Source organism: Camelus ferus, chromosome 15 (assembly GCF_009834535.1).
Source record: "Camelus ferus isolate YT-003-E chromosome 15, BCGSAC_Cfer_1.0, whole genome shotgun sequence".
Taxonomy (NCBI): domain Eukaryota; kingdom Metazoa; phylum Chordata; class Mammalia; order Artiodactyla; family Camelidae; genus Camelus; species Camelus ferus.
The window spans coordinates 54,529,418-54,640,355 of NC_045710.1; the positions used below are offsets into that span (position 1 = coordinate 54,529,418).

General features: G+C 49.5%; 2 protein-coding genes and 2 long non-coding RNA genes across 5 annotated transcripts; 2 read left to right on the forward strand and 2 right to left on the reverse strand.

Annotated features, from left to right (window-relative positions):
* Window positions 1-2,175: 2,175 nt before the first annotated feature.
* Window positions 2,176-95,712, reverse strand: TET3 (tet methylcytosine dioxygenase 3). The gene is given in 14 exon segments (XM_032497882.1): window positions 2,176-2,658; window positions 2,660-4,101; window positions 4,607-4,943; window positions 8,840-8,905; window positions 8,907-8,978; window positions 9,408-9,497; window positions 12,017-12,167; window positions 13,559-13,767; window positions 19,204-19,297; window positions 29,135-29,225; window positions 45,501-47,646; window positions 80,219-80,275; window positions 94,003-94,732; window positions 95,570-95,712. Coding segments are annotated over 13 exon segments (5,406 nt in total). The 5' UTR covers window positions 94,306-94,732; window positions 95,570-95,712; the 3' UTR covers window positions 2,176-2,310.
* Window positions 58,937-62,877, forward strand: LOC116669051. Of its 2 annotated transcripts, none has more exons than XR_004326425.1 (4): window positions 58,937-59,080; window positions 60,329-61,042; window positions 61,542-61,631; window positions 61,804-62,877. It is a non-coding gene; the product is annotated as an uncharacterized LOC116669051 (long non-coding RNA). The 2 variants fall into 2 exon arrangements; XR_004326424.1 differs by having other exon boundaries at window positions 60,646-61,042.
* On the forward strand, window positions 94,304-96,755 carry LOC116668830 (formin-like protein 5). The gene is made up of 3 exons (XM_032496913.1): window positions 94,304-94,318; window positions 94,487-94,632; window positions 95,513-96,755. The coding sequence occupies exons 1-3, from the start codon at window positions 94,304-94,306 to the stop codon at window positions 96,273-96,275; spliced, it is 924 nt and encodes a 307-aa protein (XP_032352804.1). The 3' UTR covers window positions 96,276-96,755.
* A 2,889-nt stretch (window positions 96,756-99,644) lies between these two features.
* LOC116669052 lies at window positions 99,645-109,662 on the reverse strand. Its single transcript, XR_004326426.1, has 3 exons — window positions 109,576-109,662; window positions 100,830-100,924; window positions 99,645-99,709 (listed from the first exon to the last, which is right to left on the reverse strand). It is a non-coding gene; the product is annotated as an uncharacterized LOC116669052 (long non-coding RNA).
* Between the last annotated feature and the right edge of the window lie 1,276 nt (window positions 109,663-110,938).

The following is a 110,938-nucleotide window of genomic DNA, read 5'->3' on the forward strand; positions in this document are numbered from 1 at the left end:
TAAAAGTACTGATGTGATAAACAAAATAGCATTTAAAGGACCCAACTTTTCCTCAAAACTAGAAAATCAGCATGCTTATTAAAGACTCTGCTTCCTTTAGCTTGTCAAACTGAAGGTCAGAGGTTTTCCTATAAATCTGAGTTCTGAATAATTCGAAATCCTGATAAGCTCTTGGGTATTTATTTTAAAAGCAATAATATTTCATTTTTGTCCTGTAAAATAAATGCAACTTTACAGAATATGGTAAAAGTGAAGGATAGACAAAGCACATTAAATATTCAGCTACTATTTACAATTTCTCCCACAATTACATGTTAAAACATACTTTTTTTTTTTCAAGTTGCTGTTTAAATCTAGGCAAAAGTGCTTTAAAAAAAATTTTTTTTTCACTATTTACAGTTAAAACCAGACCACATAAATGCTCAGGACGTCTCACAGCGACTCTCCGCAGTGCTTCTGGAACAGGGACAGTGAACACCCAGCGGGGCGGTTCTCAGCTCTTACACAAGGCACCTGGAAGCTCAGGAACTTGCCTTTAGCATCGTCATCTGATTGTTAAGCTCATTTTATGAAGACCCACATCTGAACAAAACTGCTCAATAAGTATCTGCTGTTTCTCTCAGGGCTTGGCTGTCACTCGCTGTGTGGCCACATTCCCCTCTGTGTCCTTACGAAGCCTCCCGTTCACCACACGCATCCGCATGGGTATAATTTCTCGGTATAATTTCTGCTAATAATACCACAGGAAAAACAACACTCCATGAAGTTTTGATGCGCTGTCGACGAATGTTGCCTCCACCCGTCAGGCCCAACCTCTCTTGACAATGTCGAAAAAATTAAGCACCACATTCTCATTTCAAAGAACTGAACGAATGCACCAGAATTTTAGAGTGGGCGTGATAAGGTGGGTGGAGAGGGGAGGAAGGGAAGGAGGAAACGACCAAATAGAGAAATGGCACCAATCAGGGAGGAAAATCATAGCTACCTGCTGAAAAATGTTTGACTCTTGCACTTTAAAATTGTTAAGTGTAGGCCCACGCCCCAGATGACAGCATGGAGGGCGTGGGCTCGGGGGTGAGGCATGCACCATCGTCCAATGTGAAATCCAGGGGTCAGGAGATGCATTAGCTGCTGTCACAATGGCGCGCGGGGCTCCCGGCGGGCGGCCTGCCCACAACAGGGGTCCCCGCACAGCACTGCAGCACCAGGCTCCGCGCAGCGCTGCACACAGCACCGCCGGCTTTTCACAGCTTGGGTTCGACTTCTTGTTTTTAGATACAGTAGCCCTTTTCGGGATCAGCATAGACTCTGGGGCTTTTTTTTTTTTTAAACCTGCCACTAAGACAAATTCCTCCAGCCAGCATTCATTGGCTGGTCAGCTCGGTGGGAAAGGCTCCGGAGAACCTCTCGATTCCAGCTCCGTCCCAAGGTGCTGCCAAGGGGACTGTGATAACACGTGACTGGATAGACAAGGGACAGAGAGGATTCAGTGTGGAGACTAGCAAGCTTGAAGCTGTCTACTTCCAACCTGGTTTCTGGGGAAATCTATGCCGGCATCTCAGGTGCCTGGCCTGGGGTGCACCTGCCCCCTCCATCCCCGACTCCGAGCCGGTGACTGGAAAAGGGACCCCAGATGTTTTTCTACAGATTCTCCCATCCTACTGGAGAGGACAGAAGCTGTCCTGAGGGTGCCCTCCCCTGAAGGGAAGGCATGTCTGTCAGGAGGGATGCAGTGGGTGGCTACAACCTGCACTTGGCTCATGAGGGGCAGATGGCTGAGACGAACCTCGTCAGCTCCCAAGAGGGCCAGGCACACCGGCCCAGCACACCTGGGCAGGGTGAGTGCTTCTGGCCTTTCCTGCCGATCCTTTACCATTACAATTGTCACTTTAAAAAAATCCAATAAATACACATTTTAAATGGAATTTAAAACTACTCCTTTGTGAAAGGACACTATAAACTTTCTTTCCATTATTGTGATATACAAGGATAGAGTTTTAAAAACAAGAGAAAATAAAGGCCCCCCCAAACAAGGGGGAAAAAAACCAACGTGGAGATATAAATATTAAGATCACGAAAAAATCACCCGACAGCCGTAGTTTCTTCTTCAAAGTGCTGGGGAAGGGGGGGGCGGGTCAGTTCTGAGGTTTGGACCATAAATACATATATATGCGTATCTATATATGTATATATAGATAAAAAGACTTCTGCACCCCCAACCCGCCCCCAGGTGTGAGGGCAAAAGCACCACAGAGGCAGCTCGGGCCGGGCCCGACGCTGAGGTACACTGGCTCCCCGGCACCCTGGCGCCTAGATCCAGCGGCTGTAGGGGCCGGTGACCTTCGTGTAGGCATAGGAGGACACGGTGACGGCTGAGTCCGTGGGCACAGCCAGCGCCTGCCGCGTGGGGACGGTCCCCCTCTTCTCCTTCTGCTGGGGCTCGCCGACCAGCACGCCCCCCCACTTGCGCTTCTTTCCATAGAGCTTGGCCTCCTGCTGGCCCAGGCCCAGCCGGGCGGCCTCTTCCTGCCGCGCCCGCGCCCTCTCGGCCAGCTGCTTCATCTTGGCCTCCCAGAGGGCCAGCCCGTGGTTGGGCTGGTTGAGGTTCTTGTGCTGGTAGAAGACCAGCGAGATGCGGGTGGGGTGGCAGCGGTTCGGGCTTCTTGAGGGGCGTGGTGGCGTGCAGCTCCCGCCGGGCACACTCGATGAGGATGGAGCCGTGGGCGGGGGCCACGGCCACGCCGCCGATGTTCTCGTCCAGGAAGTTGTGCTCGCTGTCCGACCACAGCTCCTCCTCCTCCTGCTCGGCACCCCCGCCGCCCTTCTCCTCCTTCACCGCCCCCTTGTTGGGGGGCCCCTCGGCCTCCCCTTCCTCCAGGCTGAAGGGATCCCACAGCTTCTCCTCGGACTTCAGGGCCCCAAACAGCTTCTCGCTGGAGCCCAGGGGCATGCCGAAGGACTGCCAGGCTTTGTCCAGCTGGCTCGCCCCCGGGGTTGGAATCCTCCCCTCCTCCCCTTTCAGGGGGCTCCACAATTTGTCTTGGAAGCCAGGACCACCTTTCAGGGCAGAGTTGAACTCCCCTGCCCCTAGCCCCCACGGCTTCTCAGTCAGGCCAGGCCCAGCCAAGGCCGAGGTGTTGTTCCCAAACTTGCAGGGGCTCCACGGTTTGCCTCGCAGCCGTCCTCCAGGCTGGGGGGCTGGCTGCTGTCCCTCGCCAGGGAGCAACGCCCACTGATGCTGGCCATCCGGGAAGTGGGAAGGGGGCAGGCAGCCAGCCCCGAAAGAACCGAGCTTATCTGGGACAATGGCAGGGCTCTCCGCAGAAGGGAACATGCCCCAGCTGCCACCCATACTGTTAGTCCTCTTGGGGGATATGCTTGGGCCTCCTGAGTACTGTCCCCATAGGTGGCTGGGTCCCCCATTCTGAGACGCCTCGGGCAAAGGCGTTTTGCCCATCTTACCAGGCTCCCTGGGTACAGATTCGGTCTGGACCAGTGGATCTATCGGCTCTTGCTTGATGGATCTGTTGTAGCAACTGGAGCTCTGTGCAAAGGGAGAGGGGTCCCTGGACACTGGGTGGATCTGGGGAGCCTTGGGAAGCAGGTACTCCTTGGGGCCTGGGTAAGCAGGCTGCTGGTGGTGAGGAGTGGGGTGGTGCGCGTCTGTGGGAACAGCCTGGCCGGGCAGCTCGGCAAACTCAGCACCACCGTAGGCCGGGCTCAGGCTGCTGTGCAGAGCGTGGAGGTCTGGCTTCTTCTCAAAACTGCCACTGCTGCCACTGTGTCCCCAGGCGCCAGAACCCAGGAACTGAGAGGGGAAGACGGGGTTGCTGGAGGGAAAGCCGTAGTAGCTGAAGGAGGGAAGAGCGTACTTGGAGTGGAAGCCGTTGACGGAGGCCAGGCCGGGCTGTGCATAGTAGGAGTGGTAGGAGTACACGCTGCTCACGCTGTAGGGGTCGGAGGGCCGGCAGTTGCCCAGCACCGAGTAGCTCTCCACCACCGCATTGCTGCCGTACTTGAAGGAGCTGAAGTGGTTCTGCGGCTCTATCTTGAGGGAGGGCTTCAGGCTTGGCTGGGACAATCCGCCCTTTAGAGACAGGCCTGAGGAAGACAGGAGGCAAGACAGAGAAGGAGAACGGAGAACCACAGCCAAGGCCCTGGAGGAGGGGCGGGGAGGGAAGCCCTCTCCTCCCCCGAGGGGCTTCCACTGCGGGGCAGGCCGGACAGGCCGGGCTGGACCCACTCCCGCGCCACTCGGCACGGGCCCCAGCCCACCCAAGCCCTGCGAGTGTCGCTCCTCCTCTGACCCTGGCCAGCTCCACGCGGCCTCACCGCAGCCCCCCGGGCTGCCCACTGCAGACTCCCCGCAACCCTCAGGGGACATCCAGCTCCCTGTCAGGTCTGGTGTCCCGGCCCTTCTGTGGATGTCATGCTGACTGACAAAATTAAGGTAATGGGATGGTCCAGGTGGCTGGGAGAGACCCCAGTACTTTCCTGTCTGGAATTCCGTCTCAAGGCAGGAAGAAGGGCAGTGAGGGAACCATCGAGGGTGTCCCCTCTCCACAGCGTGGGCACCACCCCTGCCGGGCAGCCTCTCCCCACACACCTGGGTCAGTGGAGATGCCGGCCAGCTCCAGGGCCTCCTGCTTGATCTTCTCAGGGGTGCTCAGCTTCTCCTTCTGAATCTTCTTCTTCTCAGCCGCTGCCCTCCTGGCTTCCAGCTGCCGCTGGCGGCACGACTTGGCGGGCTCAGGCAGACGACGGACCTCGCGGGGGAAGGCGGTGAGCACCTGGATGGCCCCGCTGCCCACCTTGGCATTCTGGTTCTCCTCACTGCCAAACTCGTCCGTGTTGGCCATCTTGTACAGCGGGAGCACGTGCAGCTGCTCGTCCTCGGGAATCCTGCCCACGCAGCGATTGTCTTCCTTGGTCAGGGTGCAGACCTGCCCCAAGCAGAGAGGGAGGGAGGGTGCGCGGGGTTGGGGGAGCCCGGCGCTGGGAGGGAGTGGCTGAGCATCCTGCATCGGAGACCGCCCCCTTCCCCACACGGTCGCAACCCCAGCGAGCCACCATCACTTTCCAGAGTGTCTGAAAAGCACGTGTGTCTGGGAGCAGGCAGTGACAGTATCACCCACATTCAGAGTCTGCTCTACTGCTTTCACAGCACTTTGTTTCATGTGAACCTAATAAGGCGGAGAGGGGATGAGATGGCTGGCCCAGGGTCAAGTGGCTGGAAAGGGGCCAGGTCAGGACTGGGAGATGTGCTCTGCCCCCACGGCCATCACTGCCACTACACGTCATCTCCTAGTCCCCGACCTCACACCATTATCCTCCTTGCCCTCTACATTCGACCTCCTTTCGCTCTTAAAATTGAAAACTATATGTGCTGGTTGCAGAAAATGTAGGCCAGCACAAAGGGCATAAAAATTACCTCCATTATCGCACCAACCTGAAATAACCACTGTAAGCACGTGGTCATACACGTGTATCCACACAGACACGCTCACCTCTTGGTAACTAAATAGGATCATATATATTATGCATACAGTTTTAGAATAACTTTGATTTTTCTTAACACAGTTTTCACAGTTTTTCTTAACATGTTTTCATACACATTAAATATTCTTCCCCAATATGGTTTAAGAACTACACAGTAATATTCTATTATGTCAACGTGTTGACTTATTTAACGAATTCCTCATTACCATTTAAACCTGTTTCCAGTTTTCCCCTATCATAAATAATACTTTCATCCTTTTAGCTGAATTTTCTAAGGTACTTAATTCCTCAGAATAAACTGCTGTGAGGCAGAATTGTCACTTGTCGCCAAACTGCCCTCCAAAATGATTATCATCAGCGTCTCACTCACATGGGCAGTATGAGCTTAATTTTCTTATACTTTTGCTGATACTCTTGCCATTAATTTCTTTAAAACTTTTTGCTCATTATCAAAACGTATCTCGTTGTTGGTATGTGTTTCTCTGATTACTAATAAGGTTTGATTTTTTTTTCTCAAGTTAACTTTTTACTCTTGTATTGACTTTGTTTTATTTTCTGTATTCTTTTTTTTTTATAATCACTAAAGTTTACTGAATGCTAACTATGAGCCAGACATGGTAATGACTCTTTTATTCCTAACGGCAATCCAGTAGGGCACCATTATGACCACCCCCACATTCCCTACAAGGGCCGCCCTCTCCAAGCAACGGCCACTATAAAGCTGCCCAATGGCCACTCCTGAGAATTACCCTGTGTCCTGAGATTATGTCCTTCCTAAATACTGGGTGTCAAACCGAGCTCTCGTTTTGTTTTTTTGTTTTGTTTTGTTTTCTATTTTTATTGAAGTGTAGTCAGTTTACAATGTTGTGTCAATTTCTGGTGTACAGCACAGTGCCTCAGTCATACGGGAACATACATATATTCATTTTCATATTCTTTTTCACTGTAAGTTACTACAAGGCATTGAATACAGCCCCCTGGGCTGCACAGTATGAACCTGCTGCTTAGTCTCTGTACTCTTGATGTTCTGGCATTTGATCCTGGAGGAACTGTCCCTCCTCTAAGGCCAAGCTAATTCCTAAAGATGGCAAGGGACCCCCTGCCACTGCACCTCTGACACGCAAGCCAACCAACCCAGGGCTCCCGCCCCTAAGCGTCTCCTTTATCAAACCCTCACATCCCAGGCAAATGTTCTCCCTGCCCTAAATCACCCCGGGGCCAGGTAGAGACAACCAGGGACCACTCCCACAGCCCAGAGCCTGCAGGAACTCCTCAGACTCTCCAGACCTAAACCGCTCAGCTTCATCTCCCTGCCTTGCCCACTCCTTTCCCAGAAACCCCAGTAAAGCTCTGGGCCACCCTCTCCCCTCTCTGCCTCCTGACCAAACCTACTGCTGCCCAGTGAGCTGCCAAATGGGCACTGCAAGCCTGGAAGGGTCCTCACCCTGGGGCCGCTGCACACAGCTGTGCCGAGGGTGCCCTCCCTGTGGTTTACAGAGGGGAGTCAGAAAGCACTGATTGTCCATCCACGGGGGGCTGGTCAGTAAATGGTGGCAGAGCTGTACTCACAGCCTTAGAGCATGCGGAAGCAAACCTACACCCACTGACACGGAAAGCTGTCCACCACGTATTCCTGAGTTACGGAGAGCAAGAAGCAGCACATACACACGACGTGAACCCTCTGTGTATACAGCTGTGTCCACACTCGTACATTCAGGGGTCTGGATGGATGGTCAGCACAATGCTAACACACGTTATCTATGAGATTTCACACAATTTTTTGCTTTATTTATACTTCTTCATATTAAAAATTTTTTTACAATATGAATAATTGTTTAACTAGAAAAAATATTCATTTTGGAAAAAAAAAGATTTTTTTCACTCTAAACTCTAGAAGCTCTGGGATCCGAATAACTCACTGTGTTCCTATCTCCCACTGCCCCCTTCCTCCTTCCTGCCCTCTCCCAATTCTGGAGGGCCCCCCCTTTCTCTACATCTCAGCCAGAAGCCCTCACCACACAGTGGGGACAGAAGCTGGCCCCACTTTGCTTCTCACTCTTGGACATGGGAAAGGAAGACAAGGTGGAGAAATGACGTTCTAGGGTTGGGTCATCCACCCCATGGGGACACGAGCTGCACCCAGACTCCGGGAGCCCCTCTCAGATGGACATGCCAGTGCCCTGACCTCGTCCACAGCCCCTGGGAGCCCTGTCTCCTAGAACCTAGTTAAAATGCAGAGAAGAGAGCCACATCGCCCCCCGAGGGTGCCCCACCCAAGCGCAAACCTCCCCTCTTCTCCATCTGCACCCTCCACTCCACTCCGTCTGCAAGCACTCCTCTGAGGCATTTCAAAACAGAATTTTTGATTTTTCACCCCAAAACTGGTCTTCTCCTGTGGTTCTACATCTCAGTAAATAACACCAACACCTGCCCAGTTGCTCATGCAACTCACACATCCTATGTCCAGCCCATCAGTAAATACTCTCAGCTTTACCTTCAAAAACATCCAAAATCTGTCCAATTACTCCCCACCCCACCCTGACTCCTGTCAAAGCCCTGCCACCTCTCGTGAGGATTACTGTCCCAGCCTCCTAGCTGGCCTTCCTTCCTCTGATCCTCCCTCACCTACCCCTACCCCCCAACATAGTCTATTCTCCACCTGCAGGAGCAAGAGAGGGCTTCTGACTTTATAAATGAGATCTCAGCATTCCCAGCTGAAAAGCCCGCCAGGGCTTCCCACCCCACTCAGGGCCTCCCCTGCTCCCTGCGACCTCACCCCCGGCTGCCCCTCTACTCTCATTCTCTGAGCCTTTGCCTGGCTGGTCCTTCTGCCTGCAGCTCTCCAGCCCACACATTCAGCCCCTTAGTTTCACATCTCTGCTCAGGTGCCCCTCCTCAGAGAGGCCTCTTTCCACCTGACCAAAAACAGCAACTGCTGCCATCCCACCCCTTACCCCGCTCCCTCTCTCCCCACGGCCTTCCGGCTGCTGGACATCACTTCACACACTTGGGCAGCGCTCTGTCCATTTTATTCCCCAGCATCTAGGGCAGTACCTGGGGCACAGTGAACGTCTGCTCAATGAATGAATCAAGTGCTCACAGAGACCTGGAACCACACCTTCAATAACTGGGGGACACTGGGTGCCTAGGAGGCTGCAGTTCGCAGCATCTACCTAAGCACGGAAACAATGCCAGCCTTGTCCCCACATTTCCCAGGGACGTGAGCAGGAGCGGGCAGGCTGGCAGGGCACCTCCCAGAGTGCCCTACCCTGAGCCCACCTGTCTGCCCTCCCAGGATCGTCCCGCAGGTGGGGCTGTGACAGGTCACGTGCTTCCTTACCACTGTGCACCCATTGTAGAGGTTATGCTGGTCCTTGTGGGCGTGGGCACAGAAGTCCATGCAGGCCTGTGACCCCCGAGAAGGGCCGCCCTTCCTTCAGCCCCAGGCGGCAGTCGATCGCTATGTCCTCATTGGTCACCTGTGTGGATGGCCAAGGAGAGCTGCTCAAGTGACCTGCGGTGAGTGGCCCCGATTCTGCATGGGGAAGGCGAGGTCTTGGAGGGAGGGAGGGACGAGGGAGGTTACGGACCACGGCCATCTTGTACTTGGGCTGCAGGAGGGAGGTTTTCTGGCTGAAGCCCCTGTAGGGATGACCTCCTTCTGAGTTACCTCAAGTCCCCTCACCTCTTCTGGGGGGGGGGGTGACCTGTGAGAGAAACCTGAGCCTCCCCAGTAGAAACCAGACCAGAAGAGGTGGAGGAGTGCTCAGGCGGAGAGAGGCAAAGACCGGGGAGGGGGAGACAGGTCCGGGACGCGTCCACTTGGCGTGAACAAGGGGGATCTCCTGTGGGCTGGGCCTTCCTCTCCCGCTTCCCCGGCGGCCAGAGGACAGCCCCAGCCCCCGTACCTGGTTCTGATAGGCCTGGGGGGCCAGCCGCTTGTACAGGGGAGCCACTTCGGTGGCCAGGTCCTGGAAGCTCTTCCGGAGCACTTCCTCCTATGGAGAGAAGAGGAGGCACGCGTCTCCAGAGCAGCCCCACCCGGCGAACTCTGCACACCGGAAACTAACCTCCCTCCTAGAACCTCTCCGGGCAAGAGGCAGTTAGGTGCCAGCGAGGATGTTCACAGTGCTCCCCCGGGGGGTGTGGCATGTCCACTCTACGGCTGGAGAAGCTGACGCTCGCCAGGGACACACCGCCTCAAGGGCCAGGCATCCTGACTGCTAAGCGACTGCTCTTCCAGGCTCCAGCCCAGTGCCGTCCAGGACACCCAGGACAGCTGCTTGCTTTTGGGAGCTCAGCACCGAGGTCAGAGGTGTGGGATGGCAGGCGTGTAAAAACATGAGCAGCAAGTGTGGCCCTGTCTTCTGGTGCCGCAGGCAGGTAAGTAAAGGCAGAGAGCGGCGGCTCAGGCCTGTGCTAGAAATTTCACAGCCAGCCAGGCCCAGAGCCTGCCACGAGCCAGGTGCATGGACAGACTGCAAAGTTCTATCCTTTGGACCGGCACCATCTCAAGTACTGGTCACAAGCCATGTGTGGCTATTGAAATATAAATTAATTTTAATTAAAGTTAAATAAAACAAAAATTCAGTCCCTCTACTGCTCGAGCCACATTTCCAATGCTCAGTGGCTCCCGCGGCTCCCGCGGCTCTGTGTTTTCTACGGAGAACATTCCATCATCACAGGAAGTCCCACAGGATCGAGCCGCCCGAGCTGAAGCACAGCCCGCGGCAGAAAGCTCGGGCTCCCACAGCCCCTCCAGCCCTCAAAGGGCAACAGGCGGGGCTGGGGGGGCACCCGGCCAGCCTGGAGCACAGGCATGAAGAGCTTATGGAGAAGAAACAAGAGGAAGAAAAAGGAAAAAAAGTACCAAGCCCCCAGAATTAGAAATGGAAGAGCGAGACCAAGGGCTCAGGTGTGCGTCCAGTGGTGCAGGCCAGAGCTGCCAGCCACCCCCACTGTGCCTCCCTGGCTGCCTTCCAGGTGCCGCCACCAGCACAGTGGGCCTGAAGCCAGCACAACGTGGGGCTGAGGCTTGTGAGCTCTGGGGAAACACAGGCCTGGGTTTAAACCCTGACTTCGTCATCACTGCCATGTGGCCCTGGGCAAGCCATCTGCCTCATCTGTAAGGTGAGCAGTAACAGTGCCTAGATCCTGAAGATTAACAGAGACACCCGTGGGGTGCTGGGCACAGTGCCCAGCGCTGAGTAAGTGCACAGGAGACGGTGGCTGATGGAACGGGGTAAGTGTCTGGGAGAAATTCAAGCAGTGTCTTTCCACTCATGGTGATTCCTAGCTGCCGGTGCTGGGACGCCTCTTTTCATTGAAGCAACTGCCTTTGTTGCTTCCAGGGGAGGTCAGGTGCTGCCATAAGTAAAATCCTAGAGTCAAATTGGACTATTAGACTAGGTCTTGCAATAGTCACTGAAAAGCCAGGCTTCGAGGGAAAAAAGGGTTCTAAATTTGAACATGCCTCCTTTTACTTCTGAAAAGCAAAGCTTGAAAGTCTGAGCACAGATGGTCATTTGTGGTGTAGAAAAAATGTGCCCCAGGAAATCCCTGCCCGGTGGAAAAGGGGGGAGCCCTTCTGGTCCAAGGGGCTTGGAGAGATTCAGAAGGCAGAAGCTGGGATCAAGATTTGCCTGGAGCCAGTCCCCTCTTGTAGGAGCTCAGGTGAAGGGAGGATTCAGTCCCCTCTCACAGGGGCTCAGGTTGGGGCAGGGGAATCGAGTCCAGCCTGCACCTGCTTTGCCTTTGGACTCCAAGTGGAGACCTCCTCATGATGGTCTTCAGAACCAGGGCAACAGAGGAAAAGTCGCAGAGGGGGACGCAGCCTGACCTGATGCTCCTGGTTCCCACAGCCCAGGCTTGGCCTGCAGAGGGGGCCCTCGCCCAGTTGTCGCTGGGCTGGCAAGGAAGGATGACGGGCGGGAGGAGGCCTGGCCTCCAATGCGGAGACTGCAGAGAGGAGGCCTCAGGCCTAGAGGCCATACCACGTGGGTGCTAGTTCAGTGCCAGAGGACCACGCCAGGCCCCCTGCAAGGAGACGCCGAGGGCCTGGACAACTGCACCGAGATGACTGCCCGGCAGCCAGGCCGGACGAGGGGCACCCTGGGGGTCCAGCACTGGCCAGAAGGTGGCCCGGGGCCCAGAGGCCCCTCTTGCTGCTACGTCACACCCAGAGAAGATGTCTTAAGAAGAATAGAGGGAAGAAATAACCCTTTAAGAGGGTCAAATTCTGATGAGGAATCTGAACATTTACGTTAAAGAACCTTTTTAAAATGGAAGGGTCTGAGGTACCTGTAAGTGTTAAGCTTAATTTTTCACTCATCACGCCACTCCACACCACACCCTGCATACCTTATTTCACTGCAGGATCAGGCCAATTTAAAAAAAAAAAAAAAAAGCAAGTTCCATGAGTCACGGCGTGCTAACCTCCCTCCCATCCAAACAGTTAAGGACAGCAGGTGCGACAGGGCGGCGGGAGGGTCCCCGCTCCCTGCAGAGCTCTGCTCACCTCTTTGGGGTTGTCCCCTGCGAGGCGGAACTTGCGAGGGGTCTTGCTCCGAGCGTATTTGCAGCCATTGAAGTACATGCTCCAGGAACAACCGAAGGAGAAGGAGGCACCGCAGGTGTTGGGGTCCTTGCCTTGGCACGCGCAGGTCCGGCTGCAACACGCGTCACGGGTTAGGCATATGAGGTGCATTGTCAGTTCTGGAAGTTTCACCTCCCATCCCTCAGGGGGAGGCCCTACTGAGAACTGGCAGCCACCAGCCTCCCAGTGCCTGGGACAACATCCTTCCTTCCTGGCCCTCAACCCCTTTTCCAAATCTCTACCCTCGGTGGGTAGAGAACCAGCCCTGAGCAGCCTGCTGGGCTCCCACTTCTGAGCCTGAAGGTCTGAGAATCTGCTGTTGGGAGAAGCACATGGGTTGTTTGAGGCATTGGGGAAGAATCTAATCAAAAACGCTGTAAGGTTTACACTTTGTCTGAACTTTAGTATCCTGACCAGCTCAGCACAGACCACACAAACGGGAGAAATAGGAACCACAGGGCTTGAATGTGCCTGCTCCGTGCAGGCTCAGATGCTGACAGGCCTTTAAGCAAATAAACACTGACTTTACAGTTCAACACTTAATAAAATCCAGAGAAAACCCAAATGCCCCTCAAACAGGGTATGAATAAACAAACGCGGACACAGCCACACTATGAAGTACTACTCAGCAATAAAAAAAAAAAGGAATGAGCTCAAAGCCATAGAGGAAGCTCAGAAACACTGTGCTCAGGGAAAGAAGCCAGACTCAGAGGGCTACATACTGTATGGTTCCATTTATATGACCCTCTTGTAAAGGCAGCCCTATAGGGACAGGTGACAAGATCTGTGGTTGCCAGGGGTGGGGGCAGGACCTGCCCACAAAGGGCTCAGTGGGACTGTGGGGATGATGGGACTGTTCTGCAGCTTGCTTGTGGTGGTGGCTGCATGACTATACACATTTGTCAAAACTTCAAAATGTATAACTCAAAGGATGAATTCTCCTGTTAAGTAAAAATACCTTAATTTTTTAAATGGGGGAACCAGCGCTCTAAGGGTAGGCCTGTGACTGCTGCTGATGCCTTATGCCAGCGGGGCACTCATCCTTTTTCACACTTGTTACCATCATTAGAGGCTCAGAGTCAATCTGGGCATAAAGCAAAGCTAAGCCAAGTCAGGAGACCCTCCTCAGGTCAGATCTGGGGTGAGCCTGCCTGCCTCCACACCCTAACTCCACAGGACACACAGGGCCCTGGCCCTGCTGCCTGCCCCCGCCTACCAGGAGGGACACACAGGGCCCTGACTCTGCTGCCCATCCCTGTCTGCCGGGAGGGACACACAGGGCCCTGACTCTGCTGCCCATCCGTGTCTGCTGGGAGGGACACACAGGGCCCTGACTCTGCTGCCTGCCCCCGCCGGGAGGGACACACAGGGCCCTGGCCCTGCTGCCCATCCCTGTCTGCCGGGAGGGACACACAGGGCCCTGGCCCTGCTGCCCGCCCCCGCCTGCCGGGACCGCCCACGTACTCATCATTGAGGCCACATCTCCGGCTGGTGGGGTTCCCGTACTTCCGGAGGGTGTCGGTGAGCTCCTGGTAGAGGGTGTCTCCGAGGCTGCGGGGGATGCCCTCCCAGGCCAGGATGAGGATGACGATCACGGCGTTCTGGCAGTGGTGGCCCGCCCGGTGCCGCACCAGGCAGAGCAGCTTCTCCTCCAGCGTGTGCCTGCGGATCACCTGCAGGGAGGCAGGGCGGGCACTGTTACCCACAGGATCTGGGTACCACGCACCTCCACACGAATGTGACACCCCCTCACCTCTGCCCAACAGACCTGGGGATGCAGATCCTTCGGGCCATGTCCCAGGGGTGCCACACCCTGGTGACAGGCTAAAAGACCGTCATAATTAGGGAAAGAAAAACATTAAAGAGCAAAATTTGAAATAATTACTACAAAATCTACATTACTGGTGATTTATATAGACGTGAGAGTAAAAATACATAGATAAAAAGTGTAAGCCAAAATATACTGAGATTTTTATGTTGTTTTAAAACATGTGCAGAGAAAATGGTGTATATCTGTATGTTTTTAGTTAAAATGCACCTCGATGTTGTGGAAAATAGCTTTTGACAGCTCTGCAAAAAGCTAAACATACAACCAGGTAATTGCACGGAGGGATACACAAGGGGAAGTGAGGGCAGGGCCTGCGAGACACTGGTGCCCCCATGCTCAGAGGAGCGTCACCCAGCAACGGCCAAGAGGGGGAAACGACCCAAGTGCCCAACTGATGAATAAAATGTGGCACATCCACAGAGTGGAATATTATTCAGCCTTAAAAAGGGAAGTCTGAATGATGCTACAACATGAGTGAACCTTGAGAACACTGCACTAAGTGGAATCAGCCAGACACAAAAGGACAAATACTGTATGATTCCACTTACATGAGGTACCTGTAACTGTTAAAATTCATAGAGACCGTAAGCAGAACGGTGGTTACCAGGGGCAAGGGGAGGGGAGAGGGGGTTCTGGGGAGCTGTTTAACAGGGATAAAGTTTCAGTTTAGGGTGATGAAAAAATTTTTGGAAATAGATTGTGGTGACGGTTGTATAAAAATGTGGATATAGTTTGAGGCCATTAAATTGTAACTTAAAAATGGCTAAAATGACAAACTTTACGTTATGTATGTTTTAACAGTTTTTTAAAATCAGTAATGTAATACACCAAGAACCACTGAATTGTGTGCTTTCAATGAGTGAACTACACGGTATATGCATTCTGTCTCAATAAAACTGTTAAAACAAAAACAGAAACAAAAACAAGGGCCTTGGGCAGGGCTCTGCTCCTCAGGGTCCAGCTGCTCGCTCAGCCGGGTCCTCACCTCACTCTCCACCTACTCCCTACACGCTGTCCTGGCTCACAGAAAGGTACAGCAGGGCAAAGGGTCCAGGAGTGGTGGGGGGGCTGAATCTCCCTCAAAATCCCAAGTGGTTCTGTGACCAGATAAGACGTGGGCACCTGTGGCGGGGGAGACGGGAGGGCTTTGCATGGCAGGCTGAGGGACCAGGACTCAAGGCGGGGCTTCCACAAAGGACTGCACGCAGGGGGCTCATCTACACCAAGGGCTTCATGCTTCAGAAGGGGGAGCAGACGTCTGCGCCGAGACAGACTTGGTCACGCGTGCGGCAGTGCAGGGAGACGCGGAAACACAAATGAGGAAAGCGGGCCGACAGCTAAGGAGCTGCGGGTGGGGCGGGAAGCCACCCCTCTGTTCCTCAACCACTGCCTGGTGGGAACTCCAGCCTAGTGCACCTACCCTTCCAATTGTGCAAGAAGAAAACAGAGATCCAGGTCTTCACATGAAGCCTCCTTTTAAAGATATGTGTGCCAAATTCAATTTTTTAAAATTGTGGCAAAATACACATAGCATAAAATTTACCATTTTAAGTGTACAGTTCGGTAGCATTAAGTACATTCACACTGTTGTGTAACCATCACAACTTCCTCCATCTCCAGAATTTTCTATTTTCCCAAACAGAAACACTATACCCCTTTAACAGTAATTCTCCACTCTCCGCCAACCCCGGTCCCCGGTAACCACCACCCAAACTTCTGACTCTGTTAATCTGACTACTGTGGGTACCTCAAGTAAGTGGCACAGAATTTGTCCTTTAGTGACTGGCTTTATTTCACTTAGCATAATGTCCTCAAGGTTCATCCACACTGCAGCATGTGTCAGAATTCTCTTCAAAAATTTAAAAGACACCTTGATTGGTAAACAAAACATAATGTCTGGGCCATGAGTTCCTGCTTTGAGTGACAGCAATAGTGGTGCCCACCACCCCGTCCCCCATGGAAGTATCGATTCCATCATTACTCATAAAGTTGTTTTGGGGATCAGCAAATAAACGAACACACCCATTAGTCATATCCCCGAGTGACCGTCTGGCCCCCTGCAGACCGAGCCGGGCACTGCCCGGACTTCTGCACACACGGGAGGGACTTGGAGAGCGGCCCCTTGTGACCTCTGCTCATGGCCCAGGCAGCGCACGGCCGATCACGCGCGGGTGTAACACGTGTTCAGAGCACACAGACAGCCGACTGTCAAAGCTGAGACTGAGGCCACGTCCTTCAGGTTTCCGGAGTGGCAAACACATAAGTGTGACTTGGTGTGAGCAGACGGCCCAGCGGCCTCAACCTCACGGGCCTCTGGTACACTCAAATAGCTATAAGAAAACAGAGTGGGCTCCCCAGCCACAATCTACGAGGAGCCCAGAAGGAGGGAACGCACAAAGCTCAAAGGTCCAAGGCCATCAGAAGGCGTGAACGCCCTGACACTCGAGTGCGGCAGCATAGACGGTTCACACGCCGCCACAGGATCGCGCACAATCACCCAGACTCCGGGCAGGGAGTCCCTGGGCACTGAACCTGGAACAGCACAGCACCCTGCAGGAACCTCCCCCGCGACTCCCGCCCGGGGTACTTCGCTCAGGCCGCTGGGCTTCCTCAGGAAGTCTGCTGTACCAAGCCCCTGGTGGGCCTTCAGATACCTGCCTTCTGACCTGCTACTGTTACTGACCGGTCCAAGCAGCATCTCTGTGGTTCTTCTACTAATAGCCTGTTTTTGCTGTCTGTAGTATTTGCTTCTGGCATGCCTCCGTTTATTCTGAGCCTGTGGAATGCTACCTGGGTGGCTCCCTCACTCCCATGCCTGGTGACTTCCATACTTTGCACAGGCCACCTAAAAATGAGCGGTTACCAGCTGGTACTCTGGGTAGCCCCACTTTCTTAGAGCATCCTCTCAACACACACTTCCTGGGCATCCATGAGGCACCTCAGCTTTGTGCCCCAGGATCCTAGCCAGTCAGTCAGTCAAGAACTTGGCCGGGCACACTGCTTGTAGCCGAAGGTATTGGTCGGGGGTTCAGGTTGCAAACACAGGCATGAACCCTGGCTGGGAAAGAAAACCTAGGCTCTAGACACGGGATGGGAGGAGGCAGGAAGAACCACAGAAGGCGTCGCCCACCACAGGCAGCTGGATGCTGCCACTCCCCCGCGGTCAGGGACCACTGCTGCCTGGGCTCTCCACGCCATGCTGCCACCAAGAATAATCTGTCCTTCTTAGCAATGGTGGGTCACTTTCCAGGGGGGCGGCAGGGAATGGGAACACCTGCCCCCACTCTAATGCCAAGGAGGTGGGAACTCTTTACATGGGCCCTACAGCCAAAACACATAGGGCATCTGGTGGCTGTGTAGGACTACATCGTGGGAGATGGCTAGAAAAGAAAAGAGCAAAACACAACTCGACACTGCCATTTTCTTGCCACTGTAACAGTTCTATGATCTACCACCATTTGCTCTTCTCATAAAAACTTTTCTTTTCTCTCTCCTTTTATCTTCACTCATTGGATACAGGAATTTCCTCACCTCTCTGTCATCATGTATTCCCTTCTATCTGAGATTTTCTTTCAAAGCTGGCATCTGCCACCAGGCTCAGTGATACCCACATGCTGTTCCCAACCTCTGGACAAAGCCTCAGATTCACTGTGCTGCACTGCTCTGCCCTGGGCATTTGTCCACAGACCCCGGAGGACCAAGGTTCCTCCCCCTCCGTCATTCTGGCCCCAGGATGGCACCTGGCATCACCCTCCACTTCGCAGCCCCAGGAGCTGGTCTCATGCTTCACCTGGGTGCCATCTCCCTCAGCCCTCAGCAGAGGGCTAGTCAAGAGTTAAAGCTTCATCGCGGGGACCAGGGGATGGAAATGCGTATCCTTGTCCTCAATGCCATCCACACAGCCAGCTGCCTTCTTTCTTTAACGTGCCAACTGTTTCTAAGGCTGAAAAGTCCCTAGCTCTACCTGTGCCCCAAGGATCTTCCATTCCTTGCCCAAGACTTTGGAATTCCTCAACCACTGCATGGATTAGCAGGAGAAAGGGGCAGATACCATTTCCCTGAGGGGTTTTCTGCAGGGAATGACACTCCACCCTGATCAGCCACAGACACAGACAACCTCCCACCGTCATGACCATCTTTCATGAGGGTGGGAACAACATGCATCTTCAAACTGGTGAATACTCTTAAGTCGTTCCAGATTTTGTTGTATACAATTCTGCAGCACTGTCTGAAAATTGCTACAAATAGTTATGCAATAGTTCAGGTTCAGATACCTCTTATTTACATTAAACAGAAAGGTACAAAGGCATGAGGTAGACCAGATGAAAACAGGCCTGCGCAGAGCTGGACGGAGGCTGACAAAGGTCATCTTACCGCCATCCCTCAGTCAAAGTGAGCCAGGGGATGCTCACCCAGCCATCTTCTCTCTGCCCACGTGACTCTCCTCACCAGAAATGCTTCTCACCCATTTCTCACCCATTTAATACGGCCCCACACAAATCCACCCGCTCTGAGAAACCCAGCCTGAAAATTCCTCCTGCCACCCACATCCCTAGCCCCTGAACTCTACAGCACCAAGTCTGTCTCTTGATGTTAAACATCGATTATTCAAGTCTGCGATTTTATTCCATGTGCCTTACGTCATAAGCAGCTTGAACACAGGGACGGAGCCTTCCACATTCCATGCGCAGCCTCCCTACCAAGCACGCAGCACAGCGCTGAGCAAACAGCTCCCTGGTAGCCTTGCTGCTGCTCTGGGCGCTGGTCTGCATTGGTTCTACGGCACTCTGTGAGGACTGGGAGGGCAAGGTCAGAAAGCTTCAGGTGAAACTGGAATCTGAGTCACTGAGGTTCCCTCCACTAAGACACACAGGCTGCCTTAGAAGAAGCAGTGGCTCAAAAGTAAGGCAGATGCGACGCTGTCCCTGACCCTGCCTGGAGACCTAGTTCTTGTGGACTGGAGACAGGAACACCGGCAGCTCCAGGGCACACAGAGTAGAGCCGAGGCGTCAAAGGGCCGCGGTTGGGCCCAGCCTCCCCTTCTCCTCCCCCTGCAGCCGTGAACAAGGGGCAGCATGAGCTGATCGAGGTGACCAGAGCAGTTCTGAGGACAGCCTCGGGCGTCAGGGGCTGGCATCTAAACACAGCGAGAACAAACAGCTGAGGCTGGGGGAAGGTGACCCTAGCCAAGCACCGGATGCTGGCTCACGGCTCCCTGGACAGACAGCGCACGCGTCTGCCCCGTGCTCCCCAGCCCCGGCCGAGGAACCCCGACACGTACCCACTTCGCGATGGGGCAGCCGCGTGAGCTCTTCCCCTCCTTCCCCGTGTAGATGACCTTCTCGATCCGGATGGCCTTCCCCTTCTCTCCGTACCTGGAGACGGAGACAGAAGCCACCGTTAACACAGCAGAACCGCGAAGCAGAGCCACTCTGGGTAAGAAGGCCAGCCTCAGTGTGCTTCAGCTTGGGTTTCCAGTTACTGTCGGGGCACAGCGGAGGGGGCAAGGTTTAAATGTTTGTTCTGTGCAACAGCCTCTGGGGACACAGCTCCACTTACAGGCTCCCCTCAGGGCCTCTGGCCCACCTGACCTCACTCTGTCCCAGGGCAGAGGGAGCAGTCTGGCAGCAGGTCTCTGACTGTTACCCCTGAGCCTCCGGGAAGGGCACTCAAACCGAAGGCTCAACACAGGCATCTGTATCCAGCCCTGTTAGCTGAGCTGCCCTGAGAATGAGTTATTTATAAACTCAATAATCAAAAGAAAATAAATGGGGAAACCTTGTTATTCTCTTTCAACAATCCCCAACTGACATTTGAACAGATGAGGACAGACAGCTGAGACCGGGGGTGGGGGGTTGGGGGGGGGAGTGACCCTAACCCAGCACACACTGGCTGAGACTCCCCTGGACTGCTGTGAACCGTGTCTGGTGCCCGCACACCCCTGCCCAGGCCCACGCACGCCGCACACACTCAAGGATCTGAGACCAGGTAATCAACCACACCACTTTCAGAGGTGATGAAACTATGGCCCCCAGAGCTGAACTGACCTGCCCAAGGCCACACAGCTACCTGGGGGCAACGGTGGTTAAAGCGCAGCCTTGGCGGTCAGACAGCTGGGGCTTGATGGCCAGCCCCGTCTCTTTTCTGTTACAGGACTGTGGCCAAATGAAGCCTCAGATTCCTCATCTGTGAAATGGAGATAAAAATGATTCCTGCCTCCTAGGCTCGGGAAAAGATCAAGTGAAACAATCCACAGAGAATGCATTTAAGTACTCTGACGTTCCTGGCATGAGGAGGAGCCCAATAAACACTCATTATTCTTAATAATGTAAACAGCCACCTTACTGAATTGCCTTCTCTTTAATAGTTTTTTACTTTCAGGTACAGCATCACCTGCAAACAGTGGTCATTTGCCACCGCCGCCTTCCCACTCCCCGTGCCTCTAGGTCAGTCTCTGGCCTGTCTGCGCTGGTCAGGGCTTCCCAAGTGCGGGCAGGTATCTGTGTTTATTCTTACTGGAAATGTTTCCGACTGTTTGTCACTGAGCATGAAGCTCGCTGACTTCGGGACAGAGACACAGACTCTACTAAGCGTTTCCTGCTCTAAGGATTTTTCAATCAAAAATTAATTACTTTAAAATATATATATAATAAAAAAGAATTGATAACTTTTTATCAAATGTATTTTTAACATCTACAGACTCAGATGATTGAATGGTCTTTCTCCTTTGGCCAATTAACATGGTATGCTATTTTAACGGACTATCTCAAACTACCCTCGTATTTCTGTAATAAATCCAATTTGACCATGGCATGCTATTTTCATACACTATTTAAAAGAGGGTAATGTTATCAGAGCTATTACTGCAATACATTTTCTTTACATAAATACATATACAGTTACACATAATTCTTTATTTTATCCACTTCACTTCCAGGAATCTCTACCTCAGAAATAAATGAACAAGTACACCAAGATTTAGGAACAAGATATTCACTGTTGTATCAAGAGAAAATTTAGGAACAACTTAAATATCCAGTATAGGACTGGCTAAATAAATATAATACATTCCCATGCAATGGAAAACCATTTAACTATCAAAAAGAATTCAACAGAATTATACATACTGACCAGAAAGACATTCGGTGGGGCGGGGGAAGCAGCTACAAGCGTGGGTATAGTAAGCTTGATTCCATTTTGTTCAAACTTTGTCTATATACATATGTGTGTCTTTGTAAATGCTTAGAAAAAAATAGAAAGATAAGCATCAAACTTTTAAAAAACAGTTTATTCTCGGAAGGATGATTACTAAAGAGATTTATTCACTCTAGATTTTTTTTAAGGCCTTTTATAGACATGTTTTATTTTTGTAATTGGAAAAGAAAAACATTTTTTTAAAATGTTGATCTAAGTTTCCCGAGTTCAGTGTTCTCTCTTTCACTCAAGACCTCGGGAATGAGGTGAAAGGAGTTCCTGATAACTGCCACGTTAAAATTCTGAGGCTATGTTAGTCCCTTATAGAATGTGTTTGGAGATAGGACTCCGGGGAGTTTATATAGCTGGTCTGGCTCAAGAGGAAGAGTGTCGCTTTTGTTTGGCTCCTGGAAAACTTTCAGCTCAACAAGCATTTATCAGGAAGCAGCCCTCAAGTGCAGAGCCTGGGCACTCAGCGTGTCCTGGGGTCACTCTGGGAAGAATGGCCCGAGGTGACCACACTGCTCTCACTGAAACGGACAGGATATCGTGTTCCCCGCAGGAGGGTGAGCTGAGGACACAGACTCGGGCTTTCTGACCAGGACTTTCTCCACCATCCCATCCTTGTGAGAAACTTCCTGTCGTGAACTTCATAGCTGAGAGCAAATAAAAGGGCCAAGCACTGTCTGATCAGCTAGATTTTTTTTTTTAAACCAAAACTATCTGTGTTTAATTTTTTATTAAAACAATTTTTTTTTATTGCAGCATAGTTGATTTACAATGTTGTGTTAGTTGCTGGTGCACAGCAAAGCGATTCAATTAGACATATACTCTCTTTCTCAAGATTCTTCTCCATTAAAGGTTATTACAGATATTTAATATAGTTCCCTGTGCCATACAGTAGGTCCTTGTTGTTTGTACCTTCTATATATAGTAGTGTGTATTTATTAACCCCAAACTCCTAATTTATCCCTCCCTCACTCCTTTCCCTTTGGTAATCAGTTTTTTTTCTATGTTTGTGAGTTTATTTCTGTTTGTAAATAAGTTCATTTGTATCATTTCTTTTAGATTCCACGGATATCTATTTGTCTTTCTGTCTTACATCACTTAATACGATCATTTCTAGGTCCATCCATGGCTGCAAACGGCATTATTTCATTCTTTTTTATGGCCAAGTAATATTTTTTATGTGTGCAACCCCCCCCAACATCTTTTTCCACTCATCTGTCAATGGACATTTAGGTGGCTTCCATGTTCCTGACTATTGTAAATAGTGATGCTATGAACATTGGGGCGCATGTATCTTTTTGAATTAGAGTTCCCTCCAGATATATGTTCAGGAGTGGGATTGCTGGATCATATGGTAAGTCTATTTTTAGTTTTTTAAGGAACCTCCATACTGTCCTCCATAGTGGCTGCACCAATTTACATTCCCACCAACAGTGTAGGAGGGTTCCTTATTCTCCACATTATCTCCAGTATTTATTATCTGTAGAACTTTTAATGATGGGCATTCTCACTGGTGTGAGGTGATACCTTGTAGTTTTGATTTGCATTTTTCTAACAGTTAGCAATGTTGAGCATCTTTTCATGTGCCTCTTGGCCATCTGTACGTCTTCTTTGGAGAAATGTCTGTTTAGGTCTTCTGCCCATTTTTTAATTGGATTGTTTGTTTTGTTCTGTTTTGTTTTTGATATTGAACTGTATGAGCTGTTTGTATATTTTGGAAATGAATCCCTTGTCAGTCTCAACATTTGCAAATATTTTCTCCCATTATGTAGGTTGTCTTTTTGTTTTGTTTATAGTTTCCTTTGCTGTGCAAAACCTTTTAAGTTTAATTAGGTCCCATTTGCTTATTTTTGCTTTTTCCATTACTCTAGGAGATGGATTGAAAAAAAACAGTCATGATTTATGTCAGAGTGTTTTGCCTATGTTTTCTGCTAAGAGTTTAGGAGTATCCAGTCTTAACATCTAGGTCTTCAAACCATTTTGAGTTTATTTTTGTATAAGTATATGGTGTTAGCAAATGCTCTAATTTCCTTCTTTTACAGGTAGCTGTACAGTCTTCACAGCACCACTGATTGAAGAGACTATCTATTTTCTATTGTATATTCTTGCCTCCTTTGTCATAGATTAATGGACCATAAGCGTGTGAGTTTATTTCTGGACTTTCTACCCTGTTCCATTGATCTATGTGTCTGTTTTTGTGCCAGTACCATACTGTTTTGATTACTATACCTTTGTAGTATAGTCTGAGTCAGGGAGTGTAATTCTTCCTGCTCCATTTTTTTCTCAAGATTGTTTTGGCTATTCAGGGTTTTCTGTGTTTCTATACAGGTTAAAATTTTTTTGTTCTGTTCTGTGAAAAAATGCCATTGGTAATTTGATAAGGATTGCATTGAATCTGTATAATGCCTTGGGTAGTATGGCCATTTTAACAATAGTGATTCTTCCAATCCAAGAACATGGTATATCTTTCCATCTGCTTGTGTCATCTTCAAATTCTTTCATCAGTGTCTTATAGTTTTCAGAGTACAGGTCTTTTGCCTCTTAGGTAGGCTTAGTGCTAGGTATTTTATTCTTTTTGATGCAATGGTAGATGGGATTGTTTCCTTAATTTCTCTTTCTGGTATTTCGTTGTTAGTGTAGAAATGCAACAGATTTCTGTATAATAATTTTGTATCTTGCAACTTTACCAAATTCATTGATGAGCTCTAGTAGTTTTCTGGTGGCATCTTTAGGATTTTCTATGCACAGATTCATGTCATCTGCAAACAGTGACAGTTTTACTTCTTTTCCAATTTGTACCCTTTTCATTTCTTTTTCTTCTCCAATTGCTGTGGCTAGGACTTACAAAACTATGTTGAACAAAAGTGCTAAGAGTGGGCATCCTTGTCTTGTTCTGATATTAGAGGAAATGCTTTGAGTTTTTCACATTGAGTATGATGTTTGCTATGGGTTTGTCATATATGGCCTCTATTATGTTGAGTTGTGTTCCCCATAAGACCACTTTCTGGAGAGTTTTTGTCATAAATAGATGTCAAACTTTATCAAAAGCTTTTTCTGCACCTATTGAGATGATCATATGGCTTTTACTCTTCAATTTGTTAATGTGCTGTATCACCCTGACTGATTTGTGGATATTGAAAAATCCTTGCATCCCTGGGATGAATCCAACTTGATTATGGTGTACGATCCTCTTAACACATTGATCGCCATGTCACCCAAATCCAGGTGAAGTTTTGTTTCCTCAGGGGCCCTGTCACCCAGGTATGGATGATACTTTCCTTCATCCAATTATTCAGGTTTTTACAAGTAATTTGCAACAGCTTTTGTCTGTAATACAAGTATCTAATAGTAACAACATATAAGTATATATACAGATAGAAAATATTTTTTTCTCTTCATTCAATTATGCAGGTTTTTACAAGTAATTTGTTTACAAGTAGCACCACAGTGTCCCAAACTATTTTGTTACCTGAATTTATTCCGTGCAGAATAATGACATTCAAAGAAGAAATAAAACTCTAAATAGGTTGAAAATTGAAAATGAGAAATTATTTTTTAAAAACAATTTCAATTACACTGGAAAAACAGAGATTAACGATAAGCACATATACTGCCAGTGCATTATACTGGGGTGACGTGTGAATTCGGGCCCCGCAGGAAACACACTCCATCCACAGTGGGTGACCAACTGTTAATGACCAGTGTTAATGTATTGTTGGAGTTGGTTTGCTAGTATTTTGTTGAAGAGTTCTGCGTCTACGTTAAGCAGTGATATTGGCCTGTAATTTTCTTTTCTGTGACATCTTTGGTTTTGGAATCAGAGTGTGAAGGTGGCCTCATAGAATGAGTTTGGAAGTGTTCCTTTCTCTGCAACTGTGGGGAATAGTTTCAGAAGGATAGGTGTTAACTCTTCTCTAAATGTTTGCTAGAATTCACCTGTGAAGCCATCTGGTCCTGGACTTTTGTTTGTTGGGAGTTTTTAAATTACTGATCCAGGGGAAGAACTGGTAATTGGTCTGTTCGTATTTTTTATTTCTTTCTGGTTTAGTCTTGGGAGACTGTGCCTTTCTAAGAATTTGTCCATTTCTTCTAGGTTGGCATAAAATTGTTCACAGTAGCCTCTTAACGATCCTTTGTGTTTCTGTGGGGTCGTTGGTAACTTCTCCTTTTTCATTTGATTTTACTGATTTGGCCCTCTCCCTTTTTTTCTTGATGAGTCTGGCCCAAAGTTTATCACTTTTGTTTATCTTTTCAAAGAACCAGCTTTTAGTTTCATTGCTCTTTTCTATTTTTTAAAAAATCTCTAGTTTGTTTATTTCTGCTCTGATCTTTTATGATTTCATTTTTTCTACTAACTTTGGGTTTTGTTCTTTCTGTAGTTGCTTTAGGTTGTAAGGTTAGGTTGCTGACTTGAGATTTTTCTTGTTTCCTGAGGTTAAGCTTGTATTGCTATAACTTCCCTCTAAGAACTGCTTTTGCTGCCTCCCATAGGTTCTGGATGGTTGTGTTTTCATTTTCATTTGTCTGTAGGTATTTCTGGATTTCTTTGATTTCTTCAGTGATCCATTGGTTATTTAGTAGCATTTTGCTTAACCTCCATGGGTTCATGGTTTTTTGCAGTTTGTTTTTCCTTGTGTCTCTGCATTTAAAGGCAACCAACCAACTCTGCATTTAGTTCTTTTTTCTTAAATGTCTTACTTTCTGGCCTATTGTTAAGAGACCCTTCTAGGATACAGATGAACTCCTAGACCCTATACTAGGTCTGCAAGGATAGGCTGAAACCTTGTTCTAAAGGGTAACTTGACTGTCTCGGCCAGTGATTCTCAAAGGTGGTGCTAGGACTAGCATCCCCTAGAAATGAGAGGAATATAGGCCCTCGGGTCCCATCCCAGACCTGCTGGGTTGGAAAGTCTGGGGTGGGGCCCAGTGATCCATTTATTCACAAGCCTTCCAGGACACCTGATTCACGTTCAAGCTTGAGAACCACTGACCTAGAGTGGTGATTCTTGGGGGTAACCTCTGTCACACAGTAATGAGTCCAGTTCTCCCCAAACTCAGAGGATTCACTAGCACTGTGTGTGTTCTTCGTTTCTAGAGTAAACATTCAGTGAACTCCTAGAGGGCCCCCTTCCCAGTTAGAGGACACGTGGCTCTGTGCAGCACACCATTTTCAGAGATGGGTTTGAACATCTGACTCCAATTATCTATGATAAAGAGGACCTGGGTACTCAGAACATATGAAACCCATTAATAAATTTGATAATATGTAAGACTGGTGTTTGATCTCTCCCTCTGTCCTCTAAATCTTTACCAGATAAGCTAAAGGCACCAATGTCTCCTTGATTTCAGTTTGCTTCCCCTCCTTGCCTTGGCCAACTCCTGGCAGTAGAGTGGTCCTGCAGGGGAAGTCTAGAGATAGAGGCAGCCTAGATCATTCTCAAACTAGACCCACAGCCAGGTGATTTTCAGCAGTCATTCATTCCCCTCCTTGTTCCAGAAGGAGCTTAAAAAGATGTCTGTGTGATGATAAAGAAAAGAAAAGAAAAGAAAAGAAAAGAAAAGAAAAGAAAAGAAAAGAAAGAAAGGAAAGAGAGGAGAAAAGAAAAGAAAAGAAAAGAAAAGAAAAGAAAAGAAAAGAAATGAAAAGGGATGAAGTCAGAGTAAAGGGGGAAGCAGACGGACATGATGCTGGTATGCAAAATGCCAACCGTGGGATCCTGTGCATATGTTCGAGAGATAAGCCTGCAGCATTTCATCACATGAGAAATCAAGGAAGCTAATGAAGACTCTTTAGGGTCATATCAAAGGACTCAGGAGCGAATCTAAACAGGTTCCCATGGGCCAAAGTTGAGAAATTATGTTCCTCCGAATGACGTACACAAAGCTGGCTCTAAGCTTACTAGCAGCCAACATAAAGATGGAAACACAATCTGTTACATGATTTACAAGGTCCTTAAGATAAAAATAATCCAGTTGCCGAGGAAAGACACAAGTATTCCTGGTCTTGAGAGGAATTCCTTCCTTGGATCAGTTTGTGAAGAATCTACACTTGGCTGTTATTTTTAAAGCAATGAGAAAAAAAAGAAAAGGACAAATCTCAACTTTATCATTATCTCTTAATCCTTGTTTAAAAACATATCTTCTATAATTAAAAGTTATTTAGAGAGCTGTCTAGAAATCTTGTGAAACTGTTACCAAGAAACAAACACTCAAAAACTGTCCCAGGTCAAACTTGTACATCTGACTCCCCTGCAGCCTTTGACCCATAAAACAATAGTGCCAAGATTGCTCACAAAAACCCCCGGCCAAAATAACGCTCGCTCCAACCTTGAGACAGCAACACATATGCATGGGGGCACATGCGGGCGGGCATGGACAACACAAACACTGTTTAAAATGCTTCACTCTCACCAACAGTGTACTAGGGTTCCCCTTTCTCCACATCCTGGCCAACATTTGTTATTTGTAGATTGTGGTGATTCTCATGGACTCAGAGGTGCCCTTTCAATAGGGCTTGAATTTACAGATGGGGTCTTTGATCAAATGCTTTTCTGATGGGGTACTTTGAATATAAACGTTTCCAGATGGTACTGGGTGATTAAGAGTATTTACAGCAGATCACTGTCCTCTATTCACCTTACCTTTTATTCATTTGAGGGTGCCAACAGTCATTAAGTTCAAAATTATGTTCCCTGCTATATTAATGACAGTATTAGTTTGACTACCCGGGTCAAATGAAATCTGGTCCCCAGATCTGTGGAAATTCTAAGCTACTCAGCCTTCCACACATCTGTATGTATATGTGTGAACAAACACATTTATAGCTACACGATCTGTGCCTTTACTATTAAAATACTAATGCTTGTTATGAAAATGTAGTCAGTACATGTGGATATGATGTACATGCCCTGCATGTAGTTCTTACTAGTAAACACTACGTGCTTTCCGGACATCAATTCAGTCTATTCTCACAACTTTCCTCCAGTCTAGGTACCTGTATCATCTCCGTTTTACAGACAAGAAAACTGAGTCACAGAGAAGTGAAGCAACTTGCCAAAGGACTCAGGGGTGATTGGAAGGGCCGGCGTTAGACCTTAGCCTAGTTCTGGCGTCCATATGTTCTCAACCACCAAGCTATTTTATCTCTCTATTCTCTGGAACCCATAGTATTTAATGACTGCTGTGAACATGTACATAGATTTTAAAGTATCTATGTATACAAACAGCTTCAGAAAACCGAAAGAGCTGTTAAGTCAAAGCTCTACAGTCCGGAGTTTGAGCTGGAAGTGCCAGCATCAACTCATGATGTATTTGATGTATTTAATCACTAAACAATAACAAAAATAAAAAACCTACACATACGTCTTGGCTGTTTCTACTGAAATGGCCTAGAACAACGAAGACCCCAGTAGCAGTGAGCGCCCCTAGCACCCAGAGCCTGTTTTTTCCCCCAGTAAAAGGAACCAGGACTTCTTGGATAAATGTACAATGTGAGCCCAGAACACCTTGTCATATGAGGAATTAAGAACTCCTAGGATCATGTCGAAAGACTCAGGAGACCATCTGAATCGGTGCCGACTGGCCAAAGATGAGACATTACATTCCTCCTAGTAGAGGTGTTTTGAAAGAAAGAAGAAACAATCTGATTCTGATCAAGCCTTTAGATTGAACACCAGTTTGCAGGACACAGGGCAGAAGAAAAGGTGAAACGACACCACAGTAAAGGCAGCAGCCAAACTCAGACCGTGGGAAGTTGTATAGGACACATAACTGTTTAACTCCGTTCCTTCCGTAAAAAAATTTTTCAAGAGAGAGCGAAAAGGAGCTATATAGAGGGCAGACCTATATACAGAAAGAAACCCAGAGCACTGGGGGTGAAAATCCTGCATTCAACTCCTCACAGTTTGTACATCAGGGGTTCCCTTCTGTAAATTGTCAATGAAAACGAGAGATGCTCAAAATCCATGGTCTATTAGCACCTTGCCCACTTCTCCCTGGACATCACTCACCGCTCCTCCATGAGTTCCCGGATAGAGGCGACTGTGGGGCCAGATCCCAGATGAGTATAATATGGACCTTCATCTTTCTCCACTATTTGTTCTGCAGAAACACAGAGTAAACATTATCTGGAGACACCAATTTATCAGCATTCATTTAGAAAGGCAAACCACCAACTGGAAAAGTAATGGCACGTTACAAAACAGGAAATTCAAATGGCTTATAATAAACATGCGAAAATGTGTTCAACCCATTAGAAATCAGGAAATACAAATTAAAATCACAATGAAACACCATCACACACGGACCAAACTGGCAAAAAATTTAAAATCTGATAAAACTATGCGTTGTCAAGACTGTAGTCTAACCACTTTGGAAGTCAGTTTATCATGATACATATTCTAGACCAGGGTCAGCAAACCGCTCCACTCCTAGGTACATAGCCGAATGGACAGAAAACAAAGACTCAAACGGCACCTGGATGCAATGTTCACTGCAGCATAATTCACAGAGCCAAAAGGCGAAAACAACACAGCTGTCCACCAACAGATGAACAAAATGTGGTATATCCATACAATGAAACATTACTTGATCAGAAAAAAAGAATAAAGTTCCGATACATACTGCAACACGGATGAACCTGGAAAACTGCAGGCTGAGTGAAACAAGCCACACATACAAGGACAAATATTATACTTTTCTACTTTTATGAAATACCTAGAATAGGCAAATTCAATGAGATAAATATTAGATTAGAGGTTACCAGGAGCTGGGAGGAGTGAGGAATAGGGAGTTATTGCTTAATGGGTACACAGTTTCTGTTCAGGGTGTTGAAAAAGTTTTAGAAATAGTGGTGATGGTTGCACCATACTGTGAATGCCACTAAACTGTACACTCTATAATGGTTAAGATGGCAAATTTTACCACAACCTGAAAAAAAAAAAAAGGAATGGAGTCCTGATACATGCTACAGTGTGAGTGAACCTTCAGAAACACTGTGAAGAAAAAAAAAAAAAAGCCAGGTACAAAGTATCACGTATCACAGGATTCCATCCATATAAAATATCCAGAATAGGTAAATCCAGAGAGACAGAAAACAGATTATGGTTGCCAGAGGCTAGGAGGAGGGAAGAATGGAAAGTCATTACTTAATGGGGACAGGGTTCTATTTTGGAGTGAGGAATGTGTTTTAAATCTAGATAGAGATGATTATTTCACAACATTGTGAATGTACTAAATGTCATTGAACTGTTCATTTTAAAATTAATAGTTTTATTTTATTGAAGTTCACCACAATTTAAAAAAAAAGGAACAAGCTACTGATTCACAGAGCAACATGGATGAATTTTAAATGAATTTTTCTAAGTGAAAGAAACGAGACTGTTAAGTGTGTAACAGTAACTCTGGAAAACAGTACTTTGGATACTGTAAGGCTATAAACAAAAAGAACTTCACACAAATACTGTTCCACGGCGGGTAAGTTCATTTCCCATCTGGAGAGATATACAACTAAGTGCAATGTGGTGTCATGCAATAGGTCCTAGAACGGAAGGACGTTAGTGGAAAAACTGATGAAATCCAAAGAGTCTATAGTTAATAGTATTGTACTAATGTTAACGTCTTAGTTTGAAATGTACTGTAATCATTTAAGACATTGATACTAGGGGATGTGGGGTAACAAGTATACATGAAATCTGTACCAATTCTGCAACTCTTCTATGAACATAAAATTATTTCAAAATAAAAAGTTTAAAAAAACTAACAAACAGAACCAAAAAACTATGTAAAGGACCCTAAATTGCTGATCCTGTCCTAGAAGAAATCTTCGTCACATACATCAAGACATGTACAAGGATTTTTACAGCAACATTATTAGCAGTAGTCAAAAATGGAAACAACTTATAAATCCAGCAACAGTGGAAAGGATAATAAAACGTAACAGAGCCATGTAACAGCGTATGTTCACAGCAGTGAGACCTGTCAAGGCGCTGCACGGCCGGATACCACACCGCCACCGTGAGTGAAACAGACACCGCACACAGCAAATACACTAAGATTACACTCAAATAATACTTAAAACCAGGCTCAATTAAACTATAGTGTCTAGAGATCCATACACAGGTGGTGAAATTACTAGGCTGAAATATAAAATTCCAGATATTCAATGATTTTTTTACACAAAAAATGGCCATTTCATATGGTTCAACCTTAACTGAAAGAAAAACAAGGAAATCATTGCCACAAGTCAAGAGCATGGTTGCCTCTGGGGGGATGGGAGACGGCTGTGACTGGGACAGGTACACATGGGACTTCTGGGGAACTGGAAACGGCCTCCTTCTTAATCTAGGTGGGTGGTTACGCATGTGTTCATTTTATAATTTTCATTAAACTGTACTTGCCTATATATGGAACTCACAATTTTTAAAACATAAAAAAAAAAATTAATGTCATGCCTATTCTATGCAGAACACTACGCTCAGCTTTGCGGGGAGAGCAGGACAGGATAACAGCTGCTCGGGCCTTTAAAGCGTTTATGGCCTAGCTGGGGAGGTAAGACCCCCACACAAGAAGACATGTTGACGGGGAAAGGGTAATTTTTCAAACCATGGTGTTGGAATAACTGGGGGAAAATTTCATCCATACTTCATACCTTACCCCCAAATACATTCCAAATGGCTGAAAGATTTAAATCCAAAAAATTCAAACTATACAAGTTCTAGAAGAAAAACAATGAATGCGTTTTAAAAAAAATAATCATGGAAGTGGGAAGGCCTTCTCTAAGTATAACATGAAATTCTGGAGCTAACATGCACACACCAAAATGCCAACAAGTTTAACCAAAGAAAAATGGATAGTAATAACTTCCGAAAGTCAAGCGCCACACTGGGGAGCAATATCTGGAACTCGGGCAAAAGGCTGCTTTTCTTTAAAATACCAAGAGCTCCTACAGTTAAAGACGGTCAACAACACAAAAGAAAAATGTAAAAAATATATAAAAATTGGTTCTTTGAAAGGGAAATGAAAATGGCTCAAACATACGTAAAGGACCAGTTTTACCTTTCAGATGAGTCACCATCAAAGGCTGATAACGCCTCGCGTTGGTGGGCGTGCAGGAAGGTGATTTAGCAATACGTTAAAATGACAAGTGGCCAATCCGTCTGACTCAGCAATTTCAAAGAATGCCAAGTTCTTCTAAGAATTTATTTCCAGGAATTTGGATATACTTGCATACATACAAAATGATATGTATATACAAGCATATTCACTGTATCATTTATAATGGAAAAATGTTAGAGGCCTAAATGTCCACAACACGTTAGGTGTTATAAACACATGATACCCAGGGGTGGGATTGCTGGATCATAGGGTAAGTCTATTCCTAGTCTTTTGAGGAATCTCCATACTGTTTTCCACAGTGGCTGCACCAACCTGCATTCCCACCAGCAGTGTAGGAGGGTCTGATCACGCCACTTCTCACCGATGACTCCACGCTAGACACATTTCAGAGCACAGTCCACAAGGCCCCCGTGAGCCAACTTATGCACACCTCCAAGCCTCGCATCCTGCAACAGCCACCACAGCTTCTTCTACATAACCATTCAAGGAATTAGGCAGCTCCAGATTTACTGATTAAAAAATGACCTCCCAGGTATTCTAAGTGGGAAGACAAGCAAATTTCAGTATAGCGTGTATACTATGCTAGCATCCACACACAATCACACGTACATCACTACAGACACACACACGTGCAAGTATAAAGATGTGTATGTCATTACCCACGCTAAGAGTCAATGTAAGAGCAAGTTTGTGAAAATGAGTTCAGTTGTGTTTCTGGTTTCAAATGAACAAACAAAAGGTTGGCAACGGCGTGTGCAGTCCAGCAGATGAGCTGATGGAAGTTGGCTACCACCTACGGCTTCCACTCACGGGGACTCTTCATGCCCCTGAATTACTGCCATGGTCTCCTAACTGGCCTCAGCCCTCCTAGGTCATCCGACCCAACACCAGCAGTTATGCTCCCCAAATAGAAATCTGATCACGCCACTGCTCACCGACGACTCCACGCTAGACAGGACACACACTTCAGAGCACAGCCCACAAGGGCCCCCTGAGCCATCTTTGCACATCTCCCAGCCTCGCATCCTGCAACAGCCACCACAGCTCCTTCTACATAACCATGCAATACCCCTGTGTCTTGAAACACGTTATCTCATTGACAACAGTGCCTTCCTCTATCTCTTTCTTTGGAAAAAGACAGGTATGAAGACCTAATTTAAATGCCATCTTTTCTGTGAAACCCTAATGGACTTCTCCTTTTCGCCCTGGACTCCCAGAGTACCTTGCAGCAGCAACAACATCAAGGCGTGTATCAATTGTGTATTGTTAACATGTCACAGCAGAATGAACACGGTTTTGCGGACAGAGACCTGGGCAACTGTGACTCGTTATTTTCCCAGCCTCTCTGTAATCCTCACACCTTCTTGTGTAAAATACGTGAAGGGCTCAGTGCAGCATTTGGTGCATAAGGTGAACTCTGTATGTAGTTGCTGTCCAGGCTCTGCCAACCAAATTGTCTGACTGTGACCAAGCGGCACAAGCCTTATGAGCCTCAGAGCAGCTAAAGGAATGTTTCTACATTACAGAACCGTTGAGAATGAGATGAGATGGAAGGTACCTAGCACAGGTTTCAGCCCACCCATGCTTAAATGTTTCATGAGTGAACAAGTATTTTCAACTAAAGGATTAAAAATCACTTGCTCCAAATATACACTATTTTGAGCCACAAAACAGAGGTTACAGAAGGATGGTTGTGAAGTGGGGGGGCGGGGAGGAGGAGACCAAGGTATGAAGAGGGAAAGAGAACATGAGAACATGGGTGCTGGAGGTAGTGGTCTGAAGGCTCTTTACAGGCACTAGGATACTACAGAAAACAGAATATAAGAATATGCCAGGATGTTCTGGGCTCTATTCCAGTTTCTACTGCCTGGAGAAAAGTCAAAGTAATAGACTGACTGCAGAGTCTTACCCTGGAACTAGAATATAACGTACTTTTTGGTGATAATCTTCTGCCCCGAATCAGAAAAAACTCAAAACTTACACAGTTAAGGGCAGAGAAAGGGGACTTTCAAGAAGAAAATCATGGCAACTCCATTCCAGAAGCTAGGAAAAAAAGATATGAAGATCCTAAACCAAGCTAACCTGGAAATTAGATGGTCAGGTTCTGCCAGGAAGGCCACCAACAAACACAAAGGGCAGATGCAGCTCCAAGTGCCAAACAAAGCCAAGGCCACTACCCCTCTTCTCACAGTTTATCAGGCAGCCAAGGAGTCATTTAGAAGTCCTGTTTCTTTTAATTACATCCCTTTCCTTGAATATATATCTTCATGTATACATTCCTTTCCCCGATTAGATGTCTGTATGGGGGAGAGGATATTCTGTGGGAAGAAATTGGGCTTACAACCAAGTATGCCTAGTTATGAAACCAGTATACATTCCCTAATTTAATTCTCCTAATTAACATATGTATTTCCATACACATGAGGAGAAACATACACATCACCACAGTATGCACCCTCATCTGATTTACATACACACGTACCTTCTGTGTGGCAATGGACTTGTACTTAGTTGCAGTGCCAGACAGGCGGCAATACTTTGCAAGGTTGGGGTAAGGGTCTACGGAATACAGCACATGCTCTGATTCAGTGACAAAGACGTGCTTCTGTTTTCCCATCATGAAATAAGGTTTATTAACATTCTCGGTGCTGTTTAGTGCTATGAATCAAATTTAACGGATGAGTTTACCCTATTTATATTGATTACTGTAACACAAGCATGGTCTTCTGCCATTTTATGTTTTCTATGTTAGTGTTTCCTTGTTTTCTTTTAAAAACTATTTTATTACAGGTTTTGTATAGTGTGAATGAGTTATGGTCACAGTCACTTAGACTTTACATTTGAATAATTTAGTGTTCACTGCCAGCCCCTCCACACCACAGCTTCTCCAATCTGTTTCTTATTTGATTCATCTCCAGAAAATTTGAGTTCGAGCGTATTTGGCAATGTTTTTTTATGAAGCCTTTACACATGAATGGCAACTTTACTGGGCACAGAATTCTTAGGTCAAACTTTTTATCTCAGTATTCTGAGAACTGCAATATATATATGTATCCGACCAAGAACTCATATTCAGAATAAAGAGCACTTACTGATCAATAGGAAGAAAACAGAAACACGACAGAGAAACGGGCAAATGGCTTGAGCAGGCACTCTACGAAAGAGACACACGAAAAGGTACTTGATCTCATTAGTCACCAGGGAAATGCAAAGCCAAGCCCCAATGAGATACAATTATACACCCACCACAGTGGCAGAAAGCCTGCTGACGTTCTACGCTGGTTTCGAGGTGGAGTGCTGCTGGTGGGGGTTTAAACTGCTACAACCACTTTGGAAAAGGGATAGTACTAGTAAGCACACACAATTTCATCCCTAGGTATATCTCCAACAAAAACATGTAAGTGCGTACATCCATGTGCCAAGAGATGCATATAAGAACATCTTACATCAGCTATAACCCTAACTGGGAAACAGTGTAAAAGACTGTCGACAATCTAATGGACAAATGGTAGTATGTTCATAAAATGGAATACTGTGTGTACAGCAGTGAGGATGGATGGACTCCAGGCACTGCTATACACACATGCATGAACCTCACCAACACAACATCGAGCAAAAGGAGCCAGAATTCAAAACAACACTTACAGACAAAGTTCAGGAAGAGGCAAAACTGATCCATGTGGCTAGAAGTTAGAACAGTAGCTACCCTAGGACAGGAGCCAGCAGACTTTACGTAAAGGGCCAGATGGCAAGCATTTAAGGCTGTGCGAGGCATGCAGTCTCTGTGTTACTACACTCGTCTTCTGACGTGGTGCACCAGCAGCCACAGACTGCACACACACAAACGCGCACGACTGTGTTTCAGTAACACTTCGTGGACGTTGAAATCTGAACGTCATATAATTTTTATGAGTCATAAAATACCATTCTTTTGATTTTGTTAAAAACACACAAAAAAACTGTTTGGGGCTCACATATGTTGGTCAGATTTGGTCTGCCGGCCATAGTTTGCGTTAGGGGGTCAGGTGTAAGTGACCAGGTTGGGGCACAAGTAGGCTTCTGACATGCTGGTAAAGTTCCATCTCTTCATCTAGATGTGGTTACAGAAGTACGTGCCTTTTGTTAAACTGTACAGGCATACCTCATTTTATTGTACTTTGCAGAGACTGCGTTTTCCTTTTTTTTTTTTTTTTACAAATTGAAGGTTTGTGGCAACCCTGTCATTTTTCCAATAGCATTTGATTCATTTCCATCTCTGTGTCACATCTCAGTAATTCTCACAATATTTCAAACTTTTTCATTATTACTATATTTCTTATGGTGATCAGTGATCTTTGATATTACTACTGCAAAAAGATTACAACTCACTGAAGGCTCAGATGATGGTTAACATTTTTTTAGCAATAACGTATTTTTAATTAAGGCATGTACATTGTTCTTTTAGACATAATTCTATCGCACACTAAATAGACTACAGTATGGTGTACACATACCTTTTACACACAGTGGGAAACCAAAAAATCCATGCAACTCGCTTTAATGTGATATTTACTTTACCGCAGTGGTCTGGAACCGGAACCGCAATGTCTCTGAGGTATGCCTGTATTGAGCAGTACACTTAAGACCTACAAACCTTCCTATGTGTGTGTTCCAATTAAAAGAATTTTTTTACATCAATATTAAAGTCTAATTTATTCTATGAAGAATAAATGACCAAAATTACATCCAAACCATAGAAAAGAATTTTTAAGTATATTTTTAAAAGTAAAAAAAAAAAAAAAAAGTTTATGTGTGACCAACTTAATTTTCAGTTAATTTATTTGTAGGCAATTCTTCATCCTTAAAATTCAGTAAGTTCGTCTGGAACATTACTTGTTGATTTTTATTCATTTTTTTCATTTCAAAACGTTTTCTATTTTATCGTTGACTCTTGCCTTTGTTCAATTTATTCCACCACCAGCGAATGTCCCAGCATTCCCGCCAGAACGCATCGGCGTGGAGAACCCCTCCTGTCTCTCTTCTGTGCCCCTTATCCCCACTCTGCTTATGTTCATTTCTATATTCTTCCCCTGTTCTGGAGGGATCTTTCAAGCCGGTCCCTCTCCCTCACTGGAACTCTTCTCTGTAACTCTGATTCTGCCCTCCACAGCTTCTCGAGCGCTGTGAGTGCTTTGTGAAGGGCACGCTTCCCCTGCAGTTTAATCCATAACTCTCGTGACCTCTTCGTAACCTTAGTCTAGCTCCTCATCTTTCATTTCTGGTTTCACAGTGAGCATTTCAGTCCACGTCCTTGAAGGGATAAATCAGTTGTTCAAATTCTTCTTGTATTTCCTAATGTAAGTCTTCATTTTGAATGTTACATTTAATGCCTCCACTTTCCCCCACAGAATTTGAATGGGCTGCATGTTGGATTTTTTGTTTGCTGGTTAATTAATCTTTCAGAGGAAGAAGTTTATCTCCAGGCTTTCTCCCCCTGGGCACTACTGACAACTTGGGCTAGACAATTCTCCACTGGGGAGCAGGGTGCTGTTCTGTGCAGTGCGGCATGTTCAGCAGTGTCCCTGGCCTCTGTCCACTAGGTGCCAGTAGAACCACACTGGTGGTGATGACCAAAAATGTCCTCAGACTCCGCCAAATGTCCCCTGGGGGGAAGAGCGGTGAAGGCCCCCAGCTGAAAGCCACTCGTCTAGACTAGTTTGTCCAAAAGTAGAATGGGTAGGATCTCCTCGTTATTCTGCTTACCTGGGCATGGCTCAAATCCTTCCCATAGGAATTAAGCTTAAGAGAATTAGATGTTGTCAAGTTTCAATTATTAGTTCAGAAGCCCAGAAGCCTGAATGGGTATGGGAGGAACTGGGCCTGGCTGGGGACAGTGGCAACTGGAAATTTCATCTCCATGCCTTCTGTTTGTTAGGGCCAGTGCCTCTCAATCTGTGTGCGTGCGTGCATGTGTACACGTGTGTGTGAGTGCATATGCGTGTGTGTGGAGGGTTGGGTTTTACTTCGTCCTGATGCTAAGATTTTGGTTTATTTCCTCATATGGGAGTGGGCTGGTCACTCTGATAAGACATCAAGTTAAAATAAAGCCCCATGGTTTGGTTGGTTCAGCAAATATTTTTCTTTGCACAATAGCCTTTGTTTGGTGCTGTTGGCCCTCAGCTACAAAGCTGGCTCCTAAGATATGGTTTCCCATCTCTCCAGCCCTCTCTCCTCACCCCAGACCTTATCCCCATCAGAAGCTGGAGCAGAGGAGGAAAAGGAGCCTGTTTGCATTCCCAGCTTCCCAGAGTGCACTGCCTTCCAGATGGGTGGTCTCCAGCCCACGTCTCCAAGCTGTGGGGTCTTTCTGAGCCTCCACTATTGTTTCTCCCCCACTGGAGTTGTATGCCCCACGTTATCCTTTATTCCAATTCAAACTGACCTTAAACTGGCAGGTAGCCCTTGGAATTCATAGTTTAAGATTAGGGCAATTTCCAAATTTCAGTTGATGAAATTTTCTCTTCCCTTTTTGTTTCTCTTGGTTCCTTTCACCAGGTTTTAGGAAAGGAGGATTTTGCTAACTTGCTATTAAGTCACCACTTTTCCTTTTAGTCCCCAGTGTAATATTTTTTCCTTCTCCACAGAGGCCAAGGGACAGGGCAAAGAAACGGCTCAATTCTTCTTAAAGTAAAATCTGTTCTATGTTTTGCTTTGAGCAGTGGGAGAAGTGACTTTTTTCCTGAAATACAGAGTAGAAAGCTCTGGGGTAGAGCTCAGGAGAGTAAAATCCAATTTTTGAGAAAATGCTGGCTTATGTGGCTCTAAGTGACTTTTTTTTTTGCCCTGTGCACTTAATTTTACACTCATTAAAACAGAAAACTATGCTCTGTTCCACCTCTGCACTAGGCTGGAGAGAGAATGAAATGTATCTTTTGCGATATCAGCAAGAGATACTAAACACAAGAAACGACTCACTAATGCCTAGCAGAAAGAGGGGTCCTGAATTTCTAAATGAATCTTCCACCTTCCCCACCTCCGCCTGTCTGCGCGGAGACCAGGGCACCCACGCTTTCCTCATAGCCAGTACAGACGCAGGTGGAGGCATTTTTTCTTTATGACATTGACACAGAAAGATGGTTGATAACTGGCATATAATTAATGCATAGGCGTCAAGATCACACAAAGATTTTACTGCACCCATCTTTTTCTAAACAAGCGTATGTAACGTCTCAGTTTCCTGATGTAATTTTAGTGAACTTAAAGCCAAACAGCTTAGGCTTATAGAACGGACTCCACTCCCACAACAGCCAATGACTGACTGCTGGCACACTGCCTCTGGGCAGTCATGAATCCACATGGTGGGCAGGTGACGGCTGGGTCCTACCCCAGCTCAGGTGTGCCAGATGGAACTTTGTTTAAACTAACATCTTAGGTCCTCTGCCTGTGAGTTCACGGGCAGCACGCTGAGCCTGCTGGCAGGAGACAGAAATACTTCCGTAACAACGGGCACACTCACTGACGGCAAAGATCAAAGGAGAGCATGCCGAAGCCTATCTGCAGGCTTGGTAGAATTTAAATACGGAGGTAGAGTACGGCTTCCAGTTAACCGAAAAAGATACGTAGCACACCACCATGTGCTCAGCACCAGTCTACATGTTTTAGAAACACAACATTTAGTCTCTGTTCTTAAGGTACCGGGATTCAACTGAAAGAAATACGCATATAATAAAAGGAGAATCCAGCATTACGTCTTGGCCCTTCTTCAGTGCTGCTGCTGTCAGACCTCCCAAACTACCTGTTGGTTCTAACCTACCCTCTCCTCAGTTTCTTTCCACATCCCTTCCAGACCTTCTCCAAGGCCTCCTGTTTGAGATTCTTCCCCCTGAAAGTTAGCATCCCCCATTCTCAGGCCCCTGCTTGACCTCTGTAGTCAGCCTAGGGAAGAGGGAAGTGTCCATAATTGAGACTTCAACTACCATCGGTCTGCGGAAGAAACTCCGATTCACAGATCTACCTGCAGGCCCCGCAGAAGCTCAGGGGCAGATGGCCAAACTTGCTTCCCTCCCAGTATTTCAAATCGTGGGAAATGGCACCAGTGTCTACCATTACCCAACCTGGAACCTCAGGTGTCACCTGTGACTCCTTCTTCCTCACTCCTACATTCAACAGGCCACTGAACCAGTTAATTCTTTCTCTTCTTTCTTTTATCCACCCCTCCTCTCCTCCCTCCTACTCAATGTCTTTCTTACTTCAGGCACCCATTATTTCTTGCCTGAGCTTGCAAACTGGTTTCTCTGCCTTTGGTATCACCCTCTCTTCCCCTGAAACTCTCCTCTCCAGCCACTCCCAATCTTTCATCTACCACACGAGTCACACCAGAACTTCGTGTACTTCATGCTCTCTCATCTGCACATCTCCATGTGGATTTCATGTATTTTTCATCTCCCTGATCTTCATATCCCTTTGTCTAGAACACTCTGCCTTCTCCCTGTGATTAAACTTCTACTTATCCTTTAAAACTCAGATCAGACACCATCTCCTACCCAGAGTCAGATTCACCACCTTTATATTGGTGTTCAAATATTTTATTGCCAAAAAAATGTTTTAAAGACATGAAGTTCAATCTTCATATCAAACTAAATGCAAGGGAGGAAAACACATTCTCATGAAAACTAAAGGAAACAGATCTCACACTACTGTCAAGAGAGATGAGAGGAAGTCTCTGTGTCCCCCGTTCAGAACTGCGGTCCACACGGAAGTCACGCAGGGCACACTGCTACCAGCCACACCTGCTGGGCAGCATCCCTCCTTCCCCCACACTTTCACTATGTTTCAGGCAAAGGAGATGCTTTTCTTGTGTTGATCTTTGGCTACTTCTTTAGGGCTGGATGATCAATTGGATAAAAACACAGCATTCCCATGAAGACAACCCCTAAAACCTGTGTCTCAGTTCCCTGCTTTTGCTGTGGTTAGTGTCTCCGGCAACCTGTGGCCTGTTCCTCAGAGTCATCCGAACACGACTTAAAAGTTAACACAGACCTGTTTCCTTATCTATAAAATGATGAACAGAAGATCTCCAAGGAAGGGTTTCCCACTAAAGCATCACCTGGACTCACTCCCTGTCCTGAGCTGGCTCTCCTCGTGAACTTCCCCCTTTCTGAGAATAGATAAAACACACAGAGGGCCTGGCCGACGGCCACTGCAGCTCACTGCCCTGTCTCTGCCGCAGTGTCACAGGACAGTTAAGGGGTGGCTGGGGGGCTCCCCAATGTGTCCCTCAAAATATTAGAAATACATCAATACTTTCTTCTCCCAATAGTCCAACGCAGAACTTCGATTTGTGCCAAGGTTTCTCAAGCTTGTACGTAATACACTACCTTTTGGAATAAGGCATTTCCTTTCATGACTTTTAGATTTGTTTCTTTGAAACTCTGAGGGATACCTTTAATTCTAGTATTTCAAGCTTCAGAGAACAAGTACATATGAATCCCATCCACACATTCAGAAACCTGTAATCTCCCCACCACCGTAAAACAGTGCTCTTGGTGTTGGAGGTTCTGGTTACCTGGTGGCGCCCATACTGGCCAAAACTGCTTGTTCAGCAAAAATCACCATGAAGCTTGAATATTAGGGGTTTTCTTGCTATGCTATAAGACCTTTTTGTGCTTTTATAAAGTTGCTCCAGTACTTAACCGTTTGTTACGAGCACTTAATGGCATCTCCAAATTTCACTGTCACTTCTATGGCAAATTCTTCCTTCTAGTGGCCTGCAGCTGCACCTCTCTACCTACCGCCCCCTGCTGAGGGGATGAGTTTCTGGAATATGGCGGTTTGTATCTGGCATTAAGCCTAGAGTGAACAAGCTTCATTCCTAACCCCTACCCTGAGTCTGAGTTCACAAAGACAGATTCTGCCAAACCCGCTGATGGAAGCACCTGTCCAGACGTGGTGGCTCTCCCTAACGTGAGCCTCGCATCTCCAGAAACCGCTACCAAGTGAATCGTCTCTCCCTTGGCCCTCTTCATTCCTCATATCACTCATTTCTCAACTAAACAATTTTAATCATCGTATGGCATGGTGGTTAAGAGTCCAGCTGCCTAGGTTTAACTCTCACTTCCATCGTTTGCTAGCTCCATGATCTGGATAAACTCCTGAATCTAGTTTTGCTTTCTTTATCATTAAGATGCAACTACTGACAGCCCTACCCCGTAGAGATGTCACAGAGCATTAAATGAGGCAGTGGAAGTACTCGGGACAGTGCCTAGAACAGAGCCAGGACTTGACACACCACTGTCACTGCCCTGGTTGCCATTGCTATTACTCTCCGTGGCTCCCTAACGGCTCTCCTGCCACATGGTCATCACTCTTCACCAGTCCATCTTCTGGACCACTTCTAAGAGGATGCACTTTCAAAAATATTTCTTGATTATAAAATGCATATTTCATTAGAGAAAATTCAGAAAACATTTGAGGGAAAAGTCACCCACAGTCTGACCACAGATACCACCACTGTGGGTGTATCTCTTCCTGGTCTTTTCTCTCTCTCTCTTTTTTTTTAACCTAGGTGAGCCGATCATTTATATATCATTTTTGTGTCTGCTGTTTTGACCTTAGCATTTCCCCATAATTTAACAACACAAAGCAGATCTGATTCTAATTCTTCGCTTAGCATTAGATACAAATATTTCATCCGTATTCCACATAAAGAAAGTACAAACGGGAGCAGCAAATGATGGGTGGCGGCGGCCCCCTTTATTGCTTCCCACTGCCCCCGCCAGTTCCCTGTCTGCCAAGCCAACAGGCTGCCAGCATGGCCACAGCTGGGTTTCTCTGATGCTGACAGCCTAATGCCTGCGCTTTGCTCACCAGCTTCACGCTGAGACTTGTCCCCTCGGCACCTCTGGTCTCGGGAACGCAGGAGAACCCCGAGGGCCCCAGTTCACCCTGTGCCACGGGCCCCGCGTCCTGCACGCCTGCTCCCCGCAGTCTGGAGCGGCTGCCTTCTCACCTCTCCCCGTCGGCGTTCACTGCAGTTTTCCAAACCCGGCTCTGAACAACAGCCTCCTAAGTAAAACGTCACCCTCCCGCGGACAAGCAAGCCTGGTGTTTCAGAGCACTCTTACAGCTCCGGCCACGTCCCCGGGACAGCATGGGCACGGGGCAGACATCTGCTGCATGGGTATTTTACTGTTCATGCTGTCTCTTCAAGCAAACCACAAAGGCCTTCAGAGATGAACCATTTCTCTAAGTTTTTATCCTGCCTGTCATGAGTGCAGAGCTAGGTAATCAATAAACGACCGATGAATAAAGTGACAGCCAACACTTTTCTTCCCCCATAATATGTATATTTGTACATCTTTTTCTGGCTTTATTGCGCGAGGCTCCATAACAGCTAAGCACTCTCACAGGGCTTCCAGTGCGCCAGAAGCAGTCCTGAGCGCTCTACACATTCTAACTAGCCCAGTCCTCAGAGCGGCCCTGGAGAGGGGCGACTACTTACCACCACTTCCATTTTAGGCGTGAGGATGTGATGGAATTAGAATTAAAATAACTAGTTTGACCAAACATAATATCTATATAGTTGAATTCCACAAGTGAAATATTTATTATGGATCAGCTCTGTCCTCGGCCCTGTATAAAGGTAATTCCCCCCTGGACGGGGAGAAACAGCAAACGAGGCCGTAAACACAAGGAAGACGGACCAGACACACACAAACACAAAGGAAGCAAGGGGAGGCCGATCCCTATGATCAAACGCCGGGCAGTAAGGGACACTCAAGTCACATCATTATTAAACCCAGCAGTGCAGAGGGTCAGCCCTCAGCAGAAACCACAATCTCAGAGCACACGGAGAGCATCTGGCAGGATGCTGTGCCTCTGCTCGCCCCCAGACGGGAGCACTGGGGCCAACTCTTTCTGTTCCCCAAGTGATTCTCTGTCACTGGCCCCACTGCCTTGTGCCCCAGGAGCTGGGGGTAGCTGCAGTGGGCAGGACAGCCCGGCTTCTCCTTACCGACTAGGATACAGTATCCCAACAAATCACACAATTGACCTGATGCTAAATTTGAACGAGCAGAGAAGACAGCCTTCTCATAAGACTTGCTTGTGTTTCATAAAATCACAAAAATTCGACATGCTCATCACCAGCATGAACATGTGAAACACACATGCCTTCTACGGGACACCCTGCAAGCGGCAGAGAGCGGCAGCCTGGAGTGGCCCGGAGCTGACAGAGGCATCAGGGACCTGCCCCGAGTCAGCTGGAGTCCCCGCGAGCAGTCCTCCGCTGCCTGGGGCCCTGCTTTTATTCCAGAAGGCAGGGCTCAGAAATGGGCCCAGCTCCTCCGTGCCCTTCCCCACACCACAGCTCCAACCACTGCCCGGACGTGAGCTCCGTCCAAACTCGTAACTCAGAGCCTGACCCCCAGTCTCTCAGCCCCTTCAGACTCAGCTTGTCCACACAGAATTCATCCCTTCTCCACATCCATGTGCTCAGTGACCCCTACCACCAAGGCAACCCGAGCTGTCTGCATCCCACACTGTCCCCCTCCTCAGAGGCCCTCAAACCCGCTCATTCTGCGCCCCCCGCCACCCACTGTTTCAGTCCAGGCCCTTGTTATTTCTTGCCAGGTTCATGGCAACACCTCTCTTACACGTTCTCCCACCAACGTTTCCTTCCCACGAGCCAAAAAAGTCTTTCAGAAGCACAAGATGACAACAGGTCTGTAATTGCTGTCAAACCCTCAGGAGCTCACTACGTATCACCAATGAGATCAAGTCAAACTCCCAGCCTTGGCTCCCTGGGCCCTACAAGGTCTGGCCCCTGCCTGGCCCTCACGCCACCTTGGTTCATCCCTACACACACTCCTCCCCTTTTGCTCCCTCCGGACAGGGACCCGTCCAAGTAAGCCCTCCCCACTCACAGCCACCAAGCTGCTGCCCAAGCTGCCCTCTCCCCGGCCTGTCTCCTGTTGACCTGACAGCCCTCCAGGCCTCAGGACAAGCACCACCTCTCGCAGGATGGCTTCCAGGATGCCTCCAGCTCAACCGTACAACAAAGCACCTGCGCCCACTCCACTGGCACACGATACACCACACGGCGGCACCAACAGTTTCCTTCAATGTCTTCTCCACGGGTCTGTGGGCTCATTTCTGTGTCCCCAGGCCCCAGCGTGCTGGCTGGCACACAGTAATTGTTTTCCAGATAAAAGACAGAGCCGAGAACTCCAAGCCCAGCAGGCCACATCCCTCTGCCCTTCCCTGACACCCGGGCGGACTTACCCACGCAGTCACAGGTGGGGAACTCGGCCTGGGCTCTCTTGGCAGGTGTGTCCAGCAGACTCTTGGTGGGCGTGTCCAGGTACTTAAGAGGTGACTCCAGGAAGCCGCTGAGGGTGGGTGTGAGTGGGTTCTCAGCCTTGGTGGGTGTGGCCTCCTGGCCTCCCTCCTCTGAATGGAAGCAGGTGGTCGAGAGCACAGTCACAGCCCCTGAAGACTCAATCTTGATTTGCTTGGGAGAACGGGTGGCAAAAGGGCTCTCAGGGGCTGGGAGACAGGGGGGCTGGTTCTCGGGGTCCTGAATGGGCACAGATGGGGGGCCAGGGAGCCCAAAGCTATCCCCAAATTCAGCCTCAAACTGCCGGATGAGCTCTTCCAGCTTGTCATCGGCAGGGGGAAGTGGGCCAGTGGAGCCCGGCTGCAGGGTGGCCATGGGGCTGGGAGACCTCATTTCCTGAGTAGGGGGCAGCAGGCTGTCCCCGGAGGGACTAGGTGCAAATAGCGCAAGAGAAGGTTCTGGGGGCAGGGGGGCAGCAGGGCCCTGCGAGGCGGGGACAGGGGCGGGGGCAGGGGCAGGCGCAGCTGGGTGTGCCTGCGCATCCTCGGAGGCTGTGGACCTCAGCCCCTCCAGGACGATCTGCCGCAGAGGCAGGAAGAGAGGCTGCACCTCCCGCAGCCTGGACTTCTTGATCTGAACGGGCTTCCGGATACTGGGCTTGATCCCAGGGCCGGCTTTCTCGGTTCCCATAGGACCCCCAGCTGGTGCCAGGGGCTTTTTCTTCTTCTCCTTGGGTGGTCTGTCCGAAGGCCGTGGGGCAGGTGAACTGGGTGGTGCCCACCAGCCGGGAGCAGAGGGCTCCGAGGGAGGGGGGAAGGGGGCATCGTGGGCCTGATCCAGGAAGAGGCTGCGCTTGTGCTGGAGGTGCTGCTGCAGGGCTGCCTGGGCCTTCTGGTGGGTGTCGGGCTCTGAGGATGGTGGGGGGGCCTCTCTCTGGAGGGAGGGGGAGGGGGCCGGGGAGGAAGAGGGCACCTCAGCCTTGACCTTGGGCTTGCTGGGCAGGGCCTCAGGCCGCTTGAATACTGACTGGATGTAATCACTGGCACTGCCCAGCAACTGCTCCAGTTCAGCCATGGGGTCAGGGCTTGGGCGAGGCATGGGCCAAGGGCTCCGGGGAGTTGCTGGTGGGGTGTCGGTGCCCCAGGTTTCAGCAAACTCTGTTCTAGGAGTTGCTGGAGGGAAGGCAGGGCTCTCGGGAGCAAAGGATGGGTGCTCTTCGGGGGGGACCGCAGGCCATGAGGGAGCCCGGAGGTAGGACTGGGGAGATCTGAAAGGGGCAGGAGGGGACAAGGCCTCAGGAAGGGGGCAAGGAGCCTGGGAGGTGGCATGAGAGGGCTGGGGGAGGGCGGAGGAGAGCTGTGTGAGGGCCTCAATGGCGATGGCGGTCTGCAGGCTGATGTTTTTCTCCTTGGCGATACTCAGGGCGCTCTGGGACAGGGGCAGGCCTTCCAGAGGAGGTATCTGGGGGATCTCGGAGTTGAGGAGTGGCCTGGTGATGGGTGCCGGGAGGCCAGCCTCCCCAGAAGGCAGAGTCCCTGGGAGCCGGGGCCGCTCCTCCCCGCTCTCCACGACCACAGACTTGATCTTCCCCTCCAGCCACTCGAGGTAGTCAGGGCACTCTGGGCCATCGCAGTTGCAGTTGGGTGGTTTCATGCCATGCCGAGCGAGGGCCAGGGCCGTCTGCAGCGTGTCAAGGTCTTCGCTGCCAGCAGAGCAGTCCTCGGGCCCTGACTGGGGTCCCCTGCTGTTGTTCCCAGCCTCGCGACTCATCTCACGGTTGAAGGTTTCATAGAGCCGGGTGCTAAGGGCCCCATAAGAGGACACAGCTTCGGCCACAGCCGAAAAGGCCACCAGATCGTGGGCATCTTCCAGGTGAGCAGTGTGAGCTGGTCCTGGGGCAGCGTCCCAGTCGGGCTTCTGGTCTACTCGCCAAGGACCCCCAGCCCCCAGCAGACTGGGTCCAGCAGGTTCTCTAGCACCATTGACCGGCGCCCCTGAGGCGCTTAGCTGCCGTGAGTCCCCATGGTACACTGGCCCTGAGTCCATCGGACCTGGAACAGGTCCATCAACTGGGCTGAGCTCTGAGCCTGCCTGAAGAGAGAGAGGAGAGGGAAAAGGGGGGAAGATGAGCCATAGTATTTGAGAAGCACTGTCCTGCGTCACACCACTCAGATGCACACCTGAACCCTGCTTTTCTTGCAAAACCCTCCCTGTCTTTGATACAGCTGGGACCTCAGCTCATCTTCCCACATCTCCATTCCCAGCTAGCTGCACCAGCAGAAGCAAAAGGCAGACCTTTAAGAGACCCTAACGCAGAATTCTGAATGTTGCTCGGCCCTTTTTGGACCTCGTACTAATCACGCTGACCAAACTCCCCTGAAACCAAGCATTTGTTGAGAACACACAAAAAAGATCTTTAACTCACAATGACCAATGTGACACCAGAACCTTTGTTTTTTGTCAGAAGCAAAAGAAAGCTAACCAGCACACCATGCAACAGTATGCCACAGGCGGGAAGTGCACGTGCGTGTGGGGCAGGGACAGGGAACGAGCAGCTGATTAACAGTTCAGCCCGAGCAAGAGGTCAGCCACGGCTTCTCAGGGGGAAGGAACCCACAGTTCTTTTCTCTGCCCATTACTGCCCTCACTTAAGCCCAGGCTGAGCTCAGAGAGCTGGTGACAAGATGACAGTCCCACCCCCCGGCCCGTGGCCCGAGGAAACACTAACCATCTCATAGAGCGTGCTCAGCCCCACACCGAGCCAGTCCCACCGATGCCACGTGAGCTGCTGCTGGGAAGAAGATGCAAGCTTCTCCCCATCCCAGGAACCACCATTATGTCCACCCAAAGCACACAGAAGGGGGAGGGCACAAGAGGAAGCAGGCCAGGTGTCTGGTGCAGTAAGTTGAAAGCTAACACAAGGATACGGAACTGAGTTGGCAGGAGTCTTTCCACCGGAAAGGAAGGCTCCTTCTTCCAGTCGAATGCCACCAAAAATATAGAAGGAACGGTGGATTCAGAATGTCATCAGTGGATGCTGTGACTAGCAGGTGAAGGCTTGATGCAGAGTATGTACATGGCCTCAAAACATCTCTTTAAAAATTATTCAATAGTAACTTTAAAATAGAGAAATCTGGCAGACACCACTTTTACCGAATGATCAAAGTTGTCATCACTACTAACCTCAGGACGGACCAACACCACGTGCCTCTTTACAGGATACACTGCGGACAGCATCACAGCAGTCACGCAGACCTCCAGCCAAAACAGAGAACTTGAATCTAATTGCGAGGAAACATCAGATAAACTGAAGCTGAAGGGCACGCTAGAGAGCACCTGGGTTGTTCTCTTCAAAAATTTCAAAGACAAGAAAGAAAAACATCTTTCCCAGCTGACACGGGACTAAAGAGAGAGGACAGCAGAATGCAGCTCCTGGGCTAGGTCTTGGAATGGGGGAAGAGAGCCAGAAAGCACATGATGGGGACAGCTGACGAAACCTGAATATGGTCGGACACGGCCATCGTGGGCCCCCCACGCGGTGGTGGGAAGCTGGGATGCGGGACAGGCCTTTGGGAGGTGAGCGGGGGCCCCGGTCTATGGTTGCCACCTCACTCTCGTCACTGCCCCAGTTCTGGCCATCAGAGGACCCTCGTGCTGTGCCAACATGCTTCTCTGAGCCTTGTGCACGCAGTTCTCATTGCCTGGAATGCCCTTCCTGGCCTCGGAGGCCATTCTGGCTTACCCATCAGGCATCAGCTGTCACCTCCTCTCAGCAGACTGACCTGCGGCCCCCTCCCCCGCGTTCCCACAGCACCCTGCACCTGCCTGCTAGCGCTTATCGCATGCCACTACTGCTGTTCAAGCAGCTGCCTCCCACACCAGACAGTATTTCCTTCAAGACAAGGTCCAAATCTTAACCACTTCTGCACTGCCTGCCCAGAGCTGCTGCTTGGACCACCTTCACAGGCCTTGCCCTGACCCTGGTGGAAAGACCATCTTTCAGAACCAGGAACAAACAACTTCTCCTTTAGGAATGTGGCTGTAAAGCCAGTACTCCCTTCCTTCCTTCTTAGAATCCAAGGTGGCTGCAAAGACAAAACCTGAAGTGGTCAAATTTTACACACTTGTGGCAATGGGGAGGGTGTAGCTCAAGCAGTACAGCGTGTGCTTAGCAAGCACGAGGTCCTGGGTTCAATCCCCAGTACCTCCTCCAAAATAAAAAAAAATAAGCAAAATTTTAAAAACCTAATTACCTCTCCTTGCCAAAGAAGATAAAACAATTTTAAAAAGTTTAACATGCTTGCATATAAAAGACAGAAGGAGCCTGCATAACCAAGAAGGAACAGAAGAGAGTAACATGGATTTACAGGAAGTGTTAGGAAGACAAATGCTATGTGTTCTGAGGCTTCCCCAAAATGTCAAGACAGCTAAAACAATTTCAAAAAGTTTTTTTTGTTGTATGAATAAGAAGAACAAGGAGGAGCTAGGCCCACTCTTATGCCTCTGAATTCCCTAGGAAGAAGGATGCCCTTTGGACCAAAAAAAAAGAAAGGAAGGACAGAGTAGACGCGGATATGAGGGAAGTGAAGCCAAGACGGGTGGAAAATTTTAAGAAGCTCTATAAATCCCAGTTTTCCCAGCCAGGGCATCCCACTGACACATTCCCCATGCCTGCCAGTGATCCTGGAAGAAAGCTGCCATCAGGAGGAAGCGCCAAGAGGCGAGAAATGAGCAAGTGTTGCCCCCAACTTCCAGGCCACTGGGTGAGAAAGGTCTGGGTAAGGGCCCCGCGTGGGTAACTAAAGGGACCTCAAGGAGTCAGGTTCACGAAAGCCATCAACCCATCAATGCTCAGCTAACCTTGGTGCTTTGTGGTGTGTGGTCCCTGGACCAGGAGATGAGGAGACATCCTGGCTGACAGGCCACACACTCAAGGGCTGCAGGCCAAGTCTGCCACAGATCTGCTTTATTTGGTTTTGTTTCACCAATGTTAAAAAAAAAAAATCAATTTCACATGAAACCCAGATTTTCTTGAAGGTCCACACTTCTGTCTAGCAACTTTGCCTACAACCGAGCGCTGACTACCGCCCCTGCTCACCCCCAGCTTCGCCATCTGTGCTGCCTTCTTGAAACCAAGGCCAGGAGTCAGGGATCATTTATGAATTGCCTGAGTTACGTACCATTTCATTCATCTGTGTAGGCATTTGGGTTTGTGACTCGAGCTGTAGATGTTCAAGTTTCACAAGGTGGATTGTGATTCCCTTTGAGGGCCAGCTGCGGAGAGTTAGTGGCTGGAGGGGCTGCTCACCAATGGCTCAAAGCACGAGTGGTGTATCAACTGGGGGGCAGTCTCTAGGGCTGTGCTGCAGGGCTCTGTCCTCAGAGCTGTCCTATTCAACGTATTTATCAGTAATGACAGTGAAGGTGTACTTATTAAACAGGCAGATGCTGAAGACAGGCAGGGTAAGAGACTAACTGAAGCTAATCTCAGTATGATGCAATTTGGCAGCTTCAAAGGATCTTATTACTTAATGTTTTTTCAAACTATTTTTTACTATAATCCACAGTAAAAGAAAAAAAATATATATATATATAAAATACTGTGATCTATTATGTACTTACACATATGACAGGTTTGCAAAATGGTATTTCTCCTTACTAGGTACAGGAATCCCTCCCTTCCTCTTTCTTGCAGGTTGTAACAATCTAAGGTGATTTCACAGTCCACTAATGGGTCCCAACCCATACACAGCTGGACACACACGTCACCAGACCTGTAGCACGGGCAGCAACAGCCCAGCTCTGCCCAGACAGTCCCCACCTGAGCACAGGCCTCCTCTGAGGGCTGCACCCTGTGAGGGGGCACAGAGGAGAAGCCAGCAGGGCGGCTCAAAACTGTAAGGGGGTGGGGGGCGGTATAGCCAAAGTGGCAGAGCACATGCTTAGCATGCACGAGGTCCTGGGTTAAATCCCCAGTACCTCCACCAAAAATAAATAAACCCAATTACCTCCTCCCGCCAAAATAAAATAATTAAATAACACAATAGTTTAAAAGAATAAGATGCTTTAAAAAAATCCAAAAAACAAAAAAAGAGGAGCAGGTCCCGTCTGGTTCCGAAGAAGACAAAACTCAAGGTCTTTAAACATGTGAGGGCCTATCATCTGGGAAAAGATGAGACTGGTTTCAAGTAGCCCTCAGGGCTGGAATCAGAAAACAGGTAAAGCTTTAGAGAGAAGACTTGGACTCAATTTAGGAAAGAGTTTTAATACTGAGAGATACTTGAAAAAAAAATACACTGCCCCCTGTCCGCCTAACAGCCAGAGGGTATTCAAAAGGAAATCAAGCAGTTACTGGACAGTTATTGGCAGGAGGGCTGGACAACGCTAAAGAAGGACAGAGGCTAGTCTAGGCCCTTTCAAAGCCCCAACTAGACGTGCCCCAACCCCAAAACCCTCCACACTTTCTCCCTTAATTCTCACCGCCCCTGGGCTGCAGCAAGCACCTCTCTGAGGCTGCTCCTTAAAGTCTGGCTTCCAGCAGCCTCCAAGTCCTGGAACCTGCTACAGGCCCACTGGGAGAAGTGCACCTAAAATGGACCAAACTCCCCACTCCACCTCCAATGGCTCCGTCCCCAGCTGTCTTATTCCTGCGAGTGTTCCCAACCCAAGAATCATCCCCGTTCTGCCAAGGTGCCCAGTCACCAGGTCCAAACAAGTCTAGACATGAATGCCTCTCCCTTCTATCTCCTCCCTTTCCCTTCCTGCCCTCCTAATTTTGGCCTTGGTGTGTGTACACACTTTCTAAATGTCCAGCCTGGCAGTAGCCCCTCTGGGCAGTTCTGTGTACCCCAGCCCACTCCCACAGTCTTTTCTCCCCCTACAGTCCGTTGTTGATCCCACCCTCCCGAGACTCCCAGGCACCAGCCTCACGTCTCTGCCTCACATTCCACCCTTGCTCAGCCTGCAGAATTTACGAGCGCTGTCTGCACGCCTGCAGCACTCAGCGTGCATGACAGGGTCACTAAACCCCTCCATCCCACGTACACTTCTCCCAGCAAGGGGGGGGGCCTGTGTCCCTCCCCTCAAATCGTGGCGGGCTGGTGACAGTGGCGGAAGTGCCACTACATGGTTTTCAAGGCTGGATCATGAAAGACAACACAGCTTCTGCCTCGTTCTCATGACACCCAGCCACCATCCTGTGAGGAAATGCAGGCTGTCCGGAAAGTCCACATGAAGGTGTCCCGGGCATTCCCAGATGAGGTCCCAGCCAACAGCCGGCGTCAACCTGCCAAGCGAGTGACTGAAAGCCCTTCAAGGATTCCAGCTTAGCTGTCAAGTTACTGCTAGCTCTGAGACTCCCCAGCTGAGGCCACAAGCATCAGGGAACAGAGACAAGCCACCCAAGCTGTGTCCTTTCTGACTTCCAAGTCCAAGGCTTCCATGAGCATAGTAAAATGAACGCTGTTTCACACCACTGAATTTCGGGGTGGTTTCCTACCTTACGATAGACCAGGCTGTGTATTTCAGGAACATCAAGAAGTTTACAAGGCAAAAGGCAAGAAACAGTCCTGCACACACAGAAGCCCTCAGGCATACCGGTGTCATGAGAGCAGTCTTCAGGGCCTGGGGCATGGGGCCACTTCTCTCTGAGAAGGTGGACATGTGTGTCAAGAAAGGTTCCACCCTGAAGTCACTTTAGAGATCAGACTCAGAGGATGGGCAGGTATTTTGGAGGAGGGGAAGAAGGAGGAACTCCAGATGGAGGGACTTGCATGTGCAAAGGCACAGAATCATGAAAACGCCTGGCAGGCAGGGGAGGGTGAGCTGTCAGGGACAGTCTGAGCACAGAGTGTGAGGAGGGCAGGGGTGGAGATCACCACAGGAACACACAGGAGCAGATCTGCAGTTCAGGGGGGCCCTCAGGTGTTCGCACAGAGCACCACCGGCAGGGTTCAAGGCTGGTGGCAGGCAGCCCGGCTAGGAGAATCATGCCGCTGTCCAGATCAGTGGTCAGAAGGGCCTGAACCAAGGCAACAGCAAAGAGGTGGGGGTGAAGCGTGACTATGGGCAAATGATAATGTCCTCCTGCACCAGTCCTGCCTAGCACAGGTCTGAACCCGACCCAACGCAGTCCCCACACACAGCCACCTTCTGCTGGGGATCTTTTCCTAAAAGAGGAGACCAAGCGCACTGTAAGAGCTCCTAGGGGACAAGTTCCATCACACCTTCAGAATCCAGCAGAGTGCTCAGCATGTGCTCAAAAAGGGTCAGCGGCTTCTTCCTCCCGGGACCCGGCTGGTACCAGCCTGTTCACCCCCTGACGTTGAGAGGCGGCCTGCAGAAGCTCTGGGCAGTTAGTGGTCCTGCTCTGCTACAGCACCTGTCACAGCGCACACACGGGAGAGGGCTGCAGAGCTGCCCGGGCCCTCAGGAATGCCTGTGCCATAGAAGACTCGGGAGCCTGGTGTGGGCTTTCGGAACAGCCTGCCCCCATCTGTCTCCACAGCGAGGCCCACGGAAGGTGTCGGTGCGGCCCCTTCTCAGAGCCATGTTCCCGGCACAAAACCCCTCCCTGCCCTCACTGGGCCCACACATCCGGGCTTACCTAGGTCTCTTCCCTGCCACAGTATCACTGGGAAGTCTCCAGCCCATCCCAGGCTTGGCCTGGACAGGCTGGGGGCGCACCCCCTCACTGGGGGGTGGGCAGCAGGGGTTTGTTACTGGAAGAGTAAATGCCCTTCTCAGTGCAAAGAGACCTGCTCCTCACCTCCGTGATGAAGGGCTGGCGTGTATGCACAGCATCACCACCCCCGGTCACTACTCTCACCTGCAGAAGATGCCAGGTCTCCCTCCAGGGGCTCGCGTGTCCCTGTACCCTGCTTGGTCAGGGCTCCCAAGGTCCACGTGCCTCCTCCTCTACCGCCGACTCCTTTCTGTGCTCCCGTCCCACACCTGGTCCCTCAGACGTACGCAGGTATTCAACAACAGCCTGCCCTCCCCTCCCCAGGGGCTCCAGAGCCCCTGACAGGAGGGTGGAACCCCACCTCCGAACACCTCATTTTATTCATAACACAGTGAAAGGTGCGGAGATGACACCAGGTCTTCTGAGCCTTTCCTGACTCTCAGAGCATCAACACATCAAAACTAGGTCAGTGGTCAGTCAGCCTCTACTAAAGGGGAACAGGAGGAAGGGTGGAAGACGAAGACTGTCACCGTGAAAGATCAGAGTCCTCACTGCCCAGCCTTCTAAGGTCCTCTAGGAAACGGGGTGTTAGCACAGGCAGAGTCCCAGGGCCGCTGCCGCTCCGCAGTCACAGGCCGCTCCGCAGTCACAGGCCGTTAGAAGAGACACGCCCAGGAAGGTCTATCCCCGGGGTGAGCAAGCCTGCAGGCAGCCTCCACAAGGGCCAGTGGCCAGGAGGCAGGGCCAGTCTGGGGCATATCCTCTAGGGTGGAATCTCCAAGAGTGAATTCTCCTGGGACCGCAGGATAGGGGTGGCTGCTCCCCACCCAGTTGACCAGCAAATCCCAGCCCCGCACTTCCCCAGCTGCCCGCTGGGAAACCAACTCAAGGGCTGCTTTCCAGCTCCATCCTTCTCCCTAGTCGGTAGAGTTCACAGCCACCTCCGCACACAAAGTCAACTCCTTCCTTCTCTCCCCCGAGGGGATGGCCCCGCTCCCTCTAATAGCAGCACATGGGCTGTATTTGCAGCATGTTCCATCCAGTGTGATCAATTATTCATCTCTTAAGAGACTTCTCCACTCCTGGGGTTTACTGATGATATAAATCTTTAAGTGGGGAAAGAGACTCTGAGGAGGTACACAACTGCCTGTTTTTGCAGAAGTGTGAGAGTGTGTGTGTGTGTGTGTGTGTGTACATGACTAATCCAGTCCCGTGTCTGCACTCTCCACATCTGAGCTCTCTCTGCAGACAGCAAATCTCAGAGGGTTATATCTAACCCTCTAGAGACTGTCAGGTGTAAGAGTGGGTGTCCCTGTGTGAGGCGGGGGAAAGTAATGTTTCTTGTGGTTACCGTGTACATATCAGTAAAACATTTTAAAATCTAACTTTTCTCCTACTAAAAAATAGATACAGCATATTTCTCAATGGCTGGGTTGATACTCAGGAAAAAGCTGAAACAAGGCCTAATTCCCTGAGGCCATCGTATCTGGCAGAAACATGGGGACTGTGATTGCTCAGGCCCTTGATCTGATCATAATTAATGTGGTTTTGGGGGGAAAAGAAAGGGAGAAACTAGGAAAAGTCTCTGCCTAGCTCTGATGGAACATTCTTAAGATAGACTGACTATCATGCTAATCACTGCACACTCATTAATCTCCTCCAGTCATCATAAATTCCTATAATGTAGAGACTCACCTCCATAGATGAGGACACTGAACAGAGAGGTTAAGTAACTCTTCCAATATCACACAGCAATCCAGAAGAACACAGCCATTTTTAACCACTAAGTATTCAATCTCACTTAAGGAAATGCAAATAAAATAAATAAGACAATAGAAGAAAAATTTAATTTACATATGCCAAGGATTTTCCTTGGAACATTAATAGTAAAGAATTACAGGGAGTGCGGGTCAGCGGTAGAGCACATGTTTGACATGCACGAGGTCCTTGGTACAATCCCCAGTGCCTCCATTAAGGAGAAAAAAAAAAGGACTACAAACAACCTAAGTGCCCCAACAATAGGGGAATGGTTTTAAAATGTTTCTTTTCATGAAAAGAGAATGGAGAACAAACATAGGTAAAAAAAAATACTCGACTTTATTAGTAAACAGAGAAACATAGGAAAAGACTGCTGTGAGATTCCATTTTATATCCATTACATAGAATTTAAGAACAAAGATGCTTAGTTCAAATCTTGCTCCCACCACTAACTAGCTGTGTGATCCAGAACAAGTTAATCTCTCCGTTCCCCATTTTTAAATCTATAAATCTGGGGTTTAAAAGTTGACCTCTCTGAATGCAAATCAAAACTACAATGAACTATCACCTCATACCAGTCAGAATGGCCATCATTAAAAGGTCTACAAATGATAAATGCTGGAGAGGGTGTGGAGAAAAAGGAACCCTCCTACACTGCTGGTGGGAATGTAAATTGGTGCAGCCACTATGGAGGACAGTATGGAGGTTTCTTAAAAAACTAAAGATAAAGTTACCATATGACCCAGCAATCTCACTCCTGGGCATATATCCAGAGAAAAATATAATTCAAAAAGACACATGCACCCCAGTGTTCACAGCAGCACTATTTACAACAGCCATGATATGGAAACAACCCAAATATTCCATTGATAGATGACTGGATAAAGAAGATGTGGTATATATATGCAATGGAATACTACTCAGCAGTAAAAAAAAAAAAAAGAATAAAACAATGCCATTTGCAGGAACATGGATGGACCTAGAGATCATCATTCAAAGCGAAGTGAGCCAGAAAGAAAAAGAAAAATGCCATATGATATCACTTACATGTGGAATCTTAAAAAATAGGACACAAATGAGCTTATCTACAAAACAGATACAGACTCACAGACATAGAGAACAAACTTACAGTTACCAGGAGTTAAAGGGGGTGGGAAGGGATAAATTGAGAATTTGAAATTTGCACCTCCTGGGGAGTGACGGAAATGCTAGCTATCTTGATTCTGGTAGTGGTGTCATAGGTGTATTCATCTATCAAAATTTACCAAATTGTTCATCTGAAATATGTGCAGTTTACTGTACAGAAACAATACCATATAAAGGTGTTTAAAAAAAAAAGTTGACCCCTCTGTGCCTGTTTCCTCATCTGTAAATCAAGGGTTAATAACAATACCTAAATGCACAGGGTTGTGAAGAGGATTAAACAACTTAACATGTGAAAAACACAACTATGTACCAGGTCCATAGAAAGCCCCAGGAAAGGGTATTTTAGTTAGGTACCAAGTGCTGGTGGAATTTAGCAGGAACTTCTTTCTCATACATCACTGGCAGAGGACAAAACAGGACAACTATTTTGGAAAGGTCTGTGGTGCCATCTTTCAATGTTAAACGTGCACATACCCTATGACCCTGTAATTCCGCTCCTCAAGAAACTCAGCTCATGCCCATCCGGAGGTGTGTACACAAGTGTTCACAGCAGCATTACTTACAAAAACCAAACTGTGGAAATAGTCTAAGTGCCCACCATCCACAGAATGGACGATGGAATATTACACAGCAGTGCAAATGAATGAACCACAGGAACATGAATGAGTCTCAGAAACAACATCAAGTTAAAAAAAAGCAAACCTGGAAAGACTGCATATAGTCTACCAGCTCTACAGCTCAAACAAAAAAAGCGTATGTGAATGTATAAGAATGTAAACATATGAAATTAAAACTTTTAAAAAGCAAGGGAATGAAAAACACAAAAGTCAAGGAATCACTTGCCTCGGGAGGTGAAGAAAGGGGATGAGCTTAGGGGGCACCCAGGGAGTTTCAGCAACGTCAGCGATAGTCTAGTGCTTAATGTAGGGAGGGAGCTCACGTTTGCTTATGATTATGCTTTCTCTGTTTATGTTAAGCACATGTTTCAAACAATACGTAAGAAAAATTGTAAAATGTAATATTCTATCAGTAGATATATTACTGCTGAAAACGATAAAGAATAGAACATAGAAAAACACAGGGAAATGTCTTCAGTGAAAAAATGAAACTCAAGAATGTACTTATACTAAGAGATACTTTCTGAGGATATTCATGACAGGGTAGCGTTTACACTATTTGAAGTAGAAAAAAATAGCATTCAAAATTTTGCCCACTTTAAGAATACAGTTCCATTAACAATGAACATCCGTGCATACACACAAAACACCAAGGGGAAACATGCAGAAATGTTAACAGTGCTCATCTCTGGGTGGCAAAGAATGCGTATATTTTCTTGCTGGGTCTCCAGAATTTATTGTGCGTATTTCATTTTTATTTAGGGGGGTAAGTTTAAGAACAGAGGACCTACAATACACCTGAAACTTTGCACAAACTACACATGTCTCTGGGCAAAGACCGGAGGGGGGCCTCAGGGAGAGGAACTCATGGGTGAATTTTCTTGCTATTTCTGTTGCTAGAGAGTTGTTTTACATCACACACACATCACACATACACAAAGTAAGAAAAATCCTAAAAGATGGGCAGTACTCTACAGAGGGGTGGGGAGCGGGGGAGACGGGGTCAGATTGAGGTGGGGTGCTGAGTCTTAAGTTCCCTGTAACTCGCTGTGCTGTGCTCGGGACCATAAGCCCCGAGCACAGCACCGCGACTTGGCCCGGCAGCACCCTCCCCCAGCCGCTACTTCCTACCCCCTCCCCTCCCGGGAGCGGCAGGGGTGAGGCGGGGCCAGGGGCGGAGCCAGCCCCAGGGCGAGCGCGGGCCTCCAGCCGCCGCGGCGGCCCGGCCAGAGGCCAGCGGGAGGAAATGGAGCCGACCACATCTGAGGCCTGCCGAAAGGAGCAGCAGCTGCCTCGGAGGCCGCCAGCACGCGAGAACCAGGTCAGGACGCAGAGGCGGCTCCTCAGCCAGACAGCAAGAGAGCCCTTCCCCCCCAACACACACACACACACAGAGCACACCCCACACTCAGCCCCACAGCCACTGGGGCCATGGCCCAAGCCACGCAGTGCACGTCCCACGGCCCCACGGCCAGAAGGGCCCCCATCAATCCCCAGCCAGGCCGGGCCAGCCCATAGCTCCACCCACCCAGCTGCTCACACCCAGTTCTCACCACCCACCTCCTACCCCCAAAGTTTAAAAAGTGAAGGAAATAAGAAACTTGGCCAACACCACAGACCATTGACAGAGAGCCAATCCTTGACTAAGAGCCCCATGCACTTTCCCCAAAGGTGCCCCAAACTCCACAAAACCTACTGGCAGTGCAGTGGGTCAAAAGCACCAGCACTAGGGTACATGGTGATGAGACAGCAGCTAACAGTTTTGGGTGTTGAGTGCTAACCTCTGGATTAAAAAAGTGCTTTCATCTTTAAACAACCTCTTCCAGCCTTCCAACAACCCAATATCCATTTTAGTGGATGAACAAATGAGGCACAGAGAGGTTAACTAACATACTCCAAAGGTTCAGAACTGGTGAGTGGCAAAGGCCAAGTCTAACATCGGAGCAGGCAGTGGATGCCCATGGCCTCCTAGTTGCCAGGGTTCTAGTCTTTCAGACAATGAGATCCCACATGTGCAGGAGAGTCCCAATAACTATGGATTTCAGCCTCTTACTTGAAGCCCTGTTAAGTGAGTTTGCCCCCATCCATTCCTTTTTCAAAGACTCGAGAGGACTTAAGTTTTTTTCATTCAAAGAAATGTAATCATTAAGCCACTACCCAAAAAGCTGGAGGAAAAGTAGTTTTTGGCAGAGGGCCTCCACCCATCAGTCATAAGACCGACTTCACACAGTGGGCTAGGAAATGGAAAAAGGGGGAAGCTGACATTTAGGGAAGTCTGGTGGTGTCCACAAGGCGGGAAACTGGGGAGTGAAAACAGCCTAACTCCCTGGGAAAATCACACCGTGCATCTCAGCGCGAAGTCTCAGTATCTGCAGTCGCTGCAGATCTGTTAGCCCCGATTAACTGAAAGATGCCAGTAATTTGGGCTCTTGTACACGTTCATCTGAAAGTCCTGCCCTCAGTGTTGGAAAAAAAGGGAACAGGAGCCTTGATCCCTCCTCAGCCATTTCTCCTCCCTGGGGTCAGGGGTGAGGACAAAGGCAGTGAGAATCCTCCTCCCTCCCTGCAGGAGACCCCTACTCTGCCGCCCATCCCCACACCTCCCTCCCTCGATTTTGGTGATGCTGCTGGATCCTGGTCCTCCTCCGTCCCCTCCACAGAGCTGCTCTCCACCCTTCCAACCTCACCCTCTCAGCTCTCCTGGAAACCTCACCTACCCCAAGGCTCCACTGCTCAGCTGGCACGAATAACCCAAAAGCGTCCTTTCTCCTGGACTGTACCACAAGCTCCCAGCCTGCTCTCCAACTAGCACAAATGTTTCTACTTGGATGCGACTTCAATCCAACACACTTAAAACCTAACTCGGCACCTGTCCTCCTTTTCCAGCAACTCCTCCTCTGGACGTTCCTTTTTTCAAAAGCCACATGAAGAGCCATTCTCCTGAGTATCCTGGCTCACACCTTCCGTCAGCTTTGACGCCCTCCTCTTCATGTTTCCATGTGCAAGCAGATCCTGGTCCTGTCAACCGCTCCTCTGCACAGTATTGCAGATCTGCCTTCTCTCCGTTTCCTGTCACTTACCTCTCACAGGGACAGCTGGAGGAGGCGCCCTGACCGGCCAGCCCAGCTTTCACCCCAGCACACCAAGCTGGAGATCAGTCAACACACTGAGCCCTGCGGGAACCCCAGCTCCCAGCTCCCAGGCCAGGGCGCCTTCTAATTCGCTACTTCAGTCTTCTCTTCTGGTTTAAGTGATAACAGTAAACACGCAGGTAAACAAATAGGTAAGTGTGTCAAGGGCAAAAAAGACCCTTTCATCTGACAGTGCCACTCCTAGGAATTTAGGTTTATAAACCTGCACTTCAGAAAATCTTTTCTACACAATAGCGAAAACTGAGAACTCAGGGTGAGGGGAGCAGCTTAGTAAATTACGATACAATTCAGTGGGATATTAGAGTCATCAAGACCCTTAGATTATGAACACCAAGGAAAAAAACTGGGTAAAGTGGGAAGTAAAAGTTGGGGAATACCATACTGCATGAATTTATGATTACAACTACGTACCATATGCATGCAAATCATAAAAGAGGGAAGGTAGTTCTTTAAATAAGTGAAAATAGCTGTAGCAGCCCCAAAGAATTATGGAGCTTCACCTATGGATGCTATCAGCACATTTTAACAACCATACCTTTTATATTTGCATATATATAATTATGTATTCATTTATTTCCCCCCCCCCCAACAAATACGTATTGAGCATTTACTATGTGAGTGTCATTTCAGGCACTGGGGACACAGCAGTGAGGAAGCAGTCCCTGCCTCATGGACAGAGACTTTTTAGAAGTTTGGATTTGTCTTGCGTCCCATTCAAAGGTACGTTCTTTTAGGGCAGTGTACCACTATCTCTAAAACGTGTGTGACAGCATAAATCTGTACTTCGGCTTTGAGTATGCAATGAAAACTGATATTAACTGTAAGCTTATCTCTAAGTGAAGATGCCCTTTGTGTAATTACTGATAGAATATCAAAGACATACTCATTATAGAGCCGGGGGAACCCTGGTGGATGACCCAAGAGAATACAGGAAGGTCATTAAGAAGAGAATGACAAGGAAGGTAAAGAACAGTTTCAGCAGAAGATGCAGCAATGAGGAAGATGCAGAGATGGAGGAACAGGAAGGTCTGTCATGCAAAGCAGAGGATGACGAGGTGAAAACAAGAAACTCCCACTTCCCCGAGATGACCGCAGTTTACACCCGGGAAGGATGACAGTTCCTTTCCCCTACGCAACATGCACTTAATTTACAAAATTGGGGTCGCTGAGTATATTCGTTTTTTTTAAATAATAATTTCTCCTCTTGCTGTATCACAAGTATTTTCCTATAGTGTTAACCCTACTTCAAAATTTCATTTCTTCCAAAGCTTTCCACGGTCCCTGGTATGCATCTGCGCATATGTACGGCCCCCGAGGTTGAAGGTCTAGCACTCTCACGTTTTGCTAGGTTCTCAAGACACGCAGTAACTGTAGGGTAGTTTTTTCCCTCTTCGTGTCACCTCTGTCCAGGCTTGTGATTCCTCCAAGGGTGGGGATGGAAAACTTGGCACTAAGCCAGGACTCTGGTCGGCTGAAGGGATGGACTCTCCCAGCCCCACAGGCTGCAGGTAACCACCTTGATAACCAACAGGCAGGATTTCACTCACATGAGCACGAGGGTTCCATCTCATCTGGGTGACAACTTAGGAGGAACGTCTCTAGTCTGCCTTTACAGAGAAATATTATGCAGCCATTAAAAGGAACGAAATACTGACACATGCTACAACACGGATAAACCCTGAAAACATTATGTTCAGTGAGAGAAGCCAGACACGAAAGGCCACATATTATATGACTCTATTTATGTGAAATGTCCAGAGCAGGCAAATCCATAGAGACAAAAACATTAGTGGTTGCCTAAGACTGAGGGGAGTGGAGGAAGTAAAAAGGGAGTGAAAGCTAGTGGGTAGAGTTTCTTTTCAGGGTGATGGAAATATTCTTAAATAGACAGTGGTGATGACTGGACAACTCTGTGAATATACTAAAACCACTGAATTGTACACTTTAAGTGGAGAAATTGGAGAAATTGTATGTTATGTAAATTATATCTCAATAAAACTGTAATTGAAAAAAAAAACCTTTAGAGAAAACTTTCGTTTCTATCTCTATAAAAAGCTTTAAAACAACAGCAGAAAATGAACATTTGCTCCAGGAGGGAAGGGCTGAGCTGGTGACCCTCTCCCCGAAGGAGAGAAAGGGACAGAGGAACGACAGGAACATGAAAACACTCTTCTTTGTACATCCCTCACACAAGCACTGATGACTCCTTTTACTTCCTCACTGGGTTACAAGTGAAAGTGAAAACAAGGGAGGCCTCATCTCAGAGAAGGTGGTGGTGGCCAAGAGGGGGAGACCATCCCCCCCCCCGATCCACTGCCAAGTTTTGAAGGGAAGGACCCCTTAGGAGAGCAGGGTTGTCACTGCCGAGAGGAGAGGCAAGCGGGTGTGGCCATGAGCTCTGACAGTGCATGCTGGGGTCCCCAAAACTGAGAACCACTGACATAAACCCATGAAATGTAGGCTGGTTCAGACGATCCTTATTATTTAAAAGAAAAAAGTTGGAGAGGGGAGTTCGCAAGAGTCAGTGAAATAAAAACAAATAAGATCAAGAATGTGTATTAAGCAATTAGCATGCCCTTAAAAAGTTAAATTTTGTCGAAAAAAACAAGAATCAAGTGTTTAATACCCACAGTGTAAGAGGGGCTGCGAGAGAACCTCACAGTCAGTTACCTGTGACGTGTCCCCCTTGTAATGCAAATGACCACTGCACAGCCTCCACCCAAGGACGGGGGCAGGTGGGCAGGGGACCCACCAGCTCTGGCCCGGCCTCGGCCTTGGGACATAGCCAAGGCTCCCACTTTGGCAGGCCACTAACCCCGAAGTGGCCAAGAGGAGTGAATTCCCACACCCCCAACCCGAGGTGTCATTCTGCAGAAAGCACCAGCCACGCCCTACCCAAGGCCGGTCTCAAGAGGGAGTGGCAGTGGCTAGACCAGCTCTTTTGTTTGGTTAGAAACAGGAGCATATTTTTATTTGGCTTCAGTTATCAGAGTGTTTTAGTGTGAGTTATTCAGATATTTGCCCCTATTTTTTTCCTACTTGACTCAGAGGCTGGAGAAATGCTAATATATATAATGCTTTCTACGTTTCAGGCATGTTCTAAGAGCTTTAATTTCTCCAGGCCTCATAACCCTTTACTTTACGCAAGAGAAAACTGAAGCCCAGGTGGTTAAGTAACTTGCCCCGAGGTGATGCTGGCTGGACCAGTTTTAAAGTCCCTCTCTCCCACCAGCTCTGGCCTTGATCCCTGGCTGACGCCAAACCAGCTAGGGGAGGGGTGCTGCGGCCTGGCACTGCGGACAGAGGGGCAAAGGGAAACAGGAGGAGTTCCCTGGAGAACTGGGCCCTGCCCCACCTCTCTGCCTGAGGAGCTGGCTGATGATAAAGACCCAGGAGCTAAGTGTTCACTGGGAGCTGGAGGAGCATGTGACCAGGAGAGCACCTGAGCAGAGGGACCAGATTCCCAGTCCCAGCTCTTCTAAGACTTGTACTGGACAAGTCACTTTATCTATCTGGGTCTCACTATTCCTCACCTGCTCAAAATAATTTCTTTTTTAATGTCAGGAAAAACTGAGGATCTGCTCCAGATTAAAGACTAAAAAAACCTGACCAACGAATACAGGTGATCTAGAGGTTTTTCTCCTACAAAAGAGGTTGTGTCAATTGGCAAAATTTGAATAAGGTCTGTAGATTCATGTTATTAGTGCTCACAAGGTCTGTAGATTAAGTCAGTAACTAGTGTTGCATCCATGTTAATTTCCTGATTTTGGTCACTGCACTGTGGTTATTTATGTGATTTTAGAAACTCCACACTCAAGTATTTAGAAGTAAAATGTGTCACATTTGCTACTTACTTTCAAATGGTTCAAATAAAAATTACAGAGAAAGAGAGAAAAGAGTAAGGCAAATGTAGCAACATGTTAACATTTGGGGAGTCTGAGCTAAGAGAATTCTTTGTACTTATTCTTGCAACTTTTCTGAAACTCTGAAATTGCGCCAAAATAAAAATATTTTTTAGAAAAGTTGTGTTATTAGATGATCTGCAAGACTCTTCTAGTTTCTGTGAAAAGGTAACATCATCCTCGATTTACAGACCAGGAACAGGAAACCAGCGAGCCCGGCTGCTCGGCAGCAGGAGGGCTCGAGAACTCAGGGCCTCGGCCCTAGGTCCCCCTCGCTCCAGACCTCAGCTCTCCCCACCGCTGAGGGACAGTGAGCCCCAGTCACCACCCCAGGCAATGGATGGGAACCGCAGAGCAGAAAGCAAGTAAGAAAGGGGATACCCGGGCAGTGTCGGGCTGGCTGTCTGGAGGAGCAGGAGACTCAGAACAGGCGCCCCCACCCTCTCCCAGACCCCCTCCCTCCACACACAGAGAGCAGCCCGCAGAGGGCTAACCCGAAGCTTCCGCACGACACACATGCACCGGCTCCAACAGAACACGCAGGCCCACGTGGAGCACAGGACCACAGCCCGCGCTGACAGGCAGCATAGCCCTCTCTGACCAAAAGGAACACATCTGCAGGTCCTAAGTAAGCCTCCTAAATAACGCCAGGGGCAAGGGGAGAAAAAGTGAAAATCACAATGATGTTTCTTTCCAATCTGTTTATGCTAGCTGTACTTCTTATGGTGAGTACATACTTTAAACATCATTAATGTGTAATCTGATGAGTATAAAAACAGTTGTTTCTGTGAGTAAAAAAGTCATAATTAACAGATTTGAAGATTAATGAGTACCAATGAAAACAATAGCTATTAACAGAAAATATCATGCTTCTATAAATACTTTTGTTAAGTAAGAAAGAAAATAAAGGTTTCAATCCAAGAAGCTAGAAAATAAAATCTAAATAAAAGACAAGAAGAGGGAATTAGCAGGGATAAAGACAGAAACAGCTGATGAGAAAACAAAATGCAGTCGTATCTATAATGTATCTAAGAATTAGCTCTCCAAAGGCCAGTAAGATACGTAAACTTCTGGCGAGGCTGATCATTTTAAAAAGGAAACATAAACAAATATCAGAAATGTACAAAGGTGGGGGAGGGTATAGCTCAAGAGGTAGAATGCTTGCTTGGCATCCACAAGGTCCTGGGTTCAATCCTCAGGACCTCCTCTAAATAAATAAATACATAAACCTAATTACCTCCCCCAACAAAAAAATAAGTAAATAAATAAATAATTAAAAAAAAAGAGATGTACAAAGACACGATGGACCTAGAGATTATCATACTAAGTGAAGTAAGTCAGAGAAAGACAAGTATCATATGATGTCACTTATATGTAGAATCTAAAAAAGAAGGTGATACAAATCTTATTTACAAACCAAAAATACACTCATGGACATAGAAAACAAACTATAGTTACCAAAGGGGAAAGGGCAGGGGAGGGATAAATTAGGAGTTTGGGATTAGCAGATACACATTACTATATATAAAATAAACAACAAGGACCTACTGTATAGCACAGGGAACTATATTCAATTTCTTGTAATAACACATAATGGAAAAGAATCTGAAAAAAATACACGTAAGTATATGAACAACTAAATCTCTCTGCTGTACACCTGAAACTCACACTGCAAATCAACTACACTTCAATTTAAAAAAAGAAAAAACGACTGTGGTTCTGGGATGAGGACAGACATATATTAATGGAATAAAATAAAGATTACAGGAATAGACTTGCAAAAAAAATTAAAAGACATTTGTAATATTTGCCAAGGTATGATAAAGCAGTAATACCACTAATATATAAAGTTCTCTTATGAATTCATTAAAAAAACACACAAAGATAGACAAAACGAAACATAGTCACAAAGTATAGATCACAACTAAATACAGTAATAAAAACTGTGCAAATCAAAACATTTTATACCAATTTTATACCAATTAAAATTAGCTTATAATAAACATTTTCGTAATCAGGGATTAAAAAGCAATGAAGACATTTAAATTTTTAAAAAGATGATTGTTATTAAAAGGTTATAAAATGGTAAAAGCTATAAAGATATTAACAAGCGCTATCTCTGAGTGGTAAAATTACAGATGTTTTATTTTCTCTATTTGCTTACCTGAACTTCCTGATTTTTCTACAGTGAATTGGCATTCTTTGTAATAATAACAAAAAAGTTAACTCTTTCCTAGAGTTTGATCTTATTTGAAATTTAATAGCTTTTACACTTAGTCTCTCTTGGTTTTCCCTACGTGTTTGCATAATGCTTGACCTTTTCACAAACCATCACAGCACTTAAAGATATGTCTTTTCAGTCCTCAAGCACTGGGAGCCCCAAATAAACAGCCCCCTTTACATTACTGCACAGACCAGCAGTTCTCAAACTCCTGTGAGAAGAGCAATCACCCATTGGAAGCTAGCCCCAGAGTCCCAGGTCCCACCTCCAAATAGCAATCCTGGGGTCTACGGAGGGGATTCAAACACAGCTGGTCTTTGAACTACCCTTTGAGAACTCCCCCTCCAATAACCCTATGGGAGTGAGGGTGAGTGCAGAAAAAGGGGGAAGTCCTGGCTAGTTCAGAAACTGGGTGAACAGGGAACAGCAGTCTCTTTCCACCCACCACGTGCACACGCAGGTTCCACCTGTCAGTGGTCAGTGCCCATTCTCTTGAAAGAGGTGACAAGTGGGGTGGGGAGTTGGGGGAGGGCTAGGAAAAGACTTTCTCCAACAGGTGAGCCAAAGCCCGAGCAGCCCAGCATCGCAGCCTCACTGCCAGAAAGCACTCTGCTCTGCGAGAAGGCGCTTGGAACAACTCCACGGGTTCACGGAGGCCCATCTGTCAAGGGTTTCTGCTCAGCACCCTGAGAAGGCAGCTCCTCCAGAGCTGGCAGAGATAGAGCCGTGGCTGCCACGAGGAGCCTGAGGACATCCTGAGGACAGCCCAGGCAGGGACCCATGGCGACCTCCCAACTCCCGGGGCTGCTCGCCCACCCTAGGTGGGCACTGGGAGAGGAAGGAAGACACGGACCTCCTCGACCTCTTGGGTGTACCCTGGTTCCACTGTTTCCCAGGGGATTTAAATGAACTAGCAGAGGAGCCAGAGAAGGTGTTTCTATCTCTTCTGTGCCCTGAGCACTGAAGGCGAGGGCAAGCACAGACCACAGGCTAAATGAGAACCATTCCTGCTGCAATCAGACGCAACACGGTGACACAGTGAACCAGATGCACAGCGTCACAGAGTGACTGGGAAGCAGCTCACAGCCCACCTCTAACTGCTATTTCTTTTACCTGCACAAGCCAAGTTTATCCAACCCCCCCACCTTCTTTTTACACAGGCCAAGAGGCAGCAATCCTTAGGTCTCTAGGTCTGTAGCCAACCCCCCCTCGGGATAAGGGGTCCCTTGTTCATTGGTCCTGGTGGATCCAGCCTTCCTAGGCAGCAGAGATCAGGGACCTGCAGTTAAGGGAAGACCAGAAGGGGAGCAAGGCAGAGTGGCTTGCACTGGACAGCTCCATCAAGAAAAGGTGTCTTTCATTCCCCAACAACAAGTAAAAGCTTAAAATGCAAACACAATGAGGAGGATTAGCCCTTTCACAGGAATAAACTTCGCCAAGAAATCACCTGGGTGGCGGGTGGGGGGTGGCCATGGACTCTGGAAGAGAACAGTACAGAGAAGACAGATACTACCTTCGAGAAAGGAGACCAGGCGCACAGCCGTGGGGTCAGTTTCACCTGTGGCCTTACACGCTCTGCTTCCAGCCGTGATGAATCCTCCCCCCCAAAGAGCAGCTGCAGATACGTGTGTGTTTTAGGCTACCTGCAGGTGTCTGGGAACCAAGAACGCAGCTCTTCCTATTAGCGCTAATGAGGGTTAACGACCAGTGGGCTGTCAGCCTCAGGGTAATTACGAGGTGTGGGTTCCGAGGCTCCTCCCTGCTATCTGCCTGTGGGAACATGGCCCAGGACCGTCTCTTAACTGTGGGAGCAGGGCAGGTGCCCCACCTGTTGCCCGGCTCACAGCGTCCAGGCTTGGCGCCAGGGCTGCTTTAGATCCTGCTCCCCACGTTGGCCTAGGCTGTCACACTCTGAGGGGCTGAAGTTCACTGTCCTGCGCATCAGTTTGATTCCACAGCATTTATGAAAAGGATTTACTGCATGCGAGGCTTTGTGCCAGGTACTGGGGAACGAAACTGAGTAAGATGAGGTTTACTTATTTATTTATTTCTAGAGGAGGCAGCAGGGATTGGACCCAGGACCCTGTGTATGCTAAGCATGTGCTCTAACACTTGAGCTACACCCTGCCAACCTCAAAACTGAGTCAGATGAGCACCTCACCACTAGGAACTCATACCAAGCGCTGAAGACTGAAGTGTCGCTGGAGAGGTACAGCCAGCGTGTAAGAACGAGGGGCTGCCCGGGCGTCAGACAGCGGCTGACAAGAACCAGAGCATTTCTCATGCACCTGCCGTGACAGGTTACAAAGTGTAACGGGAAGACCTGATCCACAGCAACAGCAGCAGAGCCCAGGTGCCCTAGGAACAAACTTAACGAGAAAAGGGTGAAGACCCACATGAAGAAAACTTTAAACCTTTGATGGACACACAAAAGGACAGGAATAAATAGAAACATACTTCCCATTCCCTGGACGGGAAACTCATTATAAAGCTGTCCATTCTCCCCCAAATAATCTATAAATCCTTTGTGATCCCAACTGAAAAATCCCAGCATTTTCCATAGACCTTGACAAGTTGTTTATAAGCTTATTTGGGAAAGGAAATGCAAAAGAAAAGCCAAAGAAATGTTGTGGAAAAAATGAGTTTTTGTTTAAACCAAACTGTTATATAAAAACTGCAGTAATTAGAACAATGAAATACTGACACAGAATCAGACAAATAATTCAACGGAACTGAAAAGGCCCTGAAACATTCGCCCATGAACATACGAGTATTTACGGGATGCTTAAGGTAGAATTATAAACCATTTGAGAAACAATAAATATTTAATAAACAGACTGGAGACAACAGGCTTTCTATCTGGGAAAAATTCAACCCCTATCTGATACCATATACAAAAATAAATCTCAGCTTAGAGAGATCTAAATATATACAACTATACCATAATGTAAAAACTGGGGTACAAAAATACTGATGAATTCTGATCGTAAAAAAATAAAACTTCCATTTGATAGACACAATGAAAGACAAAGGAGAGGCCAAAATTTTTTTCAAACTATAATAGAGGTTAATACTGATAACATATTAAGAACTTTTATGAATCAATAAAAAGGCAGTCTTGGGCCAAGTCCTTCTCTGCTGGCTTGAACAAGTTTGGGCTGGGTGCAGAGGCCTCCCCCACCTACCAGGCCCTGTGGGACCCAGAGAGGGGCGACTGCCCTCTCAATTGGGGTCACTGTTGTTGGCACCCTGAGCTCTAGGAGGAACATGGAAATAGGTTTTCAGTGGTGCACAGGAAGAGATGCTAACACTGTCTTTCCCGGCAGTTTGGACGCCTCACTCGTCTTCTGCTGTCCTTTCCATCTTAGCACGTTACACGCGGCCTCAGAGACACCAGCTGGGCCATGGCTTCTAGAGGGGCATGAAAGGAGCAAGGAGCAAGACTCGAACCTGCAGCCTCGGCCAGCTCAGCTAGGCCATGAGCTCTGGGTCGAGTATTTCTTTTCCCTCTCCCCCCACCAACCTTAGTTTCTAGCTTCATTTCCTATGGTGTTAATGTGTGAGGCTTTTCGAAATACTACTAAAACTCCCATTTGGGCTTAGGATATGCTCTAGTCCTAGCAAATTAAACCAATTTTGCTTAGGTTAAAAAAAAAGTTTTCCACAGGTCCTGGTTGCCAAGCTGGTAAGCCATTTCTAGGTCTCTACCAAGGGGCTTGGACAAAAAGCCCCCAGGAGTAAGCGAGCACGGCACTGTCTGACCTCGCCACTCTTCCACACGCAGGGAGGAAGTGGAGTCAGGCCACGCCAGGACTTGGCACACCCAAGAGCTCCAGCACACACGTAACATCAAAACCTGGAGAATGAGGCTACAGCAGAACGTAGAGAAAAGGTCATATTTTAAAATGTGTTTGTGATCAAAGAAGGAAAAAGTAGAAAGAGAAAAAGTAGAGTGTCCTAAGGATTCAACTGAGAATTCAGAAAAAGCACATACCAAATAAACTTAAGGGAAAAAAATGAATTAAAACTAAAGGAGAAATTAATGCTTTAGCAAACAGAAAGCACAACTGAAATCTACGTGCTTTTTTATTACATCAAACTGGCAAAGGTAAGGAAGGAAAAGAAAAAATTAACATACAACAGTAGAAATTAAGTGAAAGAAAAAAATCACAGATACTGAGGGAACCAAAAAGCAATAACTGTATGTGCATTATGATAATAAATTTGAAAACAGATCACTCTCATGGAAAAAACACAGTAAATGTTCTATAGCAATAGCCACAGGAGGAAAAAATCCAAAAGCTGCAAAGACCCATCCTTCAAAAAAGGTACCAGGCTCAGAAGGCTTTGCCAGTTTTTTTCCCCCAAATCCTTAAGGAATGAAATGACTAAACTGTATTTAAATTGCTCCAGAGCATAAAGAATAAAATTTCACAATGCATAGTATGAAGTTACTATTACTCTAAAACCAACTGATGATGAAAACACAAAAGGAAAATTGTAAGTCAACCTCACTCACAAATACAGATGCAAAACTCCCACATTAATAAATCAAATGAAAACATGTTAAAAAGAAACTCCCCAACACCAACAACGGTATATTCAAGGAACACAAAAATAGTTCAGTATTAAGAAATGTATTAACACAATTCAGGCGAAGATCTACCCTCTCCTCTTCACACCATGTTAACCAGATACATCCTGGCCTCAAATCCAGCTCCTCCCCTTGTGAACCACCAGCCCTTGGTCACACTACTATCCTGAATCTCAGGTTTTTTTATCTGAAAGGTGGGGCTACCACTATCTGCCTTGGAGTTGTCATGAGAACTAAGAGAGAGAGAACTAGTAAAACTTTGCCCCATGAGCCCCACACGCGGTAAATGCTCAACAGCAGTATTACAGCTGGTTGTTAAACAGGGTCAAGCAGGCTGTCACGCGGCACGACTCCATTTTCACAAGCAGCACAAAACAAGCGTGTGGTGTGCACAGAATCAAGTCTAGAGGGATGCTCCAGTTAAAAGTGGTTAACTGGGTTGTGAAATTACAGGAAAATTCTTTCCTTCTTCTAATTTTTCCAAAGAACATGTATTACCTGTACAATCAAAAAAAAAAAAAGAATAAAAAGTCAAAAAATGATACAGAGGTTTGGATTCAGTCAAGACTGAGGACTCGCAAGCCCAAAGGCCAAAGTGGAAAAGGAAGTAAAGGCAACAGACAAGAGGGCCAGGCAGGGGCTTGCAGGACTCCTTTGCCCTGTGCCCCGTTACCGTGAAACCCACTCGGGCATGTAAAGGTGTTCCTGGCAGAGGACCAGCTAAAGCCCTCCAGACCCAACTCCAGCACACACTGCTATACTGAGCACAGCCTCGCCTGACTTTGCCAAATGCCATAGAAATTCTGAACAATGGGAATGGGGCGACGGTACCCATTTCTTGATCCAGGTGGTGGTTACACAGGTGAGCTTACTTTGTGAAACTCACCAAGCTGCACACATTATGTGCTTTTTTGTGTGTGTGCCACACTTTGTAACAAGTTTTTACAAAATTAAAAGCTGAGAGGAGAACCCTTGGTTTCTGCCATCAGCTACAGAATTTCCCTCAAATTCTGGTTACAATAAATATGAAGTTAGGGATCAGTTTCATGGAAGAGAACACTCAATCCAGTGTTTTGTCTAACATGTCTCATTGTCTTAATAAATACAGAGTCTGGAAAGATGATCACTAAAATTATCAATAGATGAAAAAAAAAATATTCCAGGACAACCCACAGATATAGGAGACACGAGGAAAACCAAAACAGATGAGGGTGGTGGCTCTCAACCGTGAGTGCACATTCAAGTCACCTGGGGAGCTTTGAAAAATGCTGGGGTCCCCGTTGTACCCCAGACAAATTACATAAGAGTCTCTGGCGCTGGGGCCCAGACATTGATAGTTTCTTTTTTAAAAGTCCTGCAGATGATTCTAATAAGCAGCGAGACTGAGAACCACTAAACTAGTTGAGCCACAGGGACTGGTCACTGGAAGCTCTCTAGGCAAGGTGAAGGCCAGCTGAATCCTGATGGAGGCTGCAGGGTGGGAGCAACTGCTCAGGGCGGAAGATCCCTGCCACCCACGCAGGTCTTCCTCCGCATCCCGCGTGCCCAGACCTCAGCAGAGCCCCAAGGTGTAGCGATGCCCCACACACGGAGGAGACAGCCTCTGGAAAGTAAGGGGGATGGGGCTTCTGGTTCCCAGCTGGGTGTTGAGACCGCTCTGAACCACTTGTCAATACAGCCCCAAGACATACACCGTTCCAACCACACAATCCCAGAGCGAGGCCCTAACTACTATCCAGGGTCCAAATGACACCACTGGGAACCCACAGCTGGAAAACAGGAAACCGAGGAGAAATAACCATGGGAAGAAGGGCCACAGGGTAGAGGTCAGGGTGTAGCTCAACCGTCAGGTAGGACCTGGCTCAGGGACAAGAGACGGGAAAAGGGGACATGACACGGCCCACCTGCCGAGAGGTTCCAACACTACCCTCGGGGCCCCCACACCAACTCATCCTGCGTCCACCCTACCTAATTATACAACAGGAACCCACAAGTGTGACCCCAACAGATGGCTATCTTGGCCTTGCCACCCTATAGACTTTACACGCTCCTAGATAATTCTGATAGAAGGAATCCTTTGCCCACGCCCTACAGAAATAGCAGTGCCCTCAGAGGCCCGCACTCTGCTCAGTCCAGAACTTAGGGCTGAGCTCAAAGCATGAGGGGTGAGAGTGGGGGTGGGCCGAGGCCATGAGGAGTGCCTCAGGATGGAAGCACAGCGGGAGAAGAGGAAGGGACCTGCCATGCCAGGAAAAACTGCTGGACATCTCTTGGGCACACACCTTCAGCACGCCACTGAAAATCCCTTTCTGTGTTCCCCCACTAGAGCTCAGGTGCAGAGCAACAATGATGGCAACTGGGAAGGCACGTGTCCCCTCCCGGGGTCCAGCAGAGCCTGGTACAGTCAGGGGGCACCCTCTTTACCCAGACAGAACTTGTTCAAGCCAACAGAGAAATGAGTTGGCCCAGGGGTCGCACTCAGTGGGGAAGGTGCAGCAGAAGGTGTCTGTCTGGGGATTCAGATAGGGCTGTCAGCCTGAACCCCTTTCAGGGTCTCTACCTCGGTCAGGAGTTACCAGCCTCCCTGGCTCTTTGACCTTTTGCACAACAGCCAGCAGGAATCAGAGATGCAACCCTCCCCTAAGGTACAGGAAGGTGGGCCAGCAGGAAACAGCTCCTACTGTAAACTCCATCTGTTAAGCAGGGCCGGGAACCAAGGCCCGCAGGCTGAAGGAGCGGACTCCTGGGGAAAGGGATGTTGGTGGGGGTGTGTAGTTGCTGCAGCGGCAAAGCAAGAAACTCCGCAACAGGGCAGGGAGCTCAGGAGCTCACTGTCAGGGATAAGCTGCAAGCCCTTTCAGTGTCTTTGTTTCCCTTGCAAAGCCTGTAAGGTTAGGATTACACATGAAAAATGCTTGGAGGTGGGATTAGGAAATCCAATTACTTAAGCACCAAAGACACAGGCGTTCCAGGCCACAGAGGTAACCAGCATGCGCTCAGGTCCTAATCTCACTGTCCTTGGAATGTTGCCTCCTAAGGAACACTTCCGTGGCCCGCCAGTGTTACCTGCAAACCTTAGCCCTTCCCTACGCTCCTCCAGGATGAGGCGGCCAGGGTAGAAGGAAATGAGTATTTTTCCTTTTTTGTCTAAACTTTAGCATCTTAAATGAAAATACCAAAGATCCCAAACAAAACAAAAGAAAAAAACCTTTGCAGAGTGTGTGTAGAGGGGTGAGACAAAACAGGAGGGAGATTCCCCAGCTCATGCTATCAAAAATACTGGGATGTCTGTCCTTACAGAAATCAGGGCAGAGTTCGTGATCAGCCCTCAGAGGAAAACGGCCACCTCTGTTTTCGAGAGTCACGGCATGGATAACACTCGGAAGTCCAGGTGCCCTGGCCTGAGGCAATGAAGCGTGAGTGTCCGGCAGGGACCAAGTCCACTCCGGCAACTACAGGGGAGCCGGCCTGAGCCTCACCTTTTCTCTAAGTCATGCAGCGCACACGCGCACACGGTCCTTCCCCACAGGTTCTGACAGTCCACCATCAGAATCTGAAACTTGCAGTGATAAAAGGGCAGGCAGGAAGCAACCTTATCTACAGAAGCTGAGATGCAAGTAAAAATTTTTGAGGCACTCCAGACAGAATTCTGGGCCAGCAAGGTCTCTACTCTTTCAGTGGTGGCTTTGCCCCCAAGATGGAGTGTATGTAAGAGAGAGGTCAAAACAGAGACCCTCTGCTCTCCCAGAAGCAAAGTTCTAAAGTAACGCTGATCACGGAAGGGCCCATAAACTGTTTATCACCAGTTCCCCACAACAGAAACTCAGGAGCTAAGAGTGAGCCTTTAGAAACCGGCACGGCGAGTTGAACCTGCCGCCACATCCAAGTGCGCGCTGGCGGGACCACCTCATCCAATGGCGCACAGATTGGTCTGGATGGTGTTCAGCTCCCAAGGGGAGCCACGCACGGCTCGAGCTGCCAACTAGTTGTACAAAGCAAGACCTGTTTTGGTCTGTGATATTTTGAAGAGTAAGAAAACTGATCCTTCTCCCCTTTTAGTTTGAGAAAAACTAAATTTGGAGGCAACCTTTTCATTTTACAGAAGAAACTGAAGCCCAGGGACACTAAGTGACTGCCCCATGGCAAATGACAGAACCTGAGGATAGGAGAGCTGGGATGAGAGAGAAAAAGAAACGGGACGGCCACACTTCTCACCCTCCTCTTCCCAGCCAGCAGTCTCGCCGGAGCCCCTGAAGCAGTAAGGGCCGCAGGACCCACACACTTCGAATGAGTAGAAGACAATTTCACGTTCAAGGCAAACTGTCCAGGCACAGCATTTCCTTCCAGCTTTATCTGTATCTCAAACCCAGCACATCTAAAGCCAACATCCTCCTTTCAAAACTAAGCTATCATCCCAGTGAGTCCATTTCTGACCCCACTACCCTGATCTGTCACTGCCAGATCCCAGAAAGGCTAACTTATTACAAACAAGGTTGGCATGTTGATTCTTCCTTCAAAGTCCCTTGAGGTCCACTGAGCCCATGATGAAAGCAGACGTAAAGCGGCAGGGCCAGCTTGGAGCGAGGGGCTGGTCTGCCGCGTGCAAGTTCACAATCCCAAACGCACAGATCAAAAGCATTCACTGTATTTAAAGTAAAAAAAAAAAAAAAAAAAAAAAAAAAGATTGCCAGTGCTGGTTCTCCCACTCAGAGTCACGGTTTTAGGAAATTTAGTCCGTGTCTCTTACTTCCAGTGATACTGTGAATATCAAATAATAATGATTTCTCTTATCTCTCAGGACCTCGTACGGTACCCAGAACATGGCAAACACTCAGTAAACGGGGAAAGACACAGGGAGGAAGAAGGGGAGATAAAGTGAATGCGGACAGGGTCATAGTTCTAGACAGCATGACAATCTATAGATTCTAACTGTCTCAGCCATCCCTGTGCCCCGTTTACCCAAAGGCTTCCTAAACCAACCCACAAGGAAGCTATCTCCTCCTCATGAAAGCAGATGTAGAGAGGCAGGGCCAGCTGGGAGCGAGGGGCTTGGTCTGCCCCTTACATGCTGGTAACAAGGGGGAGTCCTCAGCTGACTTCCAGATGCCAGAAGGAAGGAGGCTCAGAGGTCAGTGAGGGGAAGACCCAAAAGCTGAGCCCAGCCAAAGCCCCTCCCCACGCTCCCTGCCCCCACTCCTAGGCAGCCAAACTGTTTGCTGCAGCCTCAGGGGCATGAGAGGGGACTTGGCAAGACCACAAAGACCAGTTCTAGCAGAAACATCCATCTACAGCTGGAGTGAGCCCGGCACCCAGGCCCCTCCTCAGCCAACCCAGCAAGGGGGCTAAGGAGCCATCACAGTGACCCCTGCAGGTGGCTCCAGGGCCCTGCACCACGGTAGGCAGGAGTGCTCTCCCTCCCACTCACCTGTCTGTCTGCCTTGCAAAGTCCTCTCCCTCTCCCATGACACTCAGAAATGCCTGGGTCACCAACAAGGTAGAGCTGAGCTCTGGGACTGTAACTCCAGCCCTCATTATGCATGGGGAAGCCGTCTTTCTCCATCCTCAAATTCAACTCTGCAATCCTCTGGGTTGGTTTCTCTCCCATTCTAGCTTGGCATGCTCACCTGCTTCCATAGCTCCCCAAGTTCACTACTGCTTGTAAATGTACCTTAGAGAGAAAAGAGTTCCTGCTAGACCCTCACAAAGGGCTAGAGAGGGGTAAAGAAGGAGCGGAGTGACCCGTGGTGTGTGGAAAGTTGAGGACCACAGATCCTTGACCAAGGAGCATTTCTGCAGTGGTCCAAAGGAGAGGCAGAAGGCGGAGATCCTGGGCACAGTTCCAAAATAGTTTCCAGACATCCTCAGCCAGCGGAGGGTTCCCATGGGGCAGAGCGTGGGAGCCCAAGAGCAGGGCAGCCTGGTGCCCTCAGCACTGGGCACGCACTCCTGTCCAGGCTGCCAAGACGGAGGTGGTGGTGACAGTGTGTGGTATGGCATGTTCCTTGGGGTATCATGGGTACACATGTAACACACTAGACAGCCGAATGACACCTTGTGTCCACCAAGCTCAACTCCATGCCCGGGCTAGGCACTACGCACACTTGACATTATAGATATTCTTGAAAGCCCGGCAGGACTCAGCACACAGTAATGAGCACGTCTCCACTGGCTGCTGGATACCGTTCACCCAGGGGGCTTACCCATCCTGCAATCCTGTGCTCATCCCGCAGGAACACAGACTGGGAGACCCCCTTGTCCTGTGTCCCAGACTCCTGGCCTCATCTGCCTTCACCACAACCTCCTGATGGAAGGGGACTTGGCAAAACTGCTTCACCCGGGGTACGTGGGCCACCATACCCAAGTGGCCACCTAAGAAAACTATGTGCGGAGAAAGGTGGCAACCAGAACAGGGGACTCAGATCCGACTGCTTGCTGGCAGTGCCCAAGCTGAGCCAAGAGGAAGCTATGATTTTCTGACAGACAACCCAACAATAACAACAAGCAGAGACACAACCTCAGAGCTTTAAAAGCACAGCCAGCACAGGCCCCACTCTGAGAAGCGGGAAGGAGGAAGGCGTGTTTGAAGGGCAGTCCTCTGGTTTTTCAAGCAGCCCTACCTCATGCCCACGACGCTAAGGGTGGAGGTGCTGGGCGGGGAGCTTCCAGCAGGACGACAGGGCCAGCAGAATACAGGCAGGAAGGAACGGAGAACACACTTGGAAAGAGCTGAAGAGAAGCCATTGCTAGGCAGGAGAGGGTGCTTTCCGGAGTAAACAAACCTGCCAGCAGCCATTCCTCCCAGCAGAGAGGGAAGCTCTGGCTGACAAGGCCAGAGACGCAGAGGGGGGAGGGAGCCGCCCACTCCCTGAGCCCATCTGTCCTCACCCCCTGACCCGCCGTCCCCAGGGTGCGGCAGAACGGGCGCACCCCGCGCGCTCCGTGCGCACAGCCCTCAGCAGCGCACAGGTGGCTACAGCTCCCTCGCCAGCAGTGGGAGGCCAGAGGAGGAAGTGGAGGCGGAACCTGGGGGTTCTGCTCCGAAGAAAGGGCGTGGAGTGAGCTCACAGCTCTCTCCTCCTCACCCACAGCATCACCAGCATCAACCACCCTCGGCCTGCCTCAGGGGCCTCCCACAGTCCCGTCCCAGGGGGTCGCCCACTAACTCCCAGCCTCACTGAGGCTTGCCCAGTTCTCCAGGGGAGCCAGCGCCACCTGACTACTCTCCTTCCCCCAGAAGCAAAATTCTTGCCCTCCCACAAGCACTTCCTGGCCTTAAGTTCCTTGGGAGGAGGCCAGGGACCCACCCTGGCTCCTGATCCACCTGGCAGCCTCACCTAGGAGCCCCTACCCCACATGGGGAAGCAGAGTCCCTCCCTGCCAGCATCCCCACCCAGGCAGCGAGCGTGACACTTCAGCACCTCCAGGGCGCTTCCCACAGTTTTCCCAGGAAGCCAGAGGACTTCCACAGAGGAAAGTCTAAGAGCATCTGGGGACACGAGCAGCTCGCCTACCTGCTACCCAAGCAACCAGATCCCCCCAGCTCCTCACAGGCTCCAGGGGCTGAAGGGAAAAGGAGAGCTGGGCAGGGGCAGGGATGGGCTCCCTCCCCGTGAAGACGAGTCCCACGCAGCCCTGCCCTGCCCACCTGTGCCCACTCCTTCCCCAGCCTCTCTGCTTCTGACCTGAAAGGCGGCCACACGGAGCTGCCTCTTGCTGTCTTCTCCACCCTGGGCCAGCAGAGGATACTGCTGAGTAATCCCAAACTCACGGCGGGTCCCCAGCCCGAAAACAGGGCAAAACCCAAGGAAACCTACTGATCCTGGTCCTTGCCAACCTGGGAGGAACATCGGTGTTTCCAAGTAATGGCTTATACTCCAGCACTCTGCCCTGCCCCAAACATCCCAGCCCTGGCCCTAAGACAGCCACATGGAGCAGCTCAGTGCCCTCTTCTCCACTTCCCACGCACCTGGTAACATTCCCTTCCCAGTCCCCCAGACACCAAGCTGTACAGTGTAACAGCAGCCGACCGCCTGCAGGATTCCCAGTCATGATGTTGCATCAGCCCCCACCCTACCCAAAATATCCTCACCCCCACCACCTCCTCTCCTCTCCAGCCATCTCCATGGTGACAGCAGCATGACTAATGACACCCTATCAGCTTCAGACTCAGGAGCGCAATTCCCCTTCCCCCTCCCCACCCCCCCCCCCACGGGATTTCTGCAGATTGGATGCAAACCAACAGTGCCAGGGACATTCTCGAGAGATTTCCAGAGGCAAGGGTGGGGAGTGGGTTATGTGTCTTAAAAAAAAAAAAAAAAACACAGTTCAACAAACCCAATCCCAACTGCACCCAAACCATCCAGCTGAGGAAGCAGAAAGAGTCCAAACAAAACCCACACAGGCCTGAGGATTCATTGGCCGCCCACACCCCCGCCGCCCCTCCCCCTCAGCGGCTGCTACACACACAGTGGGAGATTAAGGGATCACCAGAGGAGACCCTTTATTTTTATCCAATCCAGTCAAACACTTCACCCTTAACACACACACACACACACACACACACACACACACACACACACACACACGGTACCTTGACAGCAGCCCCTTGTCCCCACGGCCCGGCTCCTTCACCAGTCTTTATTTCCACCTGCAAAAGAAGCCGGAGAGACTGATGAGCCAGGCTGACACCAGGAAAGCAGCAAAGTCCCTCTGCTGCACCGCCAGCACCACCGCAGGGGAAGGGGCAGAACGGGAGGCAGGGGGCCTCCCAAAGAAAGGATAGCTGGGACCATCTTCCTGCCTCCAGCTGCCACCCAGACGAGCGGTGGATGGCTCATTCGCCTTCCAGAGTGTTTTTGTTTTCATTTCTTCTTTTTCCACCCTCCCAAGATCCAGGAGGGCTCTGCCCCTCCTCCTGCGTCCGGTCTGGCCTCGTCCCTCCCCGCCCTGCCCGCTCTACCTCGGCCGGCCTCCTCTGGTGCATCGGCCGGCGGGCCTCCCATTATCCCCGCCGGAGCGCGGAGGGAGGCACTGCAGAGGCGGCGGCGGCCAGCTGCCGGCTTGGCTCCCCTCCCCGCCGCCGGCGAGGCTGGTGTGGAGGGGGCGGCGCGCTCGCCAGCCAATCCCCGAGGCCGGCAGGGCGGGGGCAGGGCCGCCGGGGGCCGGACCTGCACAGCCGGGAGGCGGGGGCGCCGCGAGGGTGCCGTGGAGCCGTGCTGGCCGCGGCCCAGGCCCGCCGCCGCTCCCCGGCAGGCCGGGGATCCCGGGGCACCCCCGTCTCCTCCAGAGTCGGGTACCCGAAGGTAACACCCAGAGGCATCCCCAGGGTCAAAGAGGGCGGACTGCGCCGGGGGTCGAGCGGACGCGGGCGGCACCTCCCCCCTCCCCAGGCCGCCCTCTAACCCTTGGACACCGGCAAACTGCAGCTTCTCGCAGCAGCTAGGTCAGTGCCAGGCGCTGTGATAACAGCAACAGCCCTGCAATCTTCCGAGGAAGAAAACGCCTTGGCAGTATGACCCTTTACCCCGTTCTGCGGATGAGGAAACAAGGAAAGATAAGTGAAGTAATTTACCCAAGGTGACACAGCTAGAAAGCAGCGCTGGGACTCCAAGCTGGTCCGCCCGGCTCTGAAGACCAGACTCTTCACCATTATGCAGTCCTTCTCCTCCCTCCCTCCAACAGGCTTCTTCTTGAATCCCGCACTGCCTGGGGCTCAAAGCCTACCAAGTCAGCCCTGCCCTCCCTCGCACTCGAACACCCACACTCTATCCTAGGATCACTCATCCCTGGTGCCTCCCCACCACTACCACTCTCAGTGTTTCCTCCTCTTTTAGAAAGGCTGAGGAGGTGGTGCCCCTAGACCTCAGGGCTTCCCACCCCCTGTAAAGGCTGAGGAGGGGAGGGGGCCCAGACCGCAAGAGCTCTAGTCTCCAGTTCCCAGGCTCTGAGCTTTGAAAGCTGCAATACCCAGGAGACTGAAGGAGAAAGAACAGAACTGGGAGGAAAACCCTGTAATTCCCGGGCATCCCGGGGCACAGCCCACTTCACCCCATCGACTCCCTGTAGCCGAACACCCTAGAGCTCCTGCTGTCCCAGAGGGGGACTTCCGTGGACCCTGGTACTCACGATCTGGCCCAGCTCCCGGCTACACCACCCAGCTGCAGGACCTCGCGGTGGCACCTTACCTCTCTTAGCCTACTTGGCTCACCTGGAAAACAGAACTACACACAGCAGCTACCTTAAACACAGCTGTGAAGACTCTGAAAAAAATGCACACAGCCGGCCACACTGTAGGTGCTGCTAGCCACCCCTCTTACTTTCTGAGAGAGCCCACTGTGTGCTACCTCTCAGTCCCAGAAGAAGAACCTGAGGTCAGAGAGAAATGACTTACGGGACTAGTCAGGATGCGCTCTGCTACCAGCTCCTGCCCACGTGCTGCCCCCTCCCTGAGGCTCCAAGAGGGTACTCAGGATGGATGGGTTGCCTGAGGAGAGACAGCAAAGCTGGCCTCTGGTGAGGAGACTGCAGGAGGAACCAAGGCCCATACCTGCCTCACCCCTGGGGCAAAGGGTAGCCCTACTGGGCTCCTCCCCAGGGCAGGGACGAAAGCAGGTGACAAGGCAGGGCAAGGAGCAGCGTCCTGCGCTGTGTGTGGGCTTCTGCACCCCTCAGCTCTTCCCTTGGCCAGGCCAAGTGCAGTCCCTCCTTTACCCTGGTCCCCCACCCACCTACTGCACACAGCCTGCTGCTGGGCAGGGGCAGCACTGCTTGGACGGCAGCGATCAACATTGTTGCTGCCGCGGCTGCCACAGTTTATCAAGCCCCTGCTGCGTACCAGGCCCCGTGCCAACCATGCTGCGGGAGCATCTCGCCCGACTTACTCCACGGAGAATCTTGTCTCTTATGGGGAAACGGGCTTAGGGATGTCAAGTTACTTGCCCGTCAGCACCCAGCTGGTGAGTGGTGAGCCAGAATTCTAATCCAGGCCCTTCTCATTCCTGTTCTCTAACCCCCTCTCCCTGCCAACCCCAGGGAAATGCACAGGGGGACGGGGTCACTCGAACCAGACCACTTCCCTTTAAAAGCTATGCGTCTGAGGAAGGTAGTATTTTCATGCCTCAGAAACTTGGTGACGCTGCTCCTTGCCTAGGTTCCCCTGCCTCTCCCCAGCTGGGAAGCTGCTATGCTGCCAGGCTTAGCCTCCCTCTGCTGCCTCCCCAGCTCATCTAGCCCAGGAGCACCGCTCACCCCTCCCAGGACCTCGTCTCGAGCAGTCGCAACCAAGCGCAGTTATTTATTTACACGGCCGTCTTCCCCACGTGGCCAGGGGCCCCGTCTTCCCCGCTCACTAGGTTCTGCGCAGAGCTGGAATGTGCTGAGCTGAGTTTCTGCACAAGGAGGGAGGAGAGGCAGGGGGCCGGGCACTGAGATGCAGAGGCCACTCTCCTGGTTGGCCTTCTCTCTAAGGTCCCCAAGGATAGGAGAGACCCTTGCTCTCCTGGGAGGACATGACCTGCCACAACTGAACTGTCGCTGAGGCCCAACCTTGTTCGGACAGCACACATCTTCCTCACGAGCCTGCAGAAGCCACCCGGACACTCTGCTTGAACCAACCCCCTGCCCCAGTGCTAACTCAGCCCCACTCCAACCTCAGGTCCCCGCCCACCCCCTGGCAGCCTATGGACACCCCTAGCAGAGCCCACGGTCCCCAAGTCAGTCCACCTGCTCCCATCTCTATCCCACCCTGACCTCCTGCCCTTTTCAGAGGCACCTGGAATAGCAGAGCTCCAGGCAGTCACAGAGGTGCACGATGGGGCCACTCTGTCTCCAGCAGGGACACTCTCCACACCCCACACCTGACTCCCTCCTGTCTCTATCTGCCCCTCTTTCTACATTAGAGGCTTCACAGTGACCGACCCAGAGGTACTCGGGGCCCCTCTACATGGGGCCTGAGGGTCCCTGCCCACCTTCCATCATGACTCCTAGACCCCACTGCACACCCAGTAGGAGGGACAGGGCTACTGCCCTCCCCATTGGGGAGAAGTGACTGGACTGACTCACTCCCAGAACCCACAAAATACCCCAACACAGAGAACCTCAGAAACACAGATCCCACAGGCTGGAACCCACACAGATATATAAAGACTAGGAAATGGGGACACATCCAGACATAGATTCAAGGGGACTCACAGGAGCATCAAACAAGCAGCAACCTGATGTCAAGCCCTGTAACTGGAGCATGATGTACTTTATCTTATTTAACTCTCAAAACAAACCAATGAGAGAGGAACTTCCCCTGCCCATTCTACAGATGGAGAAAGGAGGAGACTGCGCAGGGCTCTCACCACCCCTCACTCACAGCAGTACAGTCGCTGCTGCCCTGTGTAGCTCAATGATTTTCTCATCAACCTACCTCTTCTAGAGTTGGCAGGGGGCAGACGGACGACTTCTCCTCCCTCGCCATGGCTGTGTCCTGAAAGAGGTCACTCCCCAGGGCTTTACTTCAAAGTTCAGGTCAAGCCCTACTTCCTCCAGGAAGCCTTCTCGGGTTACCCTAGTCCTCTGCCAGCTGACAGCACTCCTAAGGTTTCTCATTTGATGCTTAGTGCTGCTATTTGTCTTCCTGTGTGTCCTGCCTCTCCAACCAGAATGGCTAGAGCTGTGCCTCTTCAAAGCCCCTGCGGGGTTTTGCTCAGCATTCCACACGCTGAAGGCACTTGGAATCGACCGTGGGGGAAGCCTGTGACCTTCCCTTCCCTCTCCATCGCACAAAGGATCCTGCCAAAGAAACCTAACACCCCCTCCACCTTCAGAGCCTATGTTTGAAGTCACCGGTGTCCACGCATCAATTTCCACCCAAGTAATTGCAGCCCATCACACACACATCATCCCCTATATTTGAAACTCTTTGCGGTTGTCATGGGAACTGCCTTTGCCTTCATTCACTGATCAGGCCTCACAATTAGCTTTGGCAGCGGAAGTCTGTATCAACGGCAATGGCAGGGAGGAGAAAGCCGAGGAGGAGGAACAGCAGCAACAGAAAGGGTGCTCCTCCGTGGAGATGCAGCAGAGCCAGACTGAGCCCAGGCACCAGTGATGTCAGAGGGAAAACAGAGCCAGCCAGCCAGCAACTCCCCGCACGCTCCCACATCAACAAACAGAAGGCACTCAGGCCCCTCAGGCTGACCGGCGGCGGCTCTGCCCACGCCCCACCTGCCCTCCTAACTGCTTGTAAGACAGTCTTATATCAGATGAACCGCATTAGGTTCTCCTCACCCCAAATTCAACAGCCTTGGAGCACCAAATGTTCCAAGACCCAAGTAAATAACGCAGAGCCTTAACAGGTCATTGAGAAGGTAGGGACAAGAAAGCTGCATGATTTAAAAACTGGGGGACAGCCCCAGGGGAAGACTTCCCAGAGTAATTAACACAAAACATCTTACCTTCCACCTTGAGGATCCATGGACACCCTCAGGTGGCGCCCTGTGGCCTGTCTGCGTCCTTCCACACCCCTGCCACCAGCCGCAAGCATCCGAGCGGCATCTCTACACACCTCAGGTTCAGGGCAGGTGCCTCCCTCCTCCTGGAAGTGCCCCCCCATCCTGCACATATCACTATGCTGAAACTCTCAAAACATGTCCCTTTCCTTCCACGATGGGCTCTCTGGGCCCAACAGTGACTAAGGCCCGTCTCTGCCCTACGGCATCCCTCCCTTATAGCCCTACCAGACTGTACTGTAATTATTTGTTTCCATGCTCGTCTCCTTCCCCAGACTGCGAGCTTGTTAAGGACAGAGCAAACGCTGCCTCCCCTTTACCGGCGGCTCAGGCTCAGCGCCGCGCCTCGGACGCAGCCAGTCCCAGGCGTGATTTGCTAAGAGAGCCGGGAAGGCAACTTGCAGGTCTACCAGTCAAAGCAGATGACGTCGGCCTCCGGAAACTGAAGTGACGCCAGGGAGAGGCGCTGCCCTCCCCCAGCACAGGGGACGCTGGAGATCCTGGGGCTGGGGAAACATTCCCAGAAGGTGCCTCTCCTCCTCCTCACAGCTCTTCTCACGCTGGCTCCCGACGCCCCGACCCCAGCCTGCAGCATCAACAGTCCCAACAGGACCCAGCCTCCCAGAGAAAGGATGCCATCCGTCTCTTCCAGGGCGCCAGGACCACTCCCAGCACCAAGGAGAGAAGCGGGGCACCCAGCGCTCACCCTTACAGGGCAGAGCAATCAATAAAAAGTAAGGCACAACAAAATAAGAGCAGGGAGAGCCACCCTACGTCCCTCTCATAAGAAAAGCTCAGAAAGGAACAGACTCTAGTCCAGTCTACCTGCTTTTGACCCAGCATCTCCGCACCCCGCCTGGAGGCTTCCTCCCGCAGTAACGATGGGGTGCGGCACGACGGGGCACATGCAGTCTGGCAAATGTCCCCAGGTGACTCTACCCAGTGCAACTCCCCTTCCATCAGAGTCTAAAACTGCCGCTCTGGTGGAGAGGTAGAGCACTTGCTCAGCGTGCACGAGGTCCCGGGTTCAATCCCCAGTGTCTCTGTTTAAAAATAAACAAACAGAACTGCTGCTCTACCGGTAGTGGGAGATGCACTGTCCTCTAAAAGCTCCCTGGCTGGGTGGGCGGGGGGGCCACAACGGAGCTGGAACTTGTACAGGTCAGAGCCAGCAGTGCAACAACAGAGCCTGTGTGACCTGAGGCAAGGAAGCAGCCCCCAGGCCTGTGGTCACCAAAAGGCTGGCCAGTTCCCTCACACTGGGCTGCTAGCTTTCTTTTTTCCCTCCCCCAGTGACTAATAAAACCTCAGGTTATCAGCTTCCCGATGCAAGTGACAGGAGACGAGGCCACAGAGGGGTGTGTCTGCTGCAGGTGGGCCAGGAGCCTGGGCCACGCACAGAGACACCCAGGCAGAAGGCCACAGCAACCCTAAAGGGCCCCCCAGCTGGGATGCAGCAGGGCTCAAGAAGATGAAGAGGTCCCTTTCCTTTCCAACACCTCCTCTCTTCCTCTGCACCCTGCCCCTGATCCACAAGGGAGCCGGAAAGACGTGATGCGGAGGGGAGGGAGAATTCGTGACGACTCCTGAGACCCCTCATGTGGTCCTTCAGCTCACCCAGTCACCACACGGCCTTCTCCAGAAGGAGAGGCCCAAGGCAGAGGGGTGAGGGCTGACTGCTAACGCTGGGGTCGGTGCAGAAGCAAGTTTGGGGCCAGAAGTAAATGTGGGCAAGGTTCACCAGGGCTGCTGGGCAAGAGTGTGGGCGGGAGAAGCCACTTTCCCCCAGGGAGCCTGAGAGAGAGACCTTGGATGGGGACCCACACTTCACTCCTACTGTTTTCCCCACAGCATATAATTAACACATGGCCCCGTGCCTTCAAGGAGAAGCAATGAGCTTTGCCATGGGTTAGAACCCAGGAAAGTACTGCTCCCTCCCATACCCCTGACCACTTACCTGGGAGTGGGAACAGGGGCCCTAACCCAAAAACATCCTTCCAAGCATAGCCAACTCGGGCAGCTATTTCCCCGACTCAGAAACAGGCTTCAGGGACCACGCAGGGGAACTCCATGTCCCACAGAACTACCCCAGCGATGAAAACACTCTGTGCTGTCCAACACACGAGCCACCTGAAAGGCGGCCAGGGTGACTGCATTACCAAATTTAATTTTATTCAGTTTTAATTGATTTGAATTTTAGTAGCCACACTTGGCTAATGGCTACCACACTGGACAACTCAGGTAGAGCATGCTTCTTAAATGTGAGAAGTCATGAATAACTCTTGAGAATCGGCTGAAAACCAGGGACTCTCTCCCATGAGTAAACACATCCCCTGCACATTCACACATTTGGCTGAAATTTTCAGAAAGTTCACAGACTCTGTTCCAACCCAGGTCTGAGACTAGGTCTAGAACTTGACCAGAAACTTTTATGACCTAAAAGTAATGTTTCTTCTGCAATGTAGTCAACAAAGGAATACAAGGTAGGCCTGGTGTTTCACCTCCCGTAGCTTTAGCAAGAGACCACTGAGTGCAGGAGCCTCCACCCGACAGGACGTTCTGGCAACATCCCAGCCAGAACATCCAGCCTCTCCTCGGACCCATGCTGGCACAGGGCTGGCTCCTCAGTCTTGGAACAGTTATAAATGCCAGACAACTCTTTTTTCAAACATGGATTCAGTCTACCTGCTTATAACTTCTACTCTCCAGAGAATTTCTGCCCACTCCCTACACGAAGGAACTGACTCCCTCGTCCACGGAGGACTCCTCTTAGCCCATGTTCTTTTCCTCATTTCCAAGTTGAATGGCCCATCTTTTTCTGTTGTCGGGCATGTGGCCACTCTGACAGAGCTCCTAGAGACAGGCTGTTCACAACCCTTCTAGAATCTCAGCTTTTCCCACCTGCTAGGAAGCCAGGGTTCCTTAACCGTACATTTCTTTTCTGTGTTTAAAACAAGTACAGGACTTCAGATTTACCCTGATTAAATCCCACTGAGTTCAGTTAAGGTCCTTGGCTCCAGACTGCTCCAATCTCCTTAACCCCTCGATCTGTCATTCAGCGTAACAGCCGCATCACCACTTACCACCCCCCCCTCACCCGCCCGCTGACCTGCCCTGCTCCTGCCCACATCTTATGAAGAGGACACACAAGTCCAGCTCTTAAGCCCCCAGGCCCTTCCCTGAGTCCCCGGGTTCCAGGCATGTGCTCCTCCTCTTCACAACCACCACCAGCTACTACTCCCTCAGGGGGCTCCAAGTTAGGCTGCGAAACAGCACACATCTTCTGGGAGCCCTTTCCTGACTGTTCTCAGAACACACACACACACACACACACACACGTTCTTAAAGGCTACTTACTGTAACTCACTAGACTAGAAGGAAATGGACTCCAGAAGAACAAGACTAAACGTGGGGTGAATCTTAAGCTGTTCCTGTCTCCCTGGCCTACAGAACAAAGAAAGTGTTGGGTCATCCTCCTTACCCTTGAGAATCGGCTGAAAACCAGGGACTGGCGTTCTTTACCTATGTTCATCAAGGCTTATTTCTGTCCCCTTCTCCAGCCACAGAAGTGTCACAGACCAGCTCCTCAAACCCTCATGGACATACAAATCACCTGGGAATCTGGTTAAAGTACACATTCTGATTCAGTAACTCTGAGAGAAGGCCTGAGATTCTGCCTGTCTGACAAGCTCCCAGAGGATGCCAATGCTGGTCCACTGATGAGCAAGGTGGAAGAATGGTTATGAACCATTCCGGTGCCCTAAGACTCAGGTGAGCAATTTGCAGTAAAGAGTCCAGGTGGGTGCCCATCCTCTCAGCTCTCATCTGTGTCAGAGGAGTTCCACTCTAACTACACATTAGATGCACCTGGAAAGACCCAGCCCAACTGGGTCCACCCCAGCCCAAGCTAATCAGAATCCCTGGGGACAGGACCCAGGGGATCCCAATGTGGAATCTCGGATCCACACAGTTGATAAAAAGTTTGAACAAGGCAGTTATACCTGTGCCCTCTCTGCAGGATGACTTTAAGTAAGAAACTGGCCCTCTGATCTGTCCAAGCAGTTGGCAGGAGATACCATCATTTATTTGCAGAAATCCAGATCCATTAGTCTGACCGGGCTACTTTGCAAAGAACCACGGGGACCGCCGAAGCTCACCACTTGCCTTTCTAAGTCTCACAAACCACCTTTTAACAATCTGCTCTAGCACTGTCAAAAACTGACATGTCGTTTATAATTTTCAACATCTCCTAGAAAAATTGAACTTTCTGCCTGTCTTCTGGCCCTCTTTCAATCATGATTCCATAAAGATGTCATTCCGTGAGTGTATCTGGAGGTGCTCGGTAGGGAGTGAATGACTCAGATGCAGGTCGGGCAGCTGGCTCTTCCCTTGCTAACCACACATGCCATGGTCTTTCCCCAGTTTACACTCCCTGACACAACAGGGACCCAGGGGCTGCTTTTTCTCTGTCACTAGTTCTGCTCCTGAAGTTGTAAGGCTACCCCTTCCCTCTTGTTCTTGCTGGGAATATATGAAAGGCTTTTATTGTATTGAGCATTTTCCACGAGCCTCAGCACATTCTGGCCACCAGACTCTCTGATGCTCCTCTTAAAGGGTTAGACTACGCCTGAATGGCACCCCCTCTCCATGTAAAAAAGCCTGGTCTGTACCATCTGCACTCACTAGACAGCAGCCCAAGCAGCCACGCAGATGGTTCAGATCGTCCCCAGTCCCATCACCTTCCTCCTTAGGGCACCATTTAGGACTGTTAAGTCAGCATTTCCTTTTTTAAAAGCAATCCTATCCCTCCAGCTAACTTCCCTAAACTCTAAAGTCTGCAGCCAGGGTATTAAAAACTGTTTGCATCTAAAAAAATTTTCTACAGTCTATGGTAAACACCTCCCCTTGCCTAGGCTTCTCTCCAGATTCACAAATGCTGAGATGGGGCCCCTTTCTCTAAAGTGTCTCTTCACTTCTACTCTACCAATCAGTTCTCCCTTTGCTAGTGGGAACTCGGCTTCCCTCCACACAGCCTCCATCTTCAGGAAGACAGAACTACCAGCACGCGAGGCAAGAACTGTCAGGTGTTCTGATACTGCTGAGACAGCCTCAATCCAAGGTATCTTGTCTCAGAACTGGCACAGAGCTTTGCTTCAGCCACTAAACCCACCTGGCTGAGGGCTAGGCGTGCTTCTCACAACATGCACAGTTCTCTCTCCATTTTTCACCCACGATGCTCTCAGTCACGCTTCCAATCTATGCATGCATTTTTCCATGGAGTATTTTTTCTTCCACAAAGGGTTTTTCTCCCACCCTCTTTATCAGATGTTTACTACCGTCACCCACGAGCAACTTCTCAGTCAGACCCTGGGCCACAGCTCCTTGCTCCTGGGTATCCAGCCTCCTCCCCCAACAAAGAGGCTGGCAAACTCCTCCCTCCCTCAGTTCCAAGAGCAAGCAGAGGATGTCTTGAATTAAACATTTAATTTGTACTGCATTCTTACAATTACAGCTCAGAGACTAACATACACAATTTTTATGCATAAAGATTAATTCTTTTCTAGATGTTCTAAGAGTGCTCTGTCACCATGCACCAATTACCTACTAGGTACCAGACATTATGCATATTTTATCTCAATTAATCCTCACAATGAAGGGTTACTCCATTTGATGTAAGAGAAAACTGATGCACAGAGCTTGCTCTGGGGTCGGAGGCCTACTGTATCTCCACACCCACCAAATCCTACTTTTCTAAGCAGCTGCCATGTTGTGCTTCAAGCCACCACTCAGGTGAAAAGAATGTGGAAGTCAAACAGCCTCCAATATCAGCCTAGGATCTAAATCCTTCCTGGAACTAGGAATGAAGACCTTGAGACAGGAATGAGCCCCTTCAGGTGTGTTACCTCACCTTAGGGCCCAGAGAAGCAGTCACCTGCCTCTGTGATGGACGGGACCATCCCAGAGGGCTGCCTCGAGTCTTCAAACACTGAGCTTTTCTGAGTAGGGGGACTGCAGCACCACCACCACCCGCACTGGGGAAAAAAGTGAGGAGCAGGGAAGGAAGACAAGGAAGGCAAGATGATGCCCCCCAGCTTACAGGATGACACAAAGCAGCTGGAGGTGCACAGCTCAGAGGAAGCCCCAAAGGAAACCAAGGGAGGTGGAGACAGGATGGAGGTGACGAAAGGGTGTCCAGAAGAGGAGACGCCGGGAAGCAGGGATGCAAGGAGACGGTCTGATTCCCAAGAGGCTCCTAGGATGATGCTTTGCCTTGTCCCACATGAAGCGTCAGGGCAAAATTCTAAAGTTCTGTTTCTGAGGAAAGTGTCTCCTTTCCTGACCTCCCAAATCCTTGGACATGTCCCCTCAACTACACGGCTGCTCAGACCTAGTGGCGAAGGTCTCGGCAGTCCCCTGGGGGCTGTAAACGCGGGGCTGGTTCTCCGGGCTCCCTCACTCAGGCACGGCCTCTCCGGCCTGTCAGCTCTGCCAAGAATACATTCGTCAGGGCAGGGTAGCCTCACAGCGGTTCGCACGCTTTCGGTCGTCACAGACCAATTAAAAAAAAAAATTGTGAAGACAGAAACTAGTTAATATTTTGTACTTTGCCAAGTAAACACTTTTTAAAAAAGTAAATCCTTCTACCAACAACTTCATTTCATAAAAAGAGAGTAATTTTGAAAGATTAGTAAGTAGAAAGAACCTATATTAAAACAAAGTACTGCTCTTTAAGTTAAAGAAAGTTAGCTTTAAAAAAAAAAAAAAAAGCTCACTCCATTGTCTCCCTTCCATTGTTTCTTAAGAAACTGAGAGGACTCTGTCCTGGGGTAGCATTAGGCCACAGACCTGCATGTGAACCCCCCGTCCTTGGAGACTACAGGCCAGGAGCTGCATTCTCCCTGACCCTGGGGAGCTGGGGGGCAGCTGGCCATGGCAAGTTCCACGGGGACACAGACACCTCTCAGAGAGGTCATCTCTAAGCTGCAGCCAACCCAGCACTCCGGTCTCTTAGCCGTGACCACCGGCAGCCCGAGCCAGCAGCTTACACACAAGGCTGACAGGACCTTGGCTTCAGTCCCAGCCCCTTTTACTCAGGTATGCCTCGTTGTTGCCGTGAGAGGCGCTTAAACACGGCTCACAAGGGCCACAGGTTCTGGAACACCCAGCCCAGAAAAGCTCATTCCCTCTGTCCCCTGGGGTTTGATTATGGGAGGAACAGAATGAGAGAAAAGGGGAGGAGGTGAACCCTGGAAAGAAGCAAGCCAAGGAACCAAGCTTTACAAAGTAGACTGGCCAGGTCCTCCTTACACCGAAACACCAGATCTCATGCCCAGGAGGGAAGCCTACCCCGATCCCATCCCCCTTTCAGAAATGACCCACAGGGCACCAGGCCAGCAGGATGTCAACTCCCCAGAAATACCAGCCACATAAAGGGGCTGGACACTGTCTCTGGGCTGAGGTGGGAAGCTCTAGATGTGACCCAGATGTCTGCTTTCACCTGAGACCAGGGAAACAAGGCACACTCGTCCACCATCCCTGAGCCACGATGCAGCTTCCACGGGGAACGGGCAAGAGAAGGCGAGAAGGGGCAGAAACATTCCAGCAACACCCACTTCTCTCCCTGAAACATTTGGATCTTTCCAGCCAAGGGACCTCAGCCCCACCAAGCTCGCGGCACAGCTCTGCACTCAGCGGTCAGGGAAATCCCGAGCGCAAGCCGCCAGCCCATCGAAGCCACAGGTGCCCCAGCGCTCAGAAGCACAGCGACTCCCAGCCCAGCTGGAAAGGGCTTCAAAGGCCATCAAGCACAACCTTTCCATCTCCCTAGGGAGAAGACAGGCTCTGAGAAGGGACCTGAGTTGTCTGAGCCCTTGTACAAATCAGTGGCAGCTCCCGGGAGCCCCACGGACAGCGCAGGCCTCCGTCTCTGTCCAGCGCCAGTTTGGCTGCCTGGAGCGACCTCCGCCGCTACACTGCTCCTCCCAAGCTGTTCAGCTACGCTCGTCCCTACTTCTGCCAACTCTCCGCTGCTGCGGCTGCCACCAACCTCATGCCGGCAGCCCACCACCAGAACGGAAAGGAAAGATGGCCAGCGCGGGGTCACTGCCTCTCCACTTCCCCGTCTGCTCTCATTCCAACTCGTCCTTCCCTCCCTTTACCTCCCTACTCCAGATAAAGGGAGTACTCCTTCTGGAGTTGACAGTATCTCTAAAGCACATCATTTATTCATTCAGTTAGTATCCAAAGGCTTACTACACACCAAGGATCTAGGCCAGGTCCTAAGAATACAGATAAATAGTCCCTGACCTCAAGAAGTACTGTCTTGTAGGAGAACCCACATCATGGGTTTCTCATTAGATTCCCCCCCCCAAAATTCCCATTTTCAGGTACCAGCCCAAAATAATGGTACCCAAAGAAGGTTTACGAAAAGAAACATCCCACTACACTAGGGCAGCATAAAGACACGGTGTCGCTCCACATTTTTCTTCCCAAATCCATCAGCCTCCAACTCTTACCTGACACCATCACTCCCCACGTTACCCAAGCGCTGGTGTGACCCTGAAGTACATCTGAGGCTTCAAGTAGGACAAGAAACTTCTAGAGATAAAGCTAGATATCACTGTCCCACAGCACACAGAGACATCAGAAATGAGAGTGCTAGCTCAGAGCCCTCTGTGACAGTTACTCTTACACTGTCAGCCCAACAAAGGTGCCCACACCAGCTTCCAAGGACAGTTATACGCCTATTCACGGCCCCACTAAAAACTGGACCAGTACGACCAGAACGGGAGAATGTGCTTTACTGTCTTTAGCAAGACCCCTGTGCCCACAGCACTCTCAAGGACGGGAAAGTGCAGCCAAGCAAGAGCCAGCTTACCTCCTTGAGAAGCCCCACTTTTTTCTTCAGCACCTCACACTTGCGCAGTTTGCAGATTTGGTGTGTGCGGCGGTTGGTACAGCTGGTGCAAGCCCCACAGTTCTCCAGCCGCCGGCAGGGCTCACAAGTACCACACCGTTTTCGTTTCTTCCGTGCATCTCCACTACCTCGGAGTTGAGGTTCACTCCCGGCCATTGGAAGCCCAGGCCCCTGGAAGCCCCCCACCATCACCTGGCCCTGAGGGAAGTCATAAAGGCCTGGCAGGTCCGGCTGGACTGCCAGGGGCACCTGAAACTGACTCATGACGCTGCCAGAGGTGGGGGCATAGGTGCCGGGGCTGAGCTGTAGTCCAGCTTCCTGTCTGCAAAGGCCACCAACGGGTCCTTCTCTCCTAAAGCAGTCAAAAGTCTACAAGGGTGAAGGCAAGTAGCTCCAGGCTCTGGGATGGGCACCACTTCTCAACGCCTTTTCACCTCCTCTGCAGCAGTCTGACAGGACTCAGCTGAGGGCCACTCTCCCACCTGCTGGGGCCCAGGATCTGGGGGAGGACACCAGCAGCAGTCCCCAGAGAAGGGATCATCTTGGCTGGGTGGATTCTTCACCCTCACCCACCCTGGACCCAGGCATGAGGTGAGCAGGTGGATGTTGGGGGGGGGGGCAGGGCAGGGTGAGGAGTTTCTCCTCCAGTATTTCTTCTGCCGGGTCAGGATGATGGAGAAGGCAGCGCTGCCTGAAAGAGAGACAGAAAAGGGAAGCGCATCACTCGGGGCTCGGGGACAACTTTCACATGTTACCTCTTCCTGCTTCTGGGAAAAGAGAAGATGGGGGAAGAGATGGGGCTTGCTCACATGAACTTCTGCCCAGAACCTCTGGCAGGGCGCACCAGCACCCGCTCCCTGTCTTGGAAAGGAGGCCGAGGGAGCGATGGGGTGCTAAGGAAACCTGGGCAACGAATTTAAGGCGGGGGGGTGGTCAAGGTGAGATTTCTAATAAAGTTGTCCTTTGCCCCAACCCCACGGGCTTGGGACAGTTTCGCCAAAATTCCCACACACTCCTCGCTGGAGGTCGCTAGGCCCTCCCCAAGGGAGCACAGCTTTCAAAATAAAGTTTGCCGAGAGGTTCACTCGGCGGGGCTGCCCGGGCGCCCCCGGCAAGGGAGCGGCCTGGAGAGGGGCGCGCCCGGGGAAGCCCGCGTCGGCCGCCCCGCCGCGCCCCGCGCCCGCCGGCCAGACCCGGGAGGGCCGCCGGCTCCGCCGAGGGGGCGCGGGGAGGGGGGCGCGCTCGGGCTCGGGCCGGGCCGCGCGCGCGCCTCCGCTCGGGCTCCTTTGTTCTGGGGCCTCGGCCGCTCGGCTCCAGCGGCTCCGCAGCCCCCGCCCCGCCCCGCCCCGCCGCCCCCGCCCGGCTCCGCTACACTGTGACCCGCAGCACCCTAGCCCCGTCCCCCGCAACAAAGTAGCGGCCCCCCCGGCCGGCCCCCAGGCCGTCCCCTCCCCCCGGGTCGGGCCCCCAGCGCCTCCCCGCCGCCCCTCCCCCACTCCGGAGCCGGAAAGGCACCGACTGCACCGACCTGCCCGCCGCCTCCGGGGCGGAGCGCACAAAGGGGCAAAGTTTCCCGGCCCGCGCCGCCGCCGCCACCACCGTCGCGGCCGCCGCCGCCGCCTGGGGCGCCCGCCTCCCGGAGCGCCTGGCCCGGCCGAGATCGGCGCACGGAGCCCCCCGCCCGGGCCGAGGAGGGGACGGCGCAGGAGGAAGGAAGAGGCAGCGGCGGCCGCGGCGGCAGCAGCAGCAGCAATGAAGGCGTCCGCGGGACTCCCCGCCCCCCGCGCGCCGCGGCACGTGCTCGCCCGGGGACTCCCCCGCCCGGGAGGGCGCGCACGTGCGGCCCCGCCGAGCCCCGCCGGCCCCGCCGCCGCCGCCCCCTCCGCCGGGCTCCCGGCTACGCGAGGGGGGAGTTCCGTGGAGGGGGAGGGGACGGCGCGGGCGGCCCTCGAGCGGGTGGGGGCAGGGCCCGGCCCGGCCGCCGCGCCTTTGCACCTGCAGTACCTCCCCTCCCCCGCGGCCAGTCCTCCCGGGACCGGCCGCCCTCCTCCGGCTGGCCGCCCCCCACCTCCGGCGGCTCTGCAGCCCCGGCGGGCGCGGCGGGCCGCGCGGGGTGGGGCACGCGGACCTCCCAGCCTAGGCCCTCGGCGGAGCCAGCCTCGGTGTCCCCACTTCCTGCCACTCCCTACGGGCCAAGCGGTCTGGGACCGCCCCGGCGCCCCCGGGAGCCCTGAGCTCGGGGCCCGGCTGACCCCACTCTCCTCCTGCGGCTCGCTCATTCCGAGGCAGGACAATGGGGGACATCGCGCGTTTGCGTACCGAGTCAGCCTGGCCGGCAGGGAGGGGATACCCGCGAGCAGAGGCCGCGGGCCAGCTGGGAGGCACCCTCGCGGGGGTCACGGCCGAGCGCCCTACCCAGGCGGACCCCGGGGCCCTGGCATCGCGAGCCTCCCCCGCGCCGCGCTCGGCTCTTTCGTGTCGAAAACAAAGACTAATCCGATACCCCCGCCCTGCCTCCCAGAGGAGGGGGAACGGGCGCGTCGCGGAGAGTAACCGTGGAGGACAGCGTGCAGGAGGGGCTCGGACAGCCTCCTCGGAGGCCTTGGCGCAACTGAGCCCTACAAGCCGGCGCAGACACTTTGAAAAGTCACCCCGGGCTATTTTCCAGGCAGGGGGCAAGGGGCAAGGCAGAAGAATACTTCCAAGTTGCCAAACTGCCTGTTCTCTCTGCTGCTCTTTTCCCTCACCTGTTGTGCAGGCCAAGTTGAAATTCCAGGTTAGATTAATTCAGCTCCACCCATTCTAGCCTGACTGCCAGGCTGGTCCCCGAAGCTGCCTTCCACCTACCTGGGTTGCTGGGGAGAAGGGTGGGTCTCTAAGACATCCCTCACACACAGACACACACACACAGACACACACAGACACACACACACACACACACACACACACACACACACACACACACACACACACACACACACACACGGGCAAGTCCTGGCAGAAACAACCACGGGGCGGACTGGCCTGACCAGTTTGGGCGGTGTTCACGGAGCCAGGTACCTGGCAGGCGTCGCCACCAGGCTGAAGCTAACAACTCAGCCAGAACTGGAAAAAGAGCATTCGGCTGGTTACTTAGAAGAAGAAGAAAAAAAAGTAATTGATCGCAAGTAGCGCTGTCCAGAAAGCCCTGGGCGGTAGGAGAAGCCGGGTTCTGTCTGGAACTTCCCTCCTCACAGGCCTGATTTTGACAGCCTGCTCTCATGGCCAGGTTGTCAGCTGTGGGGTGGGTGGTGCATATGGCTGTAATACCTACTTCCTACTCTGGCCTTTGAGAGTAGGAAAGAATTTCTGTTGAGGGAAGTAAGTCTAGAACTGAGAAGAGATATCAGTAGAGTATAATTTTCAATCAAACATGAGAACAGTTTGTGGACTTGTAGTTGTTTTTAGTGTAATAAATGTTTAATGTTTTAAATATTTTATTTTAGTAAAAAGTATGTATATTAAAGACAAGATAGAAAATAGAAAATTAGAAGTCAAAAATAACCCAAATACAACTACATTTAACCATTTGTCATATTTCCTTCTAGCCTTTTCTATTTGTAGATTAGTTCCCTTTTTTAAATAACATGGCTGTACTCACTGATTAGGCAATTTGCTGTCCTCTTTTCACTTAACGTTATGTTGTAGGCATTTCCCTATTTGATATACAATCTCCAGATAGTGTGACAATGAAGAAGGTGGCTTAGGAGTCAAGGAACTGTGGGTTCCAGACCTGGCTCTCCCACTTGCCAGCAGAGTGACCTTGGACAAGGTACTCACCATCTCTGAAGAAATCCAAGTAAAGTACATAACATAGGGCTTAATAAGTAACAATTATTGTTTAATCCGTAGAACAACTTTGTGAGGTGGGTACTATCATTAAATCCATTTCACAGAGGAGGAAACAGATTAAATAATTTGCTCAAGGTCACTCAGCTAGTAAATTGTAGACTCAGAATTGGAGCCTCCTGTGTTCTGTCTTGGTAAATGGCACCAGCAATTCACTGTGCCAGTTCACCAGCTATCTATGAAAGGATCATTTCACGAAATCTTCTGGCTTAGGTAACTAGGTGGATGCTAGTTTGCCATTTACCAAGGCAGAACACAGGAGGAAAGATGCCTGGGGACATCTGCGTGGAGCTGAGTGTGGAGCTGAGGGGGCAAGGCTTGGGCTGGAAACACACGTGGGCCCCATCGGGAGATCTGGAGGCCTCGGGAGTGGAGCTGCTCATCAGGCGTGGACATGGAGAGGGAGAAGAAACGGCAACCAGGACACAGCCCTGGGAACACCAGCTCGTGAGGGGCAGCAGCTAATGAGGGGCAGCAAAGGAGACAGAAGGACCCTCCAGAGAGAGAGGTAGGAGGGAAACCAGGCCCAGGCCGGAGACGCACTGTCAGTCTCCCTCACAACCTTGTACCTGAGCAGTCTTGTTTCTCATGCCTTCTGCCTGGGGAAACCCCTTCCCAGCTACCCACTTCTACCTGCCAAATTCCCACCCCTCCTGCAAGTCTCAGCATAAATGCCAGTTCTTCGTGAAACCTTTTTCTAGCTCCTCAGACAGATTCCAGAGCCCCGCCCACCCGCCCTCCGCAGAAGTTTGACGCTGCTACCTCCCTAGGAACAGTTATCTTATCGGTAATTTAATTGTTTGCACATTTCCCTCCCGGTTACTATGAGCCCTTGGAAGGCTAGGACCCTGTCTGTTCACCTTTGTAACCCTAGACCTAGCACAGGATCAATACGGGTTGAAGAAACGAGGTCACTACAACCTGATGAATGAAATATCCCAGTAACATCAACGACCCACAGGCTTCCAAAGTTTATTCCTGCCTGCTTTCCTATCTGCACAAATCCTTCAGGGCCCTCCAAGACAAAGCCCAAACTCCTCCGGCCCTGCCTTCCCAGGTCTGCAACCTTCTGGGTTGTTCCCTCCAGGAACAGCGCTCAGGTCGGGAGAACAGCCGGGACCGGCGCGGAGGAGCCCAGCGAGCCTCTGTAACTGAAAGCCGCCTAAATCCAAAGGCAGAGGTTCACTAAGGGTGGTCCCGGATGCGCAGCGTCACCGACACCTGGGAACTTGGTGGAAATGCAAGTTGTCGGCCCCACCCTCAACCTACTCAAGGCAGAAACTCTGGAGGTGGGGCCCCGCGCGCTCTGTTGTAACAAGCCTTTCAGGTGGTGCGCGCTCCAGCTGGAGAAGCGGTCGCAGAGCAAGTTCGGCACCTCGGCGGCGGCCAACATCACGCCCGAAGCGCTCAGAGGAGGTAGACTGACGGGGGGCCCCCACCCCGGGGGGTGCCCACACACCGGCTGCCGAGGGCAGAACCTTTTCAGCAATTGCTGCCGTGAGGTCAGGACCCGGCGGCGCCGCGGGCCCTGAGGGCTGGAAAGGGAAATCCCGTCGCGAGAGGGAAAAGCCGGAAGGACTGCAGGCGCTTCGAAATTGGCAAGGGGCGTTTCGCTGGATCGGGATGGAAGTGGGGCTGGGGAATAAGCAGGGCTTCCGTCGATGAACTGAAGTTCCTTCAGCGCTGGGCCAAGGGCACAGAAAGTATAACTGGATGTGCGCGCGTGCGGTTCTTCGGGAAGTCACTGCGTGGGACCGTCACTGCTGGGTGCTTGCCCAACCTGCAAATGATTGAATGGGACTGACCTCCGCTGAGGTGCTTGACCCCACTCCTTCACTTCAGCTAATAAGCAATTTGTCCTAGTTGAAGAATGAGCTTTGTATTACGGGACCTTTTGCAGAAATGTAAATATAGACCGATGTCTACACCGGGCTTGGTTTTAAAGACTGAAGGCATTGGGAAGCTCATTTGATTTGGGCTGTGTTTCTTCTTTGGTCATGTATTGGTTAAAAATATTATCAGCTTACGTTTGCACAGGGTTTTCCCTTTTCAAAGCATTTCCACAGACATTCTTGTTCTATCTGCAGAGAGTGGTTATACACCAAATGTACAAATGTTACTTTCCTTTTCTTTCTATGACATGGTTGTTATTATTATCATCATCATCATTTTACAGATAAGGGAACTGGGACTCAGAAAGGTATTCTTCCAAGATCATTCACTACTAAGTGGCAGGATCAGGCCTACAATCCAGGACCTCTGAAGTTAGCCTACCAGTGCCAAGGCTGTTCTGGGGGCAGAGGCTGGCATTTTGCTCTTGGGGAAAGGGAGATTCATTAGGGGATTGCTTTCGGACATGCGTTGGTTAGTGTGACATGTGTAGGGCATCTAGAATGAGCTTTTGAAAAGCTCAGCAAATGCTTTCATGCTTTATAACTATTTCTGTGACTTCGTTTTGAATTTAGGTTCAATCAAATAGACTACGTAACTTATAAGGAGCATGCAAGGGTCCCCATCATAATGGGAAAGAGATGAAATAACCTGGAAATCTTCCAGCCTAAGGGGACTGGGCAGGAGGATAGGAACTCTGATTGACTCAGGGACTCAGGATGCTGAATACCCAACAAGAGTGAAGGCCCTGGTGCCCCTAAACCTTGATTTGGCCAGATGTATCAGTCAGGATCAGTTAGGTTGTGCTACAGTAACAAGAAATCCCCAGGTCTCTGTGGTTTGACAGTAGCACAATTTTATTTCTCAATCATGACATATGTCCACTGTGGGTCTGGTTTCCGTAGCCACTTAGGGACACAGGCTGCTGCAATAGACGTGTTGCCTCCTCAACCCTGAAGGCAGGAAATGAGAATGAGGTAAATTGAGCACTGACTCTTTAAAGCATTTACCTGGAAGTAACACATGTCACTTTGCTCCCATTTCATTGACCAGAGCAAGTCACAAGCGGGCAGGGACGTGCCATATGTGCAATGCTCCCATGTGCCTGGAAGGAGAAGCAAAAATATTTGGTTAACAGCACTAATAACTTACATGCAGGGAATGGTATGTGTGTGTGCATGTAAGGTGGATGTGTGTATGTGCATTTGAGGTATGTGTTAGTGCAATCAGTTCTGTCCATTTCTAGAGCATCTTTCCCTCCTGGGGACATATATTTGAGATTTCCACTCTAATGGTTGTCATTCCTCCCCCTAGAGCACGTTCAGAGATGTAGACTACTGTGAAAGAAATCAGAGTGGAGGGAAGCATGGTGGGAGAGATGAGTGGCAGTGGGGCAAACTCAGTAGAAATTTATGTGTGAATAGAAAAACAATCCAGAAAAGGAAAGGACTCAGGGTATATATGTCACTAGGGGCCTGCCTGTTAAAGGAAACTACTAAAACAGCATAGCTTTGGCAGAAGCATTTCCTGCCTTCTTGCCATTCACTCCCACTCATCCTTCCTGGCTAAGCTCAGGTGACACTCCAGGAAGCCTTTGATGAGCTCTCAAGACTGGGCCAGCCAATCACATCAGTAAGAATGATTTGGTCTGTCTCATCCACTGTGCCATGGACAGGGATCATATCTTGCTCAGTACCAGCTGTGGTCTGGGGTCTTGGGACAGAGGCAGAAAAGCGAGCTGGAAGGCTGTTGCAGGAACCCAGGTGAGAAAAAATGATGGTCTCCATTAGGATAGGTAGGGGTGGGGATCAAGAGAAGTGTGTATTGGAGAGATTTAGGGAGTCAAACCAACAGGAAGGGGCTGAGGGGGTGGGAAGGGATAAATTTGGGAGTTTGAAATTTGTAAATGTTAACCACTAAATATAAAAATAGATTAAAAAAACAAATTTCCTCTGTATAGCTCAGGGAACTATATTCAATATCTTGTAATAACCTTTAATGAAAAGGAATATGAAAACAAATATATGCATATATATATATACACATGACTGGGACATTATGTTGTACACCAGAAATTGACACATTGTAACTGACTATACTTCAATTAAAAAAAAAAAAGACGGGAAGGGGCTGATTGGATCAAGGAAGGGGAAGGAGGTCTCTGAAAGAGCAGCAGGGTGGATGGCAGGACCAAGCGGCCCAGAGGAGGAGCAGGTTGTAAAATGAGGTCAGCAAGGACATGTTCCACTGAGGCGCCTGTGGGACCTGCCCACAGAGAGACCCAGGAAACAGTTCAGCAGGGGAAACCGGCTGTGCCCAGATCCTATGATCTACGTCGATTAAACTTCAACATCAAATCTTCAAACAAGGTCAGCATTTTAAAAAGGAACTTGTTAAAAAAAAGAAGAAGAAGAAGAAAGTGGGGAGTTAGGGAGAGGAAACCACAGCAAATATGTGTAGTATAAAAATCATGAAATGCCTGAAGTACAAATCCTACGAATCCAGTTAGAGCAGTGCCAAGGCGCCACAGAAAGAGCTGAGCCTCCCTAAAAGATTGGTTCATCTCATTATCCTATTTCAGTATGTTGCTCCCATCCCCACCTCTGCTGAGCAGGGGTCTGCTCGTCCCATCTGAGACCTGAACTTGATGTCAACCTCATTTGTCCTTGAGGCTCCCCTTCCCCACATCCTTTCATGGGTGAGGATGAAGCCCCATTTGCAGGAACTGTGCAGTGCAGGGCGACCAATCCTCCGAGCTCCCACCAGAGACCCCCTTGCTCCCACTCAGCCCTTGTGCCCCCCATAACACCCTCCCCCTTCCCCACACACTGAGATGCTCTCTCTGGATGTCTGGGCTCCATTTCCAGTTCCTCCATGTACTGATCTGTGACGGTGGGCAATTACCCTCTCCCAGCCTTCTTCCCATCTGCAAAAATGGGACACAGAAGAGCAAAGAGCCGCACTATGGCAATGTCCTATTTCAGACCTTAGTATACAGTAGGCACTCAAACAGTCCTATCCTTCCATGCCCATCCCCAACCCCTATCACTCTTTCCACTTCACAGAGAAAGCATCTTACAATATTTTAACCATACGTAGCCGTGACAAGCAGAGTTAAAATATATACAGAAAGCAATGAGGACATTATGTGTTATCTAAGGTACTGCCTTACCGCCAGTAGATAATGACGTCCAGGTGCCCAGGATGAGGCGTGGCACTGAGTAGCAGCCCCTGCTCTTCCTCCCCAGCTGGTGACAGTCTGTTCTCCAAATGCCTCCCTGCTGCCCCACATTCCATCAGCCTGGGTCTTGTCAGCTCCACCCTAAACTGTCCTGAACTCGTCCCCTCTCTCAGGCTTCCTGCCCCTACTCTCCTTTCTCACCCTGGCCCATCTCCTTTGCCCTCGCCCTGTGTCTCCTTTCTCGCAGACATGGATCACATCTCCTTTGATTCAGACCGCCTGGGCCTAGGCAGTCTCGCCCAGAGCCCTGGAATTGAAAACACCAGGTGTCTGGGCCACCCTGCAGTCAATCGGAAAGAAGTTTCGGCCCTGCTGTCCCAAGTGCAATCCACGGACTTGCAGCAGTGGCGCCACTGAGAGTCTACAGAAGCACAGCATCTCAGCAGGCCCCGGAGCTCCCGAATCAGAACCTGCATCTTCACAAAACTCTAGGGGATTCACAGGTGCTCTAAAGATTGGGAAGCTCTGCCTTAGAAATCTTCAGTGGCTAGGGATTAAAAAGATGCAGGCATCCCCCACGGAGCTGGGAGGGGCGTTCTTGGAAACACCTGCGCTAATGGATCCAGTCATTCGAGGTCACTCTGGCATCGTTCCTGGGGAGGTTTTCTGTTGCCCACATTGTACAATTTATCTGCTAAACGGGGGAGGGGGTTCTCAGCTTGTGTCTCAGTCTTGCCAATCTTTAGGGTTGTCCTAATGGTGGGCACATCCACATGACATTCAGCCATCTCAAACCACCATAAAACTTGAATTTGAACATCCAGCCTTTGGAAAACAATCTAATTATTTATAGTGAATCAAAAGCCTATAAGACAGAAAATGGGTGTTCAGGCAGAAAGAGGCCACGGGGATAAGACAGACTGGCCATTCAAACAGGGATGTGGGCTAAGGGGACCCGAGTGAGGCAGTGGCGGGCACTCAGCAGGGCCTGCCCAGATCCACAGGCCCAAGATGAGCCTCACAGCTGCTGGGAAGAGAAGAGGGAAGAACAATGAAGTGCAGGATGCCTGGAAGCACCCCCGAGAGGCCTGGGAGAAGAGCAGGTTTATAAGCACATGCTGACCTTCGTAGGAAAGTCAGTGTAGTGGGGGTTTTTGGAAAATGTCTCTGAGGCCTCCTGACGGCAAGAGCCCTCTCTGGAGGCAGACGGGTACAGACCTTCATGTGGTTTGTCAGAGGTGCCAGGTCTGTCTGCTGTTGCCTGTGGGCACTCCTGGGACTGTGAGCCCCAACATCGACACTGAAAGAAAACCTCAGGGTTAGGGTTGCCAGATAAATCTGGGTTGCAAATAAAAATACAGGGCATCCAGTTAAATTCAAATGTCAGAGAAACAGCGAATAATTTTTTTTTGTATCTGTATGTCTCAAATACTACATGCCAGAGCAACCCCACTCAGGATTAGTGTCTGTCCCCAAGGCATGGGACCTGGGAGTGGGAGAGGGGGGTTGACCTGAAAGAAAGTGTCCACCTGAGGCCAAGTGGTATCATCCTAAGACCCACCTTAGTTTTGAATATGAAGTGGGAGTGGGATTTTGTTAGTTTGGGGGCGGGGCAGTCTTTTGTGAGAGGCTGTGCTATACTGTTTGCTTTTGAGATGTTTTGTCCTACAAAGGTGGGAATACCAACAATGTTTTATTTACACGATCATGTATCTGGTGGGGTCATTCAAGGATTGCATACTATCAAAGTATTGTAGTTTTGATCATTCCAAGTCAGGTCCCTGTAGGAGATGGACTGTTTCTTAGTGCAGACCAATAAAATCCCACTTAGCCAGAAAAAATTACTCTTGTTTAAGTAAGCATTTATTCATTGCAACCTACAGAAGAAAATTGTAACTATTTATCTAATCAAGCAATCAAAAAGTCTTTCTAAGCATAAAAATCAATCCTTCTGTGGGTCAACAACCCAAATTAAATGATAAATTCAGGGAAAATATTTACAAAACAAATGAAAAGGAAAAGGGTTATATAGTTAGTATATAAGAAAAAAGATGAATTCCCACAGGGAGGAAAAAAGACAAAGAATATGAACATTCACAAAAGAAGCAACGTAAATGACCAATGAAGATATAAAAAGTCCAGCCTCCTTAATGAACGCAGCAAGCTGACGATCACAAAATAAAATATAGTTGACCCTTGAACAATACAGGTTTGAATTCCGTGAGCCTACTTATACCTGGATTTTTTCTTTCAATAGTTGATACTACAGTACTGCACCATCTGCAGTTGGTCGAATCTGAGGACGCGGAACTGTGGACATGGAGGAACCGACGATCCGGAGGGCTGACTGTACGTTATACCAGGATTTTGTACTTCTCCGCATGCCAGTGCCCTAACCCGCATGTTGTTCAAGGCTCTGTTTTGCAAATACTGTTAACAATTTTCTTTCCCAAGATATGCCACTGATGGGACCATAAACTCACGTGCCCTTCTGGAAAGCAATTTAGTAGGTTTATCGATAATCTGCAAAATGTTTATATACCTTCTCGTTCAATAATCTCACTTCTAGGAAAGTAGTGCACAAAGATCTAGGTACAAGGATCTTCATGGAAGGCTTATTTATAACAACAAAATTAGAAACAACATAAATGTGTGACATTAAAGAATGATTAATTTATAAGATATAAGCACAATAGAACACAATGCAGCTATTATAATAATCTCATTTAAAAATTAAACAAACACAAGTTAATTATAAAAAAAGAAGATACAAATGAGCAAAAAGAAAAATCTAAGAAGAATCTGCTGTCCAAGTGTTTGTTAGTCATTGTTAATGTTGTGGACCATATCTTTAAAAATCTTTTATATTTTAATATTAAAATAGTGTTTTTGAAAAATATTTGGTAACACTGGAAAACATTTACCATATGAAGTCAAAAGAAAATAATCACTGTATGGTATCAAGAATTTGCAAGTAAATATGCACAGGGATTGGAAGGGAATACATCAAAATAGTAACAGTGCATCTCTGTTCCTCAAAAGACTAAGAATAGACTTACCATATGATCCAGCAATCCCACTCCTGGGCATATATCCAGAAGGGACCTTAATTCAAAAAGACGCATGCACCCCAATGTTCATAGCAATGCTATATACAGTAGCCAAGACACGGAAACAACCTAAATGTCCATCAACAGATGACTGGATAAAGAAGTTGTGGTATATTTATACAATGGAATACTACTCAGCCATAAAAAAGAATAAAATAATGCCATTTGCAGCAACATGGATGGACCTGGAGAATGTCATTCTAAGTGAAGTAAGTGAGAAAGAGAAAGAAAAATACCATGATATCACTTATATGTGGAATCTACAAAACAAACAAACTTATTTACAAAACAGGAACAGACTCACAGAAATAGAAAACAAATTCATGGTTACCAGAGAAGGAAGGGGTGGGAAGGGATAAATTGGGAGTTTGAGATTTGCAGATGCTAAATAATATATATAAAATAGATAAACAGGTTTATACTGTATAGCACAGGGAATCATATTCAATATCTTGCAGTAACCTATGGTGAAAAAGAATATGAGAACGAATTTATGTATGTTCTTATGTGACTGAAGCCCTGTGCAGTACACCAGAAATTGACACAACATTGTTAACTGACTATACTTCAATAAAAACATACTAAAAACAACCAGTGCATCTCTGGATTTTTGTTTTCTTCTTCATACCTTCTAAAATTTCTGCAATAAATAGGTATTATTCCTATAATTGAGAAATAGAAAATTATTTTTGAAAAGACAACTGAAATATCTAGGCCTTAAAGCAGGTCCTTGAGAGAGCAGGCAGCAAATCCCTGACGACCAACAGAATGACCATGACAGCCCGCGGAAGCTCCCTAGAGCTCTTAAGGAATGTCAATCCCCGGCCCCGCTCACAGAGATTCTGGTGGGCTGGACCTGCAGGGGGGCCTGGGCCTCGTGTCATTGGCAACATCTAATCACTCTTGGGTGGGGGCTAATGTGCAACCAGGCTGGGGACCACTGCTTGCACGAGCCATTGTGAGTTTCCAACAGAGTTGATGCCTCTGGTCTGGTGGAGAAGGGAGGAGAAACCACAGCATCTGGCTTCAAGCCCCATAAGGGCCCCTCTCCAGCTGCATGCTTTAGGGGAGTCGTTTAACGGAACCTCAGTCTGTCTGTCAAATGGGGATATTTAATGCCTACTGCAAGAGTTGGGGGTGACTCCAAGGAGAAGGTAACTGAGAAAGTGCTGTGTGGGACAGCATAGAGAATGTGTTCTTCGTGAAAGAAGCTGGACACTCAGATGACAGCACTTCCCTTTGATCAATGAAATATCCTTGGCAGCGCGGGAACCCGTGCAAATGAAAAGGTTTGTTTCTAAGCTGTGTTGGTCTTGTAATTTGATTTGATTTGGAGATCCTGTAGGCAGGTGCTGTCAAACGTGGGTGCCCAGGGCAGTCCTAGCCTGAGGGCTCATGGACAGTGGACAGCAGCCAATAGGCTGAGTTGGTTCAGATCTTCTGGTCATCTTGCTTTGAGAGGTGGCTGGCCTCCAGAAGCCAAAACCTTGTTCCCATGAAAATGTGCCTTTGCATTTGACACAAAAACCCCAGAATGTCTACTTCTAAATAAATGTTCTTATCTAAGTCACCTCCTTGGGAGGCTATGTGGCCATTGCTTAAAATGTCTTAGGAATTCCTCTTTTGAGATTGCCTTTGTCTAAGTTACATTATTTTCTGAGTATTTTCAATCAGTGAATTCATTCTGCATCCTTTGAAGAGAAGCCTAATTTTAGGAAGCAGCTGAAAATATCTTTGAGAACCAAATCTGACGAGTAACATGGTACTCAAGCCTAGGTAAGACGTCTTCCTTTTTAAGTCAAGAGGTCATTTGTACACGTGTGTGTCTGCGTTGCTACCCAGTGTATTCTCGGCACCGTCCATAACACCTGGGACCTAGATAGTCAACAGATTCTTGCTGAATGGTGAACAGAGCCTGGCTCTCTACTGGGACCCACAAACTAACTCAAAAGGTTTTTGAGCAAAGCAGTCTGTTTGGGATTAATAATTTCTAGCTTTTATGCTGGTTAGAAATCCGTCCCTTCCTTTTGATAAATATGCTGTGTGTATTCCTTATGCATTGGACTAGGAGAGAATGGTGTGCTTCCTTACCCTTATTGGGGCTAATGCTGGATTTAGTCTCCTAAGACAACACTAATCAGCAACACTGGACAAATCCAGGCATTTTGGGAATTATTTTTCACGCCAACCCAGTCCACAAAACATCCAAACATGGTATTGTCAACAAGGACGATGTCCAAAACATAACTCACTTTTTCACACAGGAGTTGCAAGACACTGACATTAATCCAAATTAAGACTTGCAAACGAGCCGACGTCCACACCGCCACGCGTTAATGAGTTTGAGGAGTACGGAGTTAAGCAGCTCATAGCCAGGACAGAGAGCACTGGCCTGAGAGTCGGAACTACTGCATTGGTCCAGCTCGGCTGTTACGTAGCCGAGTGACCTGGGGAGGGCTGCGGGGGGCGGGGAGAAGGAGGGGAGGGCTGTGAGCGGGGGAGGGGACAAGGGGGTTTCCACCTCCCCCCTTGGTCTTTATCTATGCAATGATCTCGCACTCTCAAAGTCATCATTTCTTAGAACAATGAGGGCTGACGGGAATCAAGGAGAAGAGGCTGCGAACACTAGGCCCCCCGCTGGCAGCCACGGAGGGCTCGCAAGGTGCTGCTGACGGGGGAGCCAAGACTCTGGGAGCAGCAGAAGCCAGTCTCAGCTGAGACAAAGTCCCTGCTCTGAAGGAAAAAGAAAGCCAAAGGCAGAGCTCAACTGCTCCTGGCACTGGAATCGTTTCCAAGAAGGGAACACATAGGTCATGTGAGGTCAAGTTCAGGGCACGCAGCCAGCCGCCGGGCGGGCGGGAAGGAAGCTGCCCCGAATGCCTGCCTGCTCTCCCAGCCCTTCACCTTCTGAACACAAGTCCCGCACCAGCCCCTTTGCCGAGTGGCCCCGGGGACCTCGGGAGCCCCTCCCGGACCCCCGGGCATCCCGGCTCCGGCCTGGCGGATGCAGCCCGCGCGGAGTGCCGCGGCGAAGCAGGTACGAGGCGGCGGCGAGTCGGTGTGAGCAGCGGGGGCGGAGCCCGCCTGTCTTGTCCGCGCCCCTCGGAGCGCTGGGTTGAAAACACTCAACTGCTGCCTCCTCCTCCAGCCTCACGGCCTCCCCTCCCCTAGACCCACAGGACTCTTAGCTCCCTGCCTTTGCCCACGGGCCCATGGGGTTTCCCCCAGAGCCACTCTCACCATAACTTTTGTTCTAGACATCCTCCTGTCATTTAACTCCCAGCTCGAATGCCATGTGACCCCTGAAGCTCCCTTTGCTGGAAGTAGCACCTGTTACCATCTGTCCTGCATCACACCTAGGGACATGTTATCTCTTCCCATCTGAGACCACGTTATATCCACTTGTCACCGTCGCATCGCTTGTCCGCCTTTTCTGGCCGGTGCTGCGCACGCGCCTGGCCTTACCTTTCCTCGCCCTTCAAGGCTCAGCTCAGAGTCACACTGTGAAGGACTGTCCAGCTCTCTCCATCTCTCCACCCACACGGACCGGCTCCAGTTTTTGAGTGGCTACTCTGTGCCCAGAAGTTTATCTCCAGGATTTCTAATCCTTGGAACACCCTTGCAAAGTAAGTTTCACTTTCAGATGTAAGAAAAGAAGCTCAGAGTGGCTCACAGCGAAAGAGAATGTGACAATGAATGTATGTATGTTCATGCATAACTGAAAAATTGTGCTCTACACTGGAATTTGACACAACATTGTAGAATGACTATAACTCAATAAAAAAAAAGTTTAAAAAACAAACAAAAAACCCCAAAATCTTTTCCTGAATACCCTTGCTGATAATTATAAAGATCCAAAGTGTTTATATAGGTATATTTATTAAAATTGAAATATTAAAAAGAAAAGAAAATAAGCTCAGAGAAATTCAGGACTGTGTCTGAGGCGCACTGCTGGCTAGTGGTACAGTGGGGATTGGAGCCCAGGTTGTCTGACACCCAAACCCAAGCCCTCAAACCATTGCCCTCCATCCAGTGCGTGTTGCTTCTTCTTTCAAAGGGCAAATATTTTGAGCATAAGACTGTAAGGGCCTTGAAGATTGTATTTTTTGTTTTCAGTGCAAGAAATCTAAGGTGAAATGACTTGCCCAAGATGACACAGCTTCTCCCTACCTGTGGAAACATCTGTCAACTGCAGTGGATCCCTAGTACCAGGTAACATTCCCTGGGGTCCCAGTTGCAAGGGATCTGACACAACTGCCCAGCAGCAGGGCCCCAAATTGGGTAAGAGAAAATGTTGCAACAAGCTCAGAGCCACAGCTGTATATTATGATAAAACAACAGTCAGAGTTTCATTTCTTTCTTTCTATTTTTTTCTGTTTTGGGTGGGGGGAGGTGGGTGGTTAGATTTACTTATTTATTTTCAGAGGAGGCACTGGGGATTGAACCCAGGACCTCATGTATGCTAAGCACATGCTCTACCACTTCAACTATGCCCTCCCCATTCTGAGAAGTCCCATCTTTCTTGTCTAAAAGAAGTCTGAGCAGGGCAATCCAGGGCTGCTGTGGCAGTTTTACAAAGTCAAGGCCTGGGGCTTCTTCTATCTTCTGCAATTCTCTCCTCAAGGGGTCCTTCATGCTCCACAGCGGCTCCAGCATCACCTGGGGCGGGGCCCCTGAGAGCAGAATCTGCTGCCCATTTCTGTCATTTACTCTAAGGAGCTAACAATCACATGACCTAGTCCAGAGATGGAGAAGCTGCTCAGAGCCTGTCTGGGAGCTGGCCTGGGACTTGGCAAGTATGTAGCATGTAGCTGGGAGCATAAGCGGG

Excerpts from the sequence above, each read along its gene's own strand:
- LOC116668830 (XM_032496913.1), top strand. Across the intron at positions 94,633-95,512 it reads ACCCTGGACCCAGGCATGAG|CGCCTCCCCGCCGCCCCTCC; the intron begins GTGAGCAGGTGG and ends TCGGGCCCCCAG.